General features: G+C 41.6%; 1 protein-coding gene, 2 long non-coding RNA genes and 2 other non-coding genes across 9 annotated transcripts, besides 4 other annotated features; 4 read left to right on the forward strand and 1 right to left on the reverse strand.

The window, feature by feature from the left end:
- Window positions 1-3,849: 3,849 nt before the first annotated feature.
- On the forward strand, window positions 3,850-3,984 carry LOC124906189 (small nucleolar RNA U109). The gene has a single exon (XR_007088770.1). It is a non-coding gene; the product is annotated as a small nucleolar RNA U109 (small nucleolar RNA).
- A 2,607-nt stretch (window positions 3,985-6,591) lies between these two features.
- On the reverse strand, window positions 6,592-83,993 carry EVA1A (eva-1 homolog A, regulator of programmed cell death). 4 transcript variants are annotated; one of them, NM_001369524.1, is made up of 6 exons: window positions 75,531-75,603; window positions 74,954-75,193; window positions 40,386-40,473; window positions 36,639-36,761; window positions 32,330-32,482; window positions 6,592-7,883 (listed from the first exon to the last, which is right to left on the reverse strand). In NM_001369524.1, the coding sequence occupies exons 5-6, from the start codon at window positions 32,412-32,414 to the stop codon at window positions 7,510-7,512; spliced, it is 459 nt and encodes a 152-aa protein (NP_001356453.1). In that variant the 5' UTR covers window positions 32,415-32,482; window positions 36,639-36,761; window positions 40,386-40,473; window positions 74,954-75,193; window positions 75,531-75,603; the 3' UTR covers window positions 6,592-7,509. The 4 variants fall into 4 exon arrangements, with proteins under 4 accessions (NP_001356453.1, NP_001356454.1, NP_115557.1 ...); NM_001369525.1 differs by lacking the exon at window positions 75,531-75,603 and having other exon boundaries at window positions 74,954-75,213; NM_032181.3 differs by lacking the exons at window positions 40,386-40,473; window positions 74,954-75,193; window positions 75,531-75,603 and adding an exon at window positions 83,750-83,993.
- Window positions 30,836-30,925: a silencer, noted in NCBI's record as "silent region_11681". NCBI's record gives its function as "represses an Ori minimal core promoter by ATAC-STARR-seq in GM12878 lymphoblastoid cells {active_cell/tissue: GM12878}" and the evidence as "EXISTENCE:reporter gene assay evidence [ECO:0000049][PMID:35858748]".
- Window positions 37,346-38,545: an enhancer, noted in NCBI's record as "CDK7 strongly-dependent group 2 enhancer chr2:75750198-75751397 (GRCh37/hg19 assembly coordinates)". NCBI's record gives its function as "activates an origin of replication core promoter dependent on BRD2, BRD4, P300/CBP, MED14 and CDK7 cofactors, with strong dependence on CDK7, by STARR-seq in HCT116 cells {active_cell/tissue: HCT116}" and the evidence as "EXISTENCE:reporter gene assay evidence [ECO:0000049][PMID:35650434]".
- EVA1A-AS (EVA1A antisense RNA) lies at window positions 38,342-56,980 on the forward strand. The gene is made up of 3 exons (NR_110281.1): window positions 38,342-38,425; window positions 55,013-55,144; window positions 56,012-56,980. It is a non-coding gene; the product is annotated as an EVA1A antisense RNA (long non-coding RNA).
- Window positions 42,763-43,288: an enhancer, noted in NCBI's record as "NANOG-H3K27ac-H3K4me1 hESC enhancer chr2:75755615-75756140 (GRCh37/hg19 assembly coordinates)". NCBI's record gives its function as "activates a minimal SCP1, AML or CMV promoter by ChIP-STARR-seq in primed H9 embryonic stem cells {active_cell/tissue: H9 hESC(primed)}" and the evidence as "EXISTENCE:reporter gene assay evidence [ECO:0000049][PMID:30033119]".
- Window positions 75,163-75,222: a silencer, noted in NCBI's record as "silent region_11682". NCBI's record gives its function as "represses an Ori minimal core promoter by ATAC-STARR-seq in GM12878 lymphoblastoid cells {active_cell/tissue: GM12878}" and the evidence as "EXISTENCE:reporter gene assay evidence [ECO:0000049][PMID:35858748]".
- A 38,944-nt stretch (window positions 83,994-122,937) lies between the features above and the next one.
- On the forward strand, window positions 122,938-138,280 carry LOC124906026 (uncharacterized). 2 transcript variants are annotated; one of them, XR_007087115.1, is made up of 3 exons: window positions 122,938-123,615; window positions 128,125-128,282; window positions 131,832-138,280. It is a non-coding gene; the product is annotated as an uncharacterized LOC124906026 (long non-coding RNA). The 2 variants fall into 2 exon arrangements; XR_007087114.1 differs by lacking the exon at window positions 122,938-123,615 and adding an exon at window positions 127,422-127,580.
- A 3,946-nt stretch (window positions 138,281-142,226) lies between these two features.
- Window positions 142,227-142,442, forward strand: LOC124906195 (small nucleolar RNA U3). The gene has a single exon (XR_007088773.1). It is a non-coding gene; the product is annotated as a small nucleolar RNA U3 (small nucleolar RNA).
- The last annotated feature ends 1,737 nt before the right edge of the window (window positions 142,443-144,179 follow it).

Raw genomic sequence — 144,179 nt, forward strand, 5'->3', positions numbered from 1 at the left:
CTGTATTTCGTGAAGTTAAGAACAGCCATTGCAGTTCAAGAAGAAAAGCCCATGCCTTCAAGACCTGTAGGAATTTTGTAACATTCTGAGTGCTAAATTGAACTTGAAAAAATGAACTGCAAGCTCTATCACACAGCCACGTCTAAATTAATGTAGGAGAGATGGGAGAGACTCTAAAATTGAAAGAGACAAGGAAATGATTAATGGTAGAGGAAAGAATAAATGAAATCAGATAAAAGAGACCTTCACACACTTAAGAAAATTATCTTCATCACAAACAATCAATGCCTTGGGGATCTATGGAACAGCATGCTTCAATGGGCTGTATTTCAAATTCTCTGAGACTTTATGCATTACTTTATTAACTCAAAAAACATTTGAGGAGACACTACTATGAAACAGGTCCTGCATGCACACTGAGAAATCAGAGGTGAGTAAGATACAGTATAGCTGTCAGGGGCTCAGAGATTAGGGGACAAAGACAGGTACAGAAAAATCACATACAGTGTAAGTGGCAAGGAGCAGTGGGGACACAAAGGAAGAATTGACTCTATCTGGAAAAAGAAAGAAGGATATTCTTATTCCAGGGTGAAAAAGAAATTCATATCTTTAAAATTAACAAAAAAGCCATAAATTTTCAAATTTGCTGTTGACATGGGAAGACTATCACTTTGAAGGTTGATACTTTTGGTGCTATTTTTAATGTTAAATTTAATATTTATGACAAGGAATGTATCCTGATATATACTGATTTGGGCTGTGATATGGTATGGCTCTGTGTCCCCACCCAAATCTCATCTTGAATTGTAATCCCTACCTGTCAAGGGAGGGACCTGTAATCCCCATGTGTGGAGGGAGAGAAGTGGTTGGATTATGGGGGCAGTTCCCCACATGCTGTTCTCAAGATAGTGAGCTAATTCTCACGAGATCTGATGGCTTTATAAATGGTAGTTTTTCCTGTGCTGACACATGCTGTCTCTCATCTGCCACCGTGTAAGATCTGCCTCTTCCCCTTCTGCCATGATTATAAGTTTCCTGGGACCTCCCCAGCCATACAGAACTATGAGTCAATTAAGCCTCTTTCCTTCATAAATTACCCAGTCTTGGGTATCTCTTTATAGCAGTGTGAAAATGGACTAATACAGTAAATTGGTACCGGGAGTGGGGCATTGCTATAAAGATACTCGAAAATGTGGAAGTGACTTTGGAACTGGGTAATGGGCAGAGATTGGAAGAGTTTGGAGAGCTCAGAAGAATATAGGAAGATGTAGGAAAGTTTGGCCCTTCCTAAAGATTTGTTGAATGGTGTTGGCCAAAATGCTGATAGTCCTGTGGATAATGAAATCCAGGATGAGATGGGCTCACATGGAGATGAGGAATTTATTGCAAACTGCAGCAAAGGTCACAATCACTTTCTCACCTGCTGTCATGTAAGATATGCCTGCTTCCCCTTCTGCCATGATTGTAAGTTTTCTGAAGCTTCCCCAGCCATGTGGAACTATGAGTCACTTAAACCTCTTTCCAGTATAAATTATCCAATCTCAGGTATTTCTTTTTAGGAGTGTGAAAACAGAATAATACAGGTTGGCAAACAATTAAAAGATTGACACCCCATATCTGATCACAATTTTTCAGAGGAGTTCATTTTACAATTTGTGCAATCTCAACATTGGTCGAGAAGATAAGGAAAGACATGGGAAACAAGGCTAATTTTGCTCTGCTCAAAGCTGATTAGAATGATGAGTTTAGCTGCCTTTATCAGAACTGTCACTCTGATAAGCATGATATTGAAGGTTTTGTGACAGTTATGATAATAGGTGGAAGGTATTGCCTGACTCACTTTACTTCAACAAAGTAGAATATATGTATATATGTAAATAAAATATTAGAATAAAAGGGGAGAAGTACCATGAAAAGCATATAAATAAATTAGAAACTATTCAGCACAAGGAACAAAAAGACAAGAAACATGTTAACTTTGAATATTCATTATTGTGAATTATTATAAGGGGAGATGAATGAATATCCTTCCTGAACATAAGGTAACTCCAACTGAAGCATAAGAAGTTAAAAGTAGTAAAGGAAAATGCTTACCTAAAGAGGGTTACTCTGCTCCATAGAATTCCCTTTGAAGTTTTAGGATCAATTTTACTAATGAACAATGAGTTAGGAATAAGCCTGTCTGAAGACAGAGTTGGAAGCAGAGACTTCAAGAGCCCTCCCAGCCCTCATTTCAGGGTTGTATTTCATCAGCCTCTCTCTCCTAACACAAAATACAATGTGGATGTTCCTGGACAGTGAGTGGCCCACTATGTGGTCATTCAGAAACCCAGGCTTCTTCCATTTTGTGGCTCCACCATCATCTAGAGCCTCAGAATTCTTTTCTGAATCTTCTGCATCCAGCCAGCAGAGAGGATAGAAGATCATATGAGCCAACCAACATTGAAATGGCAAATGTCAATTAGGTAGGCCTGCCATCTTCCACTGGCAAAACTCTGTCATACAGCCACATCTACCCAAAATAGTGTCTTGGAAATATAGTCCATCTACGTGTCCAGAAGGCAGAGAGAACAGGGTTTGGTGAATACAATGTAGTCTTTACCACAGTTCAACAAATAGTTGCTGAAAGCATGTGATGTGTGCATCCAGCTGGGACCCAATAACAAGGCAGACTCCCTGCCTTTGAGGCACAAGTGAACAATTTCACAACAGTATAGTAGGAACAAGGGGCATAACAAGCACAGGATATGTGGAAACTTAGAGGACAATACTTAGCCCAGCCTGGAGAAGTCTTGGAAGGCTTCCTGGTAGAGGAAACACTTGTGCTGAGCCTTGAGGATAGGTAGAAAAGTGGGAGAAAGAAGGAAATGTATTTTAGACAGAAGCAACAATTGGGATAAAAAGTGTAGAAGAGAACTATAAGCAATTTGATATTATCAGAACGTAAAGGAATGAGCAAGGAGGGGCAGGTGATGGAGCTGCAGCAGCCTTCTATGGAGAGCCCAGTATGTTATCTAGAGGTATTTGGACATTTTAAATAGGCAATGGGGAAAAAATGGGAGATTTAAAAGAGAGATTGGTATATGAGTAGCCATGCATTTAATAGAGGTCCCCTTGGTAGCTGTATTCCGTATGGCTTTGATGGTGGCAAGACTTAGATAACAATTTGGAGGCTTTTCCAATTGTTTAGGCAGGAGTTGATAAGGGCTTAAACTAAGCTGTAAAGGAAGAGTCAATGCAAGAAATATTAATGACTTAAAATTGGGAAGATTGTTAATTGTTATATTGAAGCTTCAAGGAAAAGAAGGAAACTGGAATGGTCCCAGGCTTCTGATTTGGGTAACCTTGTAACTTGCCTTGTCATTAACTGTATTAGTCCACTCTCACATTGCTATAAGAACTACCTGAGACTGGGTAATTTATAAAGAAAAGAGGAATAATTGGCTCATCATCCAACAGGCTATATAGGAAACATGGTTGGGAGGCCTCTGGAAACATACAATGATAGCAGAAGGCAAAGGAGAAGCAGGCACATCCTACATGGCGGGAGCAGGAGGAAGAGAGAGAAGAGGTGGGTGCTACAGACTTTTAAACCGCAAGATCTCATGAGAACTCACTCACTATCATAAGAACAGAAAGAGGGAAACCTGCTTCCATGATACAATCACCTCCCACCAGGCCCGTCCTCCAACATTAGAGATTACAATTCGACATGATATTTGGGCAGGGACACAGATCCAAACCGTATCATTAACTGACAAAAAATATAGGTAGAGACATAGGTCTGGGGGGAAGGTGAGTGCAGTTTTGGGAAGTTGTCCAGCTATCTATTGTAAACTTAGGGGCATACTGTGTGTAGAAATGTTTGCTCCTCTATCCTTTGGGAACAGGAATACATTCATAACATGCTACATGTAAAAAGGACTCCCCAGGGTGGCCAATCTTATGGTAGAGGTTGTATGGTAATATATTTCTCCTTCATAAAAGTGGGAAAATAAACTTAGAGGCATAAAAATACCATCAATTTACTGTGTTCATGGATTCTGTGAACTAAGAAGTTGGACAGGGCTCAACAGAGGTGATTTATCTCTATCCGTCAATGTCTAAGGCTTTAGTTGGAAAGAGTCATATGCCTGGGGGCTGGAATAACTTGGAGATTTATTCACTCACTGCTGGGGCATTGGTGGAGAGGACTGAAAGGCTGGCTTTGTCACTATCAAATGTCTAGCAGCATTCCTAGCCTCTAGCTACTAGACACAAATAGCATCCCACCCACCCAGCAGTAACAACCAAAATGTCTCCCTGACACTGCCAAATTTATCCTGTGGGACAACTGTCTCCTGTGGTTAAGGTCAGTGGGCTGTATGTGTCTGAAACTTCGTCAGGACTGGAAAGAGATTTTTCAAGTCATCAGTGCGTAGGTGATCTTTAGAGTCACTGCAATATATGAGATATCCCAGGATGTAGGGTGAGAAGATCAGCTCTTCAAGGTTAGAAGGATGGACCCATATTGAAGGGGTTGAGGAAAAGAAGATAAAGCATTAAGAAAACGAAAATAGAAAAACCAAGAGAGAGAGAGTAGGAAAACCAAGAAAGACAGAAAAGAGTGGTGCAGTGGCTACTGCGAGTGCCTGCCTAGCATCTTATCTCCACTTTCTTCTTAAAGAAGCTCAGTCTCTTGCCCACAATGACCGGTGATTTCATCCATGGACCTACACAAGCCAGACCATAAAGTCCTTCCTGTGATTTCATATTTTAAGCCACAGAGCAAGGTGTTTCTTTTCTCTTCTGTCCTTATTGAAACTATGTTATTTCCAAAGTCCCTTTGGTGTGCTCCCTGCCACAAGGCAAAGGTTCAGCTGAGTGCATTTAGAGATGCCATGAGTTGAAAATGACCACCTGTCCCTTGCAGCTCAGGAAGAGGCTCTTAAGGGAAGTTGGTGGGAGCACTAATGCCTGAAGAGGATTTCTTGGACTCCTAAGTCATCTTTACTTCGTAAAGTTATCTCAGAATTTTGTCAGCTAGTGCTTCTCTGTGAAACTTCCAAAGACCAGGAAACCGGCACCAAAAGCATCCCTTCCACATTGTGTCTTGCTTCTGACTTCTGAGCTAAACGAGCCATGAACCTGTGCCAAATATGCACATACATAGTCCGTGAGCTGTGTGGGGGCTTGATCAGAAGCAAGCACCCCAATACACTATATTGTACAAGTGTGTTACAGTTTCATCTGCAGTAGAAGACAATGAAACCAGCAGCAGAAGGAAGCAAAGTGGAGAGCTGAGAAAGACCAACTTTTTGGTAGCATTTAAGATCCTGGATCCAGTCATCTCTGAAGCCTCAGATCCAGCCGTGACCTTCCAGTTGTGTGAATCAATAAATGCTCTTAAGTGGAATATCTTTCTGTTGCAAATGCAAATGTTCTAATACAGAAACTAAAACCAGCTGTGAAGTGATAAACCTAAAATGTGGAATTGGTTGAATCAAGATAAGGAAGGTTGAAAATCTGTATTCCTTGTTATATGAAAGTGAAGCAGCTGCTACCTAGTGTATTTTATGCCTCAGGCAATGTCCCCACCACCATAATTACAAGAACATTATGGACTTGGTCAAAAGGATATGGGAGTGAGAACTGAGACAGGCATCTGCCCTGGAGCCCTCCCAAACACCTCTGCTACTGCAGTCCCTGCCCAATAAGGCTCATAATCCCACCCCATAATCAGCTTTGATGCTCCCTGGTGATGGAAATCAGCTCCCGATTGTTCCATTTTTCTAAGAGGTGGAGACAAGGATAGATGACGTTAATCTAAAGCCCGGGGGAATCAGATGATTCCTGCAATTGTTGCTAAGGGACTGAAACCACAAGGGCAAGGAGCTAGATTCAGAGATGCTGACTCAGCAAGATTTTGGCACTTGTAACTAGCCAGCCAATGTTGCTAGCCACCCAAAATTATATAATCAGGCCAGCGACTGAGTGTTGCAAGTGAACTTTATTGCCCCCTTGGCAAGCAAAGATTATGATTATGATTGTTCAGTTCTTAACAGAGCCCTCCAAGAGTCCTTACAACAAAAAGTGGGTTGCTAAAGCAGTGGAGACCTCACCAGAGGAAGTCTCCTGACCATCCTCTTAAGCATGGTGACAAAGTCAATGAACAGGGGAGAGCCTCCCAGCAGGAAGGCCCTGGAGCACCCAGATAGACTGACTAGGAATCTACTCCATGACAAGAGAAGGGAGTCAACAGAGAGACAGGTCTCACTCTTCCTGTTTACCAGCTTAGGGGATGTTTTGTCCTCTGTAACCTATTTCTAAATTGGCAGAGCCTGGCTTCTCCTCCTTCCCTACCAACTTCTTTTCATATAAGGGCTACCATCTTATTTCTAGCTTTAGGGAAGTCTTCTATTCCTCTATCTGCTTAACAACTCAACTATAGCAATCATACATATAACCTACAGAAAGTGAAAAGCCCATTATCACACGGGAACCATCTCCCCACTCTAATCCTTGAGGGGCCTGGCAAAAGCCCATACCCACGTATATAAAAGGGTTGTCATTTAAGGTAAGGGTAACCACAGAGACGGACATGCAACCAAAAAGATTTTATGTAATGTTTATTTTTTTAATTCCCATCCTAACTTTGGCTTTAATCCTTACCTCTCATTTCCATTCTTTTCTTTGAAATCCAATTAAAAAAAAAAAAAAAAACAAAGTGTTTAAAATCACAATTATCTAGAGTCATAATAAAATTTTCTTGTCTCCAAAGAGGGGGAAAACACACCACTTTTATTTTTATGCAGCATTTTCAAATATGCATGTCAATATATATTTTATAAACTATTTAAAATAAAAACCCTTCATCCTTTGAGGTTATTGACATTTTCTAGTTCACTGACACATCTCCCATAATACAATAGTTCTATTCATTTTCATGAATGAGGTGGGAACTACACTAAAAAGTAGGATTTTAATCCCTGAGGTGCCAGTTAAAATGGACGAGGTTGCCCTTGCAACACAAGATTTTAAAAATCAGCCTTAAATAATAAGCATGGATCATGCTATTTGAATCAGAATCACCTCCATAGCATGAAGTCATTTAGGAAATTGCATTTATTGGGTTAAGTTCACCCTGCTATTCCCAGCCCTCATGCTATAATGATCTTTCCTTTTGCAAAGGAATAACACAGAGCAAGGAAGTCTGCTGAAACTTCTGAGATCCTCAGAAATCAAGAGAAACCACAGTCGCGTTTCTCCGATCTCCATCCACAGTGTTGGAGAGGATTTTTCAGCACCATTCCGAGACCTGGAAAGGGTGATGAACTGCTTTGATTTTTCTACTTCTCCATACATTTGGCCAAAAAGGAGCAATCCTCCTGGCTAGAAAAGGGGCATGTCCTGCTTTTTCTCTGAAATCACAATATTAGCAGAGCTGGGTTCAGTTCCTTGTGCCCACTGTCCCTGCAGACGCTCTCCTTTCCAGGCGGCCTCCAGTGGTTTCCGGGGTCCTGCTGCTCCCTAATAGTAGCGATTCAGGCTCCTGGTCCCGGGCACCTCAGGCTGGCCATTCATCCAGATCTCCCTGATGATGCGCTCGCGCTCCTCCAGCCGCTGGGCGCGCTCCAGCTCCTCCGCAGAGGTGAACACATTCTTGTTCAAAGTCCTCTCGAAGCGGCGGTGTCTCCGCACGGAGAGATCGGACACGGTGTCCTCACTGCCATCCTCGCTGTCGCTGCTGTCGCTGCTGCTCTCTCTGTCCTGCAGGAACTTCTTCCCGGGACGCCGCCTGCAGTCTGTGTGGCAAGAGATCCTTATCACCAGAGCAGCCAGGGTCAGCACCAGCCCGATGCACACGCCAGAAACAAAGTACAGAGCTGCTCGCTCAGGATTTTCTGGAGGAAGAAGAGGAAGAAGCAAGCATTTGAGAGATGACAACTCCATATGCAGAGATCCAATATGACTCCAGCCTACACTTCTCACCAGGCCCCAAAGTTTTGATGGTTACAAATATTGTCCTCCAATGTGACATATTTTATAATGTATTCAAAATATAATTATTGACAAACGGTGAATCTGTGAAAGGTATATGAAATTCTTTCACTCTTCTTGCAACTTTAACTTAGAGATTATTCCCAAATGAAAAGGTAAAAGAAAGAAAAACAGTAATTATTTAGCACCTACTGTACGCAAGCAGCCGTGCTTAGGTGTCATTTGTTTAAGAGATGTATCTATCTAAAGCCTCTTTTCACCTAGGCCAAAACAGCTTTACTTGAGAATTTGCTCATACACCCCCACTGAATTACCCTTTCATCACAGTGGTAGACAGCTTCTGAGATGAACCCCATCTCCTAGTATTCACACGCTTGTGCAATCCTCTCCCCTCAAGTGGTGGACCTAGTGACTTCTAAGAAATACAGTTGACCCTTGGACAACATGGGTTTGAACAGCACAGGACACCTATACATGGATTTTGTTCAAACAAACATGTAGATCGAAAATACATTATTTGCGAGATGAGAAATCCACATATAAGGAGTGTCAGCTTTTCAAATATGTGGCTTCTGCAGGGTCATCTGCAGAACTTAAGTATGCATGCACGGACTGGGGTAAACACAGGGATGCTGGAACCAATGCCCTGCGTATACCGAGGGACGACTGTAGGATATGGCAAAAGCAATGGGTGATTCTAAGATTAGGTTACATAAGACTGTGATTTTGTCTTGTTCTCTTACTCTCTCCTTCTCTGGGGCTCTTCTTACTTGCTGGTTCTGATGAAGCCAGCTGCCATGTGTGAGCTGCCTTATGGGGAAGTCCAAGTGGCAAGGAACTAAGGGTGGCCTTTGGCCAACACCCTTTGAGGAATGGTGCCAACAGCCATGTGAATGAGCTTGGTTGTGAATCATCCCTCCATCTAGTCTTGAGGGGACCACAGTCCTGGCCTTGCAGTGGCCTGTGAGAAACCTTGAACCAAGGAACCCAGCTAAGCCACACCCAGATTTCTGACCTGTAGAAACTGGGAGATAATAAATGTGTGTTTTCAGCCACTAAGTTTTGGGGTAGTTTTGTAAAAAGCAATAGTTGCAATCAGTCACACATTGAAAGCCAGTATAGGTATTTAGGAGTGGCCTCAGCAGGTTAACTGAAAGGGGAGGAGAAATTAGAGCTCTTTCCTTGGTGAGAGAAGATAACAGTCATTCTGTTAATGATCAGTATGCTTAGGGGGCCTAGTTGTGACCCCTGTAAGATGTGCTTAACAGAATGGGAGTCTTTGAGTGAACAGTTTTCATTCTAGGTACCTACGAGGACAAAGGAACAGGCCTGGCCTTGAGTACACCGTACCCAATGTATGGTCTTTTATCCCTCACCCCCCTCCCACCAATTTCCCCTGAGTCCCCACAGTCTATTATATCATTCTTATGCCTTTGTGTATATTTGGACAATTTTTGTAGGTTCTGGAAATTCAAAGACTTAAATAAGATTCAGTTCTTGTTCTCAGAATGCACCTAGTCTACTGGGGAGACAGACGAAAGCAATGGACAGAAAATAAAACAATGGGCTGTTAATGATGGAAGCACATTGTGGGGGCAACCAGCCCTAGGAGAGAGGGAGTCATGGGGCATTTTGTGAGCATGAGGATGAGATGGAGACACTTCGACCAAATGCTAGGACGATTAGGTAAATTCAAGCCTACTGAAGACCACAGTGTTCTCCCTTATATGGCAAGTCAACACTAACCTACATGCTGGTCTAGTGGCTTGTTCCAGGTCACGCTCACAAAGGTAATGGCATTAAGTTGTGTTTTCTATTTCTGTGTGCTACTTATTAGGATTCTTTTCAATTCAAATACAAAAACTTCATTTTGTCTCACCCTGGTTTCAGATTGTTAAAATTTTTTATAATCTTGATGTTGTCATCCAAATTAATTTCTCTGACTATACATTGGGTAGAGTGTACACTGCTCTGGTGATGGGTACACTAAAATCTCAGAAATCACCACTGAAGAACTTATCCATGTAACCACAAACCACCTGTACCCCCAAAACTATTGAAATAAAAAGAAAATTAAAAAATATTGTCCAAATATGTTCCTAAAATTTCATGAAATCCATTACATCATCAGCCTCAATCTTTAAAATAGCCCACTTACTTCTTTTTCTTCTCCTCCTTTCCTCCTTTGTTGGTTGTCTTTTATGAAATAAAAGGCAGAAGCAAAAAGAGGTACTGTTACATCCCTAGGCCACATGACAAGGTAGAAAGGCCCAGGCAAACAAACCCAAGTCTATCCAGTTTCAAAGCCTATTCCCTTCTCATCATTTCCTGGTGCTTCTACAGCATCAGTGTCAATGCTGAGGTGTCATATATTACACAAGGCTGTTGGGAGGATCAGTGTAGATAATGCAAGTGAAAGTGCTTGGTAAACGTTCCTTTCTGGGTAAACAAAAGGTGGTCTTGTAAGATCTAGCTAGAGCAATTAGGCAAGAGAAAAAAAACAAAAGGCATCCACATAGCAAGAGAGGAAGTCAAACTATCACTTTTCGCAGACAATATGATTCTATACCCAGAAAACCCTAAAAACTCTGCCAAAAGGCTCCTCAAACAGATAATTGACTTCAGTAAAGTTTCAGGATGCAAAATCAATACAAAAATCAGTAGGATTTCTATGCACCAACAATGTCCAAGCTGAGAGCCAAATCAAAAGGTAATTTCATTTACAATTGCCACAAAAATAATAAAATACCTAAAAAATAGCTACCCAAGGAGGTGAAGGATCTCTACAACAAGAATTACAAAACACTGCTGAAAGAAATTAGAAATGTCACAAACAAATAGAAAAATACTCCATGCTCATGGATTGGAAGAATCAACATTGTTAAAATGGCCATACTGCCCAAAGCAATTTACAGATTCAATGCTATTCCTATCAAAGTACCAACATCATTTTTCACAGAATTAGAAAAAAAAATGATTCTAAAACTCATATGGAACCAAAAGAGCGTTCAAATAGCCAAAGCAATCCTAAGGTGGGAAGAAAAGAAAAGCCAGAGGCATCACATTACCCAACTTCAAGTTATATTATAAGGCTACAGTAAGCAAACAGTATGGTAGTGGTACAAAAACCAACACATAGACCAATGGAACAGGATAAAGAACCCAGAAATAAAGCTGCACACCTATAGCCATCTGATCTTTGACAAAGTCAACAATAACAGCAAAGGGGAAAAGATTCTCTATTTAATAAATGATTCTAGGATAACTGGCTAGCTATATGCAGAAGATTGAACCTGGACTCCTTCTTTTTACCTTATACAAAAATTAACTCAAGAGGGATTAAAGACTTAAGTGTAAGACCTAAAACTATAAAATCCCTAGAAGAAAACCTAGGAAATACCATTCTGGACACTGGCTTTGGCAAAGAATTTATGACCAAGTCTCCAAATGCAATTGTGACAAAAAGAAAAATGGACAAGTAGGATCTAATTAAACTAAAGAGCCTCTTCACAGCAAAATAAACTATCAACAGAGTAAACAGACAACCTACAGAATGGGAGAAAATATTCCTAAATTATGCATCTGACAAAGTCCTAATATCTAGAATCTATTTTAAAAAAATTGAGTAAGCAAAAAATAACTCTATTACAAATGAGCACAGGACATGAAAAGACACTTTGCAAAGAAGACATACATTCAGCCAACAAATATGTGAAAAAATGCTCAGCATCACTAATCGTCAGAGAAATCATGATCAAAATCAAAACCACGACGAGATACCATCTCGCGCCAGTCAGAATGGCCATTATTAAAAGTAAAAAAATACCATGTTGACAAAGTTGTGCATAAAAGGGAACACCAGGCTGGGCATGGTAGCTCACACTTATAATCTCAACACTTTGGGAGGCTGAGGCAGGCAGATCACTTGAGTTCAGGAAGCTTGAGACAAGCCTGGGCAACATGGTGGAAAACCCATCATTAAAAAAACACAAAAATTAATCAGGCATGCTGGTGCACACCTGTAGTCCCAGCTACTTCTGGGGCTGAGGCAGGAGGATCGCTTGAGCCAGGGAAGTAGAGGCTACAGTGAGCTGAGATTGTACCACTGTACTCCAGTCTGGGTGACAAAGTGAGATCCTGTCTCAAAAAAAAAAAAAAAAAAAAAAAGTGGAATATAAATTAGTTCAGCCCCTGTGGAAAGCAGCATGGAGATTTCTCAAAGAACTTAAAAAAGAACTATGATTTGACCCAGCAATCCCACTACTGGGTGTATATCTAAAGGAAAATAAATCTTTCTACAAAAAAGATACCTGTACTTGTATGTTTACTGTAGCACTAGCACTATTCACAATAGCAAAAACATGGAATCAACCTAGGTGCCCATCAAGAGAGGATTGGATAAAGGAAATGTGGTACATATGCACCATGGAATACTAAGCAGCCATAAAAGGAATAAAATCATGTCTTTTGCAGCAACATGGATGCAGCTGAAGGCCATTATCTTAAGCAAATTCACACAGGAATAGAAAATCAAATACTGCATGTTGTCACTTATAAGTGGGAGCTAAAAGCTGGGTAAACGTGGACATAAAGAAGGGAACAATAGACATTAGGGACTATTAGAGGGGGAGGGTGGGGTGGGGGAATGGGTTGGAAAACTACCTATCAGGTACTACGCTCACCACCTAAGTGATGGGATCATTCGTACACCAAACCTCAGTGACATGCAATTTACCCATGTAACAAAACTGCACGGGTACCCCCAAAACTAAAATAAAAGTAAAAAAAACCCCAAAAAACAGAAACAAAAAACTAATAAGGGAGGGATATGAGAACCTTCTGCACTACCTCTTCAATTTTTATGTTGATTCAAAACAGCTGTATATAATGTGTATTAATTTTTTTAAATCTAGCAACACTGTTTCAGGAAAAGATCTGTTTTAGATATTATTTAACAATTAGCTTAATGTCTCACCATTAGATTGAGATGCTGTTCACTTTTAAAAGTGAACTACATGTTGTCAATGTATCTGTACATCTCTAGTTGTAGCACTACTGAGTGACTTAATACATTTAAATTTGCACCACACACACCTTTTTTTTTTTTTTTAAAAAGATGGTCTTCTCAGACTCATTTGCTTACAAATAGCATATTCCTACGCCAGATGCTATGGGATCACATCAAAGGCCTCACCTTTATCTTTAGATTTATATTTTCCCAGAGGAAATAATGACCAGAACAGCCCATGAACTCCACACCAATCTGCATTTATTTGTGATTTGCTCATGTCTGCCTGATTATAATTAACATGCACAATGTGTATAAAAACATGCTATCTGATGACAGGCTGGAATGGGCCTGAGTCTTATCTAGATTCTAGATCAACTTAGAAAATTCTTAAGCCCTCAGATAGAGAGAACATGTCTTGGGGCAAATAAAAGCCCTGGACTTGGCCTCCCTGGATTGGGTTAAATCCAATAATTGCCTTTCTTTTGTAAAGTGGGAGGAAGGCACTCTCATTTATTAGTTAAATGACCTTGAGCCAATCACAACCTCACTGGACCTTCAAGACTGATAGGAGAAAAGGACATGCAATAAACATAATTGGAATTGAGCACAACCGAGTGAAATAATGGAAGTGGGCATGAGGCACCACTGGGGCAATCTCAGAGAGTGCAGAATTGGAGAAAAGTCAGTGGGCACAGGAAATGGAAAACCAAAAAGCCATAAAGGGTCAGTCCAGAATGGTCTTCACAAAACCTAGTTCTAGTGATAATAAAAAAGTCAAAATCACTGGGATAAAGCAAAATGAAGCCCATTTGCTGGAGAAATGGGTTCTGCTGTTTATCAAGATAAAATATCTCCCAAGGGTCAGGTCTTGGACCTGTCTACTTTGTCCAGAGTTCCCTAGGAGCCCTTTTCCTCTGAAAGAGACTTGACTCTGCTTCAGAAATCTGCTCCCAATTGCTAACAGAATTGATTTTCTGCCACTAGTTGCATCAGGAAGGAATAAGGTCATTCTACTCAGGGTGACGGCTGGTCAGGGAGCCCAGGTTGCTGCCTCTGCCCACAGACTCATCAGTCCACTGACTATGCCTAAGTCCCTGTTGGTCTAAAAGGGCCTGAGTTTCATCTCACTGCTCGGCCGTACTCGAGATAAGCAGTCTTCACAGTGGGAACATGTGCCTAAGAGGTGAACAGGCATAGCTGGTTTTAAGGAAATCTATTTCTAGACCTTACACAGCCATTTTCTTTGTTCTTTCCTATATTGGATCCGCCTGAGAAGGTGCCTGTGGTGGAAGGCACAGTCTTACCTGTTCTACACCACCCATTGCTTCCCCCATTTCGCTAAAGTCAAACCCTTCCCCCACCCCACATCCCATCTTACTATGGTGCACTGCCCGGAGTGCAAAAATGGCCACCAAGCAAAATAACTGTTCCAAATATTGAAAAATTGATGTCAATGACAGGAGGCAAAAGCCCCTAATAACTGGTAACACATTCTTTTCCAAGTAAGTTTCCAATTCTTGGTTTTCAACAAAACTGAAGGAAGGCCTAATCATGTTGTCAGCTGATAAATCAAAATAACTTTTGATGACGGATCACTCTGATTTTTGGCATACGATGAAAACTTAATTCAAAGACTGGAGTGACTTAATTATAACAAAACTTCTTTTGTTTTTGTCTACATGTTTATGTGAACAAAGTTTCCCAACACCCGTAGCTATACAAATAAAAATCAGAAATAGAACTGTCACTGAATCATGCCTCCTTCTGGCAATAAGTGATATTTATTCATGAGTACCTAAATACATAAACAAATTGAGGGGAAAGGAGGAAATTCATCCATCTCTTTAAGAGATACATTTCCTGTAAATTTTAATTTTTATGTTTAAAAACTCCCATGTACCTTCCAACTTCATACAGAATGTACCTCACATCGATCTCATTCTCTTTTATCTCAAACAGCAAGTTCTCTCTCTTACCTCTCTCTCTATCCCTTTCTTTCCCTCTCTCCCTTCCTCCCTCCCTCCCTCCCCTTTTCAACCTTCCCCTTTCTGCCTGAGGCTCCCTTCAGTCATTATGCCCAATGCCCAGAGTCATTTTTTGACTCACTCTTTGGCTTCTTGCCATAAATTAATTAATCTCAGCCATTCTCATGTCCCTTCCATCTCTTTCCCACTCACTGCCATTTCCCCGCACCTGCAGCTTTCTAACTCTGGATTCCACTTCCTTCCACCTTCAATTAATTTTGCACATGGCTGTCAAGGCAACATTTTAAGATCTGACTCCTATTATTTACCTTATTACTTTTACAAAAAAAAAAAAAAGAGGGCACTCAAGGCTGTCAGAAATCTGGTTCCAATCTCCCTTTCAATCATATCCCCCCAAACTCTTCCACAGGAGCCTTTAGTCCAGACAAGCCAAAGACTTCATTGTCCACTCTTGACCCACAAACACACCCTCCTCTTCATGTTCATCCCTGACTCCTCTGCTGGAATGCCAGAGTGTGGGCCCCTTAGTGAATTTTTTCCAATAGATAATTAACCTTCAATAAAACTGAGTCTTTCTTACATTGATGTAGTGCTCAAGTGACATGCCTTGAACTTCGCAAATGTTTAATTCCTTCTTTTGTTAGTATGAAACATTCTAAAGGAATTTTCTTAGAGTTCTATTAAAGATCACTTTATTATGAGTATGAAATAAAAATTCTACATATTGTGGAAATTCTCCCCTTAGGAAAAGAAGAATTTAAAGTAATCCTTCACACACTTTGGTTTAGGAGGTATGGCTTTGAGTATATAAATTAGAAATGAGTTTGTACTGCTTAGTATGCCCTGGCAACAAAAAAGGTTTTGATTTCTGGCCTTACTTTGGCTTTGCCTCCTTAATCAAGCAAAAGAAATTGAGCCAATTATAGTTATGCCACAGCTTTTCTGAGCTAGAATGAAATGAGCCAAAGAGAGGGACTGGCCCACTTCTGCTATAATGCCCTTGAAGGAGCCGCATAATGGGAAGCTGGCTCTGCTCTCATGGATAGAGGAAAGGACCCTGTAGGCAGAGTAAGTGGGAATCAGCAGGCGAGCTCCCGTGATTGGCACTGTACATCCATTTTCTGAGGATGATCCTTCAGACCAAAGTCTTGTCCTCTGTCTCCTACACCATGAAGCCTTGAAGAGAACCTGCCTAGGTTCAGAAGGAGCCATGATTCAGAAGGAGATACCAATACTGCATCTTCCCTCAGTCCCCTCAACCCAAGGAAGACAATTCCCCAACCAAGAGAAAATCTGTCTGGATCCCAGAGTGAGAGAAAGATGACACGACAGAGAAACAGTACATCAGTTACACTTGCTTTATTGCCCAACTCATGCAATAACTCAACCTCTCTTGTGTTAGTAGAAGTGTGTAGCATTAAAAGAACTTAATTTAACCAATCCATGTTAGTAGGTTAGAAATAAATTTGGGATAGGCTGTCTTTTAAAGCCTCTAGATAGCTTATGTATCCACTAAGGCAGCAAACATAACCCTGTCCTCCCTGGAGTATGAATCTGGAGCTCCATAAATCTATCTCCATTTCTTAGAGACTCCTATGTTCCCTACAAGGGTTTTCAGACCATGAAGGTTTCTAACATAATAACAATGGCCACATAATCCAGTGAAATAAAAGTCAAAACCTACAAATGCTGAACAGACATAGCAGAGCTTGAGCTATACTCCTTCTACTTCCCAGGCCCTTGACAAGTGGCATCTCTACATGCACCCTTTTACCTATTCTGCAATCTAAGAATGCTTAAAAATATTAGGGTATATACAGATATACATATTGCATACATGCATGCACAAAGAGACATAGATATGCACTCATGGGGAACAAAGGGAGGGATGAGAACAGGAAGGAAGGCAAGAAGGAAAAGAGGGAAAGAGGGAGGAAGACATTAGATAGATGATAGATACATACATACATAGAGTGAGTGAAAGAGCTATCATTCACTGAATGCTTCTCTTTGCCAAGATCTGGAATAATTCCTTTATGCTGATCATCTGTAATACCGTCAGCCATTACCACTGTTCAGCAGGGTAAGTAGTGTTACTCTTGTTTAAAAGTGGAAGCCAAGATGAGGGTGTCAAATGTAATTCTGCCTGATACTCAAAAGTTCATGCTTTGACCAAAATAGAAAACGATATTAAAGGGAGAAAAACAAGTCATTCTAGCTTTCATATACTGCCCTCACCCCACCTATTACATAGGCCTAACTTCAAAGATAGTTTCTGAACTCCATCTTGGAAACCACTGTTCTGCCTCTGTAGCTTAATGAGTCCACCTTGTCCTGCCTCCCAGATCAGAAAACATCCCCTTTTGTCTCTAGCATCCGGATGTGGATTCCTGGACAAGCCCAGTAAGAGCAACCAGACTGGGTAAGGGAATTCACTGGATCCCAAGCTGGTGACTCAGGCCTGATTTTCACAGCTGATACAATTTATGTCATGCCTCTTCATCCTTTTCCCACAAAATTCAAAACTGGAGCTCCAAGGTGATTGTTTTTTCTCTCCTATAATACTTTCTGCTCCAGGTCACTTCCTCTTGGCCAGTGATCCACCCTGGTCTTGACCAGATCCAGACAGCTGTTAATTACCCAGGAAGCAGAGTGGGGAGGGCTATTGTCAGTTGTTTTCCCTTAATAAATAAAAATAAATGTATTGCTGTATCTTGTTTCCTGCAGGGTCATTGTTTTCACGGGCAGGAAGAGGCCCTATGTAGAGGTCCTGAAGCTAATTTCATTTGCACCCTCAGAGGTCAGATCATGCCCAACAGACTCCTTGCAGGATAGGGCAGCAGCAGCCAGCCCAGACCAGGCCAGCTGGTCTCCATGCAAGTGCAACCTTCTCTCTGCCTGGGCTTTCTTCTTGGCTCTGGAGCTTCCAATTCCTTAAGTGAAAAGTAAAAGGCTTTTAAAATTGGTTTTGACAAATATTGCATGTTTTCATTTAAATGTGAGAGCTAAAAAGTTTGATCATATGCAGATGGAAACTGGAAAGACAGATAACAGGCTGGGAAAGGTGAGTGGAGGGTAGGAGGGAGGATGAAGAGAAGCGGGATACACGGTACAAATATACAGTTAGATAGAAGAAATAAATTCAATGTTTGATAACAGAGCAGGGTGACTATAGTTAATAAAAATGTATTGTACTTGGGCAACAGACACCCTAAATGCCCTGACTTGATCACTACACATTATATACATGTAACAAAATTTCACGTGTGCTCCATAAATTTTCATTAATAAAAAACTATCTTAACCCCCCAAAATAATAAAATTTTAAAAAGTGGGCATTAAAGAGAATCACGGGGTTTGTGTGTTGTCAGGGAGTGCTCAGCAAAATCTCTTCTCCAAACTCTTTAGGCACTGTAAGAACATCTCTTGCCAGGCACGGTGGCTCATGCCTGTAAATCCAAGCACTTTGGGAGGTCGAGGTGGGCAGATCATGAGGTCAGGAGTTTGAGACCAGCCTGGCCAACATGGTGAAACCCTGTCTCTACTAAAAATATAAAAATTAGCTGGGCGTGGTGGTGGGTGCCTGTAATCCCAGCTACTAGGGAGGCTGGGGCAGGAGAATCGTTTGAACCCAGGAGGCAGAGGTTGCAGTGAGATGAGATCGCACCATTGCACTCCAGCCTGGGCAACAGGGTAAGACTCTGCCTCAAACAAACAAACAAACAAACAAACAAAATATCTTTATGGCATTCTGCCCCACCCCATTGGAAAGGGAAGACCTCCACTAACATTACTGCCCTCTCTAAAATGCTGGAGGAAGCTTCCTTCCTTTTCCTTCCATCTCTGACTTGTTCTTCTCCAGGAAGGAGTATTGAGAAATCTCTGTTCCTACCTGGCTGGCTCTGATGTGTGCTCCTTTAAATTCACTCATTTCAGTTCATGTCCTTCGCAGGGACATAGATGAAGCTGGAAGCCATCATTCTCAGCAAACTAACACAGGAACAGAAAACCAAACACCACGTGTTCTCACTCATAAGTGGGAGTGGAACAATGAGAACACATGGACACAGGGAGGGGCACACAGGGCTTGTCGGGGGGTGGGGGGCAAGGGGAGGAAGAGCATTAGAACAAATACCTAATGCATGCGGGGCTTGAAACCTAGATAACAGGTTGCTAGGTGCAGAAAACCACCATGGCACATGTATACCTATGTAACAAACCTGCATGTTCTGCACACGTATCCCAGAACTTAGAGTAAAATAAAAAAAGAAAGAATTCACTCATTTCATCCCCTTCCACAGGCAATAGGCAACCCACAAGGAAGCATCCATTGCCCTGCCCCTCCTCCCAATCCACTGGCTCACTTTTCTTCCCCTGCAAGGGAAAGACCTACAATCCCATAGCTGCCCTAGAACTCAACGGACTAGGCAGAAGGCCCTGACACATTATTCCATCCAGCATTACCACTGCTGAAATTGACACTGATGAGGTCAACTTCAAAATTCGAATGCTTTTCTGGGTCCTTGAGTTTGGAAGAAGGGTGTGATTAATTAGCCCCTCCAGTCTGGGCAGCACTTTATGTGGTTGCGCTATAATTAGTTATATAACCATTATCTTTCCCACGTGACAGTGAGGAATCTGAAGGCAGAATCCATATGATTGATTCACTTTCGATTCTCTGGGCATTCAGCACAGTGTGTTGCCTCATGGTGCATATCTCACAATATTCATTGAACTAAATTATGAAGACACCATTTCCAAAAGTTCAGCTAATAAATTTGTTATATGTAAATACATATGTATGTGTACGTATGTGGGTATGCGTATAAATATGTGCCAGTATAACATTAAAAGAGTAGGGAAATTTTGGGAGGCTGAGGCAGGTGAATCACAAGGTCAGGAGTTCAATACCAGCCTGGCCAATATGGTGAAACCCTGTCTCTACTAAAAATACAAAAAAATTTAGCTGGGCATGGTGGTGCACGTCTGTAATCCCAGCTACTCGGGAGGCTGAGGCAGAAGAGTCACTTGAACCTGGAAGGCAGAGGTTGCAGTGAGCCGAGATCGTGCCAATGCACTCCAGCCTGGAAGACAGAGACTCTGTCTCAGAAAAAAAAAAGGGTAGGGAATTTTTTTAATTATAAAATCACCATAATTTCACAACCTGAATATAACTATACAGTGTGTAGTATAGTGAATATTCCTTTGTTCTTTCTCTATCATATAAACATGCACATACTTATTCACATTTACCTGCTTATAGTCAGAGTATATATAGACATGTATATATAATTCATATCTTTTCCTCTGCATATACTGTACATGTACACTTCACATGTACACAGCATATAACACTGTTCAATATTGCTCCATGGTCTCCCTCCATCATGCCTAATAATGGCTACATAGTATTCTTCCCAGTGAAAGTGCCACAGTTTACAAAAACTCCTTCCTGCCTTTGGATATTTAGGTTGTTATGAGGAAATATTTTTGAAAAATAGTAATACAAGAAATATTTTTGTGCTTAATGCTACTTCCTTTTTTGCTTGTTGTTTATTGCCTTGCAATGGATTCTCAGGAAAGGAATCTCTGTGTCAAACAGGATACATACTATTATAGCTCTTGATACACATTGCCAAGTGGGTTTTGAAAAGTGTTACACTAATTTATCTTGCTATCATCTGTGTACAAAAGTACTACTTTCACCAAACCCTCTCTAGTGGAGGATATTCCAACTGTTTAAAAATGTTACAAATTGTGAGCCCCTCCTTAGGGGTGGTACTGGAGGCGTGGGGTCTTGGCATTTCTCAGCCCATGCAGGAAGCTCCCTGATGAGTGTCTGAAACCTTTTGCAGATTAACTTTATGTACTCTGCTGCATGCTTCTGAAACCAGAGTAGGCACAGCCTCAATTCTATGCAGGGAGGATGCACAAAAGCAGAATATCCATGATACATCTTTCTGGAGCAGCAATTTTACTGTGAGATTTGGAAGAAACAAATTTAATTCATTTCCAAGAGAATGTGTAAGAACTATCAAGTCTTAGGACACATGGCCAGGACCAGAAGGTGCCCAGTGAAGTGCTGGGGTGGGGCCCTGCCTCACAACCCTTGGGCCAAATAAGAAGGAAAAGTAGAACCTGGGACTGAGGAAGCCCCAGCAACTCCAGACTCCATAGCCGTTTACCAAGACTCACAGAAAGAACAAAGGCAAAGGCAAGGCAAGAACTGCAGAGGAAGAACCTACCACAGGAGTTTCCTAGGAGACTTCAAGTTGAAGCATCAGCAAAACTGAAAGGCTAATGCCTGTCCACACATCCAAAAGTAGATCTGTCCTGGATCTGTGTTCAACAAGTCAGCCAGCTGTCAAGAAACCTGAGATGTGATTCTTCTACCTGGCAGAGCCTCCCATCAAGACATAAACTGGGCTCCCTCTTACCTTATGGATAACTGACGTGTGGAGGTGGATCTATGGATTAGACTCATGCTGCATTCCAGCACTTTGCCTAGGACCCAACAATCATTGCCAAGATGAAAGTCAACAGGCCTGAAGTTTGCTTTCATGATGTTCTCCAGCCTGTAACCAAGACACTAGTCCTGGCCACTTCTTCAAACCTGATGCAAGGTTGTGCTGATATAAATGCAAACCCAGCTCTATGCCTACCAACCATCTATGTGGCTAGGACTGCAAATTGAGTATTCAGGCCCCAGGCAAGAGGTCTTCCCAGGTTTCCAAGTAGAATTTCTAGAATTTCCAAAGATAATGACTTTGCCCCTTTCAGTGCCCATCTTCCAGAGATAATCAGAGGGGGCCTCTGGAAGCCATTTAGACTCTCCAGCCTCCTCCCTAGTGAAAATGGACTTGGATACAAAGAGGCAACCTACTGACCTCAAAGGCACCAGCCCAGATACTGAGTATAGGGGCCCTCTATGACACACCTCATCTGAGCCACATCAAAGCCCAAACTGTTCCTCAATCTCCACCATCCAGACAGCCCAAAACGGCCCTTCAGAATTGTCTTGAGATGGGACAGGAGACAGTAGAGCTGCAGGTTCAGAATGGCTGCCTCATCCCTCCCTCCTGAAAAGTCTATACCTGCTGATCAGAGCCTCACACCTCAGGGGGCTCAGCCCTCCCAGTAAGTGTTCCCTAAGAGGACCTTTGTTGCGGGAAGTCAGGGACCCTAAACGGAAGGACCAGCTGAAGCCATGGCAGAAGAACATGAATTGTGAAGATTTCATGGACATTTATTAGTTCCCCAAATTAATAATTTTATAATTTCTTATGCCTCTCTTTACTGCAATCTCTAAACATAAATTGTGAAGATTTCATGGACACTTATCACTTCCCCAATCAATACCCTTGTGATTTCCTATGCCTGTCTTTACTTTTATCTCAATCCTGTCAGCTGAGGAGGATGTATGTCACCTCAGGACCCTGTAATAATTGCATTAACTGCACAAATTGTACAGCATGTGTGTTTGAGCAATATGAAATCTGGGCACCTTGAAAAAAGAACAGGATAACAGCAATTGTTCAGGGAATAAGAGAGATAACCTGAAACTCTGACTGCCGGTGAGCCGGGCAGAACAGAGCCATATTTCTCTTCTTTCAAAAGCAAATGGGAGAAATATCGCTGAATTCTTTTTCTCAGCAAGGAACATCCCTGGGAAAGAGAATACATGCCTGGGGGTATGGGTCTATAAACGGCCTGTAGGGGTGAAATAGACCCCAGTCTCCTATAGCACTCCCAGGCTTATTAGGAAAAGGAAAATTCCTGCCTAATAAATTTTTGGTCAGACCGGTTGCTCTCAAAACCCTGTCTCCTGATAAGATGTTATCAATGACAATGGTACCCGAAACTTCATTAGCAATTTTAATTTCGCCCCAGTCCTGTGGTCCTGTGATCTCGCCCTGCCTCCGCTTGCCTTGTGATATTCTATTACCTTGTAAAGTACTTGATGTCTGTGACCCACACCTATTTGCACACTCCCTCCCCTTTTAAAAATCCCTAATAAAAACTTGCTGGTTTTGTGGCTTGGGGGGCATCACAGAACCTACCGACATGTGATGTCTCCCCCGGATGCCCAGCTTTAAAATTTCTCTCTTTTGTACTCTGTCCCTTTATTTCTCAAGCTGGCGGACGCTTAGGGAAAATAGAAAAGAACCTACGTGACTATCGGGGCGGGTTCCCAGATAGACCTTCTGGTCTTTTCCTCCTCTGAGGGGAGGAATGATACCCTCTGTGCCACAAAATATATAACCTCTACTCTCACATGACTTGATTGATTGATGAACTGATGCCCTGAGGAGGAAAGAGATGCAGAGGAGAGCCTGTGTCGTGTCTTGTGAATTCCTGTTTCCCTAGCTGTGATGCCTGTGCAAATCGAGGAACCCAAATAATACTGGGTGGTGGACACACAGACACTGCCTAATAAAATTCAGTAAATTTACCTTGAATTTAAGGGGAACTTATCATATGTCCTATAAAAATTTAAGTTGGTGAATTTTATAAGAAAACTGAGTTAAAATGTATAAGGGCATTAAAATATAATTTTAATAGGAAGCTATGAAAATTATCTGCACTTGCTGTGTAAATGACTGAATTTTGGGTAACTATGTAAGATTATTGATGGGCTTGAAAAGATACCCGCTACTTAATTTTATCAGACATTTACTTTCAAATATTTGCTGTTAACCAGTTAACCAGTTAACCAATACCCTCTCATGTTATTAAAATTTTTTATTTTGAGGGAGCACTTCTATGAAAACAATAGTAAGATTGTTGCTAATTTTGGTTATTAAAATAATAAAATTGTTTGGTTAGTTTATGTTATTGTTAACCAAATGCTCCTATAGATAGCATATTGTACAGTTGTTTTGATCCGTTCTTTCACCCTAGGTCAAATTTCCTTAATTTTATTCATCAAATTGTATTTACTGTAGATAAAAGAAACACTGTAGTTACCATGTGCTCTGCGGATCTGTACTTTGTTAGAAATACAAATTCTCAGTCAAAACTCACACCTATTTTACAAAAATCTGGATCTTAAATAATACTTTGAGGTAATCTCTATGCATATTAATGATTGTTAAGGGGGGTAATTCAATTCTTAAAAGAGGGGAAGTTTACGTATACTGATTTGTCAAAAAGGTACAATTAAGATTGTACCTTTCAATGTGTATGCATTTTATCTAAAAAATAATCAAAAACCTAATGAAGTGGGGGGTGGGAAATGGTTTGAAATATAGATTAAACAAAAACAGCATATGACTAGTAGATGTTAAAGCTGGGTGACAGGTCTATTATACTTTTTGGTATTTTGTATATGTTTTTAATGTTCTGTAATAAAACACTTCTATGAAATGACAGAGTTGATCTATACTTAGTTCTTAAGATCTTGGTTTCCTTTGGAAGGAGAAGGAGAATGTGATTATCAGGGGCATGAGCAAGTGTGATTCTATTTCTTGGTTACACAAGTGTATTTATTTTGTAATAATTCATCAAGCTTTCCATAAATGTTTTGTGCATATGTTTCTGTATGCATGTTATACATCAATAAAAAGTTAAATATTAAAAAATTTACAAATTATATATATTAATACATGGTTACTTATATTCATTCTATAAACATTTACTGCAAGTCTCCAATGCCTTGGGCATAGCTTAAAGGCTAAGGACACAAAGGCCCTTGGCCCTCACAGGATTCACAGTATAAAGGGTAATGAGAAAACCCAGAACTACAATACCTTCTCAAATGCCCAAATTCGTGACTATCATCAATTAAGTTGTGGGGGGTGAGGCTCCCTCACTGTTGAGAGACTGCCTCCCTCATACCAATGTCATGGGAAACATGATTCGAATTCTGGTTAAATACTAAACAGCATAACTGTACTTGCAGTTACACATTCAATGAATATTGGTTAAACAGGGAAAAATAATCACCCAAAACTCCTGCTCTGAAAAATATTACTATAAGCAAAGTCAAAAGACAAGTGATAAATTAAGAAAAATATCTGTAATATGTAACAGACACAAAGGACTAATATAGGAAAAGTGCCTAGAAAGAGTATTAAGAAAAAGATCAATAAAAAATGAACAAGACATATGGACAGTTCACAGAAAAAGAAATACAAATGGCTCTTCAACATATGAAAAATGGGGACTGGCACACTATGGCTCACAAGCCAAGTCTGCCCAGCCATATGTTTTTGTAAATAAAATTTTATGGAACACAATTTTGCCCATTCATTTGTGCATTGTCTATGTCTGCTCTCGTGCTACAATGCAAAGTTGAGTTGTTACAGCAGAGACTGGCTCACAAACCTGAAAATATTTACTGTCTCACCCTTTAAAGAAAAAGCTTCCTGACCTCTGATCTAGAGAAGCAGAAATTAAATAGCACTTAGATATCGTTCTTCATCTATCAGATTGTCAAAGTTCAAAAGTTTGAAAACACTGCTGCAGGGGCTTCTCATATATCTTTTAGGAGTAAATTGGTAAAATTATTTAAAAGATAAGTTATTAATATTTTTCTCAGTTGATAATTTACACATACTTTGTTCCCACAGTTCTTCTTTGGGGCACTTACTCTACAACAGCACTTGAACATACATGTCATAGTTATTTATTGCAGCTCTGTTTGTTGCTCAGTTTGGAAAGATTTAAACCATTTTCACTGGACATAAGTAAAGAACCGGTTAAACTATGGATGTCTATCTATATAATGGAATAATACATAGTTGTCTAAAAGAATGAGAAAGGTCTCCACATGCTGATCTAAAATATCTCCATAATATATTATTCAGTGAAAAACGTGAAGGGCAAAACAGTATGCATGGTGTGCTACCTGTGCATGAAATGGAGGAGGAGAAAACTATACCCTTGTATTTTCTTAATATCTGCATAAAGAACTCTGGAAGGATGCATAAGAGCCTGATGATGGGTCAAGTTTGGGAACTGGATGGAGGAAGCAGCTCTTGGGTAAGACTCCTTGCTACATGTCTTTTTATAATTATTTGGTTATTGAGCCATATTCATTCACTGATTAACTGAGCATCTGATGGGTGCCAGGCACTATTCTACATGCGCAGGATATAGCAGTCAACAAAAGAAACAAAAATCTCTCTTCTCCTAGGAGTTCCAGCAGGGGAGATGATACTAAACAAATAAATAAAATATATAGTATGGTGGATGATGGTAAGGTGATAAGGAGGAAAGAATGGGAAAAATAGGAAGAAGGATATGAAATGCTGAATGTGTGTTTTGGGGAGAAGTGGAGAGTGATGAGCAAAATTTAAGGAGAAGGTGATTTATTTGTTTATTTTAAAATTTTATGGGTACATAGAAGCTACACATATTTATGGGGTACCCAAAGGTGACTTTTGAGAAAAAAAAAACTTAAAGGAAATAGAAGAGTGAGCCAGGCAAATATGCTAAATATTCAAATCATTAAATTAAAATGAGTAATCATTCCATTTACTCTTTCTAACAACCTTGTTAGGAGTTATTAATGAGGTCAGTATTATTAATGATATTATCTTCATTATAAACTATCATATTCTGGTCCCAATGAGTTCCTTACAAACAATTAAAAAAGAAATCTTAAGTCCTCCAATCCAAGTGCTAATATACAGGGAAATAAAACATATGTGGGAGAGTGTGGGTGGGTGCCTAAGCCCATTGATTCGAGGTGGGGTAGATTGAGGAGAGATGACCCTAAGAGAGTTCTGCAGACTGGGAGGGAGTCAGCCAGTCCAGGACTAAAAGGGAGAATTCTTGGAAAAGGAAAAGAGTGTGCAAAAGCAATGAGGTAAGAAAAAACCTGGCAAGTGGTTTAGAATAACTGGAGCAGAGGTCTTGGTCAGAGAGGGTAGTGACTAAATAAAAGCATGGAGTAGTAAAGGTCAGACATTAAAAGCTCTGGTAAGCCACAGAAGGACCTTCAGAGTGGGATGCCTCAAACCATCATCAAGTCCTTTCTTCCTTGCCTGCCTCTGCTCTAGGGCATGCTTTCTCAACCTCAGAACTATTGATGTCTTGGCCCCAATAATTCTTTGTTGCAGGAGATTGTCCTGTGCATTGTAGGATGCTTCTCCACCCATTAGATGCCAGTAGCAGCCTGCACTTCTAAGCTGTGACACCCCAAAATACCTCCAGACATTGCCAGAAGTCCCCTTGCAGAGCAAAATCACACCTGATATGAACTACTGATCTAAAGATTGAAAAAGCTAAAATTCTCATTTTTCCAGCCTCCCTTGCAGCTAGAAATGACCATGTGACACAGTCCTGGCCAATGAAATCTGAGAGGAGATCTACTGGAACCTCCTTCCATTTTCTGCCTTTTTTGATCTTGAATCAGCCTGAACAACAGCAGCCATTTGGCAGCCATGAGATGACAAACACAGAAAAAAGGCTTTGAGAATCACAGAGATATTGGCCCCTACATTTTTTATTGTATATATTTAAGGTGTACAACCTGATGTTTTTCTACACATATGCTTTGTTAAATGATTACTCCAGTCAAGTGCATAAACATGTTCATCACCTTCTTTTTATTTTTTGTGTGGTAAAAGCACCTAAAATCTACTGTCTTAGCAAATTTTCAGTATACTATAAAATATTTTTAACTGTCATCCTCATGCTATACATTAGAACTCTAGACTTATTCATCCCAGAAAACTGCAAGTTTGTATCTTTGGACATACTTCTCATATCTTCCTCCTTGCCCGATAACTACTATTCTACTGTCTGTTTCTATGTATTCAACATTTTTTTTAGGTTTTATGTGTAAGTGAGATCATACAGTATTTTTATTTCTGTCTCTGACTGGGTATATACCCATAGGAAGTGAAATCAGTATCTTTAGAGATATCTGCACTCCATACTCATTGTAGCCCTATTCATAATAGTCAAGAAATGCAGACAACCAAAGTGTCCATCAATGGATGAATAGATTTTAAAAACTGTGGTATATTTACAAAATGAAATATTATTCGGCCTTAACAAAGAAGGAGATACTGCCACTTGTGACAACATGGATAAAGCTGGAATATATTACACTGAGTAAAATAAGCCAGACAGAGAAAGAAAAAGACAGGCCTCTACATGTTTGTGCTAATGAGCCAATGTTAGCAACCACCTACCTCCAGACTTCTTACTATGTGGGTAAGATAACGTCTATGTGTTTAGGCCACCAAGTTGAGGTTTTCATTTTTTGCAGTTGAAAACAATCCTGACTCTTAAACCACACAAAATTGTTTGGATTTTATCCCAGAGATAATGAGAATCCACTAAGGGATGCTAAAAAATAAAAAGAATTGCATCATCACATCCGAATTTTGGAAACATCATTTTGCTACAAAATATAGACTGTGAAACAAGATCATGGAGGCAAGACCACAGCAAATACCATTATGATAAGGCAGGCGAAAACATGATGGGGCTTGGAGCCAGTCAATCAATGATGGTGGGACTAAAGTGGACGCCATACATTTTAAGAGGCAAAATGAATCGACCCAAACCAGTTGGATATGGGCAGTGAAGAAGATGCATCAAAGGTTAAAAATCCTATTTCTGGATTAGGTGATGCCCTAGATGGGTATATAAAAGAAAGAGCATATTTAAAGAGAAGGACAATATTCTATTCTAGGCTGGAGTGAATTTGAAATGCTTATAGCACAACCAAATAGTTATTTTCAGGACACTTAGATAAGAAGCTCAGGAAGTTAGGAAAGACAGAGGTGTGATAATTGTCTACTATATGTATGGTATAATTCAAAATATAATATTTTAATAAAATAACATTTCTTATGAAGTAATATCAATGAATTGTTATTAAAAATACAGTTAAGCAAAAGAAAATTAAAAATACATATACCTTCACCTACAAAAATGTGGTTACCTATACATATGAATATACATATATAAATGGGATTATAATATATATGGTGTGTGGCAACAGGCTTTATTTACCTAGTAGCATGTCATAAACATCTATTTCAATTAATACAAATTTTCCCTAATATTTTACTACATGTATTATAAATAATTCTGAGATCAATCATCCTCACAGTAAAATTTCTGCCTATATCCCTAATTCTTTCCTTAGGAGACATTTCCAGAAGTGGGATTTCTGGCTAGCGTATGTGTTTTTAAGGGCTTTGATGGATATTGTCAAATTATTTTTTAGAGAGGTTGTAGCAATTCACAATTCCATCAGCACGATGTGTAAGTACTCATCTCCCCAGACTTTCTCCAAGACCAAAATTACATACTTAATCAGTCAAGTCTTTGAGAAATGTATAAAATAAAAATGTTAATCGCATTGCAGTTTCCATTTTGCATTTTTCTGCCAGAATTTGAGCTGTTTATGTTTTATTGATAATTTGTATTTCTTCTTTTGCAAACTGTTGATTCTTGTTTTTTGTCCACTTTCCTTTTGGGACACTTTTATTGATTTATAAAAGCTCTTTATTTGTTATAAACTTTAACTCTTCTTCATTAATGTTTCATTTTCCCCTAGTTTGACACTTGTCATTTACTTGTAGGGCCCATTGTGGTAAGCAGATATTTACAATTATTGGAATGGTCAAGGTTTGAAATGTTTGTTGTGAAGAATGGGCACAAGATGTGTCCAGAAGTAAACAGGGAGATTAAGGTATGATGTGAAAAGCTCAGCTGAGATTGGAGACTATGAATTTCTAGTGGCTTCAAATGGCAAATTATACTGGTGTTTGATAACTTGTACAGAGTGAGAAAGGGTCACTTTTCTTAAGTCATCTAATATGAACCCTGGCTAGATTAGAACTGGAAAGTAAAACCAGTCCTTGCCCAAAGAGAAATCCAATCAGAACCTTAGTCCCCTTCTTTTTACATAAAATCCAGAGACCATCAGGCAAAACAAAAACAAAATATCAAATATTTTAAAACTCAACCAGCAGAGGAGCAGTTTGGTCATTCAAACCATTGAGCATTTTCATGTAATTTTAAATGCCTCCTTTTATATAAACCGTATCTGTTTCCAATAAATGATCTTGAGAAGAAAGTCAGCCGTCTTCCTAAAGAGTACAACTTTGAAGTAAAAAAAGGGCGAATATAGACTCTCCCAACTCACGTGCCTTCTTCTGTCTCCATCTCTCCCACAAGGTTACCAAGCACCTTAGACACCCCCCTAACAAAGAACACACACACACACACAAGAAAGTGAGCAGGATTTACTCAGAGTTGGGGTTTCACCTACTGGTTTACTCAGAAGCTACACAAAAGAATAAGGCAGTTATGTGTATTAGCAAATGTGTTGCTGAAATAAGGGACCACGTGGATAGGAGAGGAGGCAACAGATGCACTGGGAGAAAATACGAGGGGCCAGGGGCCCTGCGGGGTTGAAGATCTGATAGAGCAGAATGAGGACATGAGACAGCTACAAGATTAGGACATTTTCCACAATTTTCTTCCATCATACTTTTCATCATTGCTTCCAATCCATTTATTTGATTTTCTTCACTAAAAACAATGGTTATTTGTATCTTGAATATTTAAATACATATTTGAAATTTTCTTTATTAATTTCACTTATAATCAGGGAGTGTTCCCCATTTCAGAATAGATTTTCAGTCACTGAGTCTACACACTGCATCCAAATTTTATTTTAGCCACACTGCTTTTCCATTTCCTTGTGTTTTCTTTTTATCTCAGCCCGTACTTACTTAAAGAAGCATTGTCTTCCTGCATCCCAAGTAGTATTTAATTCATGAGTATGGGGCAGGAAGGAGGAAGTTTGGAGGGGAGAGAAAAACAGGGCCATGTACTTTTCAGCCTTGACAAGATCACAAGACACATGGTAAACACAGGACTATTCAATGAGTTACCACTTTCAGTGGTCACAATTCAGGGTCATGTTGACTGAAATGGAAAATTGCCAGGTACCTCCTGTGCTGATCAGAGATCCGAAGTGCAGTGCTGTTTGCTCTCATGCGAGACATATTTTTGTGACAGCTGATTCACAGGTATCCTTTGGGTCTTTGGAAACTACAGACCCTCTCTGCCAGCCCCACTTCATTTGGGGGATAGCTTCACTACAGAGCTAAGGAAATTATGCTTCAATTGCTTGTGAAAACGATGTCTGAATTTCAAACCTCTCTTCCAGCTCTTGTGTCCTTTCTCTCCAATGTTGCCTTGAAGCAAGAGCAAAGATGAGATTCCTCTAATGGGTGAGTGCCTGGAGAAGGAGGCCCTGGACTTCCTTAACGGGGAAGAGGAGCTGACTGGTGACCTAGGCCTTCACTGATCTAAGAAGGCAGAGCCCTGGACCTGAGGCACAAGCAGACTACATGCTGCAGCTTGCCCAGAACAAGACCCTGAGCAGTCCTTTTTTTTTCTGAAATCAGGTTGCGCGTCATCCAAGATCCTCTTACAAAGAGAAGCCATGAACTTCCTTGGCTCATGGAACCCTCCACTTGGCTCAGAATTGCCACTGTAAATCATAATGTCAGGTTTGCATTTCAACTCTTAGACCACCATGTGTCAACCCTGCCTAGAGAATTAGAAAGTAAAACTAGTCCTCGCCCAAAGGAAATCCAATTGAAACCCTAGTCCCTTCCTTTTTATACAATATATCCAGAGACATCAGGCAAAACAAAACAAAACAAAAACAAAAGAAAAGTATCAAGAAATTAAAAACTCATTCAAGCAACAGAGGAACAGTTTAGTCATTCAAACCAGTGAGCATTTTCATGTATTTTTAAATGACTCCTTTTATATGAACAACATCTGTTTTCAAGAAATGATCTTGAGGAGAAAATCAGCCATCTTACTAAAGAGTGCAACTTTGAACCAACGAAGGGACAAATATCAGACTCTTCCATACTCCGCATGCCTTCTGTCTTCATCTCATCTACAGCTTCGTCAAATACCTCAGAAAGGCCCCAAACACAGAACATATAAACATATACTCTCTCTCCCACACACACAGTCTCACACACAGGCAGCCTGTGTGAGGTTAACTGCATAGAATAACCAGGCTGAGGTACTCCATCAGCCCCCTCCTTGGTCAGAGTTAATGCATAGTGACAGAAGCCAACAGTAGCCCTGGGCCACTTCAATCACTCACTTGAGCAGCTAAACATTTTCTGCAAGACAAAGCTCTTAGAACCCTTCATTTTTCAAATTAGAGAATGACAAGCTTAACTCCCAACCTGGAGACCTTTCATCTCAAAGCTCAGCAAAGCAGAGCAGTAGCTTTGATTACGTAGTGTGTCTTTACTGAGAATAAGGCCAGAGATGGCCACCCAGGAGACAACCTTGGACCCAGCCCCAGACCTCAGTCCTGGCCCAGTGGAAACCAGGCACCTACCTGAGACAAAGGAATAGGCCGCTAGGATGTTGCTGAGCAAAGCCATCTCCACGTGCTCTGGGCTGTGGCTGAGGGGCAGCCTCATGGGACATCCAGAGGGGACCTCCTGGAGGTGCTTGGCTGAATCAACGTGGCCACTCTCCTTCTTCTCTTCTGTTTGGGAACATAAAGTGAGTGATAAGAAACATTCTGCTGTCCTGAGGCCATGTTCCAGGTAGCCTGGACTCCTAAAGACATATTTTTGCAACAGCTGATTTGCAGGTGTCCTTTGGGGCTTTGGAAACTACAGACCCTCTCTGGCCAGCCCCACTTTTTTGGGGGTATAGCTTCACTATAGAGCTAAGGAAATTATCCTTCAATTGCTTGTGAAAACTATGCTTGCAAAAACTAGCCAGGCTCCTAAAGAAAGACCAGCGAGCTCTCCCAGCCAGTGGGGCCACAAAGATTTGGGGTCTTGTGCTCTTTGTTCAAGCGAGCTTCCTGGCTTTCAAGGAAGTAGAAACTCCTTACATCCCTGATTTTCCTGACCTTTCTCCTTTCTCTGCCCTGTATCTTCCTAATTCCCAGTAAACAATTCCCCCTTACCACTTCTGGAACTCTTTATTTGATTCTCCCTGGTTCACCTTTGAGGCACAGCCCATCGGGTTCAAATCATCGTCACATTCATCACTGCGTTTTAACTACAAGCCACAGCCCTCTCCTCTCCTGCTGTGCTTTCCCGGGAGCCTGCACTGATGACACTTGTGTACCTTGATCAGTTTGCCTCATCCCTCAGGTCACTAAATGTGTGCCTTTGGCAGTGGTTCAGAGCTGGCTATCCCAGAACTGCCAAAGCAGTTCTCATTCTAAAATATCTACAGGAATTTGAGAGCTCGAGCTGCTCCCTGCCTCTAGCTCCATGACTCCACCTGTGACTGTGATGGGCCAGTAGAACACACACATGGCCCAGACTGCCCATCCATAGAACCATCCCACCAGGGATCAGAACAGGGACTTGGGATCTCAGTGCTCCAGCCTCTGGCTGGAGGAGCACATCCTCTCCCCAGCTGCTGCAGCACAAGCCTGGCATTAGCATTGCCCAGTTACTCAGCAAAGGCTTTACAGAGAGCTCCTGGGCACGAAGTGGGAGAGAGGTGGCAGAGACCCAATTCGATGCTGCTATGAACTGCTCATGAACAGCTCATTCGATGCTGCTATGAACTCAAGGCAGGCAATTGAGTCACAGAGTGTAGAAGGGTGTCAAGGCTTGGAGAATGAACCTGGGATCTCAGTGGGTCACAGATATGAGTAACATGGGCCACAATTAGAAGGCCTGGAGAGCGGCAGTTCCGTGAGGTAAATAGAATGGGCTATAACAGAACACTCTCTGGCTGGTAGATTTCAGCAGGCTTCAGGAAAGACCAAAACAAGAAAACACCAACCAACTCACAGGCACAAAGAAACAACCATAAAGTCCTTGGAGCGGCCAGAGGCTCTGAGAGTGACAGGAGAAGGAGTGGGAGCTCCAGGGACTTTGAAAAGAGACTGGCTGCTGTTAAGGGACCCTTGAGCCGCTGAGCCAGAACACAGCGCCTCTTTCAACAGTCATTTGTGTTCCTAAAAGGTGGCAACTGGATGATACACGTGAATGGTGAGAGCCATCAAACTGAGTTCAGAGGCTGTTCTACAGATCTGAGGACTTCAAGACCCAGGAAAAGAGTGAAGCTACTGGAATATGTCTGAGTTTGTAGTGAGCCATGTGTATTTCAAAACCATTCCCTCCTTCCTGTCTCCACTAATGTTACCAGATTGCAAGTCTTATCATTTTATTTCTGGGAGTTTTGCAACAATCTCCTACCTGGTCTTTCTGATGATACCTCCTTCCTTCTCAATATAGCACCCATTCTTATTAACAGGGTCATTTTTCTATAGTACAAATATGATCACATCACTCCACAACCCAACTCTAATGAATTTCCATTGACCTCTTAACACAATACACATCCACTTTCACAATATCTGACCTCTGCCTTACCTCCTAATGTATCTCCTATCCAAGCTGACAGTCACACACATATACACACAGATAATAAGAATGCTTAGAGCTTCAACAATACTAGATTACTTTTAGTTCCCCCAAGTAGAGCAAGCTCTTTCACCTCTTCATGCTTTTGGTCACACTCTTCCTGTTGCCTAAATGCCCCCCTTCTCTTCATCTGTCTGGCAAATGTTTCCTATAAGAAAGAATTCAGAAGTTTTATGGCAGTCCCAAAATCTCAATGATGTTTTTGCAGAAATAAAAAAATCCATACTGAAATTCATATGGAATCTCAGGGGACCCCAAACAGTCAAAACAATCTTGAAAATTAACAAAGTTAGACATCTCACTCTTCCTGATTTCAAAACTTATTATAAATCTATAGTAATCAAAACAGTGTAGGCCTAGCATATAAAAACAGACATGTAGCTTAATGGAATAGAATAGAACATCCAAAAATAAACCCTTACATATATATATGTTCAAATTATTTTTGCAAGGGTGCCAAGACCATTCAATGGGAAAAGACTGCCTTTTCAGCAAACGGTGTTGGAAAAACTGGATGTCCACGTGCAAAAGGATGAAGTTGGACCCTTACCTTACACTATATAAAAAATTAACTCAAAATGTGTCAAAGACCTAAATGTAACAGCTAAAAATTTTAGAAGACTGTTAGAAGAAAACAGGGGTAAAGATTCATGACATTGGATTTGACAATGATTTCTTGGATATGACACCAAAAGCACAGGCAACAAAAGTAAAAAAAAAGAAAAGGACTCTATGAAAATTAAAAACTTCTGTGCATCACAGGGCACAACAGAGTAAAAAGGCAACCCACAAAATGGGAGAAAATATTTGCAAATAATATATCTGATAAAGGGTTAATATCCAGACTGCTACCTATCCTAATTCCTAATATCAGAACTCCTACAACTCAACAACTAAAAACAAAGAGCTCAATTTAAAAATGGGCAACAGACTTGAAGCAATATTTCTCCAAAGATATACAAGTAGTCAATAGGCACATGAAAAGATGCTCCACATAACCAAGCATTAATGAAATCAAAATCAAAACCACAATGAAATATCATCTCATACCCGTTAGGATGACTACTATCAAAAATCAGAAAATAAGTATTGGAACCCTTGTGCACTGTTGATGGGAAGGTAAAATTGTGCAGCCACTGTGGAAAATAGGATGACTATTCCTTAAAAAATGTTTAAATAGAATTATTGTATGACCCAGCCATTCCACCTCTGGGTATATACTGAAAGGATTTTAAAGCAGAGACTTGAACAGAATTTGTACACCAATGTTCAGAGCTGCATTATTCACAATAGCCAAAAGGTGGAAGTAACCCAAATGTCCATCCACAGATGGATGAATAAATAAAATGTTGTCTACACATACAATGCAATATTACGCACAGCCTTAAAAAGGAAGGCATAAGCATGGATTAAACTTGAGGACATTAGGCTAAGTGAAATAAGCCAGTCAAAAAGGACAGGTATTATATGATTCCACATGTATGAAGCACCAACAGTGGTCATATTCATAGAGACAGAAAGTAGCGGTTGTCAGGAACAGGAGCAGGGAAAAGATAATTATTGAACAGGGTACAGGGTACAAAGTTTCTGTTTTGCAAGATGAAAAGAGTTCTGGGGAAGGATGATGGTGATGGTTGCACAATAATGTAAATATACTTAATGCCACTGAACTATACACTTAAAAGTAATTTAAGATGACGAATTTTGTTATATGTATTTTACCACAATTTAAAAATTGTGTTGGTGAGGTAAAACAGGGAATTTTGAAGGTTACTTTATTTAAAGAATCTTGCAATCAAATTTTGGTTTTAAGTTAATAAGAATGATGGCAGAGTTATCTTTTAGCGGTATTAAATTTGAAGTCAATAAAATTCTAATTCATATCACATTATGATATGGCTTAATTTTAAGTAAGAGATGTTATTGCATTTATTTTTAAAAATTGGATTGTAAATAAGTGTACTCTACCATATTTATAGATTAACAGGAAAAAGATCGTATGAATAGATGAAAAAATGTATTTGTGTAAAATTTAATAAAAAATTCATGATTTAAGCAAAGGAAAGACCTATTGCAGTGAAGCCCCCTATTAATCTTCCAAATGCCTTTCTTTGGCTATCAAAGTGTCCAAATATTCTTCTAATATTGTGCCTATGATATTGCAATTGGAACTGAGTGTCCCCTGGTATGTCACCCCCATACATAGTGTTCAGGGGGTAATAATCTCATTATCCCTTTAGCTACCTGGGGAGAGGTGGGGTGTCAGGAGCAGAGAAGTTTCTGGTAAGAACAGTTCATCTCTGATGATGTTGGCATCAGCCAGTAGAGGTTCTAAAACTTGTTTGGCCCCAGTTGGCTTCTCAGACTCTGAAAGAAAAAAGAAGCAGCACAAAAACCATCATATACCCAGGAGATCACATCATACCTTAGACCTGGTATGTGTGTGAACCCAGCAGAGAAGCTTTGGTGGCTAGTGTCTGGATCCTTGGAAGGATGAATAGCATCCCCAGAGAGGAGAAAGCCCATTGACAGAGTGTAATCTGGAATTTGAACTAGACAGCCAGATAAACCAGTCTCCCAGGGTCATACCAGAAAGGATGCAAGAGGTAAAAGATCAAAGAAACATGCTTCCTCTCTGCTCCTGTCAGCCAAAATCCACAAAACAGCTAGTGTGGGATGTCCCAATCTGGCCCCTCATCAGTGAAGTTTGCAGGCCAGCCTCTCTGGAACAGGAAGGGAGGGAATTCTGTTTCCTTCTAGCAATGCCCAGATGGGCCATGAAATGAAGTCTCACACAGCTCTGTAGGAACTAGAATCCTGGAAATGCTGATATGTAGATTCCGACACCCTATGCCTTCCTTGCTAAAGTGTCAAGGCCTCTGCTAGGCCCAGGTAGGAAATCTCCTCTCTGTGTCTAGCTTCACTTAGAAGCTTGCAGGAAGAATGAAATCAGTCATGGAGCTCTGAGCATTGAGCTGTCCCCACTTCACGTGTGCACACTCATTCATTCGTCATCATCACACCCTTCCAACTACTGTGGCTTCCGACTTCTGCTTATTGATTACTTTATAGAGACACATCTCAGCTATTTCTTCCCCAAAATGGATTGGTGTCACTATCCTACGTTAATTTTACAGGTCAAGAAAATAAGGGCAAGAAAGAAAAGGAAACTGGAAGCATGGGATGGGTAACTGTCTACAGACTCATGTACCAAAGTGCAGAAGTAGGTCTTTGAGGCCCATTGACCTTCCACTCTACACTGGTGAAAACTATCAGGCACTGACCCTAGGACAGTCACAGGGAGTCTGAAGAGCAAAAGCTCAAATGGAAAAACAGTCCTTATATCACCGGCTGGGGAGAGGATACACATGGCCCCAGAGAAATAACTGAGCTGAGAGAAACCCCGATTTTCTTTGTAGCACTGATAAGCACCTGGGGATGATACATCTAACATGCCAGCCTGCCAGCCACTTGGCTTCCACTGCCCCATCAACCTTCCCCTCCCAACCATCACAGTGAATCATTTCCAGAGATGTATCCTGGACCTTGTCATCACCTGGAAAGGTTTTACCTCTGAATACTGGGTTGTGAACTCCGTAAGGGCAGGGACCATGCCTTAATTCTTATCTTTGTTCTCAGAGTTTCCCACAATAAGTGCATAGAGCTAATGCTCAGGGACTGTTTGCTGGATGAATGACTCACACTGAGAAATCTCACTCTCCAATCGGAACCTCTATCTTACCTCTCTGATGTGGTTTGGCTGTGTCCCCACTGAAATCTCATCTTGTAATATAGTTCCTATAATCCCCAACTGTTGTAGGAGGGACCCAGCTGGGGGGTAATTGAATCATGGGGCAGTTACCCCCATGCTTCTGTTCTCCTAATAGTGGGTGAGTTCTCATGAGATCTGATGGTTTTATAAGGGGCATTTCCCCCTTTTGCTCAGTACTTCTTGATGCTGCCACGTGAAGAAGGACATGTTTGCTTCCCCTTCCACCATGATCCTAAGGCCTCCCCAGCCATACAGAACTGTGAGTCAATTAAACCTCTTTCCTTTATAAATTACCCAGTCACGGGTATATCTTTATTAGCAGCTAGAATCTGCTTTATTAGCTGAGTATATCTTTATTAGCTGAGAATACTGCTATGCACTCTCCATACCTGAATCAAAGTAAACGTGCTCCCCAAGCTCTCTGAGGCTTCTATCTTCTCATCCCCTCCCTGCTCACTCAGTTTATCACTGTCATCCTAGATTCATCTTTTCTCTGCACAGCCTGGCTACTACAACTACACTACATGCTGCTCTCACCAGGACCCTTCTGCTGCCCTCTCCTCAACCTCACGCCTAACTCCCAAAGCACTCCAACCCTCACCTGCTTGCTCTCCTCCCTACAGGCTAGTGCTTCTGAAAAAATATAATCATTCATATTTGCAGCATTGCAAATGCTGAGTTTACAAAATCAATGGAGGCCCCCAGTGCTGCTAGGAAAGCTTACATGTATGTCCCTGACATCTTACTTTCTCACTTTCTCATTCTTCAATCTTCTCATTCCATCTTCTCAGCTTTCCAGAGAAATAGAGGGCACCCTACATGAACTCTAACTTTCCTCCCTTCCATCTCATTCTGACCTTCCTTCCTTCTGTCTCTAAGGAATTTTCACCTGTGCTTTCAAATTATTTCCTCCTTCTTCCTACAGGACATGGTTCCATTAATGAATGATTCTTCTTTGACTTTCCCTTTTCTGGCTGATCTCCATCTCTCTATATAAATAGGTAGGCAGATAGATGGATTGATAGATAGACAGGTAGGTAGATAAATAGATAATATGTATATAGAGTGATTACATATATATGTATAATTCTCTTTCTCAAAATTTTAGTCTTTCATTTTCTCCTCACCTTCTTGCCCCATATACAAAATGCATATATATAAACACACATACATATATACATTCTATACTTATATACATACATATATAAATATACAATGTATATATGTATGTATGCACGCATGTATATATGTATGTGTACATGAATATCTATTGTTCTTTCTCAAATATTTGCTTATTCTTTCCAAATCACTATCTCAATCTCTCTATCTTTTGATCTACTGCCCTTATCTCCTTTTATCTACTATAAACTTACCTAATTTCCCCCACCTTTAAGCAATCTTCCCTTTGCTCAACCTCCACTGTGGTTTCTTATCACCCATTCTACTTCCCTTCACAGCCATACATCTTCATAGGAACTTATATTTCCTCTTTCCATTTCTTCCATCAGTCCCTCCTTGGCCTAAAATATCTGGCTTCCTATCCAGCCTGTCTACCAAAGCATTGTTGGTAAGGTGGCCATAGTGAAACAATCAGCTTTGTGCTTCTAACGATTGCTCCAGCATGGAGACTATGAGCTCCTGGCTGTTGAGGGGGCTCTTGTGTTCCATCCTTCTGCATTTGTGGTAGCTAACACAGTTCCTGGCACATAAGTGCTTTAAAACAAATTCTGTCTCAATGATGGGAGTCAAGGTGTGTGAGGCTAAGATTGTCAGACATGGGCCTTAAAACAGAATGAACAATGTCCTCAATGACACTGATATAACTCCTGAGACCTCAAGAAAAATCTTTGTCTTGATTTGAACATAAAAGGACCAGGGTTAAGAAATGATATGGTCCTAGTCAAGACTTACGTGGTGGTGGCCACAGACCACAGGAATACCAATGCTGTTACAGCAGGGCTCTAACACAGAGCCTGAAGCCTTCACTTAGCACTATGCAGAGGTCAGTACCAAGGGTGGTTCACAAAAAGTTTCTAACTTTAACACACTGTGATGCTGTTTAGCCTGGAGGCTGCCTACCTTCCTATCCCAAGGCAGAGCTTGCTTGTCTTAAATCAATAAATATTTATTAAGCCCCACCAGAACCGTTTATTTAGCAAGCAATCTGCAGCTACTAAGGAATTGAGAATTCTCTGAAGGAAGATCCACATCTTACTCACCTCTGTGCCCAATGATTGACTCATAGTGCTTCCTTTGAATGAATAATCCAGAAATGAGCAAATGTGGTCAGCGATCTACCTACCTGCACTGCAAACAGAATCAAATGTAAATGCGATGTAAATTAAGTGGACAGTTGGGAAAAGAATAATTAATTTCAATAATAAGGTAGCAATGCAGAGGACCCATAAAGACTTCATAGAGAGGTAACATTCAAATTGAATGTTGAGCAACTGCATATTAATTTAACTACTGAGTATTAATTTAATAAGGAATTATACTAATAGTCCACATTTTTTGAGACCTTTCTCTTCAACCAGATAATTTGCTAAGTGCTACTTAATTTAAGTTTCATAACAGTCCCATGAGGTAGATGCTATTATCCTTGTTTTTCAGATGGGAAAACTGAGCTATGGAGAGGTAAAGTTGCCTAAGATCACCTAGCTAGAAAATGGTAAAGTTGGAATTTAAACTTAGTCAGTCCAACTCCAGTGCTCTTAACTTTGAAACTATACTTTGCTAGAGTAAAGAAAAGCACTGGAGACAGAAGGAAGAGCAGGAGCTAAAGTACACGACACATCTTTAGCACAGGAGCAAAGGGATAGGCAGAGAAATTGAACAGAAGTCAAAGCTGCAAAGGCAAAGATGGAATTGCATTTTGGTGGATCTGCAGTGCCTTACAGAGGTTGAGCTTTATTTTATGGACAGTAAATAATATTAACAGGAGAGTGACATGGTCAGTTCTGCCTTGTAGGAAGAAAACACTGGCAGAAGTGTGCAGGATGTGTTGGAGAAGCCAGAGATGGTCTGAAAGACTTGTTGGGGGTTCAACTCAGTAGTCCAGGTAAAGGATAATGCACACTAAGAACCAAGGAGATGAGGTAGCTGAAGAAGCCAGCAATCCAGAAACCCAACACAACTGGTGCAGACAAACAGACTCCCAACAAATGCCTGCTCTCTCTAGCCAGAGGACCAGGAAAGGAGTGTTCTAGCAAGACAGAAAACTCTTAGACAATAGCCACTCTACTTTAGCCAAACATCATTTTAAAAAACAAAAAACCCATGGCCTCATCCACACCCACACCCACACCAGCAAAGCCTGGGTAGATAGCCTAGACTTTCACCCTTAAGAGACCATAGCAAGAAACTCCAACACCCTTGCCAGAGTGATGTCAGAGAAGGCACAAGGGGAGAGATGAGACTTTCATCTGAGATTGCTAGTAATGAGCTACCTTCCCTGGCAATATCAGTAAGGACTACATGGGAAGCCTGGACATCCGCCCCCTCCTAGAAATAACTAGATCCTCCTCCCCCTCCCCCTCTCCACTGGGGTGTCAGAGGCAGCCTAGTCAGGACTCTCATCACTACCAGTGGTTACGAGCCCCACATCTGTGGAGACCACATGGGATCCAGAACTCCCATCCCCATCCAGCAGTAAGGAGGAGTCAATCAATTGATGTGAACCCTAAGATGATAGGGATAATAGAATTATCTGGCAAAGATTTTTAAACACCATGATTTTAAAAATACTTCAACAAGCAATTATGCACATGCTTAAAACAAATAAAGAAATTAAAAGCCTCAGCAAAGAAATAAAAAGTCTCTGCAAATAAAGAGAAGATATAAGGAAAAAATAGAATTTTATGATTAAAAAAATACAATAATGAGGAGTGTTTGGAGACTCACATTGTGAAATTTTGCTCCAAGAACCACCACAGGAACATACCAGGGCAACTGAAAGAATTCACAAACCCTTTGAAAGCAGTGGCTTGCCACTGCAAACTCCAAGAAACAGCCAAAAACACAGTCAGTGCCCGAAGTGAGGGGAGGAAAGTCTGCCTCTGAACATACATCCTCACTGGGGAACCTGGAAATCTAGATCATGGAAGAAGGATTTAACTTTACCTAGAGCTGAAATGAATTTAGAGAGCTGAGCAAAATATAAAAGTAGAAGAAGCAGTGGGAAGTGCCCTGTAGGCACTCCTGATCCCCAGGGAAGCCCAGCGAAGCCATTTCTCACTTTATCTCACAGGGTTCCTAGGGGATGGCAGCCAGTGGAATTGGGGAAGGGCCACGGGGAGAAAGAGACTTGCAGCTGAACTTTGTAATAATTTTGATCAAGTATGAATTTTCCTCAGATTCCTAGGCAGAATCTGAGGGGTGGAGGCGAATAGGAGGTGCAGATGAGCACAGAAGCTGTGGCAGTCAGGGAGGGGTGAGGCCTGAAAGCCCTGCTTGCTTTCTCAGCAGGGAGGCTTGTAGCCTGGGGCAAGATCTCAGCCCTGTGCACCAGAGGCCTGTAAATAAATTCAGCTCTGTTGGCTGTTGGCAGGAGTGAGACTGGCCTTGCTGGCTGTGTGGGAGCTGGGTGAGGTCTGTCACTGCCGGCTTTCCCCGACTTCCCTGGCAATCTGTATGAAACATCAGAAGCAGCCATAATCCCCTTTGGAACATAACTCCATTGGCCTGAGAACCACTGCCCCGTCCCCCCAGGTGGTCTCTGCAGGCACCACCCAAGAAGAGTCTGAGCTCAGACACACCTAGCCCTACTCCCACCTGATGGTCTTTTTCTACCCACCTTGGTAGCTGAAGACAAAAGACATAAACTTGCAGGAGCTCTATAGCACCCCCCATTGCCTGAGAAACCCGAAGTTATCCAGGTGACCTTAGGGCAAGCTTGCATCCCCCAATATAACCACAGCTGATGCTCTCTTGAAAGCTCCTGGCTGGAGGGCAACCAACTCAAGCCATTACAGTAACTCATGACAGAACAACCCTGCTCCAAGAAAGGAGAAAACAACAGCTAATTTCACTATCTGTAACATCCTGGCTAACCAGAGGTCCTGAATCTGTCTGTGTGACAACTTCACTATAAGCATAACCAGCACTTAAGAAAACCAATGCACTAAACAAAACTACAACCAAGGACTCTCACAGAATCCACTTCACTCTACTGCTGCCTCTACCAGAACAGGTGCTGGTATCCATGGCTGAGAGACCTGAAGATAGATCGCATCAAAGGACTATTTGCAGACACTCCCCAGTACCAGCCTGGAGCACGGTAGTTCAGCAAACCCTAACCCTAACACTAACCTTAAATATATATGTACCCAACACTGGAGATCCCAAATTTATAAGACAATTACCACCTGACCTAAGAAATGAGATAGACAGCAACACAATAATAGTGGGGAACTTTAATACCCCACTGACAGCACTAGACAGGTCATCAAGACAGAATGTCAACAAAGAAACAATGTGCTTAAACTATACCCTAGAACAAAGGAACTTAACAGATATTTACAGAATATTCTGCCCAACAACAACAGAATATACATTCTATTCATCAGCACACAGAACATTATTCAAGATAGACCATATGATAGACCACAAAACAAGTCTCAATTAATTTAAGAAAATCAAAATTATATTGACTACTCTCTCAGACCACAGTGGAATAAAATTGTAAATCAACTCCAAAAGGAACCCTCAAAACCATGCAAATATATGGAAATTAAGTAATCAGCTCCTGAATGATCTTTGGGTCAACGATGAAATAAAGATGGAAATTTAAAAATTGTCTGAACTGAATAATAATGAAACAATCTATCACAACCCCTGGATACAGCAAAAGTGGTGCTAAGAGGAAATTTCACAGCATTAAATGCCTAAATCAAAAAATCTGAAAGAGCTCAAATAGACAATCTAAGGTCACACCTTAAGGAACTAGAGAAACAAGAACAAACCAAACCCAAAACATAGGAGATGAAAAGAAGTAACAAGGATCGCAACAGAACTAAATGAAATTGAAATAAACAAAAAACAATACAAAAGATAAATGAAACAAAAAGCTGATTATCTGAAAAGATAAACAAAATTGTTAGACCATTCATGAGATTAACCAAGAAAAGAAGAGAGACGATCCAAATAAATTCAGTTGGAAAAGAAACAGGAGATATTACAACCGATACAATAGAAATACAAAGGATCATTCAAGGCTACTATGAACACCTTTATGCGCACAGACTAGAAAATCTAGAGGGGATGAATAAATTCCTGGAAATACACAGCCCTCTCTGGATTAAACCAGGAAGAAACAGTAACTCTGAATAGATCAATAACAAGTAGCAAGATTGAAACAATAACAAAAAAGTTGCCAATAAAAAAAAAAATCCAGGACCAGATGGATTGGCAGCTGAATTCTATCAGGCATTCAAAGAAGAATTGGTACCAATATTGCTAAAACTATTCCAAAAGATAGAGAAAGAGAGAATCCTTTTGAAATCATTCTATGAAGCCAGTATCAGCCTAATACCAAAACCAGGAAAAGGCGTAACAAAATAGAAAACTACAGACCAATATGCCTGATGAACATAGATGCAAAAACCCTCAACAAAATACTAGCTAACTGAATCCAACAGTATATCAAAAAAAATAGTCCACCATGATCAAGTGGGTTTTATGCCAGGGATACAGGGATGGTTTAACATACACAAGTCAATAAATGTGATACACCACATAAACAGAATTAAAAACAGAAATTATATGATCATCTCAATAGATGCAGAAAAAAAATTTGACAAAATCTAGCATCTCTTTACGATTAAAACCCTCAGCAAAATCAGCATGGTAGGGACATACCTTAAGGTAATAAAAGCCATCTATGACAAACTCACAGCCAACATTATACTGAATGTGGAAAAGTTGAAAGCATTCCCCCTGAGAACTGAAACAAGACAAAAATGCCCACTTTCACCACTTCAATTAAACATAGTACTGGAAGTCCTAGCCAGAGCAATCAGAAACAGAAAGAAATAAAGGTCATTCAAATTGGTAAAGAGGAAGTCAAATGGTCACTGTTTGATGATGATGTTATCATATACCTGGAAAACCCTCAAGACTCATCAAAAAGCTCCTAGAACTGATAAATGAATTCAGTAAGGTTTCAGGATACAAAATCAATGTATACAAATCAATAGCACTGCTATACACCAACAGTGACTAAGCTGAGAATCAAATCAAGAACTCAGTCACCTTTACAATAGCTGCAAAAACAAAAATAAAGTATTTAGGAATATACATAACCAAGGAGTACTCACCTTACTCCTGCAAGAATAGCCATAATTTAAAAATCAAAAACTAATAGATGTTGGCATGGATGTGGTGAAAAGAGAACATTTTTACACTGCTGGTGGGAATGTAAACCAGTACGACCACTATACGACAGTACAGAGATTCCTTAAAGAACGAAAAGCAGATCTGCCATTTGATCCAGCAACCTCACTACTGAGCATCTACCCAGAGGAAAATGTCATTAAATGGAAAAGACACTTGCACATGAATGTTTGTAGCAGCACAATTGGTAACTGCAAAAATATGGGACCAGCTCAAATGCCCATCAATGAGTGGATAAATAATATGTAGTTATATATATATATAATATTCTATATATGATGGAATACTACTCAGCCATAAAAAGGAAAGAAATAATGGCATTCTTAGCAACCTGGATGGAGTTGGAGACCATTATTCTAAGTGAAGTAACTCAGGAATAGAAAACCATACATTGTATGTTCTCACCTTTAAGTGGGAGCTAAGCTATGAGGACGCAAAGGCATAAGAATAATACAGTGCAGTTTGGGGACTTCGGGGAAGGCTGGGAGGAGGGTAAGGGGTAAAAGACTATACATTGGGTACAGTATACACTGCTTGGGTGATACTTGCACCAAAATCTCAGAAATCACCATTAAAGAACTTATCCACGTAATGGCTGAGCGCGGTGGCTCACGCCTGTAATCCCAGCACTTTGGGAGGCCAAGGCGGGCAGATCACGAGGTCACAAGATCGCGACCATCCTGGCTAACACGGTGAAACCCCGTCTCTACTAAAAATACAAAAAAATTAGCCGGGTGTGGTGGCGGGTGCCTGTGGTCCCACCTACTCGGGAGGCTGAGGCAGGAGAATGGCATGAACCCAGGAGGCAGAGCTTGCAGTGAGCCGAGATCAGGCCATTGCACTCCAGCCTGGGTGACAGAGTGAGACTCTGTCTCAAAAAAAAAAAAAAAAAAAAAAAAAAAAAGCTTATCCATGTAATTAAACAGCAACTGTTCCCCAAAAACGATTGAAATAAAAAACATTTTAAAATAAAGAAAGGACAGGACACTTGGCGTATGAAAAGAACTAAAGGAATAAAGGAATTGAATAAGGAAATACTTGTAACACAGCCAGTGTTTATGTGAGTGAAACTTGGTATTGTAGGTCTGGTAATTAAAAGAAAAGGTTATGTTTATTTTTATTAACAACAATAATAAAAGCCAACGTTTATTAAGTACATTCCACACAGTAAAAAAATACAATAACCAAAATAAAAAGCTCAAAATAAACAGATGGGCTTGATAGTAAATGGAGGAGGCAGATGAAACAATGAGTGATCTGAAAGACAGAATGATAGAAATTACTTAGTTGAACTACAGAGGAAAAATAGACTGGAAAAAAAATGAACAGAATCTTAGGGACCTGTGAGATTATTACAAAAGACCTAACATTTGTGTCACTGGAGCTCCAGAATGAAAGAGGAAGAAGAGGAACTGAGAAAGTAATCAAAGAAATAATGGCTTTAAAAAATCCAAATTTGTCAAGAAACGTGAACTTACAGATTCAAGAAGCTGAGCAAATCTCAAATGGAATAAAGCCAAAGAAATCCATGTGAAGACACACTGTAATTAAACTTTTGAAAACTAAAGACTAAATAGGCTGAGTGTGGTGGCTCAAGCCTGTAATCCCAGCACTTTGGGAAGCCGAGGTGGGCAGGTTACTTGAGCTCAGGTGTTTGAGACCAGCCTAGGTAATATGGCAAAACCCCATCTTTACTAAAAATACAAAAATTAGCTGGGTATGGTGGCATGCACCTGTGGGTCCCAGCTACTCAGGAGGCTGAGGTGAGAGGATCACTTGAGCCTAGGAGATCGAGACTGCAGTGAACCAAGATTGCCCCACTGCACTGCACTCCAGCCTGAGTGACAGAGTGAGACCCTGTCTTTAAAAAAAAAAAAAGAAAAAAGAAAGAAGAAAAAAGAAAGAAAAAAAAACCAAAGACAAAAACATTGAAAGCTGCCTGAGAAAAACGGCGTCCTAGCTATAGGGAAAAAACAATTCAGAACACAGAGGATGTTTCATTGGAAACCATGGAAGTCAAAAGGCAGTAAGTAGCACAATGTATGTTTCAGCGGCTGAAAGAAATGAACTGTGAATCCAGAATCCATACCCAGCAAAACTGCCCTTCAAGATGTAGGGGAAACCAGGCATTCTCCAATGAAGGAAAACTAAGAGAAATTGTCACCAGCAGACCTACCCAAAAAGAATTACTAAAGTCCTCTAAAAAGAAAGAAAAGAATTTTAAAAAGATATCATGAGATATCAAGAAAGAAGAAAGCACAAATATAGGTAAATACAATAGGCTTTCCTTTTCCTCATGAGTTTTCGTATTTAACAGTTGAAGCAAAAATGTTAACACTTTCTGATGTGGTTCTGAATGTATATAAAGGAAGCCAGGTGCAGTTGCTCACACCTGTAATCCCAGCGATTTGGGAGGTGGAGGCAGGAGGGTCACTTGAGACCAGGAGTTTTGACCAGCCTGGGCAACATGGTGAGACCCCAATCTCTAAAAAATAATAATTATTATTTTATTTTATTTTATTATTTATTTATTTATTTATTTTTGAGACCGGAGTCTTGCTCTGTTGCCCAGGCTGGAGTGCAGTGGCGCGATCTTGGCTCACTGCAAGCTCCGCCTCCCAGGTTCACGCCATTCTCCTGCCTCAGCCTCCCGAGTAGCTGGGACTACAGGCGCCCGCCACCACGCCCGGCTAATTTTTTTGTATTTTTAGTAGAGACGGGGTTTCACTGTGTTAGCCAGGATGGTCTCGATCTCCTGACTTCGTGATCCTCCCACCTCAGCCTCCCAATAATTTAAAAAAGCACTTAGCAGGGCATGGTGGCAAATGCCTATAGTTTCAGCTACTCAGGATGTTGAGACAGTAAGATTGCTTAAGTCCAGGAATTCAAGCCTGCAGTGAGCTATGATTGTGCCACGGTACTCCAGCTTGGGCAACAGAGAGAGACTTTGTCTCAAAAATAAAATAAAATTAAGTTAAAATGAAAAATTAATGTATGTAAAGGAAATATTTAAGACCCACTTTGGAGTAGGGCAAAGGGAAGCAAAGCATGGTAAGGTTTTTATATTTCACTCAAACTGGTGAAATGGCACCAGCAGATGGTAAATATATATATGTAGTAACACCTGGAGCAACCACTAGAAAAACTATATGAAGAAATACACTTAAAAACACTACGAACAAATCAAAATGGAATTCTAAAACAATGTTCAAGTAACTAAAAAAAGAAAACAGAGGAACAAACAAACAAAAAGCAGAAGACAAAAGACAAAATGGCAAACATCAGCCCTAACATCTCAGTAATGACATTAAGTGTAAATAATCTAAATACACCAATTAAAGATAGCTATTGGCAAAGTGGATTTTAAAAATGACCCTTTGTTGGATGCATAGTTTGCAAATATTTTCTCTCATTCTGTAGGTTGTTTGTTACTCTGTTAATATTTCTTTTTTTCTGCAGAAGCCTTTTAGTTTAATTGGATTCCATTTATTTCTTTTGTTTCTGTTGCTTTTGGGGTCTTAGTCACAAATTCTTTGCCTCGGTCAATGTCTAAAATAGTTTTCCTAGGTTTTCTTCTAGAATTCTTATGGTTTCAGATATTATATTTAAGTCTTTAATCCATCTTGACTTAATTTTTGTACATGGTGAGAGATAGGGATCCAGTTTAATTCTTCTACATGTGACTATCCAATTTTCCCAGCACCATCCACTAAATAGGGTATCCTTTCCCTAGTTTATGTTTTTGTGTGCCTTGTCAAAGATCAGTCCAGAATCTCCAAGGAAGTCAAACAAATCAGCAAGAAAAAAAAATCCCATTAAAAAGTGGGCAAATGATATAAATAGAAATTTCTCAAAAGAGGATATACAAATGGCCAACAAATATATGAAAAAATGCTCAACATCACTTATCATCAGGGAAATGCAAATTAAACTCACAATGAGATATCACTTATCCTTACTGGAATGGCCATTATTAAAAAGTCAAAAAGCAATAGATGGCATAGATATGGCAAAAAAAAAAAAAAAAAGGGAACTCTTGTTTATACACTGCTGATGGGAAGGTAAATTAGAACAACCTCTATGGAAAACCATATAGAGATTTCTCAAATAACTAAACGTAGATCTACCATTTGATGAAGCAATCCCACTACTGGGTATCTACCCAAAGGAAAAGAGATGATTATATAAAAAGACACTTGCACACATATGTTTACTGCAGCACAATTCACAATTGCAAGATATGGAATCAACTTAAGTAACCTCAGCCAATGAATAAAGAAAATGTGATGTGTATGTAATTCATTCATCAGTTGAATGCCATAAAAAGAATAACATAATGTCTTTTGCAGCAACTTGGATAGAACTGGAGGCCATTATCCTAAGTGAAATAACTCAAGAATGGAAAACCAAATACCATGTGTTCTCTTACAAGTAGGAGCTAAGCTATGGGTACACAAAGGCATACAGTGATATAATAGACATTGGAGACTCAGAATGGGGAAGGGTAGAGGGAGTGAGAGATGAAAACCTACCCATTGGGTACAACACACACTATTCAGGTGATGGGTACACTAAAGTCCTAGACTTTACCACTGTACGATTCATCCATGTAACCAAAAAATACTTGTACCTCTAAAGCTATTGAAATAAAATGTTTTTAAAAAAAACCATGTCCCAACTATACACTATAAGAAACTATAAAAGTCCTTTCTTTGATTATTTTCTCAGGCGTGGGCCACCGCACCCAGCCACTGCCAGTATTGTTATATATGAAGTTAGTTTCTTATAGTGTATAGTTGGTACATGGTTTTTTATAGCCAAGGCGGGCAGATTGCTTGAGCCCAGGAGTTAGAGACCAGCCTGGGCAACATGGCAAAACCCCGTCTCTACAAAAAATACAAAAATTAGCCAGGCATGGTGCACATCTGTAATCCCAGCTACTCAGGAGGCTGAAGGGGGAGGATGGCTTGAGCCCAGGTGGCAGAAGTTGCAATGAGCTGAGAGCACGCCACTGCACTCCAGCCTGGTGACAGAGCAAGACCCTGTCTTAAAAACAAAACAAAGCAAAAACACCTCCCCCCCAAATAAAACAAAGCACAAAAACAATATTGTCAGGTTTAAAGAAAAAGGATAAAATTTTTATATTATGCAACCATTAACCAATAGAAAACAAGTCTACATTGATATCTATTAAGTCTATAAAGTAGACTTTAGAGCAAAGAAAATTACCAGAGGGTCTTTGAAAAAAAATCTATAAAATTGGCAAACCTATAGCAAGACTGACCAAAAAAGAAAGAAGTTACAAATTACCAATATCAGAAACAAAACAGTAGATATCACTAACAGACCCTGCAGATGACAAAAAATAGTAAGGAAATACTAGGAACAACTCCTACACACATAAGTTTGACAATTCAGACAAAATGAACCAGTTCCTTGAAAAACACAAAGTACCACAACTCATCCAATATGACAGAGATAATTTGAATAGCCCTATAGCTATTAAAGAATTGAATTCGTAATTTTAACCCCCCCGCTCCAAAAAAAAACAACTTCAGGCCTAGATGGTTTCACTAGAAAATTCTATCAAATGTTTAAAGAAGAATTAGCACCACTTCTACACCATCTCTTCCAGAAAATCAGAGAAGAGGGGATACTTCCCAATTCATTTCATGAAGCTAGCATTACACGGATACCAACCCCAGACAAAGATAGTGCAAAAAAAGAAAACTCAAAGCCATCAGGAACATAGATAAAATAAAAACAATCCTTAGCACAATATTAGCAAGTAGAATTCAGGAACGTATAAAAAGGATTTTTTTTCGTAATGACTTTTTATGACATGACTACATGGGGCTTATTTCAAGAATGCAAGGCTTATTCAAAAATCAATTGATATAAACTGCCATTAGTAATAGGCTAAAGAAAAAAAGTCATGTTAATTGAGCAGAAAAATTTTTTCAAAAATTCAACACCCATTCATGATTTTTAAAAATTCTCAGAAAAATATGAATAGAGGGGAATTGCCTCAACTTGATAAAGAGCGTCTGCAAAAGACCTATAGCTAACATTATACTTCATCATGAAATACTCAATGTTTACTCTTTAAGATCAGAAACTAGGTAAAGATGCCCACCCTCCCCACTCTTAAATCAACACAACACTGTAAGTTCTAACCATTACCTTGAGGCAAGAAAAGGTACTAAAAGACACACAGATGAGAAAGGAAGAAATAAAACTGTCCCTATTTGCAGGTGATATGGCTGTCAATAGAGATCCCAAGGAATTTACCCAAAAAACCTCCAGGTATGCCATGGACATTGTCCTTCCAAATCTCATGTTAAAATGTGTTCTCCAATGTTGCAGGTGGGACCTGGTGGGAGGTGTTTGGGTCATGGAGATGGATCCCTCATGAATGGCTTGGTGTTGCCCTTGTGGTAATGAGTGGGTTCTCATTCTATTACTTTATGCGAGAGCTGACTGTTTAAAAGAGCCTAGCATCTCTCTTGCTCCTTCTTACCATACAACATGCCTGCTGTCCCTTAGTCTTCCGCTATGAGTAAAAGCTTCCTGAGGCCTCACCAGAAGCCAAGCAGATGCTGATGCTATGCTTGTACAGTCTGCAGAATGATGAGCCAAATAAACATCTTTTCTTTATATTACCCAGCCTCAGATGTTCCTTCTGCAAACCAGACTAATACACCTCTTAAAACTAGTGAGTTTAGCCAGGTGTGGTGGCTCACACCTGTAATCCCAGCACTTCGGGAGACTGAGGCAGGTGGATCACCTAAGGTCAGGAGTTCAAGACCAGCCTGACCAATATGGTGAAACCCTGTCTCTACTAAAAATATGAAAGTTAGCTGGGCATGGTGGCATGTGCCTGTAGTCCCAGTTTCTCGGGAGGCTGAGACAGGAGAATTGCTTGAATCCGGGAGGTGGAGGTTGCACCACTGGGAGCTGAGATTGCACCACTGCACTCCAGCCTGGGTGACAGAGCGAGACTCCATTCCCACCAACAAAAAATAAAATAAAATAAAACTAGTGAGTTCAGCACGGTTGCAGGCAACATAAACTTACAAAAATCAACTGTATTTCCATATACTAAGAGTGAACACTAAAGTTAAAAAATACAACACCATTTACTGCTGCCTAAAGAATGAAATACAGTCCTGCACCACATTAATGAAGTTTTGGTCAATGACAGCATGTTGTATAAATGAGAGCACAATATGCAACTTTTTGGGACTGGGTACATGAATATTTATAGCAGCTGTATTTGCAATAGCCCAAAACTGGAAATAATTCATACATCCTTCGAAGAGTAAATGTTTAAACCAACTGTAGTACATCTATACCATGTAATACTACTCAGCAACAAAAAAAGAACAAACTGTTGATACACAAGGCAACCTGGATGAATTCCAGAGGATTATTCTGAATTTAAAAACGCAATCCCAAAAGGCTGCATATTGTATGATTTCATTTATACAACATTCTTGAAATGACAAAATTATAGAAATAGGGAATAAATTAGTAGTTTTCAGAGGTTAAGGAAGGATTGGGGTGAGAAAGAAAGTTATTGTAGCTAAAAAACGGCAACATGAGAAATCCTTGTGATGATGCAAATGTTCTGTATCTTGACTGTATCAATGTCAACATCCCGGTTGTGATATTGTAGCACAGTTTTGCACGATGTCATCACTGGGGAAACTAGCTAAATGGAATATGGGAGCTCTGCATTATTTCTTGCAACTGCATATACATTTAAAATTATCTCCAAAAAAAGTCTAATTAAAAATACATTTTAATGCATAATCTTTAGAGTCTTCCTGAACCATAATCTGCACATTAAATCTTGAGAAATATTGATCTAAAAGTTCAACCAGGATATTAGGGGAAATATCCTCTTTCTCATGAGGAACAGCTGAAGGGATAGAAAATGTTTTATCTTGGGAAATCCTGAAGAAAACTATGAGAGTTTTCTTTTTCCAGAATATGAAGTGATTATACACAAGAAATTAAACTTGGTATGATGCCAGTAAACAGAACATGGGCTGATATACAAGAAAGTGCACAAGCTTCAGGATTAACCAAGCATAGGTTTAAACCCAAGCTCCACCATGCCCTATCTTTAAGACTAGACAAGTTAGTTAACCTCCCTGACTTCCCATTTCCTCATCTTTAAAACGAGGCTAATGATTCCCACCTCAATCCATCAATCAGCATCTAAGTAAAGAAATAGACACTGCTTCAGTATTTGCAGCAGAAGGAATTTAACGCAGGGAATTGGTGGCAGTGGTGAAGATAGAAATATAGGTTACAGCTGATAGAAAAGCTGAGATTTGAAGATTATTGCAATAGATAATGAAGTCAAGAGTACAAAGATCTTCTTAAGTTCATATAACCTTGCATACTTACTAAGGATCAGGCAAAATGGGAAAACTAAAAAATTAAAAAATTTTTAAAAATGAAAAATAAAAAAATTAAGTTTGTATGACTTTAAAAAGATAAAATTAGTTGGAGTAAGGTCTTGGGATGGGGTCATGAAGTAATCAGATATTAGCAATAGTAGGCAGTGGGTAATTGAAGGCATAAAGGTAGGAGGCAATGTTGCCAAAGCCCAGGAGCCAGAGTCACCAGGAAGAACCAGGAACCATGGAGGACACAAATAGTGGGAGCTGGAGCCATGGAGGAGATGCAGACATTGCTGGCAGGGATGATTTAAGAAGGGAGAGAGGGAAGAAATACTCTGGTTTCCTCTTTTCACTACCTTGCAACCTTCCACAGGTGCAGCAACCTTCCTCTAGAAGGAAACCATAGGTATGGAGCCTGGGGAAGGCAGCCTTCCAGGTCAGCCCCTGCTATCAAGGGCAAAGCAGGAATCAGAAGATAGACACACCTAGGTGTGGCACACTCACAGGGTGTTTGTGAGGATGCAGGGCTTGTAAGATACCTGGCACAGAGTAATAGGTGCTCAAGAAATGGCAATTATTATTTTTCAGTGCCAATGTTGCATGATGACATTTAGAGCCACATTTTCTCATCATTTCCTATCTGAATAGACGGAAGCACAAGCTGGGGCTCATTCCATGTAGACTTTGCCAAGAGTACTTATTTTTTCCAAATGAGAAGCACATCTGAGAAATGTGAAAAGCAGCCCTGTCCTAAAGTTTCATTGTATAAAGCAAATGTTGAGTTTCCACAGCTGCTGGCTTCAGCCTACCCAGAGGAATAGTTTTCCTGAAATATTAATCTCGGAAAAAGCCACACTGGGGTAAGCTTGCACAGTAATTCAAGCAGCATGTGCAAAATTTATTTTGCGTTTGGCTGGGCATGGTTTTAATTATGTGAAGTCTTCAGAATGAGAAGAAAGTGATTGAAGATGTTTAACTAAGTCAGTCATGGAGGCTGTAGATGCTCCAAGACTCTCTCCAACTTTGGTTTATTTCTGCAGTCCCCAAACTACAAACACAAAGGAAGCTCCCATGGAATCGGATGATGGCACTGTACGAATCAAGATGCAGCTAGCAATAAAAACAGAAGACACCAACACCAGCAGTCCAGAGACCTCCAGTATAACATAAAGGCAGGTGTCTATTCATGGTTCCCTACAACCAAGGTAGGGACAGAAGGGTGAGAATCCACAGGATTGTCAAAAACCTGGGACGCAGCATGCAAGATGCTTTCATCAAAGGTCCCGAGTGAGTACAAGATGCAGAGTGTGTTGTATACCTGCTGGACATCTCATACTTCCTGGGAGTCACTCGCATGGTGTGATATTGAATGTGAAGTAGGATCTGGAAGTGCAGAGAGGGCCAGGGCCCCTCCCTGAGGACAACACAGGCATGGGGATGGACTGGGCCTTGCATACAATAGAGCTGAGCCAACCTGCAGAGCTTTAAAACTGTCAACAATCGGCAACCACAAGATGTCCCCTTGGCTGATGCAACAGATAGAAAACTCAGAAGTTATCTTTAAAAACCAGTTTTCAGACTCTAGATTCTGTCCATAAGTATTAGGGCCCTAGCACCAGCCTGGAGGCAGAGGTTTCTGTCCCAAGAGGGACTATACGAGTCGGAACCTCAGAAAGGGACCACTAATTTTCAGAGACAATCAAAAGCTAGTCCTGTGAGGTAAGACACAGGAGATGGACATAGGCAGGAAGGTTCTCAAGATCAGTCCATCAGAATTGATGCCCTAATCTCTATGCCCTCATGGGGTCAGGGAGACCTGCTGAGTTATTTACTGCCTCAAGTCAGATAAGTCTGGGCATCAAGGTGGGCTGGTCCTAACTAGGAGGAGTGGAGGAGGAAGCTAGACTGTGCTGACCTGGAGTCCAGAACACTGAGGTTATTGGGGGAGGAGTCTCCACTTGCACTTCCCAGAGATCCCTCCAGCTCAACATGTTCTAAGTTCATTCCCCCAGCTTACCTGCCTCCTCTTTTCTCTACAGTGTTCATAGTATCCTGAGGATTCCAGTCACACAGGCTCAAACCTGAGGATCACCCCGGATCCTTCCTCTCCGTTGTCCGGAAAAATCCTACCTCCTATCCTTTCTAACCCTCCATCCCACTGTCACTCCTCTAATTCAGAAATTTCTCTCCTTTCTTCCCCCATGCACCCCAATCTCATATAGTGGTGTGATATGATTTGGCTCTGTGTCCCCAACCAAAGCTCATCTTGTAGTTCCCATAATCCCCATGTGTTATGGGAGGGACCTGGTGGGAGATGATTGAATCATGAGGGTGGGTCTTTCCCATGCTGTTCTCGTGATAGTGAATGGGTCTCACGAGATCTGATGGTTTTAAAAATGGGAGTTTCTCTGCACAAGCCCTCTCTTTGCCTGCTGCCATCCACGTAAGATGTGACTTGCTCCTCCTTGCCTTCTGCCATGATTGTGAGGCCTCCCCAGCCACGTGGAACTGTAAGTCCAATGAAACTCTTTCTTTCGTAAATTGCCCAGTCTCTAGTATGTCTTTATCAACAGTGTGAAAACGGACTAATACATGGTGCCAGGCTGAGCATTTGGAAACAGTGTTCTAACAATGCCACTCATCTGTTCCAAAATTGCCAAAGGATCCACACTGCCTAGAGTGAAATTCAAATGTGAGCCTGTAAATCAAAGCGCTTCATGAGTTCTTCCCAACCTACCTTTCCATCACAGCCCAACATCAGGCAAACAGAACCACTGTCTTCTCCGTTCATTTCCCACTTGGTTCTACTTCTGGGTTTTGCTCTGTTTGGCATGTGTTTTCCTGCATCACTGCATTTCCGAGTCTTACCCATCCTTCAAAGTTCATGTCACATCACCTCCTGCAAGAACATTCTCTGATCCTCTCCTGCGTGCATAATCACTCCCTCTTTTGGACTCCTGCAACCCTGTGTGCCACTCTTTCGCACTGAGTAAAAGTATGTGCATTTCATATGTTTCCATTGGGTGATAAGGTCTTTGAAAATAAGGCCCTTACAGATTCACCCTTCATGGAGAAGATGTAGGGAGACCCAAGAACTTGGAGTTTGGCTGGTTTGTAGGAAATGTAACAAAGTTTGGGGGAATAATTTTGGAAAGGTAGGTTGGAATCATATTGTGACTCCAGGGTAATAGTTAAAAGTGCTTGGGAGTCATCTGCAGACGTATGAAGCTAGATGAGGCAATCCTGAGAAAAAATATCAAATGTGAAGGGAAAGTGCCCATCCCTGGAACCACAGGGAACATTAGCCTGCAAGTATCCACTGGAAAATAAAAAATCATGGAGACTGGCAGGAAATGGCTGTATAGAATGGAAGTCAGTCACAACATCCATACCACACTGGGCATAAAAAGAATTTCAGCCCTGTTGGTCAGCCACGATACATGCGCTTGAATAATTCTGACCGAATCCTGTATGGCTTTTTTTTTCTCTAGAATTGCAAATAGGGAAGACCATGCTGACAGACTTGTGGATCCTTAATTCAGGACATTTTAAAAAGGCAATCACTTGCCCACATTCTATTCCTAATCAGTGGGGCTTCCCAAACCCAGTACACCGGAGACATCTACAAATATGTAGAACTCGCAGAAGTAACGCCTGACCAAGGAACACACGAATGGGAACAAGGAGTATTCCTGGTCATCTGATTTGTTTCTGTGTTGGCTTCCCAGTCCCAAAAGTGACTCCTAAGGTCATTACAATTATTAAAACCAGAGAACAAGCACAGGGACCCAGAGGAAGTCAGCAGGAGGTGAGTGGGTGAAAAAAAAACAAAAAAAACCTTGACCTGGAAGTCTAGAAGCCCAGAGCAGCACCCCCACCCCACCCCGCAAGGAGCTGGGGGGAGAGAAGTTCTGGGTGGGGATTGTGCCAGCCTCCCTGGGTGGGACCTGTGTGGCTTCTTGGGGAGGTGGGCGGCTTCTACCTGAGACCTTCCTAATCATTCCTCACCAGGGGGAACTAGTCCTACAACCACATAGGACCTGCCCCGTGTCAATTCAATTGAATTCAGCACAGACAAACTGCTGAGCTCCCCGGAGGTGAAAGCCCTGACCTGGGCAGATGTTTACCTGATCAAAACAGGGAGGTCCTCCCAAGCCAGCCCTGCTAAAGATCCCACCTGAGACCACAATTTTCTTACACCTTATTCTAACACAATGGAGGTCAACTTATTCATTTCAAGGGTTCTAGAAATGTTTGATTCAAATTACATTTAAAAATATTTTTAAAATGGTAAACACAGACAAGTGTGTGATACCAAATGTGAACAATCATAGACCCCAGTGGTTTACATGAGCCACAGGTTATAATATACTCATGCCCGCTTCAGAATAAAGGTTCTCCTGCCAAAACCATGAATATGTTTGAACACATGTAGATGTGTCATTAATTGGGAAAGCTGTAGTTCCAAAAAGATCTTTCAACTGTTCGGATCCATGCAAGTATTCTTATGCTGTAAAACTGTATGAGCAAGTACACTACCATCACCCTGGCCCCCTAGCGCCATGCTCAATTAAAGGCCAGGAAGGGCTCAGGGACTTCCCTGGAATGTATGCTCTTATAAAGACGTAATACTAAACTATACGGTAATATGTGACCACATAACATGCTGTACCATGGTAAGTATTACCAGTAGCATTATTATTAGTATTATTAGCATTACTAGTAGCATGCTTATTTTGATGTTAGACTGATCAAGACCAACAGTAATGCAGGGCCATTCTATTACTGCTTCTCTTGTGGCCGATAGCGTCCATGATGAAACTGACAACTGAAGTTTGAGCTCAAAATGCCAGATTAAACATGTTTTGCTGTGTTAAAGGCTTTAAGTGATTACTACAGAGAAACAAACACTGGAGTTTCTGAAAAAAAAATTAACAACATAATTAACCTCTCATGATGATACAACATAATTTTGGGAAGAATTTTCTGCCAAAGATATAAATTGGTGAATCTAAGTGAAAGAATCTGTTCCTTTCCATTAGACCTCTTATAATTAAACAATTGTTACATAGTGTTAGTGAGTCAACATTAAAACCAATTCTTCCTATATTTATCTTTCATGTTTCTAGATCATTGAAATCAGAATAGCCTGAATCTGTAAGGTATCTTGTTTAAAAGTGCTATAATTTCCAATATCTAGCTGTTGCATGTTGTACAGTCAATATAAAATACAGGGGTACACTTGATAGTGAGAATGTCATGAGGCTACAGTGTTCATCCCAAACCCTCAATTTCAAATTTTCATAACATTCTCATTGTTTTCATTAACTGTATGTTAAAAACTAAATTTATCAAGCTAATATATATAACAAAATGTTGGTTTGCTCTGTTATAGTCATTAATATTCCACATAAGATTTCATTGAAGAGTTTTAATGCTGAAAAGTTTCCAAAAATCACTGTAACATTTAATATATAGGAAAAACCCAAAATATGAAGCAGGAAAAGATGTAAGAAACAGATCTTTTTGGTTAGAAAGGCAGAAGTAGAAAAGGGTGAGAGTAATTCAACCACAACTCCAGATACAAGCTTGAGAATAAAAAAAATGCTTTTTGAATTAATCAATGAAGCAGAAATAGTGTGTCCCTTGCTCCTGGAATTGGGAGAGGGGAAACTTTGGGACTGGAGAAACAGAGAAGGCCATAGAGGAAGTTTTGCTTTCCCGATGAGAACCATCTTCCCATAGGCAAATAAGAAGGCTTCTCTGTGGGAAGCAGGGCAGACCAAAGAGATGATGGTCTTTGGGTAGCCAAGTGTAGCCACTGATCATTAGGGCCAGCGTAACTGAGGTGTCAGCACAACAGAAAGGAGGCCTTAAGCAGTGAGATTTCTGGACTTGTGGTAGAGAAAAAGTGGTGACCAGACATGTGATTCCGGGGAAGGAGGCTAAAGGGAAAGTGCAGCCTGGAGGGCAGAAGCAAAGCACAGGACACAGAAATCATTCATTCACTCATTAATTAATGAAGCTCCTATTAATACAGGCATTTGATTGGGCACTGCAGTTACAAAGATAAATAAGCCTCAGTCAGTGTCTCCTAGGGGGAGGAGAGGTTGTTACCAAGGGGAAGCCCAAGGAGCTATAAGGATGGCAGAGGAAGGGGTCATAGCTTCCTGGAAGAGGTACCCCCAGAGGTCAGTCTCAAAGAAGTAGGAGTTAATCAAGCAGATAATAGCTGAGAATGGGGGAGGATGAGCACCTCTCAACTCAAAGAGCATTCCTGGAGAAAGACACGATTTGAGAGAGAGAATTGTATAGCTGGGGAAGAGCAAGTGGATGAAAATGAGTGAGGCACAAAGTGAAAGGAAGGGAAAGTGAGAGAGGAAACTGTTGAGGGGGCTGGGGCCAGGTCATGGGAGGCCTGGTGTGTTCTGCAAGGGAGCTCAGACTCTCTCCTAGCAACAGTAGGGAGCCACTGAGGATGCTAAGCTGGGAAGCTGCACTCACACTTCCCTATTCAATTTCTCCACTCTATTTGCTTGTGTGGCCTCCCATAAACATCGCCAAGAGCAGGAACTATTTTTTTCATCTTTTCACCTTTATATCCTTGGAGCTTAGCATAGTCCCCAGAATGCAACAGGAACTTAGCACTTATTGTTATATGAACTAATGAATGAATGAGCAAAGTGCCAAGTAGGGAAAGAAGAGGCTGGGGGGAAAATGCAGTGAATGAAGATGAGAGAACACTGTCAAATGCAAAGGCTAAGGAGTTTGAACAGAAATCCATCTGAACTGTAGTAATAAAAGCATATGTAAATATAGACAAAATCTTCATGTCCCAAGCAGTGTATATACGACGTGGATGGAAAAACTGACCACAGATGAAGACACCTTGGAGAAGGAACTGAATTGAGATCCACTCAGGGATCTTGGTCAGAGGAAGCTCCTGAATTCTTCTTGGGAAAGGGTCATGTTAGGGGTTGAATTGTGTCTTTTCCCCTAAAAATATGGGGAACTCCTAACTTCCAACACCTCAAAATATGTCCTTATTTGGAAATAGGGTCTTTACAGATTTAATCAAATTAAGACAAAGGCATTAGGGCGGGCCTCAACCCAATATAACTGGTGTTCTTATAAAAAGGAAATTTGGACACAGACACACACACAGCGAAGATGATGTGAAAAGACACAGAAGACAGCCATCAATAGGCCAAAAAAAAAAAAAAAAAAAACACCTAAGGCTACCAGAAGCCATTGGAGAACCCTGGGACAGATCTTTCCCTAGAGCCTTCAGAGAGGGCATGGCCCTGCTGACATCCTGATTTTGGCCTTCTGGCCTCCAGAACCATGAGCCGATACTTTTCTATTATTCTAAGCCACCCAATTTGTGATATTTTATTATAGGAACCCTAGGAAATGCACACAGGCTGGCAGTTAAAACAGATTAACACTTGCAGCCGACTTTGGTATTTGTCCTCCCTACGTGCATTCCCTTGTCCTCCTTGCTGGATGGGTCTTAGAAGGAACAGAGGGGAAAGAATGGAGCTGCACAGGTTCATGGATGGAGCTTCATGCCACCCACCGGGTGAGGAGAAAAGATTCTGCATCTCAGGAATGGTACAGGCTTTGACACCAGACCTGGGTTAAATCTTAGCTCCATTTACCAGCGATACAGCTTTAGGCAAATGACTTGCAATTTTCAAACTTCAGTTTGAAATAGGAAATACAACTTAACATTCTAAAGAATTCTTAAGAATTATGCTTAACAAGGAGATAATCTATGTAATGCACCAAGCACGATGTCTAGTGACCAGCAGGTGACCTCCCAGATGTGCGCATGATTCTGAGTCACACACCCAGAATACCCAAGACTTTTTTTTCCTTCTCTGGAAGAATCAGTCCACTGAGCATTAAAGAAACAACTAGACATGTTCTCATCAAATTGGTCTGCAGTCCTGTCATTTTCACTTTGGAGCACACCACAAACCATTTCTCCCCATCGTCCCTTCCTTAAGTTCCCTGAATTAAAGCAATAGCTCCTAACTGGCTCCCTACCTCCATTCTCTCCCCATCCTCCAATTCAGCATTCACAGAGTCACCCACCAGCATTATCACTCTAGAGCAGGGGCTGGTAAACTACTGCTCATGGGTAAATCCAGCCCACTGCCTGTTTTTGTTTATAAAGTTTTACTATCACATAGCCACACTCACTCACTCATTTGCATATTGTCTGTGGCTCCTTTTGCACCATAGTGGCAGAGCTGAATAGCTATGACAGACTGTAGGTCCACAAAGCTTAGAATACTTACTATCTGATCCTTTACAGAAAAAGTCTGCCAGGCCCTGGGTAAGTTGCCATTCCCTTCAGTGACTTGCCTCTCATAAAAAACCTACATTGAGTAGTTGGCCCTTGCCTGTCTTTCCTAGCTCATTTCTCTTTTATTTATTTATTTTTGAGACAGGGTCTCATTCTGTCACTCAGGCTATAATGCAGAAGCGTGATCTTGGCTCACTGCCAGCTCCACTTCCTGTGCTCAAGGGATTCTCCCACTTCAGCCTCCCAAACAGCTAGAATTACAGGCTCACATCACCATGCCTGGCTAATATTTTTGTATTTTTGGTAGAGATGAGGTTTTGCCATGTTGGCCTGGCTGGTGCTGAACTCCTGGGCTCAAGCAATCTGCCTGCCTTGACCTCCCACAGTGCTGAGATTATAGGTGTGAGCCACCCTGCCTGGCCTCCTTGCTCATTTCTTGCCACTCCCCTATGTCCCACTCTTGCTGATTAAGAGTCCCCCCAAACACCACGTGTTGCCTCCACCTGTAACATCTCTACTCCCTTTCCACATGAAAAAATTTCACATATTCTTTAAGATTATGTTTAAATGTCCCTTCCCTCCGAAGCTTTTCAGCCCTATTCAAGGGTCAGGCACTCCTTCCTTAGAGTTCCCTTAGCACCCTGTGACATCCCTTCAATAGACAGCATGTTGTAAAGAATGAATATGCGCCTACAGATCTTTCTCCTTTACTGGACACCCCCAACCTAAACCTCTCTCATTCCCTCCTAGAGCACCCTGTTCTTGTCCAGGATAGCAGTTACCAGTTTATAATCATCATGTATTTTATCTGTGTATTTACTTCTTGAATGCCCATCCCGTAATAACTGTGAGCCCCCAGAAGGCAGGAACTAAGACTGTCAGAATCACCATCACTTTACCATCATCTAGCCTTGAGCCAGCCACATAGTTGTTCAAATTATTAAATGAACTGATGACTGGCTAAATGAAAAATATATATATATATATATATATATATTTTTTTTTTTTTTACTAATAAATCAAATACAAATGAAAGAGAATCTAAGGTATCACAGCTGTTGCTTTATGGGCACACAGTGTACTGCCTCCCAAACCCTTTTGCACCCTGCCACAATCCAGAAGGTTGGATGGGCAGAAGCACCAGTGATAGCTTAGATGTGGATATCTGACACATGTATACAGCCCTGTGCACTCATTTGTGGGAATCAGTGTGGAACATGTACATAGGACTTTTTCATGACAGAAAATTCAGACCCTGTGGAATAGGAATAAAGCCAAGTATGGGATTATGTAACTTCACCGAACCACATTTGTGCGGAGCCACACAGCATCCCAGCCACACCTTCCTGGGGAAGCACTTCCACCACTCTTTGTCTACTGAGGAAAAGTGGGGCAAAACACCTGCAGCTTCTTCCCTCTGATGGAAGAAAGAGTCCCTAAGGAGAGTGCCCTGTCTGTCCATCACACCCACACCCAGCCAAAGGGACTCTGCACATGCCCACATCCAGGTGAGAGACCTGGCTGGGAGGAGAGTGGGGAGGGGTCCGGCAGGGATGATCCTTCCTTGCCTCCTACAGTGTCCTCCAGTACCTTCAAGCTGTCCTCCAGGGAACCTTCAAGCTGGAAATGTGACTCTTGAATGATGTACTGTTTACTTTTCCTGATACCTGAAGGCTCAAGATCAAACAAATAATTCAGCTGAGCTGCTGCTTTGTGTGGGGAAAGAAAAATACCCCAAGGCCATTTCCCGTGTGGCCTTTTGGATTCAGGATGGTGCCCTTTGGGAGAGCCCTTTCCATAAAGGCCCTCTGTGAAGGTGTGTGCATTTCACTGAGATGTTTCCAAGAAGAGCAAAGATGCCATTTCAACCAAAGCAAATATTTGAAGTTGGCAGCCAAATTCTAATTCCAGCCCTGAGCCTCAGGGATGTCAGCATCATGAACATGAACCAAGGCAAAGCTGAATTTCTTGTTTAAGTCAAGCTTTTAACCCTCTATGGTATCTGCCTCTGGTCTGAACAAAAGAATCTTAAGTATGAAAACAGAGATTGTCTTTGCCCCTAGATAAAAACATCTTCTGGGATGGCTTCTGGGAGGCTCTGGGATGCAGTCTCTAAACCTGGTAACAAAGAATTCACAGGAAATGCCCCTATTTTTCCATTATTAAGAACTTTAAATGGCAGTGGTCAAATCCTCTAGGGTCATTCCAAGCAGAGGGTTGTCACTCCAGCAAATCTTATAATGGACCTTTCATTTCCTACAAGGTCTAAACAACTCTCTGTCTCCTCTCATATATTTGCCTTCATCCCCAACTACCTTTCCCTTTGCTCAGAGAAGCAGGTGTCTCTTCTCCAGTCCAAAGCTGGTGTCTCCTCCCCATAACCCCACTATGGTCTAGGTCCTCTTCCTTCCTCCTGAAACCTTGGTGCTGTTGCCATCCTTACCTCCAAGTATCTACACAGCAGATGCCAATTCCCCATGCCTGAAGTGGAGCTTCAGTACATCATGCTCTATTGAGGAATACTTTGAAGGCAAATTGAGTGGGTGATATACTGAACGCACCTGAATTTGACATGGTCTGGACTTAACAACAAGTGATAAGTCACCACTGGGCATTGTGAAAGACATTTTCTCTGCTCCATCTAATAAAAGCTGAAGACCTGAAACACCTGTCCAGAATTTCTTTAATGATATCCAACTATCAACATGGAAGCCATCCAGAATATGAAGAGAAATATTAGAAATCTGTGTGGAAAAGAGAAGCAAACATGGAGACACCTCTCCCAGCGTGCATAGTCCATTTGTGACCACTCTATAATATGTGCTGGTCGGGCAGGCACGGTGGCTCACGCCTGTAATCCCAGCACTTTGGGAGGCCAAGGAGGGCAGATCACGAAGTCAGGAGTTCGAGACCAGCCTGGCCAGCATGGTGAAATGCTGTCTTTACTAAAAATACAAAAAATTAGCCAGGCATAGTAGTGTGTGTCTGTAATCCCAGCTACTTGGGATGCTGAGGCAGGAGAGTCACTTGAACCCAGGAGGCAGAGGTTGCAGTGAGCCAAGATCGCACCACACATTCCAGCCTGGGCGACAGAGCAAGACTCTGCTCAAAAACAAAACAAAACAAAACAAAAAAAACCAAAAAAAACGTGCTGGTCTTTTCCATCTTTAAAACACTGTCTCTACCTAATACCTCTAGCTGCTGTCTTTTCTTGCATGTTACTTTCATAGACAAGCCTCTAAAAACAATTGCTAAAGTTTGGTATGTCCACTTCCTCACCTCACATTTGTTCATTAGCTCCCCTCATCTGTTAGACTCCCCTCATCTGTTAGACTCCTCTCACCAAGTCGTCAATAGCTTTGGAATTTCCAAATCCGTGAACATTTCAGATCTCTCATTCTTCCATATCATTTGAAGCTGTTGATCCCCCTCTCCTGGAAACTCTCCTCTTCCGCATCCCAGTCTCCCATTTCCTCCTGCCTTTCTGCACATCCCCTTCCCTGTTGACTTCACTGGGTTCTCTCCTTCCTTCCCTGAGGTCAGTGTTGTGCCCTAGTACTGCCACTCTCGGAAGCAATCTGGCACATGCCTGGCATCCTGATAGCTGACTTAAAATCCTAGGTCCATGACTTATAGCTGTGTGACCTTGGGCAAATTACTTACCATCTCTGTGCCTAGGTTTACTCAGCTGTAAAATAGGTAAAACAATAGTAGTCCTTCCTAACAATGGTTGTTGAGAGGATTAATACACGTAAAGTGTTTAGAACATACAGTACACACTCAATAAACATTAGCTATTATAATTCCTCTTCCCATACTCCATAACCCTCCGTAACCAACTGATCCATGCCATGACTTCACTACCTTTGGTTAAAGTTTGTTTGTGGGCCGGGCACCGTAGCTCATGCCTGTAATTCTGGCACTTTGGGGGACTGAGGCAGGAGGATCACTTGAGGCCAGAAGTTCAAAACCAGCCTGGTCAACATAGTGAGACCCTGCTCTACAAAAAGTTTTACAAATTAGCTGGACATAGTGGCATATAACTGTAGTCCCAGCTACTCAGGAGGCTGAATCAGGAGGATCACCTGAGCCCAGGGGTTCAAGTTCAAGACTGCAGTGAGCTATGATTGTGCTGCTGCATGCCAGCGTGGTCACAAAGTGAGACTCTGTCTCTTAAAAAAAAAAAAGTTAGCTTTCTTGTAAATCTTGAAGACTTTTCTCGGGAATGTCAAACCTAGAAAACATCTGCCCACTAGCCATCTCTCCCTAACTATCTTAATATTTCAAACTCAACATATCTGAAACTGAGTTCATCATCCTTCCTATAAATGCTGCTCCCTCCTCCCTGTCCCTTCTCTCTCCTAATGAATAGCCCCACTATCCTTCCCACTGGATGCCAGGCCAAAATGTCAGAATCATCCTAGACTCCTGCCCCTCCCTTACTCCCCTGTTCAATCAGTCACCAAATCATGCCAACTTTATTGCCAAAGGCTTTCTTGAGTCTGCCCAATTCTCCACCCTAATTACCAGTGTCTTATTAGAATCTCATTATTTCTCACCTAGATGATAGTAAGTCACAACAATATTAAAAATAATACTGGCCACTAGTATGACTTGCCAATTACAAATAAACCACTGTAGTAGACATTTCCCATACTTCATTGTATGTAACCCTGTCTACCATGCATACCATCCATAAGGGAGGAAGTAGAGTCCACTGTTTTCAGATAAGACAGAGGCTCAGAGACATTTGCTAAACAGCCCAAGTTACAGGGAGTGTGGCTGGGAAGGAGGCTGAGATGTATCTGACTCCAAATCTCAGGCTTTTTCATCCCCTAAACTGCAATAACATGCTAACTGGTCTTTTTGCCACCTATCTTATTCTTCTCCAATATTTACTCTATTGCCAGAACAGTATTAGAACAAAACTTTGACCCAGTCTCTCCTCTGTGTGAAATCCTGCAGTAGCTCCCCACTATCTTCAAAGTAAAATTCCAATTCTCTAACAAATCCAGATGTGATTACCTTGCCCCTTCACAGGCTGACTTCCTTTGTCCCCAGCCATGCCTATCTGCCTTCCCTTCTTGAAGCAGCCCTGGTTTGCTCACCTGGACATGCTGGACTTCTCACCGGCCCATCTGCCTAGGCTCCACTTCTCCTCTCATCAGCCTGGATGCTCCATCTCAGCCTCTTTGATGCATGTTGTCTTGGACTCACCTGCTCTCCAAGCTGAGTTTAGGTGTCCCTCCTGTGGGTGCACATAGCACCCTGTGATTGCCTCTAGTGTGGTACTTTAGGGTAGTACAACATTCATTGATTGAGCATCTGCCATAGGCCAGTTTACAGTAGGCTCTGGTGATTTGGGAATCAACAAGACATATGTCCTGATTTCAGAGAACTTACTGTAATGAGAGATGGACAGCAAAACATTGCATTACTATCTCTGATTTCCTCATCTGTCTCCACACTGGATTGCTGAGCTCCTTGGGCACAAAGAGTATCTTGTTCATCCCTGTTTCCAGAGCCTGGAACTGTGCCTGGCACATGAAGGTGTCAATAAGTGTTGGCAGCTTGAGCTGAGCAGACACACCAAGGCCACCAAGCTGTCTCTGTGAGCACATTAGCACACCCACAGGAACACTTTTACTTTCATGTGTGTCTTTTTCAGACTAAATGTCCAGTCATTGTCTTCTGAAGTTCCACAAGATCCTACAGTGCACCCTGCTTTTGACATGCAGCAGGGTCTAACACTGGAGAATGTCCAGGCCAACCATTCCTGCCCTGTGTGACTGACCCACTAGGAGATTAAAGGACCGAGGTCTCATAGCAAGTAAATGGCATTGCTGACTCTCCTCCAGTGCTCATTCCGCCCACTCTCAGGTTCATAGCGACATCTCAGTGCAGCAAAGAAGGATGCCACTGTCAGAGGTTGCTTGGCCAAGTGGCACTCAGGATGGGGGAACTCAGGAAAGAAATGCTTCTTCCAGTAACAGGCCCTACCCGTCTCCTCCCATGGGCTGCTATGGCCTGTCTTGTCTTGACAAGATGAGTGTGTTTGTGGAGGTGCCCAGAGAAAGACAGCTTTAGGCAGCCCTTTTGATCAAAGTCCCCTTGCAGAAACAAGATCCCCTGAAGTCTGCTCCCTGCAGCTACCACCAGCCCCATCTGAATGACAAGGGCAGGAGGGGGCAAGGCAAAAGGGGAGAGGCTTAAATTACAGCAGGTGTTTTGTAAAGTCTTCTTTTCCTTGCAAGTTTATGGTTGCTTCTCTACTAAGCAGCATTTCCCTCTCCTCTCACCATGGAGGGCAAAGTGCAGGCTGCCTTGGTGATCAAAGAGGGGGCAAGAGGAGGAAGAGAGTTTTTGAACCCCAGAACAAAGAGCATCTCACTGCCCCCAGGCACAGCCTCAGATGCCAGGCTGGGGAGAAGGAAAGGGGGAAAAGCGGGGAGGAAATGGCCATTCCTATCCCAACCACAGCGGCCCACTCTTTCACCTTCTTTTTCGAAAGCAGATTTTCTAAAAGTATCTTTGATGATAACAGCTCTCTGGAGACTATCTGGAGCGGGATAAAGGGCTCAGAGTTTGGTGCCCTGGACCTGATCCTGGCTCTGCCTTTTAGTTGTGGGTGTGACCCTGATTCCTCCTCTAATACAGACCTCAGAGGGTGTTTGTCAGGATCCATGCAATTAAGTCAGCTAAAGCCCCTAACACAGTGCCTGGCACCCACCCCAGGTTATAATTGATCTCTAGGAACCACTCCTGGGACCACTTCCCTGGAGGAAGGATGGTCCCCAGAAGAGAGGATTCTTCTCCCTGTCTCCAGTCCCTGATCCCTGGCTGGATTGAGTCTTCTTCTCTACTCATATCTTCTCTGTCATGGCACTAATCCACCACACTGTGTTGTCTGTTTTCTTTTCTATCTCTTCCTTCAGACCATGAGCATCTTGAGGTCCAGGAATGGGACTTCCATGCTAGAGCATTCATTCACTCATCTATCACTTACTAAGTGCCTCCTATGTGCCAGGGGGTCACTAAGTGGTGAATAAATGAGTAAAGCCTGGGGATGACCTATAGAAGGACCTACATCAATTGTCTAATCAATAAGCATATGCACCCATCCTCTGTGGGGAGCTCAGTGCAATCAGCACATGCAAATGGCTTTGGGCTCAAAGAAAGACTGCAAATGGGAATGCAATTCCCAGGAAATGTGTGAATCCTAATAGCTGTTGACCTGCTGGATCACAGGCTGGATTTTATGTGAAACAGACTTTAGCATCAAAACTCAATCTCTCTCTCTCTCTCTCTCTCTCTCTCTCTCTCTCCCCCATCTCCCCTTCTTTCCCTCTGTTTCTCCATCCCTTTCTAAGTCTGGAGAAATTTAGCAATTGCTTAGCAATTCATACAGACTTTTGGATGCTCTAAAGGTAAAACCTAGACTCTGGAGGGGCCACTCACATAGCTCATCAGCTAGGACTTTGAAAAGAAAACAAAACAACTACCCACAACCTCCCAGCTCAGCTTTGTTTTTGATTGTGATTTCTTTGCTTACTAGAGACAGTGTCTCTCCCTGACCCGTGGGCTCTGGTTCCACTGCCCCAGGAGGAAACAAGGCCAGCAGAGATAAGAGGCAGAGCCCCTATTCAAAGAGCTCAGCACACCTGAGCTTTAAATGCCCACTCCATTGTCTCAAAACAGTACAGAGACAGACTCCTGCACTGGTAAAATGTCAAAGTCACCTCCCCAGGCCCATCTCTGCCCTCCAGTCCCCACCATATGCCTACATGTCTTCCAGGCCCTTTCTTGACTCTTACACATGCTGTTTCCTATCTGTAATGCTCTTTAATCACCAGTCCCTTCAAACCCGCCAAGCTCCCGCTTACACGTTAAGGCCAAGCTCAAACATCCTCTTCTCTCTGATGCCTTTCCTAACTCTTCTAGCAGAGATGGTGCTGGTTCCTTTGAGCTCCCAGTTCTCTGCTCAGATCTCTTATTCTATTTAACACATTCTGATGATCTATTCACACGTCCCTCATATGTCATGGACTGCAATCTTAATGGTACAAACCAGGTCTTCATCTTTGTGTCTCTGGCACCTGCACAGAGCTACGTATTGCACGTGTATTCCAAGTCCACACTAATACCTCAAGGTTCTGCCACCACTCTAGTCTGAATCCAAATGCCCTTTACAGCACTAAACAGGGTTTCACACAGAGTCAAACAACAGAGTGCATTTCACAGAGAATACAGCTCAAGACGTAAATGGGGCAAAGTGTATCTCCCTAGAACTAGAGACACAAAGCAGGGGCCAGCTTCATTAGAAAGTCTGCTGCAGGTCACTTAAGAGGTGCTACCCAAAGTGGCAGCCAACGAAGTGTGACATCAGAGGCCTCAAGACCTGGCACCAATCCTGACATCCCCCTAACCTTTCTACCCTGGGCTAGTTTATCTTCTGTGCCAAGCTATAAAAGCCTCAGTATAAATACAAGTGATGCCCAAAGATCTTGGGTCTAACTTTTATTCAAGGCATTAAAATCCTACAGGAATTTGTCTCTCAGGTCAGCCAGCTAGTGACCTAGGAGAGGGGATAATGCCAGGAGACAGTACGAGTCTGGTGTGGGAAAGGGAAGGCAGTGCTATAGGGCAGCGGTTCCCAACCTTTTTGGTTCCAGGGACCAGTTTCCTAGAAGACAATTTTTCCACGGATAGGGGGAGATGGTTTCAGGATGAAACTGTTCCACCTCAGATCACCAAACATTAGATTCTCATAAGGAGTGCACAAACTAGATCCTTCACCCATGCGGCTTGCAATAGGGTTCATGCTCCTATGAGAATCTAATGCAGCCGCTGATCTGACAGGAGGCGGAGCTCAGGCGATGACCCTGTTCCTAACAGGCCAGGGACCAGCCAAGGGGTTTGAGGACCTCACCATGGGGATCTGAAGAGTCTTGGATGTCAATGGATAGGAGAGTTCTCACCCTACTCCACCCTCAAAAGCAGCACTTACTAGAATGTTTCCCTGGCCCCTAAAAAACCCACAAGGCTTTACACATGCCAGGTTAGGTGACCTCACCCCACTGAAGTTTTGGAGACAACCTGCCAAAACAAGCAAACTCAGGGGGATTACAGCTGTGCAGGACAGCTGTGGAGGAAGCCAGAGTACACAAATGTGCAGGTATTTGTGTAAGGCAGTCTAGCCCACAGAGCAAGTGGCCCAGCGACTAGCAAGTGGGCTCGGTTTTCAAAGCCAAGGCTGCATTAGAAGCAATAGAAGATTCCAAGTTAGTTTAGTGATCAGTTGTAACCAAGTATCCAGTGTCAAACACAACTTACCCAGAGGGTAAGTGAGTGGCTCCAAATCTGCTTCTCCAACACCCCATATGGGTCATTAAATTCCCTTAGCCAGTTTTACCTTCAATAGATAAATGAGCCTTACAATACATGGAGAGAAGGTGTACTTTGCATCTGATCAAGTATAATGTGGGACACTCAGCTGGTGGCATTTATTCATCCATCCCTCATGCATCAATTGGTTTCACCAATATTTATATGCTAGGTGCACACTGCAAAAGGCACATGCACAGTAAAGACAAAGCTGGAGTCACAGAGTTTTCGACCCCAAGTCTGCACCTCTCTCCTCCAGGCAGGTGTGTGTTGACTCCATCCCCCCATCCCAAAAAAGTTAATCCTCTTCTAGCCCTGACTATGTACATAGGCTCAATTTAGCATCAAGATCAGTGGTGCTAGGAACTAACCCCAATGTCCTGCCCCTCTGTGGCTGGGGGCAGGGCCAGGAGGCAAGGAAAGGAGCAAGAGTTGTAAAAATAATGGCATAGTCTTAAATCACAAGCATGATGCAGGTGGAAAACCCAATGGACTTAGGCTCTCATTAATGCACTTAGCAAACCTTATCTCACATTAACTGAGCACTTATTATATGCCAAGCACTGGGCTAAGCCCTTTACCCGCATAGTGTAAAGAGTATGTGTTTTGAAATCCAGATGTGTGCGTGAATCTTGGCCCTACCGCTCATTAGCTCCATGACTCTGGGCAAAGTGCTTAGCCTCTCTGTGCCTCTGTTTCTTTGTCTGGAAAAAAGGGCAATACCAGTAGTAACTGTAAAGGACATTATAGGTTTTAAATGAGTAAAAATGTATAAAATGCTAAACTTGAACCATGTCCTGGAATTAGGTAGGCACTCAGTATTAAGATGAATGATTATTATTCCATTAGTTAGTCATACTAGTCTGCAGAGAAGGTACGCTATTTCTTCTTACCAAGAAGACTTTGAGAGACTGATTCAACTTGACCAAGGTCAAGTAATTAACTTTTAACAGAGTTAATAAGCGGCAGAACTGAGATTTGAACGCAAGAAGCCTGACGCCAAAGCCTGAAACCATCACTGTGAGCATCGACGGCACTAAGCTAGATTCTAAGTATGTAAGACCAGGGGAGAGATAAACAAAATACTGCAAGAGATACATATTTATTTTTTAAAAAAAAGGAGGGGAGAGGGGAGGCTGAGGCTGAGGCTGAGGCTTTCCCCCAACCTGGGGCAGGGCAGGGAGCAACAAAATGGTCTGTAGGAACTGAAGAATGATGCTTCACCCAAAAGGAGACTTAACTTCTAGTCTCAAAGATTGATTGCCAGCCAAGGAGGAAGAAGGGCATTCCAAAAAGTCAGGACCTAGAATACCAAAAGAATAGTGGGTTGGGGGAATGTCAGGAACATTGACGAAGTGGCATAAGGTGAGGCCAGTTGTGAAGAGCCATGTGTACAAGGTCGGGGGTTACATTTTATTCTGTAAAGACAGTGATTTTCAAACTTTAACATGCAGAGGAATTACCTTCAGTGCTTGTAAAACACCTGCAGATTCCCAATTCCCATCCCTTCTGCTAGCAATAGGGGACCAACAAGGGTGCTAAGGCAATATAGCCGCATGACCTGCTGTGGATTTGGCAACAGAATTCTGGCACTGGAATGGAGGGAAAGACTGGGACAGAGACTGGTATAATCAGCCAAACTAGAGCAGATAAAAGGATGAGAGCTGGAAATAATGGCACTCTTCATGAAGTGAAACATTAAACCTGGGCTTCTCAACCTCAGCACTATTAACATTTTAGGCTAGATAATTCTTAAATCTTGGAAGCGGAGTGGGGGAGGGGGGAGATGTCTTGTGCAATACAGGATGTGGCAGCATCCCTGGCCTCTACCCACCAGATGAATAAGATCCTCTTCTACTTACATGATGACAGCCAAATATGTCTCCAGACATTGCTGGATGTCACTTGGGAAGTAAAATCAAAATTCCGTTGAAAACCATTACTTTAAGCCCTAGCATCCCTGCTTTACAGATGAGGAAATCCAGCTACAGAAAGGTACAGGAAGGCCCCAGCCAGGATTCAAGCTGGTGGTCTCACTCCAGGGCCCGGGCTCTTAGCCACTGCGCTTGACTGCCTTTATGGAAAGGAGATTCAAGCCAGCCTTCTGAACAGTATTACACATTTCGTGACAGACTGGATGACAAGAAGGGGATGAATTAATAAGATTCAAAGGTGAAACCTCAGTGCTTGCCGCTGAACTCAGAGGACAGTAGATAATAAGTAGTTTGGGTTTGAATATAATCAAGGTATATTAGGTCAAAACGGAAAAAGCCTGGTCCCTTGTACTATGAGAAAGGAGGTGGGGGGGGGGCGGGGGAGTTGGGGGGACGGTTCTTGCTCAGACTAAAAAGAAGAATCTTCTGTAGGGCTGGACTTGAAGTGTATGTGTGGTATAGACCAGCTAGGACCCAAATCCTGGCTGGGCCCTTTCCTAGCTAGCTGTGTGGCCCCATCTCATTTTGCCCGTTTGTAAAATAGGGGTAAGAGTCCCTACACACAGGCTTGTTATGAGAACTCAGGCAGTTAATAAGAACAACATGGCAAGCCAGCACGATGTGGTTGGCACTCCTCTCCTTCCAGGACATCCTCATTTCCTCCATGTCCCAACGCGCTCCGTACTGCGTGCCAACACCTCCCCTTACCCCTCAATAGTAGGGGTGGGGACCCCCACGCAGACCTCCCAGATAGAGCAGCGTGGACTGTCTGCGCGCCCCTCTCCAAAAGCAAAGCGTCCCACTGGGACTTTAGGGGGCGCCAACAGCCTTTCACTCCCTGATGCACTCGGCTTTCGGGGTCCTGGGGGTCGCCAAATGCGCGCGGCGAGTTGGCTGCCTCCGAAACAAACCAGGTAAATAGTCCACGGTGCAGCACGTACATTTCTGGCAGGTCCGCCCCGCGCAGGCTTGGGATAGAAGCCAGTCAGGCTCAGCCCAGCTCCCAGAGGCACAGGAGAGAAGCGCTAGATTTGGGAACGACCTGCTTTCCGAAGCTGGGCTGCAGAGGCAGGGAGTTGAGAGTTGTTCTATCCAGAAAGAAGCAGGGGGGGCGAGAGAAGAAACAGGAAAGTGGGAGGAAGAGGAGGCAAAAAAGAAAGCGCTGGGAAGCAGAGTTCCCTGTGGGACCCAGCCTACAACACCTGGGCAGGGACTTGGGAACAAAGCAGCTGCTTCAGGTCAGAAGTGCTCTGGGTGTTTCCGAAAAGAGGGCGCTTCGGAGAAGCCGGAGCCCGCTGGGGATGCCGGGCGCCCCCAGAGTTCAGGGAGCGCTCTCGGGCACCTCTTACCTTTGCTGGGGCCCCGGCGCGCACTTCCGGGGACTGCGCTTGGGGCGCGCGGGGCCGAGCAGGGGGACCCGGAGCTGATCACTGAGGGGCGGACACGACAAAGCGCTGCCCGGGTCTTGGGCCGGCACCAGTACCTCGGAAAGGAATCCCGGCGGAGGGGCCGCCGGGGTCAGGGCTGGCCTGGGGATGTGGGGTCCCGGCCTGGGTGCTCACGGACGGCGGCGCCAAGCCCCGCAGAAGCTGCAGGAGCCCGAGTCAGTGGGAGGAAAAGGTTGTCTCATTTCCTTCGATCTCCCCCCTCCTCCACCCGCTTGGCTCCGGACCTGCCCTCCCTCTCCCCCGCCCCCTTCTGCAAGCCAGCGGCCCATGTGGGCGCCCGCAAGACGCGAAACCTGAACGGCTGCGGCGTGCGGCACCTCCCTCCGCGCCAAGTTAGTTCACGCTCCCAACTCCTGCCTGCCTCCCCGCGCTGCCGACTGTCCGCAGGACCGGGGAGGTTCCCCATCGGCAGTCCCCAACCTATCCCGGTCCTCCAGGCTTTCCCCCTGCTGGGACGAGCCCAGATTTGAAAGCAGACCTCCAAGCCCCTGCCAGCATCCATCCTCTCATTCCTGTCCCGTCGCCTGCTTTGAGCCTGTATTCAGCTACTCAACTCAGACAGGAAATAACCACTTACTTTGTTAAATTTGATCAACTTTTTTTTTTTTTTTTTTCTGAGTGGGAAGTTAAAGCCTGATGCATAATCTCGAAGGAATGTTCATTTTTATCGGAAGAAATGCAGCTGAGGCCTCTGTTTGGCCTTTCTCTTTCAGGGTTGGGGTTTTGTTTGTTAAAATCAACAAGTATTTTATTGAGAGTGATGGGCGCTCAGCTGGGGGCTGGAAACGCAGAAACAACTAGAGGGACACCCTGTTCCTATACAATCGTCATAGGGGAAGAGTGCAGGGAGAGAACAGGTCCCGGGTTGCGGTGGTCTCTTAAGAGATGGGTCACGGAGTGAAAGAGCCTTCTACAGAATCAAAATAAAAGCTTGGACAGAGGGAAGACGGAATAAGAAAGCCTTCAGGAGGCGGTCTAGCAAAGAGCACAGCCAGGGCAGTGAGTGATGGTGGGGAACAGGGAGGAAAATATTGTGCCAGTCCGTTAGGAAAGGAGAGGAGCTCCTAGAAGCAGTGTGATGGAACTGACAAGATCTGATGACCAAGGGCTTGAAAGGGAGAAGATGAGGAGAGGATGAAGGAGAGAGGTGACTCCCAGGCCTCTGGCTAGAGTAGCCAGTGACCACGTGGATGACTAGAATCCCAGAGTGCCTTCTGGAGCTGCTACTCCAAGTGTGGTCCAGAGACTGGCAGTACTAACACCACATGGAAGCTTTATGGAAATGAAAACCCTCGGGCCGCACTTGAACCACTGGATTAGTATCTGCAGCTTAACAAGATCCCTAGATGATTCAAATGTGCATTAGAATTTGGAAGCACTGGCTGCTAGACCACTGACTGTATATTATGCTGTATATTGGACTGATTGTATATTAGACTATGGAGCCCTGGGTGTCTATTAGAAACACCTGGGGAGCTTTAAAAACCAATAGGTGGCCCCAGCTCCACCCTCACAAATATTTCTGTAATTGTCTGGGGTGGAGCTCCCACATCAGTTTTTTTTCAGATGCTCTCAAGATGATCTCATACAGCCAGAGATGAGAGCCACTGTTTCAGACTTACTCAAGAGCTACTTCATTTTACCTTGAAATGCTGCTCTTCAAAAGGAAAACAACACCTATCTGTAGATGAAAACGTAAAGACAGGTTATTCCACTCTCATGCAGAGGCAACTGGTCTGGTAGAAAGGGCCCTTGTTTCCTAAACTAATCAGGGAACAAGGTTCTAGCCTCAGACAGCACTAAATTACTCTCTGAACTTGAGAAAGTACTCCCCTCTCCGACCTCTGTTTCCTTATCTGTAAAAAGAATACATACTTGCCTGACTCCAAATTCCACACTCTGGCATGCAAGGGCCATCATCAGAGCTCCCCCTAACTCTCCAGCTTTCCAGCAGGCATATGGAGAGGCTGTGATGAGAAGCGGGGTTTCCTGATGTAATACTACGTGTGTTAGCCAAGGGCACAGCCCTGTACGAATATCAGAGATCAGAGGTTTGTGTGCCGAGTACAGGAGCACACATACAATCAGTGCTCAGTAAATGTGTGTTGAATGAACTAATTAGTAAAGAAATAAATAGATAGGGCACAGGTGCCAATAGGTGAGCACAGACTTTCTATAGATGGGCCCTAATCTTGAGCCTACTTATTTGCCCCCAGGCTGGAGAAAGGACACCTGGAAGCACTCTGACCCAATCTACCTTTGGATTTAAAAATACTACCACTACTAAGAACTGCTAATATGTGTTGGTACTTAGTACGTGCCAGTCACTGGGCTGTGTCTCACTTATAAACATTGCCTCATTTTATTAAAATGAAGCAGATACTGTTGAACCCCCTACACTTCAACAGATTTCAGGAATCACAGGTATGGAGAGACTAGAGCTGCCATCTAGATTATCTACTTCTGGTTGTGCAGCAGGACAGAAGTGCATCCGTTGCTAGCCTGAGAGCCCCTCTTGGGGTTCCTACGGGTCATTCTCCAGAACATGCATCCCTGCATGAAGGCCAACATTGAGATAAATGACTACTTAAGGATCCTACAGAGGTAGATTCTACCAGGAGCTATGTCAGAGGACCTATGGGTTATGGCTGCACCTTGGAAAGGAACCCCTCAAAGCTACTAACTTCATGCTTGCATGCACACGTGTGTTCATGTGTGTGTGTATGCTTTTAATGAGAGCCTCATAGATACCGAACTCTACGCCAATCCTTTCCACATACATTTCTTTTAATCAACACAGCATCTTGATTGGCTAAGTATTCTTGTTCTGTTATTTTATAAATAAGAAAACTGGAACAACATGAAGATCTGTTCATCTCTGTAGCCCGTTTCTTAAGTATACATTCTATTGCATTGTTGTTCCTGTCTACCACCTCTGCCCACCCCCATTCTATGGAGGCAAGAATCTTCACTTCAAGTCCCATTCGCTTGTTATGGTTACAAGTCATCAAAACTCTCTGTGCCTCATTTTCCTACCCACAAAATAAGTTGTCTTTGATTGCTCTTTTTTGAAGGTACCGTGTGTGGCTTGACACTCTAGGCTGAGAGGAGATGAGGAGAGATAACCCACAGACTGTTAAGAGAAACTGAACACTGGGGTGATTTATTCTAAGATGAGAGGGCCCATTGCTTCATTAATGGCAAAATTATTATAAAAGAGGGAAATAGCTATTTTCCATTTCTAGGGAGACATATTTATGGAACAGTGCCAAATATCAATTAAGACCTTAGGTCAGATGTGAGAAAGGGGCATTAAGCCTCTGCTAGACTAGGGCAAATTCTCAATGGCTACCTTTTGAAGCTCCCTATCCTGGTCTCATAGGGTCTGCTGGATAGACCTTCAGGGTGGAGGTGGTCAGGGAACACAGGAGAGGTTGGAACGCACAGGCTGATACAGGAAGGGCAGAGGAGTAGGGAGTCCATGTGCACAGGCACAGCGTACAGCTCCAGTTCTAACCAGAGATGAAGAATTAGAGGAAGAAAAGGGTTCATCCCAGGAAACTAGGATCTGCAGCTCAGGATCTCAAGTAACCACTTCATGCCCGGTTCTCGGCCCAAGGCTGATAGCTGGGGCTCTCAGTGTGAGCAGCCTTGCAGATGTGGGCAGGTAATGCCAGCAGAGTGCACAGGGCTCCCATGGCGCTGGTGGTCAGAGCAGGGAACCACAATCCGCCCACACTGATGTTGTGGCCAACAGCACATCCAGTTCATGGAAAAAGTCTAGAAGCCAGGGCCCCTTCAGCTAATACAAAGATGTGATAGTTTTAATTCTCAGTGAGTGGAGGCTGTGGCATTCCCTCAGTGGCGCAAATGTCGTGATGACAAGATTTGATAGGAGGATCGTGTTCCACCCATGACACCACTGAGCACCACCGATCAGCTACTGTTAGACAAGACTCTAGCCACATTCCTATTGCTTCTGCTTCCAAAACTCCATCTGCATTTGCATAGCAGTAATTTGATGATTTTACACAAGCTCATTGTGGCAAATATTTACTAGTTTTTGCTTCAAACAGAAATACAACCTCAGACTTTGATTACCCCCATTTTACTGATGAACAAACTAAGGCACAACACCCAAAGGCAGCCAAAAACAAAAACAAACTGAGTCACCAGCTGAGTGAAGGTGAAACCCTTAGACTCCTATGGTTTACCCAAAAATGATGAGCTGCCAAAGGCACCACAAGATGCTTGCAGTGAGAATATGTCCCGATATGTCCTCACCCAAAATCATCTGGCACTATGTAACCCGTGTGTCTATCAATGCAGTTCAGCTTAACTGTCATTTCCTGGAGACTGCTCGCCCTTCACAGAGAACTGTCCTAGACACCATAGGCAACCTTGCTGCACGATACACTCAGCTCTCAGCTGGGGCATGTTCTGAAATCACAAGCTGGGCTCCAGATCAGACCAATTGAATCAGAATCTCTATGAGTAGGGCTTTTTTTTAAACCTTTCCAGATAATTACAATGTGCTGTTAGGATTGAAAGCCACTTCTATAGGAAATGCAGAGACAAATTCCAAACAGTAAGGAGCTCAGTCTAGTAATAGATGATCTTCAAACGTCACCAGGAAAAGGAGAACATCAAAACTGCTCTCCTGTGTGCGGAGTATTAAGACAATGTCAAACAGACAAAAATCCCTGGACTTTTCTCTGCCGTAAGTGACTGAAATCATCCTCATGTGGTAGGATGTGGGGATTTTCCTACCCCACAAGGTAGGAAATCTGGTTTTGTCCCAAGAAAGTACAAATGATTGAAACCAGAATCCTTGCCTTCTTCCACTATGGCACTGCTATTTACAAGAAGCCTTCAAACTTCCAGCTCTTATTAATTCCAGAAGTAGTAAATGATCTCCAGGAGTGATGGAGCAAGGCAGGCATGTAAAGCAAATAATGAAAGACAAAGGAAATTGCCTCATGGCCTGATGAGAGGCTAATGGATGTGCAGACAGAGACACCAATGTGTCACCATTAATGATGTCACTTTAGGAAAATCAGGAGGCCGAAAATTTTTTTTCATGCTTTGCCCTACAGTTATTTCCTATCTATTCATCTTAACAAAAGTGAATTTGAAAAGAAAATGTATACTTGTTTAAAATGTTAGTTTGGAGAAATGAGGACAACCTTTCTCTTTTTCTCTCTCTCTCTTTCTCTCTCTATCTCTCTCTTTCTCCAGTTGTCTCACCTTTGGTATTACATTTCCTGGCAAAGTAATGGGACTTCTGTTAAGGTCCACGGATAGTCATTAACCAAGTGGCATTTACATTCATTCATTCCACGACAGCCTGCTGAAATGAAACTAGTCATTTGATAGTATTAGCTACTAACATCGCCTAGACACCAAAGGTCAAAGAATGCAGTATGCCTTATTTATAGTCCAACCTTTTGCCAAATTTTTATAAGGTCTAATGGATGCATTTAATTGCCAAATAAATCAATGTTGACAGTTATACCCCCTCTGCAGTCCTAGATTCCAGATGTAGACAACCAAATTATAAAAACCCACGTTCTCCAGGCCTTGTCTTTTTTTTCAGAAAGCAAAGTTTTACCTGTACAAAGGAATATGAGAGGATGCCAGGAGCACACGTCAGTCGTTCAAAAGAACTTTTCATGGAACTAAGACCTCTAGGGAATATAAGCCACACAGCTAAGTTTCCACATGTTCTCATCACTTCTCTCACCTTTTTAAATGTAATGTGCCCGAAAAGGATGAAATATTGAGTAAAAAGCAGCAATTAAGTATCCTCTTTATCTGTTCTATTGTGGAGTGGGGGTTTATCTTGTTGAATTATTTCCTCACAGGCCCTAGTCAGAAGAATAGAGATTTAAATACTCCTGGATCAAACACTTTGTCTTGCTTGGGGCAATAGAGTAGAAATCAAAATATTTCTCTAGCCAGTTGCTGCTGCCCAATACAACATTTCTTCTGATTAATGATAGGTTTTTAATCAAAACATATTCACCATTTAAAACATAAACATAGCTTAGTATAAAATTTGCTTCTTTATTTTTTTTTCTATTTTCTATAGGGGAATTCTCATGCCCAGGCTGACACCTCTTCTACATTTTTCATCTTGGCTAACAAGGTTAAATAAGCATAAACAGAACTTAAACAAATCATCCATACACAACACTCTCTTTCTAACCAACAGGAAGCCACTGTAAAATTGAGAGATTTCAATGATAAAAAATGAGACAACGGAACTATGAAAGATGCCTAGAGAAAATGCTAATAGTTGTTCTTTAAGAAAATTCAAGTTAGATCCCAAGTCACAATATACATGGGCCGCAAAAAGTTGTCAATAAGATAAATATTTTTAAAATAAGATAAATCTATTTTTATATTGAAAATACCATTGACTCTCATTATAAAATTGAGATATCACACTACATTTTAATCTCATGACCTGTTTGAAAAATTACCCTGCATGTCTAGAAAACTATACATTTTTAGAGAAAAAGGATACATAAGAGTTTGGAATAAAGTATAAGTTTTGAGTTAAAATAGCTCAACCTCATAGCATACCTGAACTGGACACTGAGCCCTATGTTAGGGTTTCATTATGAGACTGCCTGCAACTCTTCCAAATTCCTCAAAGACTTATTTTCTGTAACTCTGTGAAAGTTGTCAACCTGAGAAATTAAGAGTGATTTGGTTTGAAAGATAAATGGGCAAAACACAGGACAGACAACAAATCATACCGAGCTCTTAATCTCCCTGAAGAGTGTACACTAACCAGAACAGATTATTGAAGGGGTCCCAAATTTCTGAAACCCGCATAGTTCATGCTTTTAATCCATTCTTCCATTCATAGATTTCATGGTTGCAAATTCTAGAACACGGTTTCCTTATGCACAGGTATGCTAGATCTAATCAAACCAACTGGATGGCAATGTGTTCATGTCCCCAGTGCCCAAATCGGAGTGATTTCCATTGCTTAAACCAGTGTCCGCGACCAGCAACCAGTCGGTCTCCTGTGTCTGAACACATCTGATGGAGTTTGGGATCTACTGTAGATGTAAATGAAGAATCTAAGATTTTGATCCTAACAGAAGAAGAGCTAATAAATGAAAGGCTGATTCACTTGCTTCATTTTTAGTCCACACTGGGAATCTGTTAAATTAGCAGGTTTGATTAATGTATTAACAATACAATACTCTTGATTTATTTTAAATGGCTTGCTATACTTCCCAGAAGCATAAGGTTTACTTGTAATGAGATGTGCAGGGCAACAGAGCTTCCTATGACTTCAAACTCCCTGGGCACATGGGAAGTTTGGTCTGGGGGGCTTTTCTCTGTGCCAAAGCCCCTGCTTGCCAGGCCTTTCCTCCTCATCCTTATTTCCTCTTTCCTTCTCTTTAATCTTCCCACTGTCTCCTTCCTCTGCCTTGAACATACCTGAAGCTCCCCCATGTTTATGTTAATAATGTATTATTATTTGATAATGAATAATAAATCATTGTTACCAATCAATAATTATTATTAAATAATTAAGTAAAATTTAATAATTAAAGGATATTGTTTAATATTAAGTAATAATTATTAGATAATAATAAATAAATAATTATTAAATAAACCTTCAAGATTCTGGACCCATTTCTAGATATTGTCCTTTTTTTAATTTTTATTTTATTTTATTATTTTGGGAGTACAGGTGATTTTTGGTTACATAGATAAATTCTTCAGTAGTGATTTCTGAGATGTTAGTGCACCTGTCACCCGGGCAGTATACGCTGTACCCAGTGTGTAGTCTTTTCTCCCTCACCTCCCTTCCAACCTTCCCCCTCAAGTCCCCAAAATTTATTATATTGTTCTATGCCTTTGCATCCTCATAGTTTGGCTCTCATTCATAAGTAAGAGCATACAATATTTGGTTTTCCATTCCTGAGTTACTTCACTTAGAATAATGGCCTCCAGCTCCATTCACATTGCTGTAAAAGACATTATTCTGTTCCTCTTTATGGCTGAGTAGTATTCCATGATGTACATACACCACATTTTCTTTATCCTCTGGTTGGTTGATGAGCACTTAAATATGCAAAGATATGGAACTATGCTTTCACATCTTTGCAATTGCAAATTCTGCTGCTATAAACATGTGTTGCATGTGTCTTTTTCACATAATGACTTCTTTTCCTTTGGGTAGATAACCAGTAGTGGGATTGCTGGATTGAATGGTAGTTCTACTTTTAGAACTTTAAAGAATCTCCGTACTGTTTTCCATATTTACTTTCCCATCAGCAGTGTAAAATTATTCCCCTTTCATCACGTCCATGCCAACATATATTGTTTTTTGACATTTTAATTATTTAATTTTAATTTAATAAATATTTTAATAATTTTTAATTATTTCCAGATACTTTTATTTATACTTCACTCTTTTCATAACCAAACTTCTCAAATAAATGGTATTCACTTGCCTCACTTTCTTAATCCCCTTCAATCCTCAGCTCACGGTAGTCTGGTTTTTGTCCCCAACACGCCACTGAAACTGCCCTCATTAAAGTCCCCCATGGCTGCCTCCTGCTAATGCTCCTCATCTCCCTGCAGTACTTGCTGCTGTAGCCACGTCCTTCTTCACACCCCCTCCTCCTTTCACTTCTGTGCTTCTCCATTTCCTAGATCCCCTCCTACCTTTGTGATCATTCCTCCTCTGTGACCTTCTTTAACTGGCTTTGCTTGGTAACAGACACATCTGTTCGCATCACTAAAATGCTTCAGGGGTTGCCCACCTCTTACAAAATAAAATCAGGTCTCCATAGCATGGGCTGCAACGTCCTTCAGGGTCAGCCGCTACATATCTCTCCCAACCATTCAGTACCAACCCATCTTCTGCTTCAGCCATGTCAACCTTTTTGCAGTTTCACAAACAGGTTATGCTATTTCACGCTCCTGTACCTTTGTACAGAATGTTCTTGACTCCACCCCCATCCTCCACTAAGGAATTCCAGCTCATCTTTTAAGACTGAGGACAAAGGTGAGCAATTCTGGGAAGCTTTGTCTGCCCCCAAACAGAGGCAGCAACCCCACCTGAGTCCTGGGCATCTGTGACACATTTTCACTGTAGAGCTCTGCACCCTGTTACGTCTCCCATATCCGAGTCCTGTGAGGTCAATAGGTTCTTGTTCATCTCTCTGTCTCAGGTTTGCACACTCCACCTACCACATGATTAGGGTGCAAGAAATGCATGCTTCTTTTACTTCTCTAATTTAACATAATTTGCCCTGAGCTTTCTATTCATTTCATAGAAAATTTTAATCTCAGTTATTACTGGGGCATGTCCCCTCCCCAGAGTCAGACGGAAGTCCAGTGTCAGGTAGAGGTGCATGACGCAGAGCATGCAAAGAGACTTTGTCTACCTGGTCACCATATCCAGGCTTGTTTTCCAAAACAGCATGGAACCCTGAGGCAAGTTCTTCTAAGGCTTGGGCCTGGGGATTCTTTTCACAGAGGTTCTCAAGGTCACAGACTTCAATGTTTAGTTATTTCTACCCCAGTGCCACTTTCAGCCCCTCAGCTGCCCTCATTGTTCGTGCTGTTGGAAAGCAAGGTCCAGATGATCATACTTCAAGGGCACCCCAGTGACTCTGTTCTTTCTCTCATTTTCAGAGACTCCCTCAGTCTCCAGTCAGGGTGCACACCTTCAGAAATGCAAAGCTCCCACTCCTGCCCATCACAGAGCAGCATGATTCTCCTCAAGGTGCATAGGGAGCTGAAACAAAAACAGAAATAGGGATGTCTCCTACTGGAAAACCTGTTTTCAGCCCCGCAACGAAACAGCTCTCAAAGACAAGGGCATGACAGGGTCTTGCTACCTTTTTGAGGCAAAGAGTACCCTCAGTGAAGAAACCAAGACATAGGTAAATATCTCGATAAATTGCTCTGCCATAAAACCACCCATGAATTTCTTTAATTTCTTTAATTACTTAATTAAAAGCAGAAATGGCCATGAAAAACACAAATGGAATTGCTCTCCCAAAGAAAGACACCTCTACCTGGCAGCCCTCGCCACTAAGCCTAATCCTCCTTCTCGTTCCTTTCCTAAGGAGGAAGCCCTAAAAGGCCTGGGATTCCCTGTCTGTGGCCCAGGAACACTACTCACATGGCCAAGTTTATTTGAGCTGCTGACTTGAGCTGCTGACTTGGGCTGCTGACGCAGGGTATTTGCAGCAGCTGCACTAACCCACTTTTTCTCATGGATGATTTTAATCTCTTTAATTTTTGCCCAGCCTGTGAGAAAACTGAAAGCGTGGTTGGGAGGGGGCGGGAGATAGAAGTTACAGGTCATGAGCTGAGTGGCAGCTAAATCCTGTGGGAGGAAGCAAATGCAAGTGTAATCCTTTCAGGAAAACAAGTATTACTGGAGAGGAGAAAGCTGCCAATGTAACTTTGTTCCAAGAATAAATAGCACATTTTCCCTCAGTGTTTGCTTTTCTCTCTTTGATCCCCTTGAAGCCCTCTGGAAATGCCTGGCCAGCAATTTTTCTCCCCTCTGAGGCTGGGGAGAAGGAGCCACAAGCACTCACTTGAGATTCCTCAAATGAAGGCATACAGAGGGGCTCCCAGGCAATGCTGGAGCATGAGGCCTGTGGAAGCCCTGGATCCAGACGTCGGTGTGAAGTTTAATTACCACAAATATGCCACGGTGTTTGCAAACATGCAGTCATCATGCCCAGAAGCAGTTAAAAAGGGAATAATAATAGATAGGGTATACATGACTAAAGCCACTGGGAGCCATGGGAGTTTGAAAATGGGAAAGGAAAGGCAAAGCTCAAGTGGGTTAATGTTTAGCTTTGGTCCCAAGCAAAATAAATGCCTGCACACAGTGAGGCTGACAAGAGCATGCCCTCAACACGGGGAGTTTATGGCTCAAGTGCTCTAGAAACCACAGTCCTTAGTTACTCACATAGTTTCCCCTTCTTTTCCCAGATAGTTTTATTCCAAGGGAGTTGCAGGCAGGGCAATGCCAATGAAAGATGAAAGCCGTGCCATCAGATAGACTTGCATTCAGTCTTGGTTCTCCCACTTCCCACTTACTAGTTGTACTAAGCATGACAAGTTAAGTACTCAGCGTCCTCTTCTGTCACATGGGAATAATAATACTTCTCTTACAGGATGGTCATGAAGAATATATGAGATGATGGATGTAAACATTTAGGATCATGCTTGACTCTGAGTGTTCAAATATCAATTCCCTTCCACCACTGCCACCCCATAGCATCATTCAAATCAGAAAACACTTACTAAGCACTGATTCATGGAAAGACTGACTTATAGCAGGCTTATGCAGGAAGCCAAGTATGAAACCCACTCAATAAGAAATGACATTCGAAATGAAGATTCAAGCCTGAAAAGTGCCAAATAACAGGCAAATGTGACGTCATAAAACTGCACATGAGACCCTGATCAATGGCCAGTCCTGACAGTCTGTCTTAGGAATCCCCCAGAGAATTGAGATAGCTAAGTAAAGCTTTGTGGAGAGGGCTGGGCTTGCTTTGGACAGAGCAGCAAGGAACAGCTAGGAAAAGGCAATACACTTATTTGACTTAAGTAGGTACACCTTAAGGGATTTTGGGGAGATATCTGGAAAGGAAATTGGGAAGTTTGGTGAGTTAAAGATGATGAAAAATTCTCCATCACTCTGCCCATTGACAGATAGAGTCTATGTCTCTTCTTGATTCTGGGCAGATTCAGTGGCTGCTTAAAAAATAGTACCTGGCAGGAATGATGCTGTGCCAGTTTCAGACCTAGCCTTGGAGAGAATCAGTAGCTTTTGCTTCCTGCTTCTGGCTACTTCTGCTCTGTAGACACTGCCTCTTAGAATCTAGCCACCATGCTGTGAAAAACCCAAGCCAAATGGAAAAGCCATGTGTGACTCTTCAATCAAAAGCCCAGCTGAGCTCCCAGCCAACAGACAGTAATAAGAACAATCACGTGAGTGATCCATGTTGTATATTCCAACCCAATCAAGCCCCCAGATGACTGAAGTCCCATTTGGAGAAGAAGAACCACCCAACTGATCCCAGTAAACCCACAGAATTTTGAGAGATAATAAAATGTCACCTGCTGTTAGACACAAATTTGGCGGTGGTATATTATACAACACTAGATAACTGACACAGGAAGGGATTCGTGGGAGGCATTGAACATCAAACACCATAGTCTAAATTCATCACCATCATCATAGAAACTATTAGCAAATGATCACTAAATGCCAGACACTATGAGGTAAGTTTTTATAACTTTTAAAATTTAACCTGCTTATAAACCAGGTTAAGTAGGTACTATTATTCATACTTAATAGTCAAGTAAACTAAAATTTAGAAAGGTTTAAAATTTGCTCAAGATTTTACAGCCAGAAAATAGTAGAGATGGAATTCAAGCCAGTTATATTCTGAACACTCTCAAATCTGCCATCTTGTTTCTACAAGGTGAATAAGCAATGGGTGTACTGATAATCTTGACAGATACAAACAACTCTCCAGCTGCAAATTGTCAACCAGTTTGAAAAACCACAAGCTGCCTGGGCTTGTCAAATAATTCCATGCAAAACAATGGCAATAGGTTTAACTCTCATTGTTCAGTGACTATATAGGTATATAAGACAATTTGGGATGAATAAAAATGATGAGTTTATTGAGGAAAATAGAAGCCACTTGTATTAGTTACCTATTTCTGTATAATCACCCCCACAAAAACAAAAACAGTAGCTTATAAAAACAATGATCACTCATTATGTCTCATGGTTTTGATGGATCAGGAATTTAGGAGTGGCTCAACTATGAAGTTCTTAGCTTGGGGTCTCTCAGGAACTTGTAGTCAGTTGTTGGCTGGGGTTTAAGTCATCTGATGACTTGCCTGGAACTGGTCCACTCCAAGGCAGCTCACACCTTCATCTGGCAAGTTGGTGCGTGTTGTTGGTGGGAGGCCCCAGTTCTGCATCAGGTGGGCCTCTCCAGAGGGTTATTTGAGTGTCTTCATGGCTTGACAACTAGCTTCCCACAGAGCAAGTTTTCCAAAAGGCAGAAGCCACAGTGCCTTTTAGAATGTAACCTCAGAAGTCACACATCAACCCTTCCACCTAATTCTATGGATTACCTAGGGTCATCTCTGATTCAATGTGGGAGGGGACTCCACAAAATCATGAATACAAGGAGAAAGCAATCATTAGGGGCCATCTTAGAGACTGGCAACCATACTTCTCTATCTATTCTAAGTACTTTGGCTTTGAAGCTTTAAAGCAGGACATTTGAGGTTTTTATAGGTGTCTGTAGGGCTAAGGAACAAAGATTAAAGAAGTCATTTGGGATGACCCCAGCCTGCATTACCAACCTAAGAAATTCTGAAGCAATCATTTGAAAGCTGTTTCAAATATCAGAACATTTTAGGAAACTCCTACCATCTATCTCAGCCAGCAGCTCTGAAGTGAGAGATTCTCTAGAGGGCACCGCTGGGCTATCTCAGGTTCCCACAGCACCAAAGAAGGTCATTCACAAGGAAGTATCCTGAATCAGCTGCTAAGAACCTTATATCTGCCTTCTGCCTCTGCCTACAAGTACTTCCAGAGAGTGTGGCCTTTCTCACTTCTCTGCCTTTCCCTCTCAGGCAAATCCCTCCCATTGACTGACATCAATTTAAGATCACAAGAAGCAGAAGATTCCAGGAAATGTCATTCCTGGCCTCTTACTGGTGATGCAGGGAGTCTATGGAAGTAGGTGGTGGTGATGCTAAGCTGAGCACAGGTAATCTCGCACAGACTTGGGGGAGTTTCCAGCCAATGAAGCATGTATGTGCTACGCATTTTGGCTTGAAATTCTCCCTCTGCTCCAAAATAGTAATAAACTGTAAATATATAAATGTATATATGAAAATGGAAAAAAGCATTTCCATGAACAAGACAGTAATGAACAGGAGATGAAGCTATGAAGCTATAGATCCCAAAATTGGAAGATATGCTTAGAATTCTACCCCTTTAAGTGGGTCATGTCCTGAAGGGTGATGGGATTTACAAGCACCCTGTGCCTGAGAAATGATCAGAGTGGAGCTCCGTCCTGAAAAGAAGGTTACTGAAAGATGAGGCCACCGGCTAAGGCTATGGCTTGTTCAAATGGCATACTTACGGCCTTATTCCAAGTGATTGTCACTCATCCCTAGTCTGAAAAAGAGAAAGGCCTTATGTGTATCATTTCCTCACTGACATCTACCACTTCCTTATATTAGCTTCATCTTTTTGACCCTCTCCCCAAATTATTTTATTAGACTTGCCAACATATTTTACTGACATTTTTGCTCCTTGTTTTTTACATCCCATTTCTTTCCTGTGAATTTACATCTCCTCTTGCTAAAGTACATCTTTTCGTAACTCCTTCAAGGGTTTATAAAAGGTAAATGCTAATAATTTTTATGTTTCTGAAAATATCTTTATTTTTTCCCCTCTTGTAAAATAATTTGGGTATAAGATTCTAGGTTGACAGTGATATTCCTTCTTAACTTTGAAGATGTTGTTCTATACCTCCTGGCATCTGTTGTTACTAATGAAATGTCTTTTGTTAGTCTAATTGTTCTTTCCTTTTTCTCTATTAACTTTTAAGAATTTCTCTTTATCCTTCTTAGTCTATTAATATTAATTAATTAATATTTCTGATTGTGAGTTTATTTCATTCTGCCCAGCACCCTGTGTGTTCTTATACTCATAAAGCTCATGTTTTACTTTAATTCTAACATGTTATGATTTCTTATAGTATCAATTTTCTGCCATGTGTCATTTCTTTTATTTTGTACTTTTTAATTCCCTATTTAATTTGTGTTGAAAACTTTTACTTGCCTTACATGTCACCTTATTCGTTTTTTAAACAACTTTTTAGCTCTCCGTGTGATTCTCTGTGTGATTTAGAGTTCTGTGTGATTCCTAACAAACTATATCCCAGCTGACCAATTATCTCTAAAGAGTTTCCAATCTAGAGTTTATCCCATGTGTTGATTTATATTTTAAATTTCGGACGATATATTGACATTTCCAAGATTGATGATTCTGTTTTTTTTTTTCTATGCCGGGATTTTTCATGTCCAGGATTCACATCTAAATTGTTTTTGTTTCACAATTCCTTGTACTTTTTAATAGATATTATTCTGTCCTTTTACTTCTGAGATATTGTATTCATTAATTTAATAGCCTATTTTGTAGCGTTTACTATGTGCTAGGCATATTAATTCCTGGTATCAATTCTATAATAGTACTTTTATTATCCACACATTATAGATCAGGAAACTGTACAGAAAAATAATTGAGTAAAAGTCAGTCTTCTAGAAAAAAGATTAAGATAGAGAAGTGTGAATCTGAAGGAGGACATAGAAGCTATTTGACACAATATAATTTTCAAATTAATTTACATATTCTACGCAATTCTTTTTTTTTTTTTTTTTTTTTTTTTTTGAGACGGAGTCTCGCTCTGTCGCCCAGGCTGGAGTGCAGTGGCGCAATCTCGGCTCACTGCAAGCTCCGCCTCCCGGGTTCACGCCATTCTCCTGCCTCAGCCTCCCGAGTAGCTGGGACTACAGGCGCCCGCCACTACGCCCGGCTAATTTTTTGTATTTTTAGTAGAGACGGGGTTTCACCGTGTTAGCCAGGATGGTCTCGATCTCCTGACCTCGTGATCCGCCCGCCTCGGCCTCCCAAAGTGCTGGGATTACAGGCGTGAGCCACCGCGCCCGGCTATTCTACGCAATTCTGACCAAAACATCAATAGGCATTTTCACTGAAATGAGCAAATTGATTCTAAATTGTTTATAGGGCTAAGATCTAACCAAGATAATTCTGAAAAAGAAGAGCAGAAACAAAGAACTTTACCTACAAGCGATACAGGCTTACTATGAAGTACAGTAATAAGACAGTAAGCAAGTAAGACAGCAACAGACCAGCAACAGACACATGGCTCAATGGAACAAAATTAAAAACCCAGAAACAACTCCAAGTATAAAAAAGTCTTTGGCATAAAGTAGATGAGGCAGTGTAAATCACTGGGGGAAAGACAGAGTGTTCAATAAATGGAACTGGGAGAACTTTATTTCCATATGGAAATTTCCATAGCTGGAAAATACCATTAGATCTTCACTTTATACCATTACAAGAATAATTGTACCTATATGACCTTGGAAAGAAGAACTTATAAACAAGATACAAAAAAGCAGAAATTGTAAAGGTTTAATTTATCTGGCTATATTAACACTAAAACTTCAGTACAATAAAGACCACTTTTTTAAAAGTTTGTGTTTTTAAAAAGAGAAATTGACACAATAGAAGACAATTTCAACATATTTAATTACTAAAGTGGAGTAATAAATTAAGTAAACTCTACTTTTTATTCAGAAAGACTTGCTTCTACAAAATAAGAAAAAGACAAACAATGCAATAAAAAAAGAGGAGCAAGTGTTCCTTATGTTCAAAGAAGAACATAAATGGATGATTAGCATATGAAAATATAAGTAACAGGAAAATGAAATGTAAAACAACACTGAGGTTCCATTTAACATTTCTCAATAGGACAAAAGCTGAAAGCCTGACATATTCCTGTTGGCCAGGATAAAAAACCAAACAAACAAGACTTGTCAAACACTGCAAATAGAAGTATGATTTGGTTCAGTCACCTTGGATACCTGTTTCATAATAACTGGAACGCAGAATTTGGCAATCCAGTAATTTCAGTTATAGGTTAATACATCAGACAAAGTCCTGTACCTGTACTCTAGAAGACAGAGTAGTATTTATTTCAGCTCTGTTTAGAGTCACAAAATATTTGAAACATCCCAAATGTCCATCAGAAGGAAACCAGATAAGTAAGCAGATAAGTATTGGTGTATTGCCTATGACAGAATATCATAATACAATTAAGATGACTGAACTATAATTTGCATATAGCAATGAAAATAAATTCCAACAAAGTACATTGTGTAGAAAAAGTTGCCTAACACTGTGTACTATATGATACCATTTATGTATATTTTACAAAAAATAATTTTATATTCTTCATGGCTACTATATGTTTTCATACTTTTATATAACAAATGCATGATACTGCTGCTACGGGGAAGGTAGAAGGTGAATGAAGTTGGAGATGGGAGCAAAAGAGAATTCAACTTTATTGTAATGTTTTATTTATTTAAAAATAAGCAAATAAGATAAAATGCTGGCATTTACTTATTTTTGGAGTTGATGTTATAGCCTGAATGTTTGTGTTTTCACAGAATTCATATGTTGAAACCTAATCCCTAATGTGAGAGTATTTGGAGATAGGGACCTTGGAAGGTAATTAGGTCATGAGGGCAGAACTTTCATGAGTGGGATTAGTATCCTTATAAGAGAAACTCTAGGATAGCCAAAGGTTAGTTAATGGAAACAAAAGTACAGCTAGATACAAAGAATAAGTTTTAGTGTTCTATAGCACTATAGGGTGATTAAAATTCACAATTGTAACTCCTATTCAGAGAGTTAGAAGAGAGGATTTTGAATTTTCCCAATACAAAGAAATAAATATTTGAAGTGATAGATTTGTTAATTACCCTGATTTATCAATACATGTTGTGTATTAAAATATCATACCACATCTCATAAATATGCACAATTAATATGTTAATTAAAAATAATAATAAAAGAAAAAAGAGACCACAGACAGCTCCCTTGGTCCTTCTGTCATGTGAGGACACAGTGAAAACTAGAAAATGGACCTTCACCAGGCCTGAATCTACTGGCACCATAATCTTGGCCTTCCCAGCCTCCAGAACAGTGAGAAATAGATTTCTGTTCTTTATAAGCCACGCAGTGTATGGTATTTTGTTATAGCAACCCAAACTAGGATAGTTGAGTATATTGATTTTTATTATTTGTAATTATTTTACAAATAAAATAAGGGAGGGAGGAGAACAAGATGACCAAAGAGAACCCTCCAGTGATCATACCCTCCACAGGAACACCAAATGGAATTGCTATCCACACAAGAGAGTACCTTGGTAAAAAACAGAAATCAGGCTAGCAATCACAGTACTTAGTTTTAAAATCAAGTAAGCTGAGCAGCACTGAAGAGGGCAGGAAAGACAATCTTGAATTGCCAACCCCATTCCCCAGCAGCGGCTGCATGGTGCAGAGAGAGTATCTATGTGCTCGGGGGAGAGAAAGTGCAGTGATTGTGGGACTTTGCATTGGAACTCAGTGCTGACTTGTCACAGCAGAAAACAACACAGGCCAGAATTCAGCTAGAATCCATGGAGGCAGCATTTAGACCAAGCCTAGCCAGAGGGAAGTTGTCCATTCCAGCAGTTGGAGCCTGAGTCCTACACCACAGGTTAAAGCACTCTGGGATTCTAAATAAACCTGAAAGGGAGTCTAGGCCACAGGGACTGTAATTGCTGGCCTGTGCTGGGCCCAGAGCCAGTGGATGTGAGATGCATATAACCTAGTCAGACACTAGCCTGAGTAGCCAAGGGAGTGCTTGTGTCACCTCTCCCCCAACCCCTAGAAGCACAGCTCACAGCTCCAGGAGAGACTCCTCCTTTCCACTAGAGGGGAGGAGAGGGGATAGTAAAGAGGACTTTGTCTTGCAACTTGGATTCCAGCTCAGCCACAGTAGAACAGGATATCAGGCAGAGTCCTGAGGTTCCTCATTCAAGTCCAAGCTCCTGGACATTTCTGGACATACCCTTGGCCACAAAGGAACCTGCTGCCTTGAAGAGAAGGACCCAGTCCTGACAGGGTTCATCAATTCCTGACTAAAGAGCCCTTGGGCCTTCAGTAAACATCAGTGGCACCTAGGTAGTACTCACTGCAGGCCATAGGTAAGATTCAGAGATGTGCTGGCTTCAGCAGTGACCCATAACATTCCCAGCTGTGGTGGCTAAGGGGAGAGGCTCCTTCTGCTTAAGGAAAGAAGAGGGAAGAGTAAAGGGAACTTTGTCTTGAAGCTTGGGCACCAGTAGAGCCAAAGTGGTGTAGAGCACCATGCATACTCCTGGAGTCCCCAGTTTCAGACCTTGGCTCCTGGATAGCATTTCTGGACCCACCCTGAGCCACAGAGGAGCCTCCTGCTCTGAGGGGAGAGACCCAGGCTGGCAGCATTTACCACAAGCTGACTGAAGAGCCCTTGGGCCTTGAGTGAACGTTGGCAGTAGTCTGGCAGTACTCATGGTGGGCCTGGAACACCAATGGCCACGGCGAAAGATGCCTCCTACATAGGAAAATGATATGGAAGAGGAGGAAGGACTTTGTCTTGTGGCTTGCGTATCAGCTCAGCCACAGCAGAATAGAGAACTGAGTAGGTTACTACAGTTCCCAACTCTAGGCCTAGTTTCTGGATTTCTGGACCTGCCCTGGGACAGGGGGGATCTCACTGCCTTGAAGAGGAGGACATAAGCCTGGCTGGGTTTACCACCTTATGACTGAAGAGCCCTTGGGCCTCAAGAGAACATCAGTGATAGCTAGGCAGTTGTCACCACAGGCCTTGGGCAAGACCCAGTGTTGTAATGGCTTCAGATAGGACCTAGCACGCTCCCAGTGGTGGTGGCTATAGGAGTGCTTGTGTCACCCCTCCCCAAGCTCCTGGCAGCTCATCATAGAGGCAGAGACTGTTTGGGAGAAAGTAAGAGAAGTAAATAAGAGTCTCTGTCTGGTAATCCAGGGAGTTCTCACAGATCTTACCCAAGACCACCAAAGTGGTACCTCTATGAATCTGTAAGAGTCAAAGCATTACTGGACTTGGGGTGCTCCCCGATGCAGATATAGCTTCAGTGACCAAAGATTTAGATCACAACACTTTGAATACTTGGAAAGCCTTCACAAAGAGGAAGGGTACAAACAAGCCCAGACTAAAAACTACAATAAATACTTAACCTTGAATGCCCAGACATTGATGACATCCACAGACATCAAGACCATCCAGAAAGACATGACCTCACCAAGCAAATTCAGTGAGGCAACAGTAACCAATCCCAGAGTGACAGAGATATGTGACTATGTGACCTTTCAGACAGATAATTCAAAATGGTTGTTTCAAGGAAGCTCGATGAAATTCAAGATAACAGACAGAAGAAATGCATAATCCTATCAGATGAATTTAACAAATAAACAAATATTTTTTAAAAAAAGTTAAGCAGAAATTCTAGAGCTGAAAAATTCAATTGACATACTAAAGAATGCCTCACGGCTGGGCGCAGTGGCTCACGCCTGTAATCCCAGCATTTTGGGAGGCCGAGGCGGGCGGATCACGAGGTCAGGAGATCGAGATCTTCCTGGCTAATGTGGTGAAACCCTGTCTACTAAAAATACAAAAAATTAGCCGGGCTTGGTGGCACGTGCCTGTAGTCCCAGCTACTTGGGAGGCTGAGGCAGGAGAATCGCTTGAACCCAGAAGGCGGAGGTTGCAGTGAGCTGAGATTGCACCGCTGCACTCCAGTCTGTCAACAGAGTGAGACCCTGTCTCAAAAAAAAAAAAAAAAAAAAAAAGAATGCATCAGTCTCAACAACAAAATTGATCAAGTTGAGGAAAGAATTAGTGAGCTTGAAGACAGCCTAACTGAAAATACCCAGTCAGAGAAAACAAAAGAAAAAGAATAAAAAAGAATAAAGCATGCTTACAATATCTAGAAAATAGCCTCTAAGGGGCAAATCTAAGACTTATTGGTCTTAAAGAGGAGGTAAAGAGAGAGATTGGGGTAGAAAGTTTATTCAAAGGGATGATAACAGACAACTTTCCAAACCTAGAGAAAAATATCAGCATTCAAATACAAGAAGGTTACAGAACACCTAACAGACTTAATCCAAATAAGACTACCTCAAAACATTTAATAAACAAACTCCCAAATGTTGAGGATAAATAAAGGATTCTAAAATCAGCAAGCGAAAAGAAACAAACAACATACAGTGGAGCTCCAATAAGTCTGGCAGTAGACTTTTCAGTGGAAACTTTACAGGCCGGGAGAGAGAATTATGACATATATAAAGTGCTGAAGGGGAAAAAAAACTTTTATCCTAAAATAGTATATCCAGAGAAAATATTTTTCAAATGTGAAGGTGAAATAAAGACTTCCCCAGACAAACAAAAGCTAAGGGATTTCATAAGCACCAGATCTGTCCTACAAGAAGTGCTAAAGGGAGTTCTTCAATCAGAAGGAAAAGGACATTAATGAGCAATAAGAAATCATCTGAAGGTATAACACTCACTGGTAATAGTAAGTACACAGACAAACACCAAATATTATAACATTGTAATTGTGGTGTGTAAACTACTCATATCTTGAGTAGAAAGACTAAAAGATTAACTTCAAAAATAATAGCTACAACAACTTTTCAAGTCATAGACAGTATAATAATATATAAATAGAAACAAAAGGTTTAAAAGTGGGGGGATGAAGTTAATGTGTAGAGTTTTTTTTATTAGTTTTCTCTTTGCTTTTTAGTTTGTATTTCAATCTTTGTTAAATTGTCATCAGTTTAAAATAGTGGGCTATAAAATGTGATTGTGATTTTCAAGCCCCATGATAACCTGAAATAAAAAAACCTACAATAGATACACACAAAAAAAGAAAAAGGCAGAAATTAGAACATACCACCAGAGAAAATCGCCTTCACAAAAAGGAAGACAGGAAGGAAGAAATATGGATGGAAAGAAAAGACAACAAAACAACCAAAAAACAAACAACAAACTGGCATGAGTAAGTCCCTACTTATCAATAATAATATTGAATGTAAATGGACTAAACTCTTCAATCAAAAATCATAGAGTGGCTGAAAGGATATAAAAATAATACCCAACAATGTGTTGCCTACAGCAAACACACTTTACTAATAAAGACACACATAGACTGAAAATAAAGGAATAGAAAAAGGCATTCTATGCAAATAGAAACCAAAAAAAGCAGGAATAGGTATATGTACATTATACAAAATAGATTTCAAGAAAAAAAAGCTATAAAAAGAGACAAATAAGGTCATTATATAATAATAAAGGGGTCACTTTAGCAAAAGAATATAACAATTGTAAATATATATGCATTCAACATTGGACCACACAGATGTATGAAGCAAATATTATTAGAGCTAAAGAGAGACACACACCCCAATACACTAATAGTTGGACACTTCAACACCCTAGTTTCAGCACTGGACAGATCATCCAGACAGAAAATCAACAAACATCAGATTTTATCTGCAGTATAGACCAAATGAACTTAACAGATATTTACAGAACATGTCATCCAGTGGCTACAGAACACACATTCTTCTCCTCAGCACATGAATCACTCTCAAGGACAGTCCATATGTTAGACCACAAAACAAGTCTTAAAACATTCAAAAAATTGAAGTCATATATGACCATAATGAAATAAAATTCGAAATCAATAACAAGAAGAACTTTGGAAACTACACAAAGTTTGGAAACTATACATGGAAATTACACAATGTGCTACTGAATAACCTGGGGGTCAATGAAGAAATTAAGAAGGAAATTTAAAAATTTATTGAAACAAATGAAAATGGAAGCACAACATGCCAAAACCTACATGATACAATGAAAGCAGTACTAAGAAGAAAGTTTATAGCAATAAGCATCTACATCAAAAAAAGTAGATAAACTTCAAATAAACAACATAATGGATGCATCCTAAAGAAGTAGAAATGCAAGAGCAAACCAAACACCAAATTAGTAGATAAAAAGAAATAAGAAAGATCAGAGCATACGTAAGTGAAATTGAAATAAAAAAATACAAAAGAGCAACAAGACAAAAAGTTGGTTTCTTCAAAATGTAAACAAAATCAACAAACCTTTAACCAGACTAAGAAGACCCAAATAAATAAAATCAGAGATGAAAAAGGAGACATTACAACTGATACCACAGAAATTAAAAGGATCATTAAAGGCTATTATGAGCAACTATATGCCAATACATTGGAAAGACTAGAAGAAATGGATAAATTCCTGGATACATACAACCTACAAAGCTTGAACCATGAAGAAGTCAAAAACCTGAATAGACTGATAGCAAGTAATGAAATCAAAGCCATAATAAAAAGTTTCCCAGCAAAGAAAAGCCTAGGATTCAATTACTTCACTGCTCAATTTTACCAAACATTTAAAGAAGAATTAATCAATTTGACTCAAAGTATTCTGAGGAATAGAGGAAGAGGGAATACTTCCAAACTCATTCTATGAGGCCAGCATTACCCTGATATCAAAACAGACAAAGACACATAAAAAAAAATACAGGCCAATATCCCTAATAAACATAAATGCAAAAATCCTTAACAAAATACTAGCAAACTGAATTCAATAACACATTAAAAAGATCATTCATCATGACCAAGTTGGATTTATCACTGGGATGCAAGGAAGGTTCAACATAGGTGAATCAATCAGTGTCATCATATCAACAGAATGAAGGACAAAAATCATATGATCATTTCAATTGATGCTGAAAAGGTATTTGATAAAATTTGACATTCCTTTATGATAAAAACCCAACCCTCAAAAAATAGGTAGAGAAGGAACACACCTCAACACAAGGCAAGATGTGTATGACAGACACATAGCTAGTATCATACTGAATGGGAAAAAACTGAAAGCCTTTCCTCTAAGACCTGGAACAAGACAAGGATGCCCACTTTCACCACTGTTATTCAACATAATACTGGAAGTCCTAGCTAGAGCAATCAGACAAGAGAAAGAAATAAAGGGCATTCAAATTGAAAAGAAAGAAACCAAATTATCCTTATTTGCAGGTGATATAACGTTATATTTGGAAAAACTTAAAGACTCCACCAAAAAACTGTTAGAACTGATGAACAAAATTCAGTAAAGTTGCAGGATACAAAATCAACATAGAAAAATCAGTAGCATTTCTATATGCCAACAGCAAACAACCTGAAAAAGAAATCAAGAAAGTAATCCCATTTAAAATAGTTGCAAATAAAATAAGATACCTAGAAATAAACTTAGCCAAAGAAATAAAATATTTCTACAATGAAAACTATGAAACAGTGATGCAAGAAGTTGAAGAGGACACAAAAAATGGAAATACATTAATATCCATTGACTGGAAGAATCAATATTGTTTAAATATCCGTACTACCTACAGCAATCTACAGATTCAATGCAATCCCTGTCAAAATACCAAAGACATTATTCATAGAAATAGGAAAAGTAATCCTAAAATTTTTATATGGAACCATGAAAGACCCAGAATAGCCAAAGCCATCCTGAGCAAAAAGAACAAACTGAAGGAATCGCATTACTGGACTTCAAATTATGCTATAGAGCTAACAGAAACAGCATAATGCTGGCATAAAAACAGACACATAGACCAATGGAACAGGACAGAAAACCCAGAAATGAATCCATACATCTGCATTGAATTCATTTTTGACAAAGGTTTCAAGAACATATATTGGGAAAAAGATAATCTCTTCAATAAATGGTGCTAGAAAACTGGATATCCCATGCAGAAGAATAAAACTAGACCCCTATTTTGTCATATATAAAAATTAAATCAAAATGAATTAAAGACTTAAATATAAGAGCTCAAACAATAAAACTGCTAAAAGAAAACATTGATGCAATGCTCCAGGACATTGGTCAGGGCAATGGTTTCTTGAGTAACACCCATAAGCACAGGCAAGCAAATCAAAAATGAACGAGTGGGATCACATAAGTCTAAACACTTCCGCACAGCAAAGAAAACAACAAATTGAAGAAATAACCCACAGCATGGGAGAAAATATTTGCAAACCATCCGTCTGACAAGGGTTTAATAACCAAAATATATAAGGAGTTAAATAACTCTATAGAAAAATGTCTAATAATCCAATTAAAAATGGGCAAAAGATCTGAATAGACATTTCTCAAAAGAAGACATACAAATGGCAAACAGATATGTGAAAATGTGCTCAACATCATTGATCATCAGAGGAATGCAAATCAAAACTACAATGAAATATCATTTCATCCCAGTCAAAGTGTTTTTTATCCAAAAAGCCAGTGGCAAAGACTGGCAATAACAAATGCTGTTGAGAATGTGGATAAAGGAACACTCATAGACTGCTGGTGGGAAGGTAATTGGTACAGCCACTATGGAGAACATTAGGGAGCTTACTCAAAAATAGAACTACCATATGGTTCAGCAATCCCACTGCTAGGTATATACTCAAAAGAAAGAAAGTTATTATATCAAAGAGATATCTGCACTACCATGGTTATTGCAATACTATTCACAATAGCCAAGATTTGGAATCAAGCTAAACCTCCATCAACAGACGAATGGATAAAGAAAATGTGGTATGCATATACAATGGTGTGCTATTTAGCCATAATAAATATCAGATCTTGTCATTTGCAACAGCTTGGGTGGAACGGGAGGACATTAAGTGAAATAAGCCGGGAACAGAAAGACGAACTTCACGTGTTCTCACTCCTTTGTGGGAGCTAAAAACTAAAACAATTGAACTCCTGGAGATAGAGAGGATAATGATGGTTATCAGAGGCTGGGAAAGGTAGTGGGGGTTGGGGAGGAAGTATGGATAGTTAATCTGTGCAAAAATATAGTTAGAATTGATAAGATCTAGTATTTGATAGCTCAACAGGGCGATCATAGTCAACAATAATGTATTGTACATTTAAAAATAACTAAAAGAGTATAATTGGATTGTTTGTAACACAAAGAAATAGATGCTTGAGGTAATGGATACCTCATTTATCCTGATGTGATTATTATGCATTGTATACCTGTATTAAAATATCTCATGTACCCCTAAATATGTACACCTTGTATATACCCATAGAAATTAAAAAGAAAAAGAAAAAAAAGAAAGACATCAAAGGGATATTTCCCTTTCTATCAAAACATGTGAAACCATAAAAATGTTTTAATGTTTTCTTATGTCTGAGATGTGCTAAGCGTCAAAGAGAATAGCACCAAACACTGAGTCTGAGCTCATCTAGAAGCCCCAGAGTTTCAGAAAACAACCATGATGGAATTAGTGGCCTTGAGTTGGTTAGAAGACCCCCACTCTGGAAGAGCAATGTCAAATGCCGCCAACCTGCCTTCATCAGCTGCCTTAAAGGAGTCTTCTTTCCTTTAGATTCCTCCTAACTCATGTGCTAACCATGTTCAGGTCAACCCATGGGCAAAATTTAGGAAAATCCGGCCAGGGATGCATACAGGAAATAGTCCAGTGGTGCATAAAATTTGCAGCCATACTAATTCCTAAACTAGAGCATGCATCCACCTGGCTGAATTCCCTGGGAGTCAGGATTAGTAAGGAGGGGTTTATTTCTCCAGTAAATGCTCAGTCTCCCAAGGGATTTAATTACCTAATCTGGATGGTTCCCAAACTCTTTCTATACTAAGTTCTAACTATAATTGTGCTGGCAGTGGTAAGCTGATATCAATTAAGTGAAGTTAATTCCCAGGCCCAAATCTATACCATGCCAGTTTGCTGAAGGAACTTGCAGAATGTGATTAAGGAAGTAGGCAGTAATTCCCGAGAAAAAGTAGAGATTGATAAAATAACCAAATTTTCAAATAGGAAAAAGTGAATCCCAGTAATTATATGCCAATTAGATGGAGCCTAGAACATATTAGTGAATGTGGGAATAGAAATATGAATGAGAGATACTATTCAAGTGGTTAAGTGTGTGAATTTTCAAATCAGGCAGACCTTAGCCGATCTCTCATTATATCACATTTTTATACTAAGAATGATATTGTTGTTTATGAGGAGGAATCTTTCAGTCTGTGAATAATCATACAAAGCTATTACCACTATGTCAGTCTTAAGGGTGGCCAAGGTGTTTAAAACCAAGGTGCTGCTTCGTTTAACATGTTTATTTTTTATTGATGGTTTAGATCAATTCATAATAAAGATACATAAACATTTAAGCCTTCGTAGAATTAAAATTATACTGTCAGATTAAGATAACCTGTATTCTGTGGAAGACAGTAACTGTATAACTTTCATTGTCACCTCCCCTAAAGAGAACATTTTAATTTAATTTACTCTCTCCCTGAGAGAAATTAAATACCAAGGAATAAGATTTGGTTGAGTAAGATTGAGCTTTGGAGAGCCACAAACCATTGTAAATTCTAAGGTTTCTTCACTAATCAGTGTGAGTCAATAGAGAAATACAGCTGCTAAGGAGGTACTATAGTCATGAGTTGTGTCATAAATCCAAGTGTTGATGACAGAAGCCAAGTATTGAATAGGTAGCGGGAATTCTCAAGTACTCTGTATTAGTGAGACTTCCAGAGTGTTGAGTCCAGGTCTCAGCAACAAACAACCAGTGAGGTTCCGCCAGGCACAAGCAGATTTGTGAAGGTTTCAAATATCACAGGAGGAGCCAGATTATATGAGGAACTGAATCATAAAGAAAAAATCCAAGGGACTCAGAATGATTAGACCGAATAAAAAGAAATGTTTAAGGAAAATGATCATGATGTTAAAATATTTAAAAACGTAACACAGAGGGAAAATTGTGACTCAAGAATCCACCCACAAAATGGCTGCCATTTACAAGGTATGAGAAACACATTGTTAGCTATGCAAAAACCCAGAAAATGTACACTTCAGCAGCGTTTCTGAATAATCTATTTGTCACCAGCCTCTAAAAGTTGAATCTTAAATGCAATATGGTATCCTGGATTGCATCCTAGGAAAGAAGAAAATGATATGAGGGAAAAACTGTGGAAATCTGAAAAAAATCTATACTGTAGTCAGTGTATGGTACCAATGTCAGTTTCTTAGTTTTGATAAATGTGCCATGATTATGTAATATATTTATTCAGATTTTTCTGTTTTTCTCTTTTAAATATTTTAACTTTATGTTGATGATACTTCTGAAGTTTCTAGTCAAGTTCTAGTCAACAAATCACCAACTTAAAAAACTAATTTTTGAAACATTTTAAAAAGCCATACATACAAAGATGTTGTACACTAGTAAAAATTTGGAAGCAAAATGTTCAACTATATATGAGTACTTATATCATGGTACATTTCTATGATTAAATGTCTTAAAGCCATTACAGATGTTTGTGAAGCTGGTATTAACATGAGGAAATGCTTATGATATAATATGAAATTTAAAAGCAGAATACAAATATGAATGTAGCCCAAATTTCTGTACTACTTAAATCACGAGGTCAAGAGATCAAGACTGTCCTGGCCAACATGGTGAAACCCCATCTCTACTAAAAATACAAAAATTAGTGGCACACGCCTGTAGTCTCAGCTATTTGGGAGGCTGAGGCAGGAGAATCTCTGGAACCCAGGAGGCAGAGGTTGCAGTGAGCTGAGATCGCGCCACTGCACTCCAGCCTGGCCACACAGCGAGATTCTGCCTCAAAAAAAAAAAAAAAAAAGATACTCAAAAACAATATGTATTTTCTCTGGATTTTGTTTTGTTTCTCTTTTTTCTTTTTCTCTATTTTATAGTTTTCTCTAACAAGCATATATTACTTTGATAATCCAAAAAAAAATCCATAAAAGGATTTGAGCTAGTTTCATCGTGTAAATAGTTAGAGGTCAAAATCTATCCTCTCTCCCCCAGACTTTGACTAACTATACGATGTTAAAAGGCTGAGAATGAAAGCCATAAGATTGCACAACACAAAATAACTCGGAAGGATTTTTTTAAGAACATAGGATATAGCTAAATCTATTAGTCCTGGAAAGAAACTCTTGGTGCTTCTAAGCAGTCACAATGACTTAAGAGGCAAGATAGAGGAGCATGCCAAAGATATCTCAATGAGAGATAAGTGTACTACACACAAAGATGGAAAACAAACCAGAGGGAGAAGGATTAGAATCTGTTCCAGACTTTGGACAATAAACCAAAATTATATCTTAGTGCAGACAAATATTCTAAAAGAAGTGTGGCAGTAATCCAACCTGAAAAGTATATAGTGGCAGATGGCATTTATCCAGCATAAAGATTTACGTCTCATTAGCAAAAATGCTTCATGTAATGGTCAAAGACAGAGCAGAGAAAATTCAAGTCAGAGAGCTGTAATGTCACAGGCAAAACAGAACACAAAGTATGCAAGGATTGCAACTGTATCCAGAAGAGACTTTACTTGAATGAGCTAGTCATTCCCTCCCCATGAGGGTTCCTTAGAGAACGCTGATGAAAACAGAACCTCATGCACAGATGAAAGAGCATTATCTTATTTAGATAGGGAAAAGGTGGTATGGCCAAATGATAACAGGACCTGTGCCCATCTTCCATAATGGTCCTGGGTATTTAGAAATCCTAATATGGCTGCAGAGATTAGCCATGAGTCATAAACCTTTCAAAGACACCCTATCCAGTTGGGCATTTCATTTTTCCAGTGATGGATCATATGTCATATGTGTGTGTGTACTGTTCATAAGTTTTACTGAGGGTCTGTGTGCTAGCTAGAAACATAAATTTGTTAGCTCCAATACCAAAGCAGATCAAAGCACATTTTTTTAATAAATGTTGTTTCTACAAAACATTCATAGGCCTGGTACCAGTCTCAATTCACCTTCGGTGTTGTTAATTATAGAACTGGTATCAACAAGCTGAGTCATTATCAAAACTATGGAATATATTCGCAATTTAGTCTAGTATGTATATCCTTGTCCCAAAACTTCAGGTATGTGAAGCTCTTGGTGCCTACAAAGTACATATATATATATATATATATATATATGCTCTTGGTGCATACAAAGTACTTCTATATATATATATACACATATATATAGATATAGATATCCATAGGTATATATCTATACATACTTTAAGTTCTGGGATACATGTGCAGAATGTGCAGGTTTGTGACATAGGTATACATGTGCCATGGTGGTTTGCTGCACCCATCAACCCATCATCTACATTAGGCATTTCTTCTAATGCTATCCCTCCCCTAGCTCCCCACACCCTGACAGGCCCGTGATGTTCCCCTCCCTGTGTCCACGTGTTCTCATTGTTCAACTCCCACTTGTGAGTGAGAACATGGAGTGTTTGGTTTTCTGTTCCTGTGTTAGTCTGCTGAGAATGAAGGTTTCCAACTTCATCCATGTACCTACAAAGGACATGAACTCATCCTTTTTTATGGCTGCATAGTATTCCATGTTGTATGTGTGCCACATTTTCTTTATCCAGTCTACCATTGATGGGCATATGGGTTGGTTCCAACTCTTTGCTATTGTGAACAGTGCTGCAATAAACGTATGTGTGCATGTGTCTTTATAGTAGAGTGCATACGAAGTACTTATAATGCAAACATCCACGCTGCTCAAGCTAATGTTTAGCAGTTCTGAATATCCTGAGGTTTCTATTCCAAAAGCAGCTACACAAAATTAAAGAATGATTCATATACATCTTTTTAAAAATTCTGGGATGCTCTTTTACAATGACTTCATTTCCAGGAAATATCTACAATTTCCACAAATCTGTATTTCCAATGAACTCAGGGCAGTTTGATAAAGAAAAATATGCCCAGTTTGAATCTAAATACTCAACTTCATTCAATAAATTACAGGTCTTTCTATTCCATCTCGGTGCTGAAAAAAAAATTACAGATCTTCTTTACTTTTCCCTCATAATTTCAAGGTTAATGTGTTCAGATGTTTTTTCACATCATTAAAGATATACAATTCTTTGAGTCATTGGGAGCCTGATGGATGGGGTCTCTCAGGGCATATTCATTTTCCAAAATCATTGATCTGAGAACAAAGTTAAGTAAACCTCCTCTGACTACATTAAATAAAATAAACTTCTATTTTCTGCTTCAAGTTATTGAAGTATTCCTTAAGCTAGCACTGATGAAAGTATAGTCCTGAAAAAAATTCAGTCTTGCTTACCTTATCTAACCATGTGAGAAAACAGATATAAACATTCACAGGAGAAAATTCGTGAATAGAAGATCAATGGAAGTTGGGGTCGCTCATATTCTTTGTTGATATAAATGTAGATGCCAGTTCTTTTAATTGGTGTGGCTCACCTGTGGCATGTAAACTAAGTTTTTCCAAGGTATTGTATATATTATCAGGGAGAAGGGGAGCCCACTAGAAATTACCCCAGGATCAAATAACACATTGACTGAGATATACAGTAAATATTTTTGATCCTTTCCCATTCTCATAGGCAGGATCAGAAAATAGAGGCCTTGGACCCCCTCATAGTAAGTAAAAGACAAAGGAGAAATTAAGGACTGCTCGCCAAGGCCCATAGCCACGAGCAGGATTTACCCTACCCCCATGCAGCAAGGTCTGGTCAAGGAGAAGTTGCAAGGGCACATATTTGTCATGGGCATGAGCAACTTACAAAAATACTGCCCCTGAGCCATAAGCCACAAGCCAAACCTGCTCTGTGTGATTTATGACTTGTTTGTTTCCACTTAACAGCCAGGTTTGTTAAAGGACAGTTTTGTTCCCAGACGAATCATCAGTGAATGAAGGCCGTGGAAGTGTTGCAACTTGAAAATTGACTCAGACATGAATATGCAAATTATATTCAGACACAAAATAGATAAAAGCAGCTTATAAGCAAGCCAGGATGGGGGCTTTAGGGAAATTCCAGTAGAAAATACAGTCAGAGATAAATTTGAAGATGGATTTTTTTTTACTTTGTCTGGTTTTCCTCCTTTTATTTACCCTCTTTAGCTTAATTAAATAATCAGTCCAGCCTAGATGGACTGATGAGAACTAGGCCTGGATGAGAATATTTACATTAATGAGGCAAACCCTCCAGTCTCCTTCTGTTCTTTCTTGTCCAAGAGAAGTGTTTAATATTTCAGAAGTATCTGACTGAATAGTGCAATATAAATCAGGTAGGATGACTTCTGAGCTTCTGGTTCAAGATGGCTGACAGATCACATGTGGCAACCTCTTTCTTCACCCCAAATTCTTAGAAAGGATAACTTACTCTGGAAAATAAGATGTACCCTCAGTGGACCAAAAATCGGGAAAAAAAATCACTAAAACATAGAACGTGTATAGAATTAGACTGAAGAAGAAAACCACAAGCAACATGCACACAGGAGAGGGCAAATAAAAAAGGTGAGATAACTCTACCGGGCATACCCTACCAGGAAGGAGCAGTTACTCACAGGACGACGGTATACTGGAATCACTAACAGGCTTATTATTTAAGGTCCCGCAGAAAGAGCCACCAGGTATATGGAATCTTCCTCTCCTTCCAACTTCCCACCTTCCCACCCTTCCTTCTCATACTTGCAGGGTTGTCAGTTGCCCAAGGCAATTAGGCAACAGAGCTGTTTGCCCTTAGAGATGAGCAATGAGTATGTGCATTTGGACAGAGAAGCAGTCTAACTATCAAAGTAACATAGCTGGCAGTCATTGGCCCTTCCCTAGGCTCACTACACACACAAAGTATAAGTGCAGCATCACGGAATGCCTCTCTCTCCTGCCTCTCACCCTATCCTATGTACACTTGTGAGTACATAATGAATGAATAGCAATTAACAGGAAAAAACAAATACAAAGAATCACTTGCAATCACAAATCATTAAACATGTGAGAAAAGCTAGCACCATTAAAAAGAGGCACTCTCAAACTCAATGAATAGATGAATCTGACTAATGGAAAACAGAGGTAATAAGCTGAGCAGAAAAAACAACCACAAGACAAAGTTAAAGGAGACATATTCAGAGAAAATATTTGCAATGAATATGAAAGGAATAGTATGCAGGATATAAAAAGAATTCCAATAAGTCAAAAGGAAAAAGCTGTCCCCACCATGTTAGAATACAGTTAGAGGACAGCCATCTGCAAATCAGGAAGACAGCCCTCATCAGAACCCAGCCATGCTGGCACTCTAATCTCAAACATCCCAGCCTCCAGAACAGTGAGAAATAAAAGTCTGTTATTTAAGTTAAGAAGAAGGAGACAGAGGAGGAGAATGAGGAGGAGACAAACAATGCAATACGAAAATAGACAAATTTTCTAAAGAAATAATTAATAGAAATAAAAATATAGAAACAGTTTAACCTCTCTACTAATTGAAGAAATGAAAATTGAAATGAAATATTTTTACCTTTGAGTTAAATGTTTCTTAATATAAAATGATGGCAAAAATAAGGGGAAATAGTTGTTACATAATGATTCAGACAATTTGGAGGGAGATTGGGAAATATCTGCTAAAATTAAAGTTTTAGATTCTTTGACAAAGCCATTTCATTGCTCTGTATCAATTCTAGAGAAACATTCACATCTGTACAGAGTCATGTGTATAAAAACATTTGTGGCCACATTATTGTAATAATAAAATCTTAGAAATAACCTTAGTGTCTGTGAGTAGGGTAATTATTAAATAATATGGCACATGCATATTATAGAAAATAAACAGACAGAATGAGTTTTCTCCATTTATACCAATATGGAAAACTCTCTAAGATATGTTAAGTGAATAAAGCCATTTTAGAACAGTACATACAATAAATTCCATTTGTGTGAAAAATTAAAACATAAAAATATTATAATTTCACAAGTACACATGTGCATGTAAATATGTATGTAAAAATTCGAAGGGATACACACATATAATTCACCCTGGAGAGGAAAATGAGAAGTGGCAAACGGGGATTTCAGCATTATTTGCAGTACTTGAATTATTTATAAACAGAATGTATACACATATTACTTGTACAAAAGGTAAAAACTTCTATATGTAGAAATAAAATTAAATGATTGATCTAATAGGGAGATAATTACCTATAAACTGAATAAAGAAAACTCATCACCCAGGATACCAACACAAGAAGCATTGGTGGCTATTTTTGCATAAAAGATGAAAGAAAGCAGCCATAAAAAAGTTTATGTTCTTCCCCCAAGGAAAAGAATGGCAATCAATGACAAGTCACAGCTGCATAGACGCAGCCCCATCTATGTGCTGACTCAGGAGGTAACGCAGTGCTTCCTCTCTTTGATTACCAGGGGTCTTGACTTCTGTACTAAAGTAAGAGAGAAAAATAATCTCTAAAAAACAGTTTTAATAAATATCACCTTTGCTGAGGGTAGGAAAACGACACTAATTTCACTGACAGACAGATTATCTCACACCACTGGCTTTTCAGAAAAATTGTGAAGCATGTCTGTAAGACAGCCCTTTAAAAAGACAATACTCTATGAAGTATTTTAAACACTGTTAACTAGAATTTTCTTTGTTAGTTTATGTCCCGGCATTCATAATTATGAGTTGCACATGATAAGCAAACAAAAGCCACTACCATTCAACTGATAGCATCATTTTCTCAACAGTTACTGGTTGTTCTGAGAATACTGACAGGCCCCTGACAAGTTTACTGGGTGAAAGAGTGCTAATTCCTGCATTAATAAGGAGAGACTTTTGTCATTAATAAGTCTTTGAAGTAGAAAAAAAAAAACCCAAATTGGTTAAGAGGCATGATCCTAATCCCAAAGCCACAAAAGAATGAGAAAGCTTCAGAGGGATAAGCCTACAATCTCTGCCTAGATCAATCAGGCTAGACTAGACTATGCTACCATAACAAACATCCCCCAAATCTCAGTGGCTTCAAACAATAAAAATCTCTTTATTGCTAATACTACACGTCCATCGTAAGTCAGCAAGGAGGTCCTGTACATCACAGTCACTCAGGAACTCATACTAACAGAGCAACTGCCATTCAGAAAGTTGCCACTCCCACCATGCAGATAGAAAGACAGAGAATTCTGGAGGATCTTGCACTGGTAATAAAATGTTCTGGCCCAGAAGTGACACACATCACTTCTGATCATTGGCCAGAGCTAGGTATATGGGCCCACTTAATCAAAGGATGCAAGAAAGTGCAATTCTGCCATGTGCCCAGAAGAGAGAAGAGCTATAAATAGTTGGCAAACAACATTAATAACTCACATTAGCCTGGCCCAGGGGCATCAGAGACATCTATATTGAGGATCCCAGGCCAACACCAAGTTGAAGCACAGGTCTGGAGAGAACCTGGAGGCCTCAGGTTGGCTTAACCAAGAAGTAGAAAAAACTCATCCTGCCCAAGAATCTTAACATAAGTGGAAAAATCCAGTAATGTCTAGTTTAGAATAATCTGTGCATGTAGGTGATGCTGGGATGTTTCTCCAAATTCCTCACAAATGATTCATGATCAGTAATTTTCAAAGCTAGCTGGTCATCAGAATCACTGGGGATGCTTTAGAAACTAGGAATGTCCAAGATCAACAAACCAGCAGGAAAAAAAAAAAAAAAGAAAGAAAAAAAGAGATGTCTGAGTCTTATTCCTAAGAATTTTAATTCAATATACAGTTGGAATAGGTCCCAAGAATCTACATACTTAATCCTCTGTAGTAAAATAAAAAGGCTTATTTGGTCCTTGTCCCCCATTTCTGGCACTGAGCTTCTAATACCCTTGGAATTTTCTGACTGTTAGAAGTGTTAGGGATGTCTCGTTATTCATAACAAGCTCTTTTCAAACATATCTGAGTCTATACTAATGAGGTGACTCAGGGTGGGCCTGAGATAGCTTCTCATGGGTTCCAGGGGGATCAGCCATGTGAGTGGAGGGTTGAAACTTTGAGCTACACAGTTCCACTCTTGAACCTCTCGGGAGGGGAGTGGAGCTGGAAATTGAGTCAAATTACAAATGGCCAATAATTTAATCAATTATGCCCTTGTAACAGAATCTCCATTAAAAAAAAAAACACCCTAAAAGATGGGGCTCAGAGAGCTTCCAAACTGGCAAACACATCCCCAAAGGCTCTTGCACTTGGGACCCTCCCAAACCTTGTGCTATGTACCTTTTCACCTAGCTGTTCATTTGTATCCTTTATAATCAACTTCAATAGTAAATATAGCATTTTTCTGAGTTCTGTGAATTGTTCTAACAAATTATCAAAACTTGGGCCAGGAGAAGCTATGAGAACCCCCAAGTTTGTGGCCAATTTGGTAACTTTGGGGGCTTGATACTTGTGACTGGCTCCTGAAGTGAGAGCAGTCTTGTGGGTCTGAGACCTTAACCCTGTGTTGCCTGACACTCACTCCAGGCAGTTAGTGTCAAAATTGAATTAATAGATGAGTCAGAGAATTCGTTGAGTAGAGGACACCTCTTACTTCACACCCCAGGGATTCTCATGATCATTAGGTTTGGTGACTTCTGCTGAAGACATTGAGTCATCCAGCCGTCCTTATGCAGGGTGATTTACCAGCATGTCCAACCTCACAGAGCGCTGAGACTACTGAGTGACCAGGAGACTCACAGGGAACCACTGAGCTCCAGCAAAATAGAGTGAAAGAAACACTGGCTGAGAGTCAGAAAGCCCACAACTCGGTCCTTGTTCTGGTTACCTAGTGTTGTGTAGAAAACCATCCCGGCCGGGCGCGGTGGCTCACGCCTGTAATTCCAGCACTTTAGGAGGCCGAGGCGGGCGGATCACAAGGTCAGGAGATCGAGACCATGCTGGGTAACACGGTGAAACCCCGTCTCTACTAAAAATACAAAAAATTAGCCGGGCGTGGTGGTGGGCGCCTGTAGTCCCAGCTACTCAGGAGGCTGAGGCAGGAGAATGGCGTGAATCCGGGAGGCGGAGGTTGCAGTGAGCCGAGGTTGCGCCACTGCACTCCAGCCTGGGCGACAGTGAGACTCCGTCTCAAAAAACCAAACCAAACCAAACAAAAAAACCATCCCAAAACTCAGTGGCTTCACATAGCAACAAACATCTAGTTTGCTCATTAATCTGCATTTTGGGGAGAACTCTGAGCAGACGGCTGTTCTTGTTCCATGTATTTCCAACAAGGAAGTCTTGAATGGAGCTGGAGGATCCACTTCCTAGTTAGCTCCAAAATGCTGACTGTCGGCAGAGGCTGCTGACCAGGGACCCTAACTCCTTCCCACATGTGTCTCTGGGGCTGCTGAAGCTTCCTCGCAGTATGGCATTTGGGTTCCGAGAGTCCAGATTCCCAGAGCAGGAAGTGGAAGCCGCTGGTCCCGTAAGGCCTGAGGCCATAAACTGGCACAGTGTCACTTAGGCAGGCCAAGCAATTACAGAACCTGTCCAGAATCGGGGTGGGGTGGGGCGAAGTGGTGCGGGAGGGATGTAGTTCCCACCACTAAATGGGAGAAATGTCAAGGCATTTTCGGTCACCTTGTTTGTTTTCCAGTCACCTTTCCCAGCCTCCTCGCCCCTCCCCCCAGTTATTATATTTTACTTTTCCCCTTCCCACCCCTGCCCTTTGCATCCAACAGGGGGCGGCAGCGGCGGTGAGGAAGACACGAGTCCCAGGGAGTCCTAGGAGCGCGCAGTGGGTGGGGCTGGACAGCGAGTTCCACTTCCATGCCGCCTGCGTGGGCCTCGCGCCTACAGATGGCCAACCTGCTGTACCACAGCCAGCACCACATCAAGATTTGGTTCCAGAACCGGCGCATGAAGTACAAGTAGGATTATGGGCCAAGGAGATGGCCTCGTTGTGGGGGGCCCCTCTCCCTGGCAGAGCAAGCCGTCCACGCCGACTTCAGAAACGCCCTGCAGTCCATGACCCCCGCCCTCCTTCCGCAAAGCCCACCAGAATGCCTACTCGCTGCCCTCCAACTACCAGCCACCTCTCCAAGGCTGCGGTGCCCCGCAGAAGCAGCCACCCCCAACCCTGGCGCCCAATTATAAGCCCCAGGTCCTCCAAGCCAACTGAGACGCCTACAGGACGCCCACCATGTAGGGCAGCCCTGTGTACCTGGGCCAATTCGCTGTCATTTTTAATCCACCATAATCCTTGCTCTGACCTGTGGGCCTCAGGCTTCTCACCTGTGAAATTAGAGTCAAATTGGATTATCTTTGAGGTCCCCACCAATCTTCAAAGGCTGTGAATCACTGGTTCTGATGTATAATTTGCTGACTGACAAGTACAGTCTGTGAGTCCACATCCTTTGTAGGCTTGTACATGGTGACAGCTGATCTCAGCCAGCCAGACACACAGAGCTCCCGGGCAGCAACGACGCTACACACCCAGGCTCCTCTGCATTTCCCTCCAAACTCACTGCTGTTTTTCTTCACGAAGCCGAAGTCGTCTTCTAATTCCTGGAACCTGACAACACTGGCCCTGAGGGTTTCCTAACCTTCCACATCATTCTTGCCCTTTCTCATGGGCAATAACTCATAAGCAAAACGTGTAACCAGTGGAGGAGATTTCAAAAAGAGATCAACACAGCTCGCAAGTGGAATGAAAGGGTTCAATGAGTGGGCTCTAGATCCAGACAATCTGGGTCCAAACACCTGCACCATCACATCCTAGCTGTGAAACCTGGTGTAGAGTGACTTCACCTTTTTAAATTTCATTTTTTCCATTTTTAAAATGGTAATAGAAGGCTGGGCACAGGGACTCATGCCTGTAATCCCAGAACTATGGGAGGCCCAGGTAGGCAGATCACTTGAGGTCAGGAGTTCGAGATCCTAGCCAGCGTGGTGAAACCCCGTTTCTACTAAAAATACAAAAATTAGCTGGGTGTGGTTGTGCACGCCTGTAATCCCAGCTACTCAGGAGGCTGAGGCAGAAGTGCTTGAACCTGGGAGGCAGAGGCTGCAGTGAGCCAAGATGGCGCCACTGCACTCAAGCCTGGGCGACAGAGCAAGACTCCTTCTCAAGAATAAAAACAGCTGGGTGTGGTGGCTTAGGCCTGTAATCCCAGCACTTTGGGAGGCCGAGGCGAGCGGATCACCTGAGGTCACGAGTTCAAGACCAGTCTGGCTAACATGATGAAACCCAATCTCTACTAAAAATACAAAAATTAGCCAGATGCGGTGGCATGTGCTTATAGTCCCAGCTACTTGGGAGGCTGAGGCAGGAGAATTGCTTGAACCTGAGAGACGGATGCTGTAGTGAGCTGAGATTGTGCCACTGCACTCCAGCCTGGACAACAGAGCAAGACTCTGTCTCAAAAAAATAAAATTAAACAAATAAATAAAATAAAATAAAAAATGGCGATAGACATAGAATTTACCTCATAGAGTTGTACCAAGGGTTACCTGAGATATGCATATAAGACACATAGAGCCTACTCCCTAACAGGCACTTGATAAATATTAGCCATTGTTTTTACTAAATCTTAATGCAACATTCATCCTGACCATTGTTTGCTCTTCACTTCCCAGAGGCAAAGAGAGTGGACCTTGTGGGAGCAAGCAGTAGGAGGCTCAGAACTGCCGTACTGCAGTAGGCCTGGCCACTGACCACTGCCTCCTCCACATCCCCAGAGAAAAGAAAAGATGACAGAGATAGCATCTCACTCCTGCTCTCCAAGCATCAGAGTGGGAATCCCACATTAGCCAGGCATCACTGGTCAGTCATTTTCTGATCCCAGTGTGGACAAACATCTCATATCCTAGGCCACCCAGAGCCTGGGCAGATTTGTTGAGTGTCTACCATGAGCCCACCAGATGCTGAATGTGCTGAGGCTAGCCAGCCAAGCGTCCTGCCCTCACGGAGAACATGTTCCATTGCTCTACCCTACTTGAAAGGCACCCCTTTCAGAGGCATGGGTATAGAGGCGTTTGGCTGACTCGTTCTGGTCTGCTCTGACCTCCCATTTCACCTTCTAGATAGAATCTGCAGCTTTCTCTGATACTTGAAAGCTGGCTTGACAGACTGTCTTAGGGTTGGGGGTATGGGATAGGACGGGGAAGATGTGTACTCTGTGGACAACACTTGTATGGACATGCAGGAATAGTTCAGTGATGCACTAAAGTGTAATTCCTCAGTGTTACTACAAAACTGCCAGCTCATTTCTGAAGACATACGAAGTACAAACAAGCTTGCCTTGTTTGCTTTATCAATGCTGTACTGTAGTGCTGAGTTTAAGGAGGCGGCTGGCCCCAACATCTTGTAATAGCCCTGCTGACTCTGAGAGGTGGCTGCAGGTCTCACCAGTGCTTGCTGAACAAGGAAGAGAAGCAGTGTCAAATATTAAGGGAGGAATTCACATGTGGAAGAACCAGAAAACACAGCGTCTGGGGTTCTAAGGGGCAAAGGTCAGCTCTCAGGAAAGGAGGGACACAGGCTGGCTCAGTGACAGCCATGCACACAGGGTTCTTGGCAGACACACATGCTCTGGTCCTTCCTTCACAGTCACTCCCTGTGTGGGATTCTTAACCACAACCTTCCTCAAGGCTTCTCTTCTCAGGTCACTCACCTACTTGCTGTGAGTACCCCATGCTGTGTCTCCTTGCTTGTAGATCCTAAAGCTATGCAGACCAGACCTGTCCCTTGAGCCCTCTCCCCCATCTATCCAAGGCCTCCTGGACATCTTCCCCCAAAGGTCCCATGTCCCTTCAAACTCGAACTTTAAACTGTTATTAGGTGTTGAATTGGTACCCCCTCCCCAAAAGATGTGTTGGAGCCTAACCTGTACCTGTAAATGTGACCTCATTTGAAAATAGGGTCTTTGCAGATGTAATCAAGAAGTCATTAGGGTGGTTCCTAATCCAATACATGCCCGGTATCCTTATAAGAAGAAGAAAATGTCATATGACATTTTGCAAAAATGCACAGAGATGCACAGAGAGGCTGTGTGATGACAGAGGCAGAAGCTGGGGTGATGCAGCTGCAAGCCAAGAACACCAAGGACTGTCGGCCACTGCCAGAAGCCAGGGAGGAGGCCGGGAAGGAAGGCTTCTCCCCGTCAGGTTTCAGAGGGATTACGGCCCTGCTGGCGCCTATATTTTGAACTTCCAGCCTCCAGAACTGTGAGAAAAGAGAAGATTTATTTTGTTTCAGCCACATAGTTAGTGTAACCTTGCTATGTCAGCCCTATGAAATGAGTGGCCGAAGCTGAGTTCATTTTTATTTTTCTCAAAGTGCCTTCTTTTCCAGTGTTTCTTATAATAAATGAAATGAGTTGCCAAATCAGAAATGTAAGGGTCATTTTTATTCTCCATCCCACCACAGCCCATCAAGCACCCAGTCATGTCAACTTGATCTCCTTTGTACTTCGCTAATCTTTCCTTGATTGAGCTCACTTCTGTCTCTGCCCTGGTTCAGACTGATAACTTCATCAGGAGATTGTAGAAAACTCCTTTCTTTTGTGCCCCTGGCCAATTTCCCTTTATCTGACATCATCTCCTATCCCCACCCTAACCCATCTTTATTTTGTCAGTGTGATCCAAAGCCCTTCATGTCACACCGTTGCTTAAGTCTTTTTTCAATAGTTCCCTGTGTCTACCTTCAATATAAATTCTAAACCCATGGGCATTACCTGCAGGACCCTACTTGAATGATTTGGTTTCAGTATGATTGCTTCCATTTATTATCCTTCATATACTCCTTTCCTCAACCTTGAACTTTATTCTCAAGCAAGACTAAATTTCTTGAGATTTTCAGAATACGTTCTCTTTGCTCTTGCAGGAGCTGGTCGTTATGCCAGAAACATCACTCTATCCTCTTATTTTCCTGGTAAATATCTATTCATCCTTCAGGTCTTTGATTAAGTGCTTTCTCAGTGGTGACTGCTTCCAGACTTTCCCCAGGCTATTTTGGGTAGGTTATATTCCCTCTGTTCTATGACAGTAATTATCTTCTTATACTGTAACTAGGCTGTTTACATGCTTGCTGCTGCCCTACACAATTTTAAGGGAATAGACTGTGGGGTTTCTTTTTTTGCATCTCTAATGTTTGGCATTCATTTCTTTCCTCTTTCATTTATTCATTCAACAAATATTTGTTGCATTTAGCACCTACAATTACCTAAACATGTCTTTGGGAACACCATGAGGAACACTACGCCTGCCCTCCTGGAACATACAGTCTAATTTGGAATAAGACTAAAGTAAACAGGTGATCACAAGGAAGCCAACAATACCACCAAGGAGATAGGTACAAGCTGCTATAGGAATAGGTAGGGAGTACCTTGCTGAGCCTCAGAGATTCCCAAGGTGGATGAGGTTAAGGTGTATAAGAGGGCAGCCTTGTGTCAAGAATGCTCCTGGTCCTGTACAGCTGGAGAACAGAGGGAAACGGCAGAACAAGGGAACGGCTGGTGCCGCACGGACCAGATTCCAAGGGCCTTGTAAGTCAGCTAAAGAGAGCAGACTTTATCCTGAGGGCCCAGTGAGTCATAGGAGTGTTTCAAGTACTTTGTCCTTTTTTTCCCTTTTAAATTGCCTGTATCCAATAGCTTTTAATTAAAAAAAAAAAAATGCTTGTAATAGGCAAAACAGCCAAACATAGAGAAACAGGAAGTTTAAAATCACTTCTTATTTCTATGTCCTGAGGCAACTTACACCGTTAAACTGTGCTTATCCAAATTGGTATAAATACATGCAAACACAGAACAGACATGTGTGTTGAGTTTTGTTTTGCTTGTTCAACATTTTTATAACGATTGAGTCATAGTATACACATTTTCTCATAACTTGCTTTTTTCATTTAATATAAGACTAGCATGTCTCTCCATGCATAAACATATATATGTAATATATAACATATAGATTCACATGTTGAGAATATGTGTGTGTGTGTGTGTGTGTGTGTGTGTGTGTGTGTGTGTGTACATTTTTTTAATAGGATCTTGCAATTTTTCCCAGGTTGATCTTGAATTCTTGGACTCAAGCAATCCTACCACTTCAGCTACCCAAGTGAGTGGGATCACAAGCACCCACCACTGCAGCTGGCTCATGTGAATATGCTCATAGATCTAACTCATTCATTTTTCTTTGTGATAACTACAGGATAGCCCACAGCATGGAATTACCATGCTTATTTGGCCATTTTATTATTGGTGAATAATTGTGCATTGCCCAATATTTTGCCACAGTGAACAATGCTACTGTAAACACCCTTGTCAACATATTCTTGGGTACTGATGACTTTATATCTACTGGAATGACTGCCCGCAATAGGGTTCCTGATTTAATGGGTGTGCATTTTGAGCTTTAACAGGCATTGCTAGATTATTTTTCCCTGGAGACTTGAGTACTTCACATTCCCACTGGCAAGATATAAAAGTGCTCATTCATAGGATGTTTCTGGTCTTTTTAATTTTTGCCCAATATGTGGAATAAAGAACTAAATTTTATTTTCTCTAACTTCTCTATCCCATCTAAATCTTTATTTCCTCTTTTGTGAATTGCTTGTTCATATTTTTTCCTGTTGCTTTTGGCCATTTCATTACCAATTTTTATGAGCTTTGGGTAAGTTAAGGATCATATCCTTTCATATATGCTGCAAATGTTTGTCTGAGACTATAGCTTGTCTTTTGACTTTGCTTATAATGTTTTGTTCTTGTAATTTGAAAAAAAAGTGAGAAAATATGTCATTTGTTTTCTCCTTGTTGGATTTTGGGATTCTTGCTACCATTAAATTTATGCCCTCTATGCCAAAGTTATAGAAACTTTCCACTAGATTTTCTTCAAATCCTTTGTGTTTACTTATTTACATTTATATCTTTAACCAAAACCCATCTCACTTTTTTTCCCCAGATGAAGAGCCAATTAGGTCAGCACTATTTCTTGAATCAATCCTAACTTTCCTGCTGAATTGAAATGTTGTCTTTATCAAATACTAATTTTGCAAACATACGGTACCCATTCCTGGATTCTAGCCTGTTCCAGTGGACCACTTGTTCATGTGCCAAAACATATTATTTTGATGAAAATCACTTTATCTTAAATGTCAATATTTGGTAAGGCAAATGTACCCTATTTTCTTTTTCAGAATTATCTGCCAAAGTCTACAAGGCTATATGACAATATCCCACCACAATTATGCTTTTTAATTAAATTAATCTTGTGTTTCAAAGAGGAAGTGGCTAAGAGTCTTAGCTAACCCTGGATGGCTATGAATGAACACCCAGTCATTCATGCAAGCAGAGTCACCCCAGGTGCCCTCGCTCACAGTCTCACATTCTCATTCCTGCACACTAAACGACTCAAAAGTCCTCCGGAGCTCTGGACCTTGATAGCTATTCTCCCCTTTCTTCAAAGTCCCAGGGTCTTCTCACCCAGATCCCAGGGGCCTTTCTGCCCCCTGCCATCCTCTGACAACTCTGTCCCAGGCTAAAAATAGCTGCCCGCTTGGGGCTTTCTTCTCCTTTAGGCTCCTGCTATCTCCAAGCACAATGGGGTAGAGGACCAAATCTGTGCACCCTGATAACTGCTCTTCTACGTTTCTGCAGCTGCTTATGAGACATCCATGTGCCAGACTCCTCTCTAGCCCAAACTCTCCTTCTAGTAGTTGTTTCCCTGCTTGTAGACTACCCTTTGGTTCTCCCTAGGACACCACTCCTGATCCTCCTTGAGATGGACTCAGCCCTGACCTCCTCCTCATAGGTACTGCTGATGGCTGGAGGAGAAGGATAACGTCAGAATCATGGTGCTATGGGTTGAATTGTATACCCCTAAAATTCATACATTGAAATCTAACTCCCAGTGCTGCAGAATATGATCTTATTTGGAGATAGAGTCATTTCAGATTGAATTAGTTAAGATAAAGTCGTGGTGGGGTGTGGTTAACCAATATGACTGGTATTCTTATATAAAGGTGAAATTTGAACATGGAGACATCCACACAGGGGGAACACCATATGAAGATGCAGGCAGAGATTAGGGTGACACTTCTAAAAGCCAAAGAATGCCAAAGATTGCCAACAAACCACCAGAAGCTAAGGGAGAAGCAGGGAACAGCTTCTCTTGCATAGCGCTGAAAAGGAACCAACCCTACTGCTACCTTGATCTTGGACTTCTAGCCTCCAGAACTGTGAGAAAATAAATTTCTGTTGTTTAAGCCACACAGTCTGTAGTACTTTGTTGCAGCAGCTCTAGGGAGCCAATACACACAGCAACCCAATGCAGATGAAGGTGGGCTGCCTTCCCCCACCTGAGCCCTTCTCTCTGTTTTTTGCTGGGGTCACGTAGGGAGTCAGATCACAACAAGCTTCAAAATGTGTTTTTGGTTAATAATACTGGCCCCAGACTCTTGCCTGGTATGAAGGTTTAGCAGAGAAACTCAGGCTCCCATTGCCACCCACAGCCTGGTCCCCAGGCAGAAGCAAGCCGTGGGCTCTGCCTTGCCAGTTGGGAGCATCGTATCCAAGCTTTGGTGCTTCAGCAGTAAACAAGCAGTTAGCAACTGCTCTGCAAGCTATCCAAGCGTGACATGCTGAGGTTTCTATGACTTATCCTCTAGTGCCTCCCCCACTGTCTGTCATTCCCACCACACAGGAATCCTGACTCTTCTGACCTGTGGGCATTCATTAGGACTGTGGCCAGTTGTTCCTCCTGATGCCCTAGTGCCTAGCTCAGTGTCTGACCCACAGTAAATGCTCAATCTTTATTTACTGGATGGGTGGATAGATGGACAAAGGTACAGGAGACTCTTTGGACTAAGCTTTCTCCAGTATGTGATTCAACCTAGCAGAAGAGAGGGCGTTACCAAGAGGAGCTTCTAGGAACTGAGTCAGTCATTGAGTTGCTGCAGGCATGCATTCTTGCCATGTGGACCCTGGATTCTTTCTCATTCTTTCTGGGCTAAAGGTTGGCTTCCAAGTTCCTTTCCACTAGTGCGCCCTCCTGGCGGCTCTTTACAGCCAACTTCACACAAAGGAGGTTTAAACAGCATCTGGCAAGTCTCCCTGGAATTCACAACCAGCTTGCTCCACCCCAAAAATCTACCAAATACTTCAGACAGAACTCAGAGTGGAGGCCCTGCATTTAAAAATGGATCTCTTTTCCTGAGGCATCCACACCTCCTTCTTTTTAGAAAGCACAAGCTCATATTGAAACAGCCATCCCAGAAAAATGTGTGGAGGGGAAAAACAAAACAAAGCAGAACAAACTACAAAACAACAACCACAAAAATATTTGGAGGTCTCCCTGTCCTTGTGTTCCAGAAAGTTCGATATATGGGGATTGCAGTGGGAAGAGCAGTTGCCAGCATTGTGGAGAGACTTCTAGAGACACAGGGGACTTGAGAGTGGGAAATGGCAAGAAAAGTGCCCTGAGCCCCGGCCCAACTTGGCTCTTAAAGAGAACCCCACCATTCATTAACTGGCCCTAAAACCTGCTAAGTGAAAAAGTAAAATAAATGAGCTCATTAAATCCGGAAGGAGGGAAGACCTGGAGGCTTAACCAAGGAAATTCCCAACACCCACTTAGAAAAACAAGGGGGTTTTAGGCTCAGTTAGATTCATGGCCAGGAGTGGGGGCTGGCCCCCAAACAAGGAGGTTGAGTCATGCTGAACCACCATGCAGAGCTCGGCCATTTCCAGCTCTGCAAACAGGAGCCTGGATAGGGAGCTGCTGCTGCTTGTAGTGTGGCGGGGATGGTCAGTGTGGTTTACCAACTCAAGTGGTCCACATCCTTAGTCAAACTCATGGGGAAATCAGTTGAGAAATATAGTGGGAAGTTCCAGGAGCATGCAAAGTTCTTGAGAGAATTATGACTTCAACCCAGACTGCGGTAACTGCCTGTAACAAATACAGCCTGAGATTCGGCTTAATAAAGACTGTTCATCATGTACCATCCATTCCTCCCCGATTTATCACTCACTTCCTGAGGACCATCTATGTGCTGGCGCCATGCTAGATGCTGCCCTTTCAGGCCTAACTTGTTAGTATTGCTCCCATCGACCAGTCCAAGTTCCTATTCATGGTCCCTGCTTCACCCATGACCATAGCCCTCTTTGGTTGTGGGGTTCTGCAGATTCCCTTCAGATCTCCTTGTTCTTGAATGAGTGGAACTCTGATGATTCCTGGCATCTGCTCTCGTCTTGGGTAAAAGATTCCCCTCCAGGTGTGGCAGCCCCAGGCCTACACAAACAATGACTGTACCTAGAATAATACCTGCTGTACTGATGCATGGGCAAGAACAATGGGAATGCTGAGGAGAGAGTGCCTAACCCCATGTGTGTGTTTGCTGGGAGGCATCAGGGGAAGAAAGCCTTGTCCAGAAAAGGTGGCTTGTCAGACTTTCTGCAGGGGGATCAGCGTGAGAGGATGAAGGCACGGAAATGTCACGAGGACAGCCAGATGAACAAGAAACCCACCCACTGCCAAGGAAAACATATGGTCAGGTTTACTCTGTGCCCTTTGCTCCTACCCACTGATTCTCTTTCCCCAGGGGCTGCACGTCAGATCCATTTTCATGACTGACATATTCAAAGTTATCATTTGTCGAAACTTGAAATCTCACAAGGAAATCTCCTATCTGGTGAGATCCATTCCCAACTACCTTCTCTTTGCCTTCCTCTTCCAACATGGACACCATTCTCAGAGGCAACATTTAATTGTGAGAAGAGAATGAGTTTTAGAGTCTCAAGATCTTGAATCCCAGCTCGGCTAATAACTAGCTGTGTGACATTGGACTAGTTACTTAACCTCTCTGAGCCACGTTTTCCTCGTGTGTAAAATAGGTATAATAATATTTTCCAAATGGTGTGGTCATGAGGATTAGAAATAACAGATATAAAGTGCTCCTCAAAATGCTTTGCATATAGCTTATGTCCAAGGACGGCAGATCATGTTATCTGATTGTGAGCTGGATTGTCTCACCCTAAGAACCCTCTGCTCCCTTCAGTGACTGGCTGCTACTCAGCGAAGGAGGGATGTGGCTTAGTGCCTGTCATGACAGCTGGGACTCTCTGTGACTTCCATCTCTGATGCAAAAACACTGGGTTCTCCACTCTGCATCTCCATGGAGTTTACCCTTTGCTCTTAGAAGCTTTAAAAACTAATTGTCATGCATGAACAAGCTCTTGGAATCCAAAGTCACTTCCTTAACAGTCAGAAAGGTCAGCCTCCTACACGGCTTTCAAATGTGCTCCCAGAGGTCTACTCTGAAGGTCAGGGCTACCGACTGTTCTAGATTTCAAAGCATGTTAGACACATTGTTACTCTCTCTAAGGCAAGTGACTTACAAGAGGGGTGCTTGCAAAAGATTTAAAAATTAAATCTGTAGTCCCCTTTCCTGGTAAGAATAGCGCCAGCTTCTTTGGCTTGTAGACCAGAGGGAAAACCAGCCTGGCTTCCATGAGGGGTGCTAACCTGGGGGAGAGGAGAAGGGGCGGGGAGGAGGTCGAGCACCCTGGGATCCCCTAAGAGGTCACTGACGGTATTTTTCTCAGACGTCTAGATGGATAGCAAGTAGCTCTGTTGTCCAGGAAGGGGAGGGGGTAACAGGACCCTTTGTGTTTTGAGTTGAAAACAAAGGATCCCTGGGATTCATGGGAGCCTGCGCTGCCCTGGGGCTCCTGGGACGAGCTGGCACCTGGAAGGCGGCTGTGAAAGAAAACTGGCGGCAGAACTCAGCTGAGCTGCAACCTCGTGAGCTCAAGTGGGGGGTCACCCCTGGCTGAGGTTACCACTGAGGGAATGGGGTCATCCTCCCTAGAGAACCTCGGCGGCTGTGCGGGGATACGGACAAAAGCCGCTTTGTGGAAGACTGTGGGACCGTCCAACGGCGCCACCGTGTGGCGGCGCCGGGCAGCGGCAGACAGCGCATCCCGGTTCTCACACACACCTGGACCTTCTAAGACAGGTGAGTCTCGAGGAGATGCTGGTTTTCTGATCACTACTTGCTATGCAATTTGGAAAAATGAGAGAGATTTGCTCACATTTTCACTCCAAGTGTGTGGAGCAGCTGAATTTAGTCCCAGGCAGTAGTAGCCCCACGCTAAAAATTGATGACTTAAAGACAATTCAAATAGAATGAAATAAAGACTGCTTGAACATTAGGGATGTCCAGGCCCTGGGATGTTTCCAGGCTCCTGATTCAAAGAACAAGTGTCGTGTGAGCAAATGAGTGAACGAGGAAAGGAGTGAGTGAATTGAGACTTTCTGAATTGCCATCGGGAACCCTGTTAGGGTTTTCATTCCCACTGCAGATCTGTTAGACAGGACTTTCCCTGCCTCCACCAAGGCACAGGTATGTTCGAGTGTGAGACGGCTCAAAATATGTACAATTCACAAAAAAATTTCCAGGAACAGCTTAAACAATACTTGAACACTGTCCCCTACTTGAGAACATAGAAGGATCTGTATAAGCATCCATAGAGGAGGGAAGGGAGGGGAGCTGTGAGAGGTTCTTTGGAGTGCACTGTTGCCAAGTCCCCACTTCCCTTTGGAGGAGTGTGGAGGGAATGCCTCCTTCACTCAAGCCTAGTGAGGGGGCTTCCTTGGGAGCAGTAAGCGGCCTTGCACTGTGTTCCCACAGGCTGGGGACACAGAAAATGCGTGTCTGACTCACATTGAGATGACTGAGAGAGTCTGTGCAACGGGATAGACAATACTTCTCTGGAACTGGGCTGCACTCCCAGAATTCTTCAGAACAGGGGTGTGTGTTTCCCAGACCACGAAGAGGTGGGAAAGCCAGATGGTGCAGTTGCAAGACCTGCCTAAGAGCACAGCCTGGGGAGTTGAGGGGCCCCCAACAGTGAGATTCAGTGCTGAATGGGCCATCATTGAATCAGGGGTTTAGGAGTAGAGGAAGAAGACATCCAGAAGGCTGAACGCACTGCCCACATCACAGAGCTGTGGTCAGAGGCACCGGCAGGGAGCCTCTAAAGAGCCCAGGAATGCACCACTGGAGAAGAAGCCAGCTTCAGATATCGGCCTTGCAAGCAGGCTCCATCAGACACAGGTCCCCACTGCAAGAGACCCTGCCCTTGTTCCCTAATGACCTTGCCTCCAGCCTCATTGCCAACCTTCTTTAGCAAGTTTGGGGAACATGAGCTGAGAACGAGATAAGCTGACCATTGTGTCTTCTCAGAAAGCAGGGTTTTCCATGCCTTCTCTCCAGCTGGAAGGAGGGGACGAGACTGAATGGTAATTTAGGTTCCCAATTAAGAGACAGGGTCCTGTTCTGTCACCGAGTGGTGTAATCATAGCTCACTAAAGCCTTGAACTCTTGGGCTCAAAGGATTCTTCCACGTCAGCCTCTCCAGTAGCTAGCACTACAAGTGCATGCCACTGCGCCTGACTAAATTATTATTACTTTGCAGAAAGGGGTTTCATCATCTTGCCCAGGCTGGTCTCAAACTCCTGGACTCAAGCAATCCTCCCACGTTGACCTCCCAGAGTGCTGGAATTACAGGTTCAGCCAGGTTCTGAGTTCTTACTATTACACAAACTAGTCTTTTATAGACTATTTGCAACTAAGTAACTGCAATATTGTTACAACCTGATTGTGAGCAGAAAAGCCAAGAGTCCAGGGCAAATACATTTTGAAAGGACAGTAGGAGGCCAAAACTAAAGATGGGTTTTGATTAGGACACACTTGCGTTTGTTCAACATTCAGGTTGTGGTATGTACAACAAATCTTTATCTGGAATTTTGTCTGTGCTGAGGCTTTGAAGGACAGAAGAGGAGAAGGAGAAGATAGATCCCCTACTTTACCACCACCGTCCTCCAACCATCTCCCACCACCATCCTCCAACCATCTCCCACCACCATCCTCCAGTCATCTCCCACCACCATCCTCCAACCATCTCCCACCACCATCCTCCATCATCTCCCACCATCACCCTCCAACCATCCCCCACCACCATCCTCCAACCATCTCCTACCACCATCCTCCAACCATCTCCCACCACCATCCTCCATCATCTCCCACCATCACCCTCCAACCATCTCCCACCATCTCCCACCACCATCCTCCAACCATCTCCCACCACCATCCTCCATCATCTCCCACCATCACCCTCCAACCATCTCCCACCATCACCCTCCAACCATCTCCCACCACCATCCTCCAACCATTTCCCACCACCATCCTCCATCATCTCCCACCATCACCCTCCAACCATCTCCCACCATCACCCTCCAACCATCTCCCACCACCATCCTTCAACCATCTCCCACCACCATCCTCCAACCATCTCCCACTACCACCCTCCAATAATCTCCAACCACCATCCTCCATCATGTCCCACCATCACCCTCCAACCATCTCCCATCACCATCCTCCAACCATCTCCCACCACCATCCTCCAACCATCTCCCACCACCATCCTCCAACCATCTTCGTGGTACCAGCCCCTCTCCAGTGCCTCATGTCTCCCCTCTGCTCACAGCCTGCCCTGCCTCTGTAGCCTCTCTAGCATCCATTCCTCTCTGACTTAGCTCCTTCATCCTCCCTACTGCTGCTGGGACAGATCAATCAGTAATCACCATCATCTGAAGTCCGTCTTCCCTCCCACCTCTCATCCTGTCCCTGCACAGAGTTGGGACCCTGCCATTATCTTCATGTTACAGGTGAGGGAGACCGGATCTTCTACCCAGGGTGGGCAATGACTTATGAATGCCGATTAGTGGTGTCAGAACTACAAAGGGTGTCTCTGGCTTGGGGTATATTCACTTAACAGAACACATTCCATTATTAAATCTTCTCTATCAATTGTTCTACTTCTCAACTGTTCACATTTCTTCAGTTATCAACCGTAGCCCTCGCATTTCTAACTCAGCACAGTGGGACGGGGTCCTACCCTGCACAGCTGAGGCATGACTTGCAGTTTAGAGATGAGGCCGCGGAGAAGGGGAGAGAATGAAGTGCCTTTCTGAAGCTCCTCCAGACCTACAAAGGCTCTTCTGCTCCTGTGTTCCATGTCCTAGTGAATGGTCACACTCTTACACCCAAGGGCCCAAGCCAGAACCCTGAGAGCTGTCATAGCTGCTGCCTCTGTCTCTTACCCCTCACATCATCAGCATCCTTGGATTCCCTCCCTTCCTCTTAGTTTCTGCTGCTTCTGCCTCAGCTCAGACCTCACCACTTTAACAAATACAGTAGCTCCCAAATGTTCTCCCTATATCAAATCTGCTCCCCTCACCCATCTGGCTCCCCATTCCAAGGAGTGTCCTTCCTAAGCATTCACTCAATATGCATTGACTGAGCAATCCTATCTGTTGGGCACTACGTGTATCAATGTCTAGTCGAGATGCAGGGGCCATGCCAGGGAGTTCAACAGAGGAAACTGAATACAAAGAACTAGTTACAATGGTGTAGGGAGAGCTGAAAAGCCAAGCAGGAGACAATGAGGCCAGAATTGGCAACAGCAGAAGCCCATTAACATCCCCAATGCTAAAGGGACAAAAGGAGGAAGATGGTGTTGTCAGAGCTGGAAGCAGTGGCCACTTGGCAGGAGCTTGAGCCTTGGAGACAGGGGTTGTCCAGTAGGAGCTGGAGCCTTAGAGGAGATGCCGTCATTGTCAGTGGTGCCTCTCGAAGCAGAGCAAAGGGGAGAGAAATACTCTGACCTTTCCCTTCCTCCCACCAGCACCTCCCATTGGCCAAACCCAGCAGGAAGCCAACCTGCAAGTGATCCTGGGAAATGTAGCTTGCAAGGGTGAGCCTCTGTGACGCAGAGCAGAGAAGCTGCGGGGATCTGAAAGCAAACATGGTCTTTCCAGGACATGCTCTGTGCTGGGAACTGGGGCGGAAAAAATCAAACTGGACAATCACAGCCCAAAGACACCCATAAGCTATACCAATAGTTCCAGTGCAGTGTGGTAAGGGATTAGGGATCTATGTGGTGCTGGGAAGGGCCTGCGGGGGGGGGGGGGGGGGGGGCAGATAAATAAAGATTCTCGGAGGGGGTGACATCTGAGCTGAAATGCAAAGGATGAATCAGTTAACCAGATGAAAATGAGAGTGGGTTTGGGAAGGCCATTTTAGGGTAGAGGATGCTTGAAGACAAGGGACAGAGAAAGATCACGACTTCTCCACAAGGAATCCTTTGGTGGCTCCTCATTGTGTATAGGAGAAAATCTAAGACCCTCTCCAGGTAGTAGAAGGCCCTGCTGTCTCCAGCCTCAGCTCCACCTCCAGTCTACCCCTGAGACTCTAGGCGCCCTATACTTCTGTCTGTGGACATAGTGCTCACTATTTCTTGTCGGTGCCTTTGCACAAGCATTTCTCACTTGTTCCCTGGTAAAGCTCAGCTCAAATGTCAACTACTCTGTGAACTTTTCTGATGTCCCTAAGTGAAGTTATGATCCTCTAAGACCTTTGTACATTGCACTTACACATGTATTTATGGATTTGTTTCTACAGCCGACTGCTTCCAAGGACCTATAAATAAGGTCCTTGAGGGAATGCCTTCATGTTTACCCTATGTATCCTTCATGCCTGCAAAGCACATGGCACAAAGTGGCACTCAGAAAATTGGAAGAGGGTGGAGAAAGGAGGAAGACAGGCAAGAAGCAGCCAAGGTATGTTGATTTCAAGGTCATACCACTGCAACTTTTGAAAATATTCATGTTTATGTTGGAACACAGAGAACTTTTCGAAGTTGTATTAAGATGTAAACACACCACACTTTTGTGAATATAAATTTCATCTTCGATGTAAATATTCTATGGTTTCCTTCAAGGTTATATTGCATTTCACAATCTACCCACATAGCATGACGAACTCGCCCTCAGGGAGATGATGTTTCCCTGGCATTTTCCTATCTCCGCCTGCTCCTAGAGGCCACTTCAGCAAGCTCTGAGATTTCACTGCACACAACCAATCCCTACCTTGCCAGGCTCCAGAAGGTACTTCTGCTTATCTTTTTTTCTTGCAAAACACCCAGATTAGCTTTCAAAATTGCAGCTAAATCTAAAGCAAATGGCTTATAAGAAAGGCAGAAGTGGGTCACAAATAATTATACCTGATTTGTCCCCAGCTGCCTCTACTCGCCACATTCTCCAGTGCAGCTTGGCATAGCTTCAGAGTTGTTCATTCTCTGGCCTAAATGTCCAGCAATAGGGCCTCAGCCAAATGAAGTGTGGTGCAACCACATGATTTAACACTGGGCAAATATTAACAATGGTGTCGAAGGTGCATGGTTACTGACATAGGAGAATGTTCATGATAGCCTCTTAAGTTACATACACATGACTTTTTATTTATTTGAGACAAGATCTCCCTCTGTTACTCAGAATGGAGTTCAGTGGTACCATGATGGCTCACTGCAGCCTCAACTTCCTGGACTTAAGCGATCCTCCCACCTCAGCCTCTTGAGTAGCTGGGACAGGTGTGCATGTCATCACACCTGGGTAATTTTTTTTTTTTTTTGTAGAGACAGGGTTTCACCATGTTGCCCAGGCTGGTCTCAAACTCCTGAGCTCCAGAGATCCTCTTGCCTCAGCCTCCTAAGGTGCTGGGATTACACGTATGAACCACCGTACGCGGCCACACATGACTTTCTGTACAGAAAAAAAGGGCTGAAATACGCACACCAAAATGTTTGTTTTTCTTTATTCTGTACTCTTCAAAATTTTTAATAATAAGCAAATTATATGTGAAAAAGTAGTAATTTAAGATTAAATATATATATTTTAGTTAGTGAGTCATGGGTCACCTTTACATATATTACAATTTGAGTCTGGAGGCCTAAATTCCTCACTTTTATCACCTTTCAAAGTGCCTCTTCTATTTCAAGACTTAGCACAATTGCTCCATTTCTGGGGACCTTTCTTGCCCAACTAAAATGTTATTTGCGAGCATTCCCCCAGCCCACTGACAACCCCTACACTCCAGCAACCACTATAGGGTATTGTGATGGTTTCCTCGTAGCAGAGTATGAGCCCTTTTGAGGGAGTTATTCAGCTCCTTGTCCCCAGGTCTACTTGACACATTGAATAAATGAATGACCCAACACTTTGATGTGTGGCATTGGACACATCCTCACCCCTCTATAAATCTCACTGGCCTCATCATTAAAAAGGGCATAAATGCGCCCATTCCAGGAGTAGCTGTAAGGATTAAACAAATGTTTTGTGCAGCAAAGAACAGTGTAGAGACATAGTGGTCCTCACAGGAAGGGCAGATGTGAACATCAAGCCTGGAGTCCACACCACAGGTTTCTTCTTCCTGCCCCTGCTCTGGGCTATTTGCTAATAAGACAGAAAGTTCACTTTTAAAATGACTTTGTACAAGCAGTAAAGAGGACTTGTGTGTATGTGTTTTTATCTTGTGTTAAATAAGATTATGAGCTGGGCGCAGTGGCTCATGTCTGCAATCCCAGCACTTTGGGAGGCTTGAGCCCAGGATTTAAAGACCAACCTGGGCAACATTGTGAGAACTTGTCTCCATGAAAACTAAAAATAAACTGTCCACTGTGGTGGCACATGCTGGTAGTCCCAGCTACTCAGGATGCTGAGGTGGGAGGATCACTTGAGCCAGGGAGCTTGAGGCTGTAGTGAGCTATCCAGCCTAGCTGACAGAGGGAGACCCTGTCTAAAAAAAAAATTAGTTATCCTTAAGCCACCAGCTCTCCTGAGAGATCCCCACTGGAGGCAGCCTGAAGGGTCAAACCTTGGTCTTTCTGAGCCCCCACATGGTTTGGAGAACTGGGTTTTCCCAAATACTTCAGGGTGCTGTTTTGAGCAATAAAACTGTTTTAATTATTTTGAATGGAAAGCTTTCTAAACTGTGTAAATTTACACAACATTGTAAATGAGTTTTCTAACCATTGTGTGTCAAGTTAGGCTCACTATGTTTTATCTTTTTAGGTATTAACTTCATATACAAATCGTAATGTTAGCTAATATTTACTTTGGCCTTGGTATGTTTCAGACACCATTCTGAATATTCTATTACATTGGCTTATTAAGTCTTCATAACATTTATAGAAAATAGGTGCTATTGTTACTCCTGTTTTCCCAATGAGGACACAGGTCCAGAGAAGTTAAATGAGGTGCTCAAGGCCACAAATCACAACATATAAACCCTAGCACCATAGCTCTGGAGCCTACATGCTCACACTACACTTCAGCTGTCCGATCAGCATTATGCAAAGAAAAGTACATGACGGAGTGAAGATCTGGGTGTGGGTAGTGCATTCATTTCTTAGAAATGAAGTTTCCATTTTGTAATGAGCATATATATATATATGTGTGTGTGTGTATGTATATATATGTATATATATGTGTATATATGTATATATGTATATATACATATGTATATATGCGTATATATACACATACGTATATATGTATGTGTATATATATACATATGTATATATGTATATGTATATATGAACATAATGAAAAACAGGGAGAACCCTGGGTCCACCAACCAGTGTAAAAGTTCTCATTTACTCACAACATCCAGTAAGATAAAATTGGAGCAATTATGCTGATCAGTAAAGCCATCAGTTGATGTCTTGATGATGTTGAAGTAAATATGGCAAGAATACTATTGGGGAAAATGTCTAAAGCGTCTGTTTGAGTCCATTTTTTGTTGTTATAACAGAATAACACAGACTGGGTAATTTATAAAGAAGAGAAATTTATTTCTTACAGTTCTGGAGGCTGGGAAGTCCAAGAGCATGGCACTGGCATCTGGCAATGGCCATTTCACTACATCAAAACATGGTGAAGGGCATTGTATAGTGAAAGAGCAAGAGCGTATCCGCTCAGGGCTCTCTTCCCCTTCCTATAAAGCCACCAGTCCCATGATGGGGGCCCCACCCTGATGACCTTATCTAATCCTAACTACTTCTCAGAGGCCTCACCTGCAAATGCCATTAAGACATAAATTTGGGGGTTGAGTTTCCAACACATAAAATTTGAGGAACACATTCAAACCATAACAGTGTTTATGAAGAGTTTTGCCAAACTACACTAAATAAGGATTATGAGCCTCACCTTCTCCTGCTCTCTGAGTGGCGAGATCATCACTGAGGGGTCTTGCCCTACCCCCACATGCACACCTATGATCATCATTAAAATGCCCTAAAGTTCTGTCCGATTCCTTATCTTCCTATACAGGCTGAGAATTCTTTCACCGAGTTTGCATGAAGCATTTTCTGCTAGGCTGCTATTGCTTCAAAATGCTGTCAAATATGAATGAGGATTGCAAAACTAATAGAAATATCTGAGAACCAATATACACAGCACAGTGATCACTCTTCACCCTGCGCTCCAGACTCCTCACTGTTCCTCAAGGGGCCCTGCATTTGCTTTTGCTCATTCATTCATTCCATGAATGTTTATTGAGTCGCTACTATGTACCAGGCCCTCAGCCCTCAAGGACCTGAGGCCTGATGGAAGAGACCAGCATCAGAATGTGATGACATTTATAATTGTACAGATACAAACTGTAAAATGTTCTATGAAGGAAGATCACAGGCAGCTGAGGGAAAGACTTGCAGGGAAACAATCTGATGAGAAGGATAAGACCTCAAGAATTAGGAATGAGATGGGGACAGGGTGGAAGTTATTGCAGATGGAAAGAACAGCCAATAAAAAGGCCCAACACATTTCTCCATCAGAAGACCAACAACATGGCTACTGAAAATGGGAGAACTTGTCAAGAGATGCATCTGAAACAACAGGGAGGGAAAGGCACTAGATTGGGGAGGGTGTAGGGCCATGAACAGACATGGGATTGCCCCCCAACTGCAATGAGAAGACAGTGAGAGAATTTGAGAAGGAAGTAATAAGAAAAAAAAATCATCCTTGCCCTCAAGGAATTCACAATGGTATAATTAGATTAGAAGCTCCAAAAATGTTAATTTAGCCTTGGGTAAAATTATGAGAACACAAAAAAGAGATCATACTACTATTTTAAAACAGGGCTTGGGAAGATATATTCAGGGTGACGCTAAACACTCGGAGAATTCTGTGTCTGTTCTGGCTATTTCCCTTCTCAGTGAAGATAAGAAAAGAGCAGGTTAGGAAATATTTATGTTTTGGGGGCTACAGGAGCAGAATGAACAGAATAATTGGCCAAATCAGGGAAAAGTCTTCCTTAAGTTTAAGTGGATACAGGCTGTTTCTTATTATAGGTTGAGTATTTTTTATCTGAAATTTCTGGGACAGAAATGTTTCAGATTTGAGGTTTTTCAGATTTTGAAGTATTTATATTTACAGAATGAGATATCTTGGGGGATAAGACCCAAGTCTAAACGCAAAATTCACTTATGTTTCATACACATCTTGTACACCTAGGCTGAAGTTAATTTGATACAATATTTTAGGTAATTTTGTGCATGAAACAAAGTGTTGACTGTGTTTTGACTGGGACCCACCACATGAGATGAGCTGTGAAATTTTCCACTTGTGGTGTCGTGTCAGTGCTCAAAGAATTTAGGCTTTTGGATTTTCAGATTAGAGATGCTCAGTGTTTATGATAAATAACAATTTCTTCAGTGTTTACTAGCAAAGATAGGAAGCTTCATGAGATATTCCTAATTTACTCTTAATTTATTTTTTACAACTGCATGTTTGGTATTTGACATTATCTTTCTTCTCTTAGCCCATTGGTTGGCAATCTATAGCCCATGAGCCAAACCCAGCCCATCACCTATTTGTACACAGCCCATGTGTATTAACCTCATCTTTTCTATATTCTGAGGCTTTGACATCTGGAGCCTTGGTAACACTGGAGATTGCCTCTCCTAGGATTAGCTAACTCCTAAAGATGAACTCACCCATGAGTGTGATTTTCAAATACAAACCAACCAAATCCAGAGCCCACAACCCCAATCATCTCCTTTATTGAGCTTTCACACTCCAGGCATTTATCCACCTGCCCTAATTACCCCAGGACCAGGTATCAGACAACCAGGCATAGTTTTTATCCCCAGAGCCCACTGTAATTATTCAAACCAGCCAAGCTTAAACCTGCATATCTAGCTTACTCCATTCCTTTCCACAAAAATCACAATAAAGGCTCTAGCAATCTTTCCCTCCCCCTTTGCCTCCTGACCAGCCCCAATGCTTCCAACACACAGGCCCTGTGTGGGCCCCCAAGGTGTGACATGCCTCCTTCTCTTGGGAGCTGCGAGTAACAAGTCACAAACTATGTTTTCTTTCTTCTTTTTTGTTTGTTTGTTTTGAGACAGAGTCTCACTCTGTTGCCCAGGCCAGAGTGCAGTGGTGCGATCTTGGCTCACTGCAACCTCCATCTCCCAGGTTCAAGTGATTCTCTTAGTTCAGCCTCCTGAGTAACTGGGACTACAGGTGTGCACCACCACACCCAGCTACTTTTGTATTTTTAGTAGAAACAGGGTTTCACCATGTTGGCCAGGCTGCTCTGAAACTCCTGACCCCAAATGATCCACCCACCTTGGCCTCCCAAAGGGCTGGGATTACTGGGATGAGCCACTGCGCCTGGTCGACAAACTGTTTTTGAAGGCAATCATCTCTCAATCTGTTGGCCTTCCTGGAGCTCAAATTTTCTATTAATACACTATCTTTTAAAACATCATGAGCTAAGAATGGCTTTTACATTCATACATGCTTGAAACAAATCAAAAGACTGTTTCCTGACACATGAAAATTATGTAAAATTCAAATTTTATTGGAACCCAGCCATTGTCATTCCATTACACATCATCTGTGGCTGCGTTTGTGCTATGATGGTAGAGTTGCAGAGTCGTGACAGGAAACTTATAGTCTATAAAACCTAAAATATTTACTATCTTTACAGAAATAGTTTGCTGACTCCTGCCTTAATGTATAGACATGTTTGCTATTTTATTGGTTTACTTAAGCTATAAACTTGTGTAACCCATTGCTTTCTATGTATAGTATAGATCTGTTTATAATCTGAAAACTTCAGAATCTCTAGGTCTAGGTTTCTTCCTATAGTCTATCCCAAATTACTGAGCCTCCAGTGTTTTATTGATTTTTTAAATGATCCTTAGTAAAAATATTTTACATTGTGACTCAAGACACTCACATAAATAATAGAAACAAATTTCATGAAGCATTACTCATTCTTAATGTGTGAATCACTTTGACAGTTTCCGTTCTCTTCTACTCCAGTTTTTTAAAGTACCAGTCAAAAATCTACCAATTTCACACCCCACTTATGGGTCAATGCACACATGTTAATAAACATCATGAATCTAACAGATTCAAATCTAAACAACACAAAATGTTTCTCTTCTACACTGTCTACCAAGGAAGACGAGTACAGAAACAGCAATAAAGTTTAGATGATATGAGTTTAAAAGAAGTCTTTAGAAGCAAAGAGGGATAGAGCTATTTTTTTTTCATGGCATTGTTGGGTAGTTTCATCAAGAAAGATCTTGAAAGATGGTCAGGAAATCCTGGTAGAGAAGAAAAAATTGGGGGAGGGCACAACTCGCCCCATGTCAGAATGACATGCTCTGTAACAGAAACTCCACAGGTTAAGAACAAGGTCTTAAGAAATTTTTTATTTCTAGTCCCTAGTGTAATGTTTTACACAAAGTAGTTGCTCAGTAATTGTTTGTTATGTGTCCACTGAGTAATTGCTCCAGGACCTATTTGAGCCCAACTCTACCCACCTCTAAATATGTAAATTTGAGTTCTTATATCCTATTTTTTCCCACTACTTTTCACTCCTATTGGGTCATTTTAATTAATGCAACTGACTTTTTTTGAAGGTATACTGTGGTTAATGTTTGAAACCAAGATCCCAAATTTGTTTCTACTGCTCTGGCTGCCATGTTTGATTCTTAAGAAATTCATCAGAAGGGACCCAGCATTCAAACCCACACTGTGTTGCTGGTAGGCTTCCACTGTGAATCTCTTTGTTTGGTCTATCAGCCTCAAGGATCTTCTGTATGTGAGCTTAAGACCTCGAGAGGCCAGGCCAGGGCTGCCTGCTCTACACTTCCTTTTTCTGAATGCACCCGGGCCCACTCGCCTGTCCCTCTTACTACAGAGAAGCCAGGAAGAAACAAATGGATTTCTGCCTCTTTACACTCACATTCCAAAGGTTCTGCTTCTACATGATGCCATGTGAAGTCCAGTGCCCCTCCAAGACTCCCAAGATTCTTCATGGTCCCTTTGGCTCTGAGTCCTAGCTTTTCATGAACTCGTGATATCACTTGTGTTTGTTTCCTGTGATGGGTTGTCTCTTTTCTTTACCCCATTTCCAGGATTCGTCATTCACCCCAACCCAAGCCAATCCACAAGGCTTTTCCCCAGAATTTGGGATAGTGGAGATGTATGTCACCATAAGTCTAGCTGTTCTTTTCGTCCTAAATATTATCTGCTTCTCTGTTTTCTAGGTCAGGCATGTCACTCTCTTCCGGTATGCCTTAAAAATCAATAGCTTGCTTTATTAAGCAGAAAATAGCAGAGTTCGCCTTCCTTGTAGTTCTGGGCCTCTCTGCCTGTACCAAACTCATCCATTCTGGACAAAATAAATTGTTCGTAATGGGTTTCTCCATTTCAGCAGTGTACTAAGGGGGTGATGGAGGATGGGAGTGGTCTGCCCTGGGTGCAATAAGGGAGCGCCTGGGTGTAAATAATTTAAAAGCAATAATAAACTCAACTGAATATTCATCTGCTTTCTATTATCACCATGTGCCAGCAATTCTAACAATCTCAGCAATAAAATACTCCTCCCCACTGGAACCACTCCCACTGTTACCCTTGCCCAGTAGGACCCACTCCCACTGGTACCCTTGCCCACTGTGCTCCACTTTGGTAGGCACTGCTCCAGTTAGGAACACAAAACATGCAGGCACCTTGAAATGTCCATTGTTCTCATCCGCTCTGCCAGGGAGATTTCATTTTTCAAAGATAGAAAACTTCTTCCTTCCTGGAATTCTTTTTTCCATTGGCTTCTATGCCACTGCTCTCTCCTGGTTTTTCTCCACTGCCTCTACCTGTATTTCCTTAGTCTCCTTCCAAAGTTCCCCCTTCTCTGTGATAGACTCCTTCCCTGAACTAGTCAGGAAGTAGGCATGGTTAGTTGATTCTAAGGAGGTACTTACATGAGCAACCCTTGCCCAAACTTTGCCATGCAAATGGAGCCGAAGGAAAAATAGAGAAGCATCATGTTCTGGAGAGGGTTCCAAGGCATAGCAAGAGAAGTGTTTCCAAAATGGGGACTTGAATTGAGCAAGAAGAGACAGAGTGAGGGAGGCAAGGCTAGTCATCTGCTATGTGATGAAGGCAGCTCTCCTGAGGTCTGCTGCAAAAACATTCTATGCTAGATTCATGTGTAGGATTTCAGGAATGAGACAAAGGATACAGCCAAACAGTCTTTGGCAGAATTATATTACTCCACAGCTCAGCAGAAGGTTTGAATCTAGATAATTGAGGTGATGGTGGGAGTTTCTAGGTCGGAAAGGCAAAGAACTAGGAAAAACACTGGGAGTAGGTGACCAACCACAGCAGCCTGTGTGTTCCTCTCATCTTATATCCCCCAAATGAGAGCTGCTCGTCAGTAGTGCCCTATCTCACATATGGCCAGCTAGGGTGAAGCAAAAAGCAATCCACAAGCTGCCTAATGGCCCAATATGTATCAAGGTCTTTATCTAGAAGTAAGTGTCTAAAGAGTATCTCAGCACTGTGGACATGGCCAGAGGGCAGGGTGCAACTTCAACACCTTGGAGAGTGGCCACAGGTGTTGCTGATGTCTGGGAGGGAAGAGAAACAAGGAAATGCAGCCTCTTCTATCACATGCACTTGTAAGGCAGAAAAAATCTAAACACCCACACTATGGGCACTAGCAAGGAAAGGAGTCATTCTCTCAGATCGGGAGGGAGAACTCTCTGATCTTTCACTACCTTCCATGAGGTTTATCATTCGGAGACACGAAGCATCAGTCACTCTGACCCCACATGCAGCAGGCACCTGAGGCCTTCCCGAAGTGGGTCCTCAGCACCCACTTTATTCCACTTCACTTCCACTGTGGGAGGTTGAGTTCCATGCAGTATCTAGCTACATCCACATATCCGTGCCTCCCTTCTCTGCTTTCCCATTCACGTCTCCATTCACCAAAGGCTGGCTCTGCACTGGCATCTGACATCCCCACATGGACTGCTGTAATCAGATAGGAAGCTCCAGTCAACTGAAGCATCTCCAAGAATCTGAGTGGCTACCAGGCTGCAGGAAGGAATCAACTCATCTCTTTGGGTGCCCTACCAAGACAGACAAGAAGAACACTACAAAAAAAAAAAAAAAAAGAAAATCATATGTGATGAGGGTACTTTATTTATATATTGGAAGAATTGGTGTAAAATTTTGAGAATGAGGACTCCTTAAGAAGACATAAAATCCAGAAGTTATAAATGATTAGATTGGTATATTATACTATCATTTTTTAATGTTTATGATAAAAGTTACCAGAAAGAAAATGCAAATGATAGCGCAGACAAAATACTTTTAATACATGTGATACACAGGTTAGTATACCTAATATACAAAGAATGCCTACAAATTTATTTTAAAACAGACTAAAAGAAAAATGGGCAAAGGAGTTGAACAGGCCATTGATAAAATGAAGAAATGCAGATAACTAACAAACCTACAATAGGAAACTCAATCTCACTAGTAGGGAGATGTAAATTAACACAAAAATGAAATAGTTTTCACATCTAAGATTGGCAAATATTTAAATAATTTTAGTAAAAAAGATTTCTATTTTTACTGATTTAAATTGATACATAATAGATGTACATGTTTTCAGGGTGCTTGTGATAATTTGATATGTTCATACAATCAGCAGTGTAACTGGGATATCTATCACGTCAAACATTTATCTTTTTTTCATGCTAGGAACATTTGAATTGTTCTCTTTTAGCTATTTTGAAATGTACAATAGATTAATATTAACTATATATGGTCACCCTATTGATCTATTGAACACAGGTCTTATTTCTTCTAGTTGCATATTTGTAACAAAAATTTAAAAGAGCTAACATGCAGAACTGACAAAGAGGAAGGAAATAAAAACGCCTATGATTGTTGGTGGTGAGTGAATCCCTACACTTTTGAAAGATACTTGGACATTTATTTATTTATTTATTTTGAGATGAGTGTCACTCTGTTGCCCAGACTGGAGTGCAGTGGCGTGATTTTGGCTCACTGCAACCTCTGCCTCCCGGGTTCAAGTGATTCTCCTGCCTCAGCCTCCCGAGTATCTGGGACTACTGGTGCACGCCACTATGCCCAGCTAATTTTTTATTATTATTATTTTTAGTAGAGACAGGGTTTCACCATGTTGGCCAGGCTGATCTCAAACTCCTGACCTCAGGTGATCCACCCTCCTTGGCCTCCGAAAGTGTTGGGATTACAGGTGGGAGCCACCGCCTCCAGTCGTTACTTGGACAATTTCTAATAAAATCACAAATCCACATACCTATCGGACTAGAAATCTCATTTTGAGGATCTATTCTACAGATAGAAAACAAGCAGTGTTTAGATGCAAAACAAACAATGATTTTAATGGCAAAAGGAGGTAAAATTGTCAAAGGGAAATTTTCCACTTACACTTGCCCCAGAAGATGACAACATAAAATTAGATATTTCATTCCAACTGATTGAGAAAGAACCATGAAATTGAGTGACCCTAAGAAGACAGACCTAACAGAACTACTGGAAGATCTTTGCTGACCAGTGAACAATGGAAGAGACACATGGACTCATTCAACCCTTAATTAGCATCCTAGCCTGAACTCTCCCTTTCCTAGCACTCAAACCCTCCTAACTTTTCCCCTCTGCAAAGTTCTCAGTGGATGTATTCACTGACGTGTACTCCTTGCCAGGCACTTTAATAAACGTTTTATTTTTTTCAATGCTCTTGTGGTTTTTGTCTTATTATTTGGCCAGAAAAATTAAACCACATGAGTTATGATTTGGACATGCTAAATTGTATTGCCCACAGGATGTGTCCTGGAATGAGGCCAGCAGGCAGTTTCAGGTCTGTACCCAAAGCTTGGCTTAGGTGTTTGGGAAGAAGTAGATCAAGAAGCCACCAGCAAAGAGGTGTTAGTTGAAGCCAAAGATAGGAATAGGATACCAACTAAGCGAAATGTGTTGCTGAGAAGATAAGAAGGCTTGGGTGAAAGCACTGGAAGATTTTCTAAAAGATGCCAAAGCATAAAGGATGAGTGAATATATGATCATTTAATTGAAGCGTTCTATGTTTATTCTTTACTTGCAGCCAACCTCCAATGCCCAGTACCTCCTGTTGCTTATAGTTTTAGACTGTTTTGTCTCTTTACACATAGTAATTTTTTTTCCAGACTTCATTCAGCAAACCAGGGAGCCATCTGGCCACCTCATGATGGAAAAAGCATAAATGTTCTGGGAGGTTCCCTATAAATTATCATTATTGTGCAGCACTGATAAGGAAACAAGATCTGTCTGTGTTTTAAGGAGGACTCTCAGTCCTCAGGTTTATGTAAAAGGAATATATCTTCATTTAGATTTAACTTAATTTCTATGTGGAGCCCCACTCTTGCCTCTTTTCCATGGGAAGAATCCCAATATCTTCAGGTTTACCCTGACCCCAGCCACACAGAGGTCACCTTAGTCCTTTCAAGTGAGGCAGCAGCTCTCTACTTCCTCTGTGCCTTTCTTGAGAATCAACTTTATCTTGCTGGGTGGCATGGCTCACGCCTGCAATTTCAGCACTTTGGGAAGTGGAGGTGGGCTGATCACTTCACCCCAGGAGTTCGAGACCAGCCTGGGTAACATGGTGAGACGCCCGTCTCTACACAAAATTAAAACATTAGCCAGGCGTGGTGGCGTGCATCTGTAGTCCCAGCTAAGATTGTGCCACTAGACTCCAGCCTGGGCAACCGAAAGAGACCCTATCTCAAAAAAAAAAAGAAACAAAAAACATCTATTTCCCCTTGCTGCCTGCTCACTGGCCTCAGGCCCCCTAAGACCCTCTGGAGTCCTATCATCCTTTGCTCTTCCCCACTCCCCCAAGAACTCTGCCTGGGTAGCACCATGCATGGCCTGTCTCCTCAGGACCTACCCACTGCTTTGCGCCTCTGGGGCTTGGAAATCACTAGGAGGCTATGGCCATTCCTTTCTGGGATCTTCCTAACCTTTCAGACTCCAACACCAGACTTCCTCCCAGCCCCATACCACTGAAGAGAACTCTGATTTTCGACTCAAACGCATTCCCTCTGCTATGATGTTCAGCCTCAGAGGCATCTGAGTGTGGGCTTTAGCCAGAGGTCAGCAGATTGTCTTTTGCTGTTGTGCTCCTCCCCTAAGGCAGTTGATTTAAACAGGTCTACCTTCTTGAATGGAGGTGGTAAGGGGGAAAGTTCAGAATTTTTTAAATGAAATATGCAAGGGAAGAAAACATCAATTAGTATCTCAAAATATTCTAATAGTTGTGTTTACTTATATCTCCAGATCACTCTGTTGTACCCCAAACAGACTCTTATATCAACTGCCAACTCACCATGTCCACTTGGATATCCAAGGGAACATGATAGGATGTGATTTTTGCCCTTTTGAGCATTAAAAATTTTCAGTGGCACAGAACTCCTGACACAAAGGAGAATTAGAAATAACTCAAATCTACACTTGAGCAAGACATATATGGTTTGTTTCTGTGGAGAAAACATCATCTTTCTAGTATCTCCTCACCACAGAGAAGAGCCCTACACCAACTGGGGACCTAGGTACTGTGTGCAGAGAGTAACGTCCTGAAAGCATTAAGGGAGTGCTGTCAGGTGGATAGTGATGGCTTCTGATTGTCAGTTGGAGGGTGCTATGCTAATTGGGAACTTTGTGACTTAAACTTAAAAAAATATTTTTTTAAATCAAAGAAACATTTGTAGAGGCAGGTTCTTGCTATGTTGCCCAGACTGGCCTCAAACACCTGGCCTCAAGAAATCCTCCCATCTCAGCCTCCCAAAGTGCTGGGATTGCAGGTGCGAGCCACCATGCCCAGCCAAGAAATGATACTGAAGAGCCCAAGGTATTTGTTAAATTTGTGGAATGGAATTTTTTATATATATATATATATATATATATATATATATATATATATATATATATAAATAAATAAAATATATGTACATACATGGATATAAAATATAAATTATATATACACATATAATTACATGCATATATACATATATAAAATATAATTAAATATATTACATATTATATACTATATATGTTAAATTTGTGGAATGTAATCATATATGTATATAACATATAATATAGATAATATATATAATATATACACATACACATATGTGTATATATGTATATATGTATATATGTATATAATATGTTACATAATTTATGTAATTATATATTATATATACATAATATATTTATTATATATGTAATTATGCATTTTAAAAATATATATATTGGTTGTAGGGATGGAGGTGGGAGAAATCTCTCAATCAACAAAATAGGAATAAAATTCCTAGTGCCAACTAAGGTAGAGGGCAGATCTTTATACTTTCAGGGATCAATTCTATAGTAGGTTACTAGAGAAATGTTTCTGAACAGAGTAGGGGGAGAAATCTCAATGAAAAGCTGCAGTAGCTCTCCTGAGCATGAAGCTGGCAGGTGGTGCCACCTGGTGGTAGCCACTGCTTGCTGTCGATGACCGTTCTTTGCTCCTTGGACAAGGATAAGAGAGAGAGAGAACACAAGCTGCGGGTTCCTTTCTGATGTGATTGCTTGTATTTTGTTCTTCACTCTCAGGGATTGTTCCTTTCACTTTTCCATAAAGGAAACGGGTAACATCTAGTATCTTCTTTATTTCAGTTTTCTTATGGCCATACTAAGGATGCATTTGACAACAAAACTCTCAAAAAGATAAATTGAAGGTGTATCTCTTTCTTGGCTTGCTCACCCTTTACCAAAAACTTCCTTTTTCAAGTAAAGCAGTTAGTTCTTTGCTTATTTTTATATAACAATATATGATACTGTTTTAATTTTAAACATGTCTTCTCACTAAACATCCACATCAGTACATATGTATCTAATTAGTTTTTATCTTCTGTATAGTATCTTAAGATATGAATAAATTATGGTATATTTATTTAGCCAGTGATGTGCCATAGTATATTTAACCATTGGCTTTCTCTCAGTGCTTTCAATTCTTTGCTAGAACAAGCAGTGCTTGCAATGAACATCGTTGTATGTTTTCTGCACATCCATGAGTTTTCCTTAATAGTAAATAAGATGTGGAATTGCTGGGTCAAAGAGTATCTATACTTTAAGTTCTAAGCTACTACCAAAATGTCTTTCAATTCAGCACTGAGATTTTATACCCCCCGTAAACAGTGTGTGGAGTACATATCTGGTCCCCACTTCCGTTCTTTCTCTCTGCCTCTTTCTCTTAATCTCACTCTTTCTCTCTTTCAACCTGGACAGAAGAAATAACACCTTATTACCACTCTAATTTAATTCCCCTTTTTACTAACTAGATTGAAATGATTATATTTCATGGTCATTCATATTTTTTCTTCTGCAAATGTCTATTAATATATGTATACAGCTCAATACTGAATTGTGCATGCTTTTCTTTTTTGCATGCACATCTTTGTATATTCTGAATATTAATTCTTGGTTGGACCAGTCTCGTCTTTAATTTTGTTTATGATATGATATTCAGAAGTTATCAATACTGATAGAATCAGGTTTATCAATCTCTTCTTTCATGTTTCTTTAAATTTGTGTTTTAAGAAGACTTTACGTACCTTTTATATTTTTTCTATGACTTTATGTTTATATTTATTTAACAATCAAGTATATGTTTCTATAAATGGTTCAAGGATCTATCTTAACCTTTTCCTGAGTGTATAAACAGTGTTTGTTGACTAGTTTACCTTTCTGAACTGATTTGAATAGGCAATTTTTTCACATTCTAAATTTTAATATACTCAAAGGTCTTGAGCTGAGAAGAAATATCTAATTTTTTATTTTTTTAATTTTTATTTTTATTAAAAATTTTTTTTTCGAGACAGAGTCTCACTCTGTCACCCAGGCTGGAGTGCAGTGGTGTGATCTTGGCTCACTGCAACCTCCGCCTCCCAGGTTCAAACGATTCTCATGTCTCAGTCTCCTGAGTAGCTGGGATTACAGGCATGTGCCACCACACCTGGCTAATTTTTGTATTTTTAGTAGAGATGGGGTTTCACCATGTTGGCCAGGCTGGTCTTGAACTCCTGACCTCAAGTGATCCACCCGCCTCAGCCTCCCAAAGTGCTGAGATTACAGGCATGAGCCACCATGCCCAACTTAAATTTTTATTTTTTTAGAGACATGTTCTCACTCTGTTACCCAGGCTGGAAGCAGTGGCGCGATCATAGCTCACTGCAGCCTCATACTCTTGGGTTCAAGTGATTCTCCCACCTCAAGCTCCTGATAAGTAAGGACTAAAGGCATGCACCA

The sequence above is a fragment of the Homo sapiens genome, chromosome 2 (assembly GCF_000001405.40).
Source record: "Homo sapiens chromosome 2, GRCh38.p14 Primary Assembly".
NCBI lineage: Eukaryota > Metazoa > Chordata > Mammalia > Primates > Hominidae > Homo > Homo sapiens.

Coding starts and splice junctions, on each gene's coding strand:
- EVA1A (NM_032181.3), bottom strand. CDS start 32,414: ATGAGGCTGCCCCTCAGCCACAGCCCAGAGCACGTGGAGATGGCTTTG. Junction 7,884..32,329: donor GGCCTATTCCTTTGTCTCAG/GTAGGTGCCTGG, acceptor TTCTTCCTCCAG/AAAATCCTGAGCGAGCAGCT.